The sequence below is a fragment of the Pithys albifrons genome, chromosome 7, assembly GCF_047495875.1.
Source record: "Pithys albifrons albifrons isolate INPA30051 chromosome 7, PitAlb_v1, whole genome shotgun sequence".
Classification (NCBI taxonomy): Eukaryota; Metazoa; Chordata; class Aves; order Passeriformes; family Thamnophilidae; genus Pithys; species Pithys albifrons.
The window spans coordinates 4497757-4641935 of NC_092464.1; the positions used below are offsets into that span (position 1 = coordinate 4497757).

At 41.7% G+C, this 144179-nt stretch overlaps 1 protein-coding gene across 3 annotated transcripts; it reads right to left on the bottom strand.

The window, feature by feature from the left end:
- Positions 1–43334: 43334 nt before the first annotated feature.
- On the bottom strand, positions 43335–114865 carry MINDY4 (MINDY lysine 48 deubiquitinase 4). 3 transcript variants are annotated; one of them, XM_071560684.1, is made up of 18 exons: positions 114663–114865; positions 113416–113535; positions 112591–112799; positions 110258–110516; positions 108845–109263; positions 95581–95639; positions 95152–95261; positions 93995–94111; positions 89780–89868; positions 85210–85311; positions 84263–84326; positions 83192–83257; positions 82866–82933; positions 66619–66682; positions 64111–64272; positions 54302–54482; positions 49102–49174; positions 43335–44469 (listed from the first exon to the last, which is right to left on the bottom strand). In XM_071560684.1, exons 1-18 carry the CDS (start codon positions 114699–114701, stop codon positions 44421–44423), a joined length of 2250 nt encoding a protein of 749 aa, XP_071416785.1. In that variant the 5' UTR covers positions 114702–114865; the 3' UTR covers positions 43335–44420. The 3 variants fall into 3 exon arrangements, with proteins under 3 accessions (XP_071416785.1, XP_071416784.1, XP_071416786.1); XM_071560683.1 differs by having other exon boundaries at positions 114639–114865; XM_071560685.1 differs by lacking the exon at positions 114663–114865 and adding an exon at positions 114359–114411.
- Between the last annotated feature and the right edge of the window lie 29314 nt (positions 114866–144179).

Below are 144179 nucleotides of genomic sequence, written 5' to 3' on the forward strand. Positions count from 1 at the left end.
CAAATGATCAGCTTAAACTCAGTGTTTAAGTTCTAGATCGATTAGGTTAAACAAAATTAATATTGATCTCAGTGAAGATCTCAGACAGAGAAACTTCATAGAATCAGAATCACAGAATGCTTTGGGTTGGAAGGGATGTTAAATATTACCCAGTTCCAATGCTCCTTCCATGGGCAGGAACACCTCCCACTAGACCTGGTTGCTCCAAGCGCCATCCAGCTGGACTTGAACACTTCCAGGGATGGGGTTTCCTTGAAGCCTCAAGTTGCCCATGTTCTTAAGCTCAATTATTTCTTTATACTCAGGCAAATGGAGATGGGATTGTCTCTATCACAGCCAACCACAGCACTGCACACACTCCTCTGTGTTCACTGGCACTGCCTAAAAAAGCATCTTTGGTGAAAAACCTCTTCTGTCAACTGTCTCCTCTCTTTTTATTGAGGTTACCTCCTATCTTCCCATTCCGAATACTCTGGAAAAAATAACCATGGACATTATATAGAATCATAAAATGATTTGGTTTGGAAGGGACCTTAAAGATCATTTGGCTTCAAACCCTATTTGTGCACCTTTGAAGGCCACTGATCCATTGCTGGATTTAAAACAGTGATCCTGACATAAAATGAGCTTTTCTACAGCTTGGTGTAGTGGTTTAAGACATGTTTGCATCTAGTGCCATCCCTGCACTGTTGTCCCCATTCCACAGGCAAACTGGGATCAGGGTCTGTGTTCAGAGGAGACTCAAATGTGCCCACAAAGCAAAGGCTTAAAATAAACCCTTTGGCTTGGGCAGAAATAGATTTTGGATGTGCACATTGTGTGGTGGTGTCTCAGCTGGCTGGGAATGAACTTTCCTTTAGTAGATGGGAAAAGAAAAGGCAGACAGAGAGGAACCCACCATGGCTAATGTGGCACAGGGAGAGCTGGGTCACACCCTCCATTTGTGCAGTCATTCCCTCCATCCAGGGAAAGCTGGGATAATTATACTCCCCACCAGGGTTTGCAGAGCTCTCAGTAATTCCAGACCCAGTATTTATATTCTTCTGGGGAAGTGTGTGTACGTTTTCTAAGCTTTTTCTTTCAGTGGCACTATCGGATTATCTGTGAGTGGCTTTGTATGTGCTTGTTACTGTTAACAACATTTAGTCAAGAAAGGATTCCACTGATGAAATGAATTAAGCAGAAAAACAAACACATTGCCCTATGCCACAAGATTGCTATAAAGGAAAGAAGATATTCCAAGAAACAAGGCTCATAGGGTAAAACCTAAGGAAAATCGAGTCATTAACAGGCATATGAATTTAAACTCTGAATACCTGTTAATAGGGAGAATGGCTTAACTGACCTGCTTTTGAGGGAATTTCAGGAGTCTGTGGGCTTTAGGGATAATCCCTGCTCTGCATTCCCACTTGGCCACTTGGCTTGCACAGTAGGAAGACTCATGTGGTTTCAGGGAGGGTGGAAAAATGGAAGGCAGGAGGACACTCAACAACAGAGACTTTCTGAGCAAGGAAGAAACAGGAATAATCATCCAGTTGTCTGGTTTGACTCAAACAGCAGCCCTTTCCCTCCCACAGGTGTCACTCCAAGATTTCTGCAATAATGGGAAATAGTATATCCAGCAGCTCCAGGACAAGGAGAAAAGCAGGAGGTTCTGTCAACATTCACCTCCCATCAATGTAAGATGGGAATGCTTGACTCACATGAGAGTCAGATCAGACCATCATAGAATTAGATGGAGGATGACTTTGTTGACATGTGGTGGCCCTGCATCTCTTTTTTGTCTTTGCTGGGCACAAGAGGAGATAGGAATCTCCTGCCAAGACCCTTTGGTTGGCCTGAAAGAAAGAGGAGAATTCCTCTAGTCTGGTGGCATCCAGCAGAACCACTCAGGGCTGGACTCTCAGCTTCCAAGGAATTTCAGAGGCAAATACTTAGCCCTCTGCTCCCTAATCTGCTCCAAACTTTGGAAAAAGGAGACATCTAAGAAGGAAATATGTATAATCCTCAGGACTTCTGGAATTTGCACCTAGATCTGTGCCCTGGAATGATGTGTCTCTGCTCAGCTGGTTAGTTGAAACACAGGCAGGCAACAGAGGATAAAGAGTGTTCCATCAGTTAAGTCTGTCCCAGCAATTAATTCACTTTTCCATAATGACTGGATCAATGGTGGGAGGAAGAGTGAGACAATGATGTTCCCTGTTCTGAAAGATTACACAAATAATAGGATTGGGCAGGTTTGAGGAAGGACATAACTTGGACTTAGCGGGGCCACTGCATGAGTGTGAATAGGAGTGATGGGGGCCTACACTGCCCTGGAATTCAGAGCTTCCCAAGCTTCTTAAGGCACAGCCTGATCTCTTAAAAGTCAGGAAGAGTTGCCACTGTCACAGAGCAGAGACATTTGTATCAGCAAAAAGCTGCAGGTCTGGATTAGGGTGTGATCCTGTTTACTTTGGTTATCCACTGCCACAGATCCAGACAAAGGAGAGCTATGAAAGGAAAGCTAATCATGAGGCAAATTATTAGTGCAAAGTTTGGCTCAACTTTGCGTGTTTCATATGAGAATTATGCTTGGATGGAATATGGTGGAAAGAAAACTGTCAGTTTATCTGAGAGAGGGAACCTCAAGAGAAATAAAAGGAACAGCTGGACATGGTTGAACTCCTGTAGAGGTCATCAAATTGTTATAGTCCTTTTGTCTTTTATGGACAAGGAATTGCTGAGACTGTAAAGTGCTCTCCCAGCTGACACGAGTGGGACTGACAAAAACTGTGATTCAAGTTATTTAAAACAATAGTTTTATCAAATGTAATCCTCACTCTTTCTTCCTGTCTCTCTGTGCAATGTGAGGAGTCTCGAAAGGCACTGAGATGGACAGTAAATATGCAAATTGAATAAAATCATACTAATTAAATGCATGTTCATTTTAGATGTTCCAAAGGATTGTCAGTTTGCATTACTTCATTTACATTTTATGTCTTCCATTCCTAAAAGGCAAGGGATGAGAGGGATGCACTGTGGACAGAAAAAGGCAAAGTAGATGGTTATCTGCAGAGTCTGTCCTGCCATCTGGACAGCCTGAACATCCAATGACATGTGAGATTTGCACAGAAACTTCTGGTGCTCCACCCTATCCCAAAACATGGTTGAACTTCAACGCTTCAAGGTGTTCATGTTAGTGTTCATTTTCATTTGCTATTTTAATGTACTAGAAAGCCACATACAAAGCCTGCTACAACATTTTCCTTCCTTTCTCAGAGAGATGGGGATGATAGTTCCAGTTAGAGCCATTAACATGAAGGACCTGGAGTTGTTTTGATGGGATGACATTGTGCCTCAGCCTCCTTTACAAGCAGCTGAAAAAAATTAAGCCTCTTAGGTTTCCTAGTGTAAGATTTGCTTTCCTGCCCTGGATTGTATTTGCAGTTCTGCTTTGAACCCTCTCCATTGTTTAGATGTTTTTCTGCTGTCCTGCAGAGCTGGACACATCATTTAACAAGTTTCAAATGGTGTAGTTTATAGAGACAAGGTCACTTCCCATCTTCTGCTGAATGTTCTGTGTGTACCTCCAGAAGTTGCACTGGTCTTTATTTTTTAATAGCTCCCATAGAGACAGTTATCAGTTTGCCACTTGCCACATAAATTTATCCCCTCCTATACACAGAACCTGCAGAATTCTCTCCCAAGTATTTTAGCCTCAGTTTGACTTTTTAAAAACAACTTCAATTGGACTGTGAGTAATTAATCATTCTTTTCCTATTGATTAGTTACTAATCTCTCTTTGTCATGATACCAAAAACAAGTTTAGAAAACAAAAAGTTCAGAAAACTAAACTCCTAAAGTTATTATATTCTAATGGGATCATTCCTAAACATTAGATAGCAGCGGGCCAAGATGATCTTTAGTTTTTCTCTCTTTAGTGCTTTCCTGAAGCCCAATGGACTTGACAGATCTCTGCAGCTCTTGATGGCATAAAGTCACTGGTTTACATGATAAAGCATTTCCAAAGGGGTCTCTTCTGCTGACCACAAGATGTTATTTATCCCTGAAGCAGGTCCTTCGTTTTCTCATCAGGGGAACAAACAACTGTACTGCTCTTGGCTCAGTGAACAACATTCTGCATAGTCCTGCCATTTTTAATATATAATCTTTGCTATTTTAGTCCAAGATGAACCTATCTTTCTGCTTTATCCAGTTTATACAGTTCTGGAGGCATTTTTAGTTCTGTCTTATACCTGCTGATTTTAAACTACACAATTTCTCAGTTCTCTCTGTCCATGTATATAACTGGCAGATCATGCAGACTGTTCTCTATTTTGTGTTTCTTTGGGTTTTGAAGATACACTTTGGGATTTCCAGCTCTCAGGTTTGCATGTTCCATGTCTGCCCTTACCTCTTGACTCTTCTTCACACATGTGCAATCTGAAAATCAGGGAAACTCCACCCCTTCATACTTTTGCAGGGTGGCCTGTAGTTCATGGCCAGCTGGATTCTTTGGTTCCTGAAGGATGTCACCATGAAAATAAACACACTGGCACACAAACCTTTGTGCCAAAAGCCACAGTTATGAAGCAATTTGCTTCTCTGACTCACTGCCCTGTGCCTACATGCCCTGCAGAGGAGGGGAGGAATGGCTGGAGCTCAAGGCTCCCACTTCTGCCCTTTCATAGAATCATAGAATGGATTGGGTTGGAAAAGACCTCCGAGATCGTCAAGTTCAACCCTTGGTCCAACTCCAGTCCCTTTACCAGGTCATGGCACTCAGTCCATTCCAATGCCTGAGCACTCTCTCTGCAAAGAATTTTTTTCTGATCTCCAACTTCAATTTCCCCTGGCAGAGCTTGAGCCCATCGTGCCCCCTTGTCCTATTGCTGAGTGCCTGGGAGAAGAGGCCAACCTCCACCTGGCTAGAACTTTCCTTCAGGTTCCCTTCATGTGCTCAGCAAAACTCCCAAACTCTCCAGAAATTCCAGTGTTACTTCCTTCTTTCATGGTAAGGAAAGGAATCAGGGCTCTTGAGAGGAGGGGGCTCAGGTTCTCACAGTGTTTTCAAGGCTCAGCTGGTCGTTTCAAGGCTCATTTACATTCAAGTGCTTCACTCTGGCAGTAAAATCCAGGAAGGAAAGGGACAATGAGCCCAAATGCAGAGGCCTAAATGATAAAGATCTCTTGTAGAAATTTTGCTTGCACAGTGGTGGGTGCTGAACTGCCCAGAGAGCACACACACTGCCAATTACCCCAAGCCTTGATATCTTTGGCAGGATCACATAAATAATGTTTCTCCTAGAATAACATGTTCTTGAACTCTTTCTCCAGTGTATTCTCTCACATGTGTTTCCCATTAGGAGCAGACAGGGAAGTCTTACCCGAGAGCACTTGTATATCCAGTTTCCAGAGGTGAAAAGCTGAAAACAGATTTCTAACACCATCTTTGAGTCAGGTTTGGAAAATTTCTCATCTGCCTCATGCTTCTTTACACTTCTGTGCATGTTGAAGGACATGAAACCTGGACAAGACTTGAAGACCACTTCCTGCACTTGTGATCTCTGGGAATTAGGTAGTTCTTCAGGTTAGGGGTGAAGCAGAATATTAAAGATATTTATTATTGTGATATTTCTATGAAATAAAACGAAGAATCCATCTCTGAGTTAAGACTGAGAGAGTTGGGGCTGTTCAGCCTGGAGAAGAGAAGGCCCTGGAGTGACTTTGTTGTGACGTTTCAGTACCTGAAGGTACCCAAAGATGGAAATGCTCCTTGTCCCAGTACAGCATCCAAGAGAGGTGATGCAACCCATTCCCTGGAAGTACCAACCTCTCCCTAGAGAAGAACCTGCACCTTCATTTTCAGATGGCTAAAGAAGAGGTGCATCCTGAGCATCATCCTCAGCACACACTTTTCCAGAACTGTCTCTCTCACCAGGTGAGGATGGAATGTAAGTTATCCATAAGGAATCCCCCCAGCCTCACCCAATTCCCTTTCAAAGCCTCTTTGACACACACCCAGGCCCATGGCAGCACCTTCCACCTTGAAAAACACACACAAGTTTGGGAACATAATTCATGGTGTGTCAGGCTGACTCACACCTCTGCTTAGCTCATGTTTCCCCTTCTCCATCCCAGCCTCCTTTTCCATCAGCCAACCCAGTGCAGGGGGCTCACAGACCTGTCCACTCTGAATGTCACTCTGCTCAGTGTGGCTTCTCCTCTTCACCTCCCTTTGAGGAACTGGAGTTAAACTGCAAAATGTCATAGTTTTCAAAGTTTTCTGTTGATGTGGAAGACTGTCATATCCTCAGCCATCCCACCTTACTCCAGTTAGTTTATTATTTAATATCACTTTTCCTGTCTGTCCACAGAAGGGCAGATCTCATGTGGGCTCTTATCACCAATTCTGTTTTGTTTCAGGTCTTAAAACACACAACTCTTCCTATCTTGGTTACCTTGCTTTGGGAAAATCCTGAATTTTCCACCATGTTTCCTTAACTGGGAATTATTGATCTGTCATCTTCCTCCTCTGATCCTTTGCCTCATTCCTCTCCTATCATATGAAAAAATCTTTTTGTGTTCAAACTCAGAACCTTTCAGGGACTTCCATTATATTATGTTCTTTTCAATCAGAATTAACCTCTAAGCAGTCAGTGAGGACAAACACCTTCTCCTATTTGTTTCATTTTCTCATGATCTCATCTTAGACTTTTTCCCAGGTCAGATTTTACCAAATAAATATTATTGTATTTATGTTCAGTACAATTTTATTGTTCTTTACTTACCTCTTCACAGAATTCCTGAGTGCTTGAGCTTGGAAGGGACCTCTGGAGGTCATCTGGTCCATCCCAGCTCCAGGAGAGATGACAGTTCAAACCTCTGAGGGAGGGTTCAAATCTCTGTGAGTAAGACCAACAATACACATCTCGGTATTTTATTTGACTACACCTTTCAAAGGGTCAATATGATCTCTCACAATCTCTCTTGTGATACATGAGACCACAGGAGCCAAGATCTGGGGGAAAAACCTTACAGTGCAGTATTGTGATTGAAATATATCTCCCTGAGTTGTTTTTTTTTATCTTCAGTGATTATATTGTCCTGTTATTGGAAGTCACATAATCTCTTTTCCAAGATCAGCTAAGAAATCATGATATATTCACACCTTGAACTGAATAACCCACGAGGTCTTCCAAAAGAAAAAAAAATTATGTTAAAAAACTTCTTACCTATGTCACAGTACATGCACTTGTTAAGAATATCATGATTTATATATATTTTTTTTTTAATTAATAATGGTTGCTGGTGACAGCTCAAACAAACAGAGGTCTCAGTGTTCATATTTCCATGTAAACTAGGTGCCTATGATCCCCTTTCATTGAGTTGGGTTCTGGGATTTAATTCAGTTACCTTAATACAGCTATCAAGGTGCCACATTTCTGTGTCAAGGGCATTTGGGGTTCCATTTCCCACCTGATAACCAGTTGCAAGCCTATAAATTTGTAGATGGTCCCTTTTTCCATGTAGGCTAATCACAAATGGCCCTGGGCCATGTCTTTAGATGACTCAATTAAAGGGTAAAATTGCTGAAGACTCAGGAATTTTGCTGCTTAACTTGAGGAAAATGCTCACATTTGACCAGCTGAATTATTCTTTAGACTCCTCTGATTATATGACTGGACATCCATGGGTTGCAGTGGGATATGGGACACAGTTCCATGTAGAGATCTAGGTGTAAAAATCTAAATACAAGTGTCTTAATCTCTCAGGTGAAACCCAGCATATGTTTTAGACAACCTGCTGCACATCTCACTGCCTCCAGCCCATTACATTTCTTGACAAGGCACAGTTCAAGTAACAGCTGGAAAAAACACATGGAGAAGAAATACCCTAAATATTTGTCCCATACTCTTCTCAAAGGCTGTTGGTGGGTTTTTTTAAGCAGAAAGTTTGGAGACATTCCAAGGAAAGTGCAATCAGTACACATTAAGGTTTGTGCAGCAGCCAAAGGCTGTGGACAATTCCAATTATATTTGGAACTGAAAGGTTCGTATTGAAAGTGTCAGTTTATTTTGTTCCAAGAAACTTCTCAAAAATAATACCTGGATGCAAACATTGAGAGAGTAAATGCATTCAGTTCAAACCACTGTGAAGATCCTTTAATTGCAGTGTTTATATATTCATTTTCTTTTAATTGTAACATTCATATATCGATTGTACACTTGTTTCTTACAATATTTTTATACTCCTCTATCCAACCTGAATTTAGATCTCTGAATTGTGGAGAGTTATTTACAACTCTTGGAAAACTGGTTCAGGACCTGAAAGATCTCCTGATTGTAAAGCTGTTTATTGCATTAAGCTTAAATTACTTGTTTTCTTCCACTTTGTTCTGTCCTCCTGCTTATATTCATGGAATCCTGGAATGGTTTGGATTGGAAGGGACCTTAAAGGTCATTTAGCTCCAACTCCCCTGAAATAAAGCACTGAGTCCCTTTTCTGTGTTGCACTTACTTTCATTACACTAAGATAACTCTTAGGTCTCTCCATCATTGTTGGATTAGGTTATTTATAAACCCAATTTTTCATAAATTTTAGCCTTTTCATGGCCTTTGCTGTCACTGGAAATTTACTCCAGCCTTCATGTAGATGTTTTACATTTAGAATAACATTGTTCACAACAGCTTTTGCAGCCACAATATGCCATATTTAAGTATTAAGCATTGAAAAATATCTTTCTGTGGATTGGCATCTGTATTGTAGGATTATGATGAAGCTCTTTCCTGCACACTTAGTATCTCTCATAATCTGAGAAACATAAGTCTAAGTGTCTAAATTCTGCCTTGCATCAGCTTTAAATCAAGTGTTCTCCTCCATGAGGTGATGGATCTATTCTGAAGAGAAATGAGGAGTTCTGCATCACCTTTTCCATTATGGATTCACAGTGCCATTTGGCAAAGTAATATGCCAGTTTTTCATGAGAACAAAAACAAAGCAAACTCAAAATATCCACTCTATTTTTTTTCCTTCTAACCACAGGTTAAAATTAGAATAAAATAATCAGCTGAATATAAACTGGGTGAACTTACAGTTTCCAGCTTCATTTTTCCTTTACCACCAGAAGCTGAGTGCCTCAAGTCCAGCTCTGAACCTGTTCACCAAATGTGAAAAAGGAAGAGTCCTGTTGAAGCTGAGAACATGGAGAATGTGGAACAGCTCAGTCAGGACCCCTCGGTGACAGGATTTGCCAGCACAGATTTTCCCAGCACAATAAATGGAAATGATCCAGGAGGAGAGAACAATGAAGCTGCCTCTGGTGGTGAACTGGGAGGGAATAATGGGGAAAGCCCATTGTTGGTGGGGAAAGCAGCTGGAGCTGGGAGGCTGCACTTCTTGGGATGTATTTGTGGTGTTGCAACCAATTCTCTAAAAACCAGAGTACTGATGAATTGCCTTTTATGCAACAACCCATTCCAAGGTCTGGTTCTTTTCCAAGTGATTGTCAGCTCTGCCCTGGCCATGGTGTGGATACATTGGCTCCAGGCCTTCCACTCAAGCCTAAAATTGCTCCTCAGCGATGCTCCTTCCCCCAGTGCAGTTCTCCCATGGACTGAAATTGCAGGTTCATGGTTAGTTTTTCTGTCACTGACCACAACAGGTCATGGTCTACAGCAAAGCTTTTATTCAGGGAGATTAAATCACATACACAGTTTCTTTAGAGCAACACCACACCATGCAAAATACACTCTAGACCTTCCTTGCCATGTGGCAAAGCCACACTCTGCCTTGTCTCCTGGGACAGCAGAACTCCTCCGGGGTAGAGGCACAAGAAAACAGGCTTAGGAAGCAAACCTTTGATTTTCAGGGGCCATTTTTTTTAAATTATTACTATAACTGACATGGAATGAAGAAAACTGATTTTGCTGCAGTTCTTATGAAGCATCATTAAAAGGTTAAATTACAGCAAAATAGTCTCAATAGCAATTTCTATGATGACAATGCAGGGAAATAAAATATGAGAAAAGAGGGGAAAAAAAGAGTGATAGAAAATAAGAAACAGAAATTAATCAGTGATAGATGGCCTTAGAGGATACAGAGTGAAAGCAGATTGCTTGCATTGTTTTGAAGGTTTCAAATAAGGGAAAAATAGCTTATTTCAGGCTGGGGTTTAACTGGTATTTGGAAGACTTCCGGTGGTCACAGACTGATTGAGCCTTGTGCTTTAAAATAAAATACAAATGCCTTGACAAACCACTGGGAGTTTGTGTAGCCAAGGAAAAGAGGTGGAGGGGGGGCTGACAGAGGCACATTCCTGACTCTCATCTGGATGGGATGTTGGAGTGCATCAGTCCTTGGCTTGTGTCAAGGATTTCTTGTAAAAACTAATCTGGAGATGTAAAAGACAGAGGGGCCACAGAGCTCTCAGAGCCTTTCCTGGGTGATCCAGTAGCCTTGGTGTCCACTGCTCTGCACACCCACCTTTTCTGGAAAAACATTCAGAAATCCTGTTGGCATTTTGAGCATGGTAAGGAAAAAAGGAAAAGACAGAGAGGCTTAAATGAGTAAGAATTCAAATGCCGTTTTCTAAGGTTTATAAATACACTTATTCACTAGAGAGGTTTAAAGCCTGAAAAGTTGTTCTCAAAAAGAAAGCCACTCAAAGTAATTTAAAACAATTTTTAAAAGAAAGACTTTAGGTAGGATGATGCAGATATCGATCTTGGCTGAGCTATCAGTGCCAAGAGACAGATGGCATGCACTGACTCACTGTAATAATCACAGGGATCAGCTTTTAATACACTGATTGGCAACATGCAAAGAAAAACATGATCAATACTCCATCCTTATTTTCTAATATTTTCATTCAGTGCTGCTGCAAAACAACGATTATTGGGGCTCTACTAATCACCAGTAGCAGTGAGTGTTTGACTTGAGTACGACCCCACATGATGACAGAAAGGATATTTTTAACTTTCTGCTCCAAACATTCCTGCATTTGCCTCCATATTAAAAAGTGAACCTACAGGGCCCTGCTATAATCCGGTGCCTGCACATCTACAGCACTGGGACAGTGTGTGCTGTTCAAGGGAACCATCCATGGATCACCCCACGTAGGCTCAGCTCCTCCACACTTCCTGTGGGCAAGCCAAGACCAAGATCCCAGTAGGAATGTAGCTGATGCCTTCCCCCAGCTCAAGTGAGAACCCAGTGGACTCCAGCATCCCATTCTCACAGCTCTGAATAGGACCTTCAGCCATGAGGTTCTCAGCTTCAGAGTTTCAGACAAGACCTTTGGTGGGTTTAAATCCTTCTCTGGTGTCTCTGAAGAGTTGTCAGTCTACCTTTCCCAGAGAAAGTTTAGGAAGGCTCTCACACCATGCTAGGGAGGATGGTAACAATTTTATGACAGGAGTGTCTGCTGGAGACATGCCCCAGGCTCAGGACTCATTCAGTTGTCTAGTACAAACACAGGCCATTTCAGTGCCCTGGATCCACAGGGTGCTGTTCCAGGTGGTGAGATCTGTAGGTGGGACTCCTCTGTGGACTTCCAGCAGGACTGCTCTCAGCTACCCTGGGCAGGAATTAGGATGACAAGGAGCATTCCCCATTCAAGCACTTGTGATACATCAAGAAGACCAGGATGGCACCAGCAGCAAAGGAAACTATGGGTGAACACCTTCAGGGCAGAGGTTTGATTTGGAGGGTTCTCCTCACTCCTGCAGTGGAGGGCAGGTCTCACAGCTCCTGCCCCAAAGGCTTGTTCCCCACTGCCCTGGGGAGAAAACTCTGCTCCACTGCTCTGTAACAACCTCTCCTCTTTCCTGCTGGGCTGTTGGGGATTTCCATTTCCATTAACTGGCCTGGCCACAGGGCTTTGGCATTTTTCCTTTTATGTAACATGAATATCAGGTAGTGAGATCAAGTGTTTTGATGCCTGGCTGATGCATCACCTGGATTTATTAAAGCATGAGAGGGAGATGGGTAAGGAGGAGGTAGGATGGGCAGGAGAGATTATTTCCTGATTCTTTCTCTTTCTATTCTGTTCAGTGTTCAAAAGCAATGAATGCCACAGCCTGCAAAATGCAGACAAGATTTCTCTGCCTTGGAGTTTTCCCTAATACTGGGCTAATGGAGCAGTAGTGCTATACTAGCAGTGTACTAATAATACTCTACTAATAAACAGTGAAAATATAATCAGAAAAAAATCTCCTGATGACAGCAGATGGTTTATACAGTGCAGGAGACAGCAAAAAATGAACTTAAGAGTCTTTTCTAGCCATGAAAGTCAATGAAGTCTAATGCAGCTTGAAATCCCTCAGGCACAGCAAACAAAGCACCCGAGGAGGACCAGCTGGATTAAATTTGACTTAAAAGCCACCACCTTTGGCACTGGCCAACAGACTCGAGTACAGAAAGGAGGAGTGTGATTCTCCAGTGGGATAAATTACAACCTGCTTCCAGTTTTCACTCCACTATTTCACGCTGATGAGCTGATTGAGAGAAGTGCTCTGGTACTGCTGAATGCAATCGGGCCATGAAGGAATAGACTTCTGTCTGCTGCCCCATAAATCAGACTGGGATAACTGCACAGTTTTATTGAGCATAAACCAGCCTCTCATTTGCTGAGCACCACAGCCTGATTTCAAAAGGTTCCCTCTGCTGAAATCTTCCATATCCTGTCCCTAATCTCCTAAACCATCTCAAGCCTGGAGCACAAACATTAGAGACAAACAGGGAGATACATTTTCATTCCATTTGCTTCCTCTGCATGGATGTGAATGGCATTCCCAAGCTCTGAGCTGGCCCTGTGGTTTTGTCAAATTCAGTTCACTGCTGTTCAAAGGATTCCATATCATATTCTTACTTCAATAAAAACATAAAACTCCATCTTACAAGCAGTTAGGTTTTCTACTCCTTCCTCTCTTTTTGCCATTGCAAAGCTGTTTCCAAACTTCAGTGGAAGAATGGCCAGAAAAGTTTAATTTTTATATCTATATATCTATATATCTATATATCTATATATATAAAGATTTATATATATATATAAAAATATAAAGATTTATATATATATATATATAAATAAATATAAAGAGATATATATATATAAAATATATATAATAAATATATATAAATTAATATATAACATATATATATAAATATATATATGTTGCTCTTAAAATTATTCCCACTATTCCTGTGCCATATTTTACCTGAAACAAGTCTTCTTTTTCTCTGCTTCATCTTCCCTCAAACTTATTACAAAAAAAAAGGCAAAGACTTTTCTAGTCATTATTTTTAGCCAAATTCTTATACCTTGTGCTTTGAAGCCAAGATGATCAATTTAAAAGAGACACGAACACTCTAGAGAGAAGTCTTGTACATTTGAAAGATTTTCAAAGTTTATAAAGGTGAGTTTTGGCTCAAATTAAATTGTATTGCTATTCCTGAGCATCCTGTCTGCTCAGATATCCATTCAAACTGTCTGTAACTTCCAGAAGTCTCATGGTTATCCAGGATTCCAGCACTGAATTTAAACAGCCAACCTGGTTTCTCAGGCTAATCCAGACTCCTTTCCATATGGAACATCTCTTGGTACCATGTGAAGATCCTGACAAAGTCCTCATGCAGTTTGAATGACACTTTGTATGAAATAAAATTATGCTTGGGAAAAAAAAACCAACAAAACAAAACAAAAAACCAAACCTTTATTTGGTTAATATACTTCCCAGGAAGCACTTTCTTCCCTTTTATTTTCTGCTGCCCATATTCCTGGTTACATCAGGGGGGTCCCATGTCCAGCCAGGCCCTTCTTTGCTGGCAGATTCAAGATGCTTTTCTTTCTCTTTGTTTTTAAGGAGTTGAATTAAATTGACACCAATGTCTTTTCTAGCCCATAACTAGAAAGATTAGGAAACCTGTTTTTGTTTCAGACTTGAGCTTGTTGAGATGAAGGATTCAATTTAGTTCCATTGTCAAACATGAGCAAGGTGTGGGGATGCAGGACAGAGTGCCCCTGGATAATTTTGGATTTGGGATCTGCACAGTCTGGGCACACTGGGCAGGAGAAAAAGGGAAGGTGGTGACCCATTATGGCTCCCCTGGTTAAAATATCCCAATTTTCATGAGGCTGAGATAGTTTAATAAGGGCAATGTAAATCTCCCTGCTGCAGCTGCAACCTTCAGACCTTTTTCCTCCTTGGCTTTCAGACACAGAACACAATTTTAGATCTGCTCTGGGCATTGTCCTTGGATGCTGCCCAGGACCATCAAGCTGCTCCCAGAGACTTTTAGCTGCTCACTTGGAGCAAGTGTTTTCCACTGAGCAGAGGAGCAGGATATTGGAGGCAAGATTAAGTCCCCCCATTTCCCAGCACTGAATCAAACAAAACCTTCTTCCACCCACACATTGCTGTCTCAGCTTAACAACAAAAACAACCTGCCAATCTCTCCCCACACAGAACCTTTAGAGTTTTCATCAAAAGTAAGCGAAATGTACTGCAAAATTTCTCAAACCCACCAGGCACAAATTGCCATAATTCCTTTCAAATTGCCTGCTGTTATTTTCTCTGAAGTCACTGCGGGAATCAGACCAGAAGCAAAGGAGAGGGGGATTTCCTGTACCAAAAACGTGCCACAAACACAGGCAAGAAAGTTTTGCTCCTCTCTAGAGGACCACTGGTTGTTCAGAACTGCTGATGTTTCAGACTAAAATCTTTAGCCCAGAGACCCAGGGATATAAAAGCAAATGGGAGCAATTAAATGAGGTATAGATATGGGGGTGACTAATTTGATAAAGATTACCAGCACAAAAAAGGAGTAATTTGTAGTAAACTGAATTGTCTCTCTAAAGAGAGACAAGAGGAAAAGACATGAAAATTATGGAGTGAGATTCAATCTTGATGAAGCTGAGACAGCTACAGAAAAGAGAAGGAACCAAAACATTTGCACTGACAAGGAATAGAGAGAATTAAAGAGAGATATTCAGAATCTGATGGGAAGAATATGGCAGAGCAAGGAACTGGATTCACCTCTTCCCAGACCTGCAGCCCTGCGACTGTGTTGACTTCTTAGAAGCCAGATGGAAAAATTAGTGAGGATTAATAAAGACTCACGAGAGTCAATTGTTTATTCAAGATGTAACTGTGCAGGGCTTTGGGGTGTCATGTCACTTAATGATGTGTTTAAAACAACAGATTCAGGAATAAATATATGTGAAGTAATCATATATCATATATATATGTATATATATATGATATATAAAATATATAAAATATAAATATAAATGTAAATATAAATATAAATATAAATATAAATATAAATATAAATATAAATATAAATAAAATATAAATATAAATATAAATATAAATATAAATATAAATATATACACACACATATATATATAAATCCATAGGTAGAGAAAACTATCAAGGAGGAGGAGAAACTTTCCCAGCAGGTCCTGTTGTATAATATCTCCCCTGGGGAAGTGAAGAGCACAAAATGTCTTGAAATACCAAATAGGAGCTTTTTCAAACCCAGCAAGTGTGCACTGGAGAGAAAACCTGTGCTGGCAAGGACCTGGACCATTTAATAGTCTTTTGCCATCTCTGTAGTTTGGGGACTGAATGAGCCACTGAGATTTTTACATTGCTTTCCAATAATTTGCTATCAGCCAAATGGGAGAAAACAGCTGGAGAGTTACTAGAGTAGCTCATGCAATTTCCCAAACCAGATCATTCTAATCAACCTGTCACCTTGGAACATGATGGGTCCCAGGGTGGAGGTGGCCAGTACCATGGAACACCTGGCTATGCCCACTCTGGTCTGCTGCAAATCCCAATGCCCTGTCATTAACAAGCACATTGTTCACTAATTTCTTCTTAATTTCAGGAGGAAAGTTCAGAAAAACAAGAATGAAGATAATCAAAACTGATGAGGCAGAGGAACAACATTTTTGTCCTTTTTTCCAAGCTCATTTCCAGTGCATCCCTGCTGACCCACCTCTCTCCAGGCCCCAGTCTGTGACCAGAGAGCCAAGGGCAGAGACTTTGCTCAACAAACAAACTTGTGTACCCACTGCACGTGGGTTTAGCCTCTGAATCACCTTCTGACATTGTTCCAGTTCTTTCCTGTGCATTTATTAAAACCATTCCAAGAGAGGGATGGATGTCAAATGAAAGATGTCTTGGTGGAAGAAGCTGTAATTTCATGTGGAATGGCTTCAGGACTTATCAGGCTGAGAAAACTGTGCAGATGTTGCATTTCTGAGCATTAACTTATCACTGAATAGGCACTGCTTCAACATAATTCATATTTCAGTCTTGGGATTTCCCTGACAACCTCCTCCAAATCATTTCTATCTGTTAATGTCCTGTCAGATTTAATGGTTCTGGCTCCTCTGACAGTTTTATCCTTAATGTGAAATAAATGTTTTCCTGATGCTTCACTCAGTGTTGCTAATGGAGTGGTAGATTAACATTTATATTTATGTTTGTCTTTTGGTCTTTAGAGGCAAATCAAAGCTGGCCACTGGAGGCCATGGAATGGATCCTGCTGCTCCTCTGGAAGTTTAACAAGTCTCCTGGCCAGGTGGGAATGAATGGACATTGAGGCAGATATGGAGGGGGATCAGATCCAAAGGAGGGGAATAAATCTCACAGGAAGCCACTCCTGGATAACTAAAGACAGGCCAGTTATTTGTGAGCCAAAGTATTTTTACCAGAGGAACTAGAAAGAAGGGAAAATCTTGAGGCTCTCAGGACATCATCCCAGGCACAGAACCAGCTGCACCAGGCAAAGGCCAGAGGAAGGACAGTTTTTGTCCAGTACAAATTATTTCACTCCATACAACCCAATATTCAGGTTTCACAGTTCACAGAACCTCCATAACCAGCCCTTGTGTATCAACCAGACCCAGAGAGGTCCAGCATTTCCTCACTCAGCCCTTGCAAGAAGCAGCATCCTTGACTTAGGTCTTAAATCCACCATAAGCCTGTAGTGTTTTGGTTCCCTCAGTGTAGGAGAAAGTATCTTTGAGCTACAATTTCCTGGTCTATCAACTGTTTGCTTCAAGCCAGTGCCAGCAGGACAAGTGGCCCTCTCTGGGAAGACACCATCTTTGCAGAGACCAAATCTTCTCTTTGCATTTGCTTTGCCTTGTCTGGGCTGCAAATCCCTGTGCTGCAGTCCCTCAGAACTGATTGTTATGGGAAGAGGATGACAGTTATGTCATTTACCTCCTGGATTGTTGGTGCAAAGAGAGCCTTCCCCAGAGGCTGTCACCAAACACTCATCCCTCTCCTTTGGATAGCAGAGCCTAAACTGCTGAATTTTGTGCCAAACTTTGATTCTCATAATGAGATGACATGAACATCTCCCTCCTCACAATGTCTCTGCTACAATTAACTTTCACAAGGATCAGGAAATTTGAGGTCCTCAGTGGCAGAGGTGGAAGGGTGTGTTTCCACCAAGAAAATGGTGATGAAGGTGACACAGATATATGGAATACTTGAAATATTGGCAACACATTCCAATACTGATAGACATTTCCACTCTAGACTTCAAGGAGAATGGATTCATCTGCAAACATGATGACAGAAGAGCAAGACACTACAAGAAGCCCTTTCCCCATGATAAGACATGATTCTGACTTTTTTTGGCCCATTTTTCTGTGCCTGCTTAATGTGACCAAAATAATGCAAGAAAACAGGTTGGCCCAGAAGCACAAAATGTGAAGTGGAGAAGAAACTCTTGTCTGTAACACAGCAAATATTTCAGAGAACCTCATTTTTCATTCCACTGTTTCCTCCTCTGAGTTTTTAATCTCTTTTCATTTTTTTTTCCACAGCATAAACCAGACCAAAAAAAAAAAAAAAAAAACCAGCAAAGAAACCCTCCCAAAGGACAAAACTTCAAAAGGTCAGAATGATGAATAATATTTCATACTGCAGGTTGTGGAGTCATTGCATTCCTTTTCAGCAACACCAGAACCACATGAGAAAGCTTGCAAATACCATTGAAGGTATCAGAGAACGAGGTGACTTCCAGAGGTCCTCACTCTCCTATTTAGGCAATACTAAAACTTAATAACTGGTACCAGCCACCATTACTAGGAACAAATACTTTATAGGCAAATTATCCCTTAATCTGCCAGTGCCACTGTCAACACTCAATTAATTTGCCCAAAGACCTGGTGCTGCCTCAGTGGGGGAAAGGAATTTTTTCCCATTTATTTGGAGTTAAATTATAACCCAGTTGCCATTTTCAGGCCCTTGAACACTGTATGACTTTCCAGATGTGCAACACCTTTCTTTTCAACAGCACAGCAGCTGCTTTCTAGACAGATTTTGAAGCCTAATTTCTGAGCTGACAGCATTTTTTTCTAACATATATATGGTTTAAATACCAGGCCCTCCAGTGATTCTTGGTCATTATAACTCATTTTCATTCTGTAAATGCATATCCATGAAATAATTAATTTCCAGGGCACGGTGGAGGGATAAATTACTTACATTTCACATGCAGTTTATGTATGTGTGAAACTCCAGGGTTACAACTTGTCCTTTCACTTCTTTTCCAATTCAATCAACCTACTGGAAGGGGCATTTTTTTCCAGGGACCAGCCTGGTATAAAATCTCTTCAGCCCAGAGGTTTGCAAATGGAAAATGCTGGTATTGATTTGAAGGGCTTGCATGGTTTTATCATTGTGTGTTGACCCATCTAATCTTCTCATATAAAAGACACCACTACATGTGTAGTTAATAAAAATGGCCTTTTTTATTGTGGCATCAGCAGCACTTTAATCATATAACAGAGTGAAGTAATTGAGGCCCATTAGGTCCCAACTTCATACGCATCCTTTCTCAAACTAATTTCTGAATTTGAATAATTTATTTTCAATGACAAAAAGTAAAGTTACTATTCCTGGCACTCTCCAGTAATGCTGAAAGAGAAAAAATAAAAACAAAATTCCTTTTAAGGCAAAAAAGAAATAATAAAGGCACATAGATTTGCAAACTCCCCTTGTTTGGCCAATGCCCACACCCAGAACAACCTGGAGCTCATCCTGCATCCGCTTGTTTAAACAACTAAAGAACAATTAAATTTTCTGGACATTCCAGCAATTGCCTTCTATCCATCAGCTCTGGCAGCTGTTTGGCAAGTCTTCATTTGACCTCCAAAATAAACCCACCCTCTGAAAAAAACATTGCAAAGCTCCAGAGCTGTTTGCCTGCAAAGTGATTCACTCGGGGCGTTCTGAAACGAGAGCGTGGAGCAGAGAGAGGAGCAGAGCGTGGGACGCTCAGAACGAACTGCTCCTGCTTTGCAAGCCAGGCTGAGGGTCTAAGTTTTCCAAGTCTAGGTTTTCCAAGGGATGGAAAATGTGCATCTCAGCAAGTTTGAAAGGCTTGAGTGGAGATCTGCCTCGTTATCCACCTCCTCATCTCCACGGTTGTGGAGACACCCTCTGATAAACACGCAGTGAAGTCCTTCATGTTGCTCCAGTCTGAGATCAGTCTCTCTGCCAGCTGAAATTCAAGGGCTTTCCTCTCTGAGACAACCCTGAAAATTCCTTCCATTATTCTATTGATAAACCAGGAACATTTCATGGAATAGCATATACTGATAAGATGTGAAGGCTGAGATGAAGAGGTGTCTTATGAAACCCAGTTGAGAAACACTTGGCTTGTCTCAACCAGATGTTATTAAACTCACCACAGGAATTACTGGCTTAGATATGCAGGCCTGTGTTAGGAAGCCTTCAACCCACATGACTAAAACAGTCTCTTTCAGCTTTAAAATCCACATATCCTTGCAGTTATTGAAGTCACTAACTCCTCTGGAATTCATGGGACAACATAAGTTTATACCATTTTTTTTTCAGAAAACTGTTCACAAAGAAAGGCTTAAAAGCATCAGGGAACAAAATATTCCCATTTCCTTTAATAATTTTCAAGTCAATAATGCAATCTGGAATCCTCTGCTTCTGGATTTATGAGTTATATTAAAAGTTAGAGTTCTTACCTATGATTTACACTTGTATCTCATGTTCCTCCCATTGTTTCTGGACATGCCCAGTTGTAGCCAAGGAAAACTTAATTAATCTCGACCTAAATCAAAGTAAACAATTTAAAGAATTTTAAAATGCTCTCTGGGACTCAGGAAAAAAAGCAAACAAGCTTCATAATGGAATACATGATTTCATTCCACAAGCTCTCACTCAGTTTCCTTCAATTTGGTTGAACATCTGTAATGGTTTTCCAAAGAGCAAGCAGTAAATATTGTTTGTAGGTGGAGAACTTGTGTTCATGTCCCACCTGATTTTTCCTGACAGCCCTCAAGATGCTCCTAGGAATGCCTTGGTCTTTTTTGTCTTTTATTTTCTTACCCCCACCCATTGCTGCATGTGTAGCAAAGTGTCCTGAGGATTCATGACAGAGAGAATGGAGGTGTCAGCTGGTTGTGGACTTGAACAAAGAGGGTGTGCTCACAGCATGTTACACCCAACATCCAAGGAATGCAGGGGAATGGTATATGTTGGGACCCTCTAAAAGCCTGAATTCTTCTTCCTAATTTCCCTTTTTGGATGGAGGCAAATATAATTTGTGGTTTAGGTTGGATATCAGGCTTTTCACCCTGAGGGTGGCTGGGCACTGGAACAGGCTCTCCAGGGAAGAGGTCACAGTACCAAGCCTGACAGAGTTCAAGAAGTGTTTGGACAGCTCTCTCAAGCACAGGGTGGGATTCTTGGGGTTGGTTCTATGCAAGTCCAGGAGTTGGATTCAATGATCCTTGTGGGTCCCTTCCAACTCAGCACATTCCATGATTCTATGATAATGTAACTTTGCCCCCAGCTCCATCACGCACCTGTGTTTACTTAACTTCAAAATGAAGTCTGTGCTGGACATTGCTGGTTAAGGTGTCATTCTCTATAACCTGGTTAAATTCTTTATTCTCTTTATAAAAACACTAAAGCTGTTAAAGACAAGTCCTGAATTCATTTAAGAACATACTGAAGGTGATCTAAGTGGGTGGCTTAAAGTTCACTGAACTATCCCACATCCAAAGAAAGAGAAGTTTGTCATCCAAGCTGCTCAGGTATCACTCCTAACTTAGAAATATTTGTATTCCCTATTCAAGGGTGCAAAGTCCTTTCCCTCTGTCTTCAAAGAGGTGTCAGAAGCTGCTCCAAACCTTCCACCCAGCAGAGTCCCTGAAACAGGCTGCTATCATTTGTCATCCTCCCTCTGCTGCAAAACAAGCCCTCCATCCACGTGTTCCACTGTCGAGCAACAAAACAGATAATAAAGGTCATTTTCTGCATTTCTTTTTCTTCCTGTTTCACGCAGTTTCTGTGATTTTTCAGGTGTTTTGAATAAAACATCCTATGTGCTTTCTTCTTTTCATCAAAGGCTCACAGAGGACAGTTTTTCTGTCACATCCCTCTGGCAACGGACTGGGAAAAGCTGTCACAGAGGTGATTTTGGAAGCAACAGTGGCCCCAAGCATTTCTGGGTGGCTGACCTGAGCAGCATGTGTGTGCAGAGAGACATATCACACCCCTCTGATGCACTGAAGTCAACACCTTCTCTCCAAGCCAACCAGGCTTTTTTCACAACTGAGCCTTGGCCAGTTGGTGTCACTAAGAATTAGCTGTAAGGGAAATTTTAAAATTAAAAAAACAAAACAACAAAAACAAACCAACAAACAAAAAATATGGGAGCAAGATAACCTGAATATGAAAAGCATTCCAGACCTTATTCTTGGCCCCAAGCCTTGTTTTGAATCCTTCCTTTGGCCAAACAATGGCAGTGAGATCAGAGCCAGGCAGCCAGTGCCCACTAATTACTGATGGGCTGACGCTGGCAGGGAGTAGCTGGTAGGATGCCTGGATGGGCTGGGAAATGGCTTTCCTGAAGCATCCCATGTGCATTCCCTGGTGGTGGTGGCATGTTTCTTTTTGGGCTTCCTACTCTGCTCTCCCTCGTGCAGAGGGGGAACCTCAGCCAGGTGACTCACTGGGACTCTGCCCTGTGTTTACTGCCACAGACCTCTCCACAGGGACTCGCTCACCGTGTGCAGCCCGATTTTCCCAAGAACATCTCAAAGGGCTAATTTTAAATTAACAAAAGCTTTGGAAGGCAGGGAGAAGGGAAGGGGGAGGTGGGGGGGGGCTTCTTGCAGGAGGAAAGCGATGGCAGAAATAGCCTCCTTCCTTTTTCCTTTCTCTTGTCCAAGATAAGGAAACATCACACACTAAAAGCAATTTAAAAACAACTTAAAAGGCAGATAAATTTAGTCACTAGTATTCCACTGGGTGGAGGTTTAGGATACAGAACAAGTCTTCAGCCAGAAGGTTTTTAGGGAAAACCACCAGTGGTCAAGGGAAAGGGGCAAAATCAAGGAAATACAGTTGGCTTTAAAACTGTTGCAGGACCAGGTCATAAACACCTTTAAAGGAATGACAGTCCACCAACATGGACCTTAATTTGTGAATTCCACCCAGGTCTCCTGGTCTACTCTAGACCTTCTCTCTAAGTCCTGATGTGCTCTAGACTTCAACACAGTCACAGCAGCTTTTCTGGGTCTCGGTTCTCCAGTCACACCATTATAATATTAACATACATTAACATTATCATATCAACATACATTAACATTATAATATTAACATACATTAACATGAAGATACCTTGGACTGAGGCAAGAATGGATATGAGCTTTGTTGAAATTATCATTATATTAATGAGAAGTTGCACCCAGCTCTAAAGAAGGCTAAAACAAGATTGGAGGATTTGACTATGGAGCTCAGATACTCCCTTTTCTTTCCAACTCAAGGTCCAAGTTTCTAACTGACTGATGAAGGCTAAAATATTTGAGCCCTGCAAACTGTAGATGATGAGATTTGCTTCCTGAGCAAATGGAGTAAAGAGCAGAGTTGCATTGTGTGTCTCCTGGAAAGCTGGAAGCCAATTCATCCACCCACAGCAAAGAGAAGCTGAGCTGGGATGTTTTGACATAGTTTGATTGGAGGTCTCCTTCTGTAGAAGGGATGGACTGGCACATGATGAGCATAAATATGTTCATATTAAAGAGTTCCTGTTCCAATTCTGTCAAGACTCAAACTCAGATCTCTAAATGGAGATAAAAACTAAAGGTGGTGAATGAATCTCGCAGGCACTGCTATTATGTGATGTTCCTTCTGTCAAAAACTGAAGGGACTTCCAGCTCTAAGGCAGGGAAATGCCATCAGAAAATGCCAGCAGAAGTAGAGACTTTGCATGGAACCAAATATGCTGCAGTCACACTCCAGATTTAATACAAGGATTGTAGTAAAGCTCCCTCCCTTTATGTCTCCTGTCAACTGTCTTTTTGCTGCTTTATTGACTGTTTTCTCAATGTTCTTTGGTTTACATGGAATTTGAGCTGACTTCAGAAGTTCGTTGGGCCAACAAAGATATTCTTTTCATCATTGTGGTGAGAATGGATCAACCACAGGTCAGCACTGGCTTGAGGACATTGGTACAATGCTCTGTTGCACTAAGTAAACATGCCTTTAATCTCTCTGTACCATCTGGAAAATAATATTTCTTTTATTTTTCTCTTTTGATTTTCTTTTCTGTTGGGATTGCAAGCATTAAAAGGCAAGCCCTTTCAATTATTACAACAGGATCCATCAGCTCAAGTAGGACAACAGTGCAGGACCCGTTCCTTGGCCCTGAAGGCAAGTGTTGTGATTCATCTCATGGCCATGTAGCTAAACTTTATCCATGGGAAAAAAAGAGTGGCCTCACCCACACCCTCTACTGGGAACAGTCTCTGAACCAGGATAGTACTTGAACCATCTCTGAGCATTTCCTGGGAAAGAGAAAAACAACATGGAGCTGAAAAGTTTCAGGGAGTGTGTGGCTCATCTTCGCGAATGAAGATTTGGGAAGGGCTGTCCCCACATGGCTGTGCCCTTCCAGCCTGCGCAGTGGATTTTAGGTGAGGCTCAGCGTGGGCAGAACTGGCCCCACCGTTTAAGTCCTGAGGTCCATCTGCCACGGCCGAGCGAGCTTGGACAGTGCCAGTGGAGTCCTCAGGACTAGAACCTACAGCACTCGGCATTTCCCAGGAGGTCTCCCATCCAAGTACTAACCCAGGGCTGACCCTGCTGAGCTTCCGAGATCTGACGGGATCAGATGTCAGGGAGGCATTTAACTGCCTTGGTTTCAGGGAGTAGACCACTATGAAAGACTGCAGGCCCAGCCCTGGTTGACTTTGATGTAACAGCACAAACTCAGCCTAAGTGCACAATGCTCAATACAAAAGGCCAAAAGGTTGATTTTGGACCTCTAGGTATGATCATGAAAGAAACAAAACAAATAAACAAAAAAACCCACCAACAAACCCACCACAAGAACAACAAACAAAAAACCAGGATTTTTCCCAATTCCCTTTTTTGATCTGGCTTCTTTTAACTCCAATCACTGCTCATGAGCACCTCCCTGAAGGAAAATACTGACTCGAAGTCAACGTGCAGTCTCCATCATCACTCCTGAGCAGATGCTCTTGTGCAGCTCTTGTGCACTCCCAGCCCCTCTTGGCTGGTTTTGCAGCTCTGCAAACTTGTGTTTTCAGCACAGTAAGTTATACCAGTGCATGAGAGGGAAATGTCATGGAGGAACAGGACTCTCCTGACAGAGCAGTGGAGGGCATTGCTTGGCTCAGCTGTGGAGCACTTTGAAACACCCAACAGTGAAAGCAGCATCCCTCTAATAATCCTTCCCAAGTGTGGTGAAAAGGAACTGCTGGTGCCACAGAGTAGAAAAGGTTTCCAAAGCTTGGATTCTAATTTCCTGATCCTTAAAAACAAATTGCTAATCATGTTTGCGCCTTTCATTGTCTCCAAGAGCAACATTTTCCAAGGTGCTTTTAATGAACTGAACAGCCTCCTAAAGACTCAGGAGAGACAGAGAGGCTGTCAGAGACAAATCCCTTTATTTGATTAGGCTTCACAGGATCTTGGTACATTCCTATCCGAAAAGAACACAACAAAGATTGATCCTCCTCCCACCTAAATCTGTTGGACTTTTCCTCTGAGTTGGGACCAAATCCAGAACATATTAATTAGAAATGTGTTTGGATGAAATGTTGTTTTGTAGTGCGGGGCGTGTAACCAGGAGAGCAGATCAGGTTGCAGGAGAGACATAGCTGGAAGTGACTTCCAAAGGGAGAAAGACAAGGAGAGGTCAAGGTAGAAGGTTTGATGGTGCAACAACAAGGAAGAAGAAGGGGCAACCACACAACACCAACCTCACCTCTTGTGGGGGCTTGAACCCTTCTGTGGGACACAGCGCCGTAACCCCACCTACATTCTCAACAGCTTTGCCAATAGATAAAGGCATTTCTTTCTAAAGAACTACTTCATGTGCCTTGGCAGAGAAGCACAGAGTTGCTGAGCAGTTGGGAAAGTGTTTTGTCAGAGACAGCCTGGCTGAAGCTTTGCTTATAGCACTGTTTGCTCGAGCTCTGTTGGGCTACATTTCTCATTTACAATCTGCTCTGCTTTTGCTGCTTCCTTTTCTTGAATTATTATTTTTAATCTACCTGAAGGTGCTCTCTTCCCCAAACCCAGAGGAAAGTTTCAAAATTCTTAATGTAGTCATTTAGTGATTTAGTGATTTAGTGATTTAGTGTTACCTGCAGGTAACACGGTCTGTTTGACAGAAATCACAAGGCACATTCTGCACTTTCAGGCACAGCCTGTGCTTCGTCTCACAATGTATCTCCTACTTTCACACTCCTCTTTTTCTGGAAACCAAATATTGCCCAAAATTTAAGCACAGAATTTGAAGCAGTTCAACATAAACTGAAATGTTGTTAAAGGTTTGTTCACAAGTTATAGATTCAGTCCTAGAGAAGGACAAACTTGCCTTTCTGCTCTTTCCTTTTGACGATAATCTACTTTTGAGCAAAATGAAAGCCCCTTTCAGTTTCCATCTTGTGCTTTTCCTGACAAGTGAAAAATCGACTAATTCCATGAAATAATATTTTTTTACATGTTTTCCTTCTTTGATACCACTGAGCTTTGGCCAGGACAGAGCAGAGACCTGCCAGAATCTTGCGGAAGGTGCAGGACTTGTGGTATTTCAGAACCCGTCAACACAATTGAGCAGCTTTGTTCTATTTTAGGGTCACAGAACGTGGTGCTCACCTTAGAATTGACTTCCAGAAAGCTTTGCTTTGTTTGGTTTGGTTTGTTTTTGTCCTTAAATGGGCTGATTTCCAGCATGTTTATTTTTCAAACCCAAGTAATCAGCTGCTGAGGAATGGTGTGAGCTGAGCCCCCAGGTCCTTACAGGACATACCTGTTGGGAGCAGTGGGATGTTCTCAGTCCTGTTCAGCTTCAGGCCTCCCTGTAAGATCTTCTGCAACTGCAAAACTACATCTTTCCAGCAGTATCTAACCTTTCCTCAAGAAAAAATACAGCAAAACTCTTCAAAATCTCTGATCAAACTTGTTAGGCAAATGAAAAATAAAATAATGTATAAAACCCTCTTATGTTCCAACAGTGCTGATCTGTGCTGATGTAAAGGATGTCAGAAGCCCACATTAAAAAATAAAAGCCATTATTCTCTCTCTGTTTCTCTGTTTGAATGTAAACTCACTCAAACAGTATCAGGTTAAATCCATCTCAGTCTTTTCAGAGCTATAATAACCCCAAAGCAAATTACATCCTCAGCTTGCTGACAGGAGTCCTAAAGGTCAGAACTCTAAATTCCATCACTTTGCTTTAGTGCCAAGTATTTTGGAAAGAGAAAAACAAATAAAAAAAAAAAAGAAAAATCAAGTAATCTTCATCTCCATCTTAACAGATGCAAATAATTTTATTAAAACTCAACTGTTGCCTGAGATTATGTGCACCCTGGAGTCTCATTCAGGTTTGATTCTGACATGTAAAATAAAACCTAATGAGAAGTTACCAGAGATTTATGGGAAAAGAAAGGAGAATATTATTTTTATTTCCTTTCCAAACTGTTGTGGAGCCAGTAAAGGAGAAGAATGATCTTTGCCAGGTACTAGGATGTACAGTTTAGGTTGTGGTTACTGAGTATTGATTATTATACAATATCAGCAGAAGGACTATGAAAAAGAATAATTTTAAGGCATCCTCTGGGCTTGCTGTGCTCTTTATTTTCAGAAGATTTTTTTGTATTCAGTATGAATTTAAACATTGTTTGCCTACTAACACCTGAGTTGTTAGGAGAGGAAAATCTGGGGCATTTGGATTCAAAACATGGGAGCAAATCAGTTGGACCCCATTATCTGACAACAAGCTCTTGCTGCTTAAATGGAATCCTGGAATGGTTTGGGTTGGAAGGGACCTTAAAGATCATTCAGTTCTGACTCCTGCCATGGGCAGGGACACCTTCCACTAGCCCAGATTGCTCCAAGTCCCATCCAGCCTGGGACACTTCAAAGATGGGGCAGCCACAGCTTCTCTGGGCAACCTGTGCCAGAACCTCCCCACTCTCAAAGGGAAGATTTTCTTCCTATTATCTAATCCAAACCTTCTCTCTTTCAGTTTCAAGCCATTCCCCCTTATCCTGTCACTCCAGGCCCTTTTAAATAGTCTGTCTCCATCTTTTTTGTAGGCTCCCTTCAAGTCCTGGAAACCTTCTCTTCTCCAGGCTGAACAAACTCAGCTCTCTCGGCCTTTCCTCAGAGCAGAGATGCTCCATCTCTCTATTTTGGTGGCATCCTCTGGCCTTGCTCCAGAAGGTCCATGCCCTTCCTGTCCTGGGGACAGCACATCAGGTGGTGTGTCACCAGAGCAGGGCAGAGGGGCAGAATCTCCCCCCTTGATCTGCTGCCCACGCTGCTTTTTGTGCAGCCCAGGTTAGGATTGGCTCAGTCTGACGACTCATTCCTTAGAGGAGAATGGGAAATCTGCCTCATTTTTTTTAAACAAAATATCACTGGATGTTACCGAAAGCATGAGGCAACTGTACCACAACTTAGACATCTCAAACAGATGTTTAAATAGAAAAGGGATTGACCTGGTCTATTGTTTCCAAGCACAAAGGCAGAAAGCAACTTATCAACACTCCCTATAACTCTCCTTACCTTGACAGCTCTAAAATTGTGAAAATTCAACTAAAAATGCCACTAATTTTTCAGAAATGTCTTTAAAAAATGTGAAAACTGGGATATGTTGGGGCTGCAGCATTAAAGTAATCCCTGTGTGACTGATTTGTGTCTCCTCTCAGCTCTGATTCTTAACAATTCAGCCTGGAGAGGTAGATTAAATACAGAGAAATGATTCTTTTTGCTCCTTGGCATGAGCAGGCTCTGGGATCATGCCCTCCACACAGCTGCCCTAAAAAGGAGAGGAGGAGAGTGCTCAGTGCTTTCCCCAAAGTGCTTCCCAGGGAATGCTGAGGGAGTGCTCAGGCAGCAGTGACTCTCCAGTGCCTCCTGGGGCAGGCAGAGGTCCTGCTTGTCCTGCCCCACACTGACCTTCCAGCACCTTCACCTTGGAGCAGCTCTGCTTTTCTCACAGCCCTGTTTTCTGTTCAATCAGTGATCTGGTTGTTCCAGTTCCAAGTTTTCTTCATGTTTTCTTTTTCTTCCTGCTAACCTTGGGAAACACTCCTTCAGTTGTGGGGTCCTGGCTGATTATTTTCACCTGGTTATTCGGACTTTTCCCTTCTTTGGTAAAAACCACATGGATGTAGCAATCTGCTCCCTGATGAAAAAGTCTAATTAACTGATAACCAATATCTTGCTGCAGCTCATTCTTTAGCCAAATAGTTGTTTGTGGGGTTTTTTTTCTACATGAACAGAATTTTTCTGTTTAAGTCAAGGTTACATTTTGTCTGAGAATCTGTAATTTCTCACCCAATTAATCCCTCTGGAAGGGACCACGTGATCATCTTTGTGAGGACTCATCCAGCACTGACAGCACTGACAGTGCACCATGGCTACAAAACTCCAGCTGAACAAGGCCAGCCCAATGGACTAACACTGTGACTTCAGTTGGTTTAAGACTATTTCATTCATTTTATGCTTTGGGAGCTACAAAATTAAGAACCCACTCTTGATTGTGGAGTTTTGTTTGATTTCAGACACCTTGAAGCTGATTTCTACTGAAATCCTCTTATTTGGAAAACAAATCATACTGATTGAAGCAGGAATTAAATATCACCTTTAAAGCTTTTTAGTGGGATACAGACCTTTCAAACTTTCCCCTTAATTCCATGCAAAACTGTTTTTTCCTCAAAGAAGCAGTGGGTGCAGTCAGACTCATTAGCTGCTCATTAGGAATGTGTAGGTCTCTGTAGGCAATTTTGCTTTTTATTTTGCAATGAGATCCTGCATGTTACAGCACAGTGACAAAGCTGCCAGTTTTAGTCTCAAACTCTGTGTTGTTAAGAAACAGGGATTCAAAAATTAATCTCAATTCAAAAATTTTCCTGAACATTCCTAAGTATATCAGGATAGAAGTCAACAAAAGGCAATGGGATGTGGGCCCTCTGTAAGTCCTTGATTGGAAGGTATTGTCTTTTTTCTCTGAATTTTTCTTCACCTTATTGCAATCATGTGTATTGCTGTGGTCATTATACTTTTTTATTTCATTTCCAAATTACAGAAGTCCAACCAGGAAGTTTTATTTATTTATTTATTTATTTATTTATTATTATATTTATTTCAATATTATATTATTTACATTTACTTTCGATTTCATAGGAAATTGTGATGTCATTTACAACATTCAGAAAGACATCCAGTCTGAAGGGGGATGCTAATTTTGGATAAAGCAGCAGTTTTATACTTCAGCTCTGGAGGACGTTGAGGCCATTCCCAGTTCTCATCTCTAATTTATACAAAGGGCAACTGCAGCATGTGCTTGTTATAGCAAGAGCTTCATGTGTTTGTTATAGCAACAGTCAGCTTGGCACACGCTGGCACTGGCACTGAAAGCAGAATAGTGTCACCAGAGGCTGTTTCCTACACACAGCACTGGAATTGCTCAAAAATCTCAGCTGGAAAAGAGCCTGCTGAGCCCTGAGATCATCAAGGGCTTCTTGTGTGTAAATGGCACTGACCTGAGGCTGGGAAAAGTAGTTACAGACACTGCAAGCTCTGAAAGAGCAAGAAGGAAACCCCTCTGAAGTCATAATTCATCTCTTGGAGAAGGGTATCTGTGTATTCCTAAAGCAAAAGGGAGGTCAGGAGGGACCATCTGCTCATCTGACCCTAAAAAATATGTAGGGTGATAATTCCAGACAAAACCTCTCAAGAATAAATTTAAAATTATTACTGATCTTCTGGCTCAGGAGGCAAACAGCATTTAACTCGAAGCTCTGTTGGGGGGTCCAGCACTGAGCACACAGCCCAGAGAACTCTGTGTCTTCCATGAGGGGCTGAAAAAGGAAAGCTCTTGCCTCACTTGGCTCCATTTTTGGTCTAAAATGGAAAACAGACCAGTGTTGCAGTAAACAAAATGCAATTTTCCTTTAACCAGAAGAGACACTTGTTTTTGAACAGAGAAGTGAGTACAAGAAACATGATAGCCATGGGTTTGACTCCAAACTAGATCAGATCTTCCCTATCTATGTGGTTTGTTTCTACAGTTCTCTGCTTTCAAACTTAATATTTTTTGTATGATTTGAAGACTTATTTAGCACAACAACTGGCCATGAATATCAGGTCCTTCCCAGGAATCCCTGACTGAGAGGTGTTCATTCAAAAAAAAAAGTCCTTTATTTTCAAAATCTTTATCAATAAACCGAAAAGCACAAACCCCAGATGGAAATAAATGTCATGCACTGGTGAACAGAATGTAAGGACATCTAAGCATAAAACAGTTCTAGACATGAAGAATAAAAGAAAAGTGTAGATCTCCATTTGCTGTAAGTCTGTGGGCAGTGGCTTCCCTTTGGATTTTGATCACAGACTAAAGTTATCCATGACACAACTTCTTTTTCCTTTTATCTATTGAGATGTTGAAGATTTTCTGGTAAGGAGAATATTTTCATATTGCTTGCCATTAAAACTCACAGCAAAGCAGAACTTGGTATTAATCAGAGTTTCACTGGGGTCCAGTGGACTCAAGAATCAATAATAAAACTCTGGTTCAGGCAAATGACATTTAATTTTGGATTTGTGGTTAATATCGGATGGGAGGCACAACACACTGGTATGGCATTTTGTAACTGTTCACCTTTATTATAGGAAAGATGATAGGAAATACTAAATCAAACCCCCATCATTCACATAATCCCAGAATGGCTGGGGTCAGAAGGGACCTCTGGAGACCACCTAGTCCAAATTCCTTGCTAAATCAGTTCTCCTAGAGCAGGTAATTGTACAGAAGTGAGACCATTGAAACACAGAATGGGTTGGGTTGGAAGGGACCTTAATGACCATCCCATTCCAACCTGCCATGGGCAGGGACACCTTCCCCTAGCCCAGGTTGCTCCAAGACCCATCCAGCATGGCTTTGAACACTTCCAGATCTGTAGAGACAGAAAAAAAAATAATCTGAATTGTTTAGCAAGAAAAAGTCTGAGAGATGTTCTCATGGAAGAGCAAATTTGAAATCTCCCCAGACCGAAAGTAGTGGTGATGTGACTTTTGCATCTACCTACAGTGGAATGAAGGAGCAAAGAAGATTTCTGTGAGTTGATAGAGTCAACACATGATGTCCTACAACCCCTTTCAGGACACTTGGTTGATGGAGCAACAAATTCCAATCCCACAGATTCAGAGCACAGTAAGTCCTCAGCAGAATGAAGTTGTCCAATAGAGCTGTTAAAATCCCCCCCAATATTATCACACCTTTTCCTTTTTCAAATAGCTTAAAACTTTTATCCAAGGGCTTGATCTTTCCTTAGTGTCTTACATCATGTTATATGATGAAAAGCTGACCACCATAAGGAGCAGTAAGGATCAGATGGATGGGTGGACCACAGGTCAGGATGATGGATGTCAGAGGCACATGGATCCAAGAGCCCAGTGGATGTGGGGCTGCCACAGCTCCACATGGCTCTACTAACCCACCTGTGATGGTCAGTGTGTGGTCCCCACAGGTGTGCACACACACTCACAGTCTCTCCAGTAGCTGCTTCAGACCATCAGACCCTCCAGTAGCCAACTTGCCAGCCCTCTGGTCCCTCCAGGTTCATGATCTCACCCATGCTCAGCTCCCACATCTCTTACCCTTCTCACCAGCTGGTGTAGTTTGAAGTTCTCTGACAAATTATGCATATTCAGGTGTTCACACATGCAGGGATGCAATTCCTTCAGGAAACACTCACATCCTGGTCTTTCCAGCTCCTGGAGCCACAGATACAGGAGCCCCCTGAGCCACGGCCCCTTTTCCAGCTGCTGGACCTCAGACCCCACACATACCTTGCCCAGGAAAATACCTGGAAATGGAGTTTAATAAGGAGACAGGACAGACAGAGATGAGCAAATGAAGAGTGTGGCCAGCCCTGGTTTTACATGTTGGAGTCTTTTATCCCTTCATTTCTTTGTTTACCCACACTTGCTCCTCCCCAAATCACATTGATTGGTTCATTCTCTGAGCTCTCACACGCTCTCGAAATTCCCATAAAAACATCCCCCAATAAGTTTTACACAACCCTAAATGCTCCTCCCTTGCATCCCACTATGAGCACTGTGAAGGCAGTAAACACCCCCAGCTTTCAAGATCCCCCTGGGAAGAATTTCTTTGGCCAAGCCAAGACATCTCAGTGGGTCTCAGCCCTGGCCACCCTCCCAGGGCAGCCCCAGGAGTGACTGAGACAGAGAACTCCATTGGCACTAATTAGGCTATTGGGGTTCCTCCACCTAATTGTAGTTCCGTAGCTCCTTGATGAGCCTTTGTGTTTACAGTGATTAGCTCTTAATCAACAATGCTTAACAGATTAGGGAGACATCCTGCCTGGTTTATCACTCTTCTGGCCAGCCCTTGCATGGCACTGAACATGATTTGTTCATCTGCTGATCCAAAAATAACTTCCCAAGGTCTGGGGAGCCCTGTCTGGCCAACATCTCACGCTCTCTTCCTTTCAGCCACCCTATATCAATCACCAGCTTCTCCTCACCCACATCTGTGAAGCTTTGAGAACCTATAAAACTCTTCCTGATACACAACTCCTGTCCCATTCACTGCTGTGGCTCCCTCCCTTCAGTTAAGCCTCAAGTCTTTCCTCTGGGTCTCTTCATTCATGCTGAGCCAAAGATGTGTGATGCAACTCTACCCCGTTCACATCCCTACTCAAAACTCCTTTTCCCAGGAAGACTCACCTAATCCACTGGAGAATCATCTTCTCCCACCCACCATGAAACACAAGGGCAGGAATGAAGAGATCAGTGCAAACCAGCTTTGTCAAGGAGACGTCCTAGATCTTGCAGGCTAGTTTTAAAGCAAAGAAATTTTGAAGTAAGTGCCATATGAAATATTTTCCCTTTTCCAAACCTGGTAACAATCATTAGAATATGTAACCTCTTCCTTCCAGACTCACTCCAGCAGCCACAGAATCTGCAAAACCCTTCAGGACGGGCCAAGGTAAAGAAAAACTCTACCTATATAAGAAAAAAAAGCTCTACCTCTATATCCTATAATTTAACAGCACCCCAAATATAAGCCTTGAGGACCCCAAGAAGAACAGATTGCTCTTTCTCCCTTTATTTTCCCAGCCACTGCAGGACATTTTCCATGCTTTGATGCTTTACTGGAGCAGAGGCTCTGAAGGTGTGGCCGTGGCACAACTCAGAGGATTTACGCAGTCTCAAGACCTGGCCCTACATTTCACCTTGGCCTTTCCAGCATGATGATTTAATTTAACCCAAGGCCAGGAATTAAAATACAAAAAAAAAAAAAATTAAAAATCCAACAATTCATGCCTGGTTACATTTGTGCTTGTGACCTACGCCTGTCTGAACAGGAGCTGCACAGGACAAAGCACAATGCACTTCCTTGCTTTTATTGCTCTCTTTCACTTCATGTCATGCCAAAGAAGGTTGATTTAGGAAGTTCTAGTAATTAACTGCTGATGTTTTTGACTGCTGTTCCCCAGGGACTCACAATGACTTGTAATTGTTGTTCTGTAGGAAACGCTTTCTGGAACGATTGGAGATAACATATATTCTCTCTATGGCTTTACTTTTACTTGATTATTTTCTTTAAGCAAGGAACATGATTTTTTTTCCTTTCAAAAGTCACCTGTTGCCTCCATCCTGGAAACCTCATAAATCACTTTTCTCAGACCACACTGATGTTTTGCTGTCACAGTCCACAAAATAAAGAAGCTTCCTAATTAAATTACACATTAAACATAGAATATGTAAAGTGGGAAAAACAAGGAGAGATAAAAATTTAGTGATGTTTTATAAGTTACAAAGAGCCTTTCTTTGCTCTGAGCAGCTGAGAAAACTTGAAAGGAGGAAGCAGAGGAGCAATTATAGTTTCACACTCCTCATGTTGTTTCCCTGTGTTTTACCTCACTGTTCTGCTAAAAATTAGTGGATGCCTCAGCACCATTGCATAAAACCTAATGGATTCCTATCAAAATTAGAATCATAGAATCATAGAATCATAGAATTGATTGAGTTGGAAAAGACCTCCAAGATTATCGAGTCCAACCCTTGGTCCAACTCCAGTCCCTTTACCAGATCATGGCACTCAGCGCCACGTCCAATCTGTGTTTAAAAATCTCCAGGGATGGTGAATCTACCACCTCTCTGGGCAGTCCATTCCAATCCCTGATTACTCTCTCTGTAAAGAATTTTTTTCTGATATCCAACTTCAATTTCCCCTGGCAGAGCTTGAGCCCATCGTGCCCCCTTGTCCTATTGCTGAGTGCCTGGGAGAAGAGACCAGCCTCCACCTGGCTATAACTTCCCTTCAGGCAGTTCCAGACAGTGCTGAGGTCACCTCTGAGCCTCCTCTTCTCCAGGCTAAACACCCCCAGCTCCCTCAGCCTCTCCCCATAGGACTTGTGCTCCAGTCCCTTCACCAGCCTTGTTGCTCTTCTCTGGACCCGCTCCAGCCCCTCAAAGAAGAAATATGAGAATTATTATTTTAATTCCTTCTTTTGTGCCCTCTGCTACTCTTACACACAGACACCAGGTGCAATTTTTGGGGTTATCCTGTGCAGGGTAAGGACTTGGACCTGATGGTCCTTGTGATTCTCTTCCTGCTCAGGATATTCTGTGATTTTATATATTTCTCAAAGCACGTGGCATGCAGCCATTAGACACCTATTTTCCCTCTCAGATGATGCAATAGTTGGGTATTCAGAGCTATATTTCATACTGGAAAAAAACTCCAAAATCTCTAATTTTCAGATTTTCACCTTTTATGTTCATCTGCTACTGACTGAAAACTAATAATAATGATATTTAATACTAATTAAACCCAGAGCAGACTTTCATGTGTTTGTCAGGTTTGCAGACTGCAATAATAATTTCAGTATTATCCTGGACTGTTTTACAGGACTGAGCTGAGCAGGAGCAGCTCAGGAAGGATGTGGTGTGTGATAGGAATTCACCCTGAGAAGGATGTCAGTCATAATAAAACTGCTCTGCATTGAAAGGCTCGTAAAAAACCAGCTTTCTTCACACGCCATGGCAGCACATTCATCACTCACTTGTCACACTGGCTGGGACTGACATTTACCAGCTGCAATTTGCTATTGTGATATTTTCCCCTTTTACTCCTGTTGACCAAATGTAAACAACATATGACAGCAGATTTAAAATTGTATCAACAATGTGTTGCAGACACTTAAAAACAGGAATATGGCCGTGGGTCAGAGACAATAAGACATAAAGCCACAAATTATGAAGGTTTTTCTCAGCCAAAATGTAATGGTGTGCAAGGGAGTGATCCATGTGAGATAAATACGAGTGTGGAGCCCACTGATAACAGTACTGAGCTCATTCCACAGAATCCCAGAATGGGACAGGCTGGAAGGGACCACAATGGGTCATCTGGTCCAACCTCCCTGCATGGCCATCCCAGAGCACATGGCACAGGATTGCATCCAGATGGTTCTGGAATATCTCCAGATTTGCACTTGGCATGAATTTGGCCCTTTTAATGGTCAATAAAGTAAAAATATGTGTAGGCTTAAAACAGTATCACAAAGAAGAAAAGTCTAAGTAACACAAAAAACAGTGATTTGTGATGTCCTGTATCTTTGAAGGAAAAGGATTGGTAACTTTGTCCACGTTCAGTGTTTAAGGCGACTTTCTATTTTACTCAGGTTACTAAAATTTATTGCTGCACCTTCCACTCCCACTGGTGCTGCTGCTTTTGTAGTGTTTGGGATTTAATCCCTACCAGAACTTCACTGACATGACCCACATCACATGAACAAGTGACTGAGTGGCTGCTCAGTAACTGTGATCTTCAGTTTGGGCTTTAACTTATTTCTTTGGAAACCACCTTGCAGAAACCCATCCCTGCTCAGGGGAACTGTCCCCCACAGACCTGCACAGATGAAGATCCTGCACTGCTCCCTTCCCTTGGCCAGAAGTGATATTTTTCCCCTCTCCCTGCAGTGAGGATCCAGACTCCAAGGTCTGGAGACCTTGGCTCACATCCACACCACCTCCCAAACCAAGTACATCTCAGCAAAAGGTATGTTTGTGAAAGGCAACTTTTAACCTCCTATTCTTTGTGTATTTTCCAGAGAGGAGCTGAACACTTCGATTCCTTTTTTGGTTGCACATTCTTTGCTGGTGTTTCGTCAATCAATAAATATTTGCTGAATTCCAGTGCACAGAGTATTTTTACAAATGCCCAGAATATTTCTTAGATTAATTTGGGAGCCCTTGCCAAATGATAAGATGATGATAAGGAAGTAAGCAGAACACTCACACGAGGTAGATATCCTGGGTGTTTTATCAGGGTTGTGACACAGTCCTGGGGCTGTTAGACAAGAGATCTGTGCTTACAAAATCTCATGTCCAGGACACCTTCCAGGTCCCAACTCTGATACGCCTCCCATGTGCCCAGGTGAGCAACGTAATTTTATCAGCAGCTCCTTTGCCAAACGCTGGCAAATTCCTGCTGCTCAGTCCTGTGCTTTCTTCCACAGAGAGGTTTCTCTGTCTCACAACTCAAAGCTGTGAAGTGGAAGCCAGAGGTGAGAACGGTGCAGGAGCCAGCAGGAATCTCTCACTCATCATCTCATTCACGTGTTTTGTCAAGGCAATAGCTCCATTAAACAATCTCTATTTTTTCCCTGGCTTTATTATTCACACACAGTGGGATCCATTCATTCCAGACAGTCACTGTAATCCGTGGAGACCCAGAGAGCAGCAGGCAGGGAAGCAAAAATACAATTCATTTCGTAGGCACTTAAAACAGATCCTGCCTCTATTGTGCCCATTACTCACCAGTGGCTTCAAAGATAGTCCTGGGTCACTGGTTTACATGGAGATTCCACCCTGAGGGCACCTCTGCCTGGATTAGATGGATCCTGCCTGAGATTCTCAGAGGACACTAAACTTTCTACAGCAGGAAGCCACCTGAGAAGAATTATTGCCAAGGCTAATTGCCAATGCTGGAAACTTTTGCTTTGGGATGACCACTTCCAGACACATGTAAGACCTTTATTTTGAGATTGTGGATGATCTCTGCTCTCCAGTCCTGTACAGGCACTGGCATATCAAACAGATTGTGCTGCAAACACCTCCATGTCATCAATGCATGGCCAGCAGAGATGACCTGTGCTGGATCTATTAGCCTTGTTGCATCTCAGACAATTCATGTCCATTAAAGAATGATGGTTTGTAAGTTCATAGAACCATCCAATTCCAACAATGGGCATGGGCAGGGACACCTTCCATTGCGCCAGGTTGCTTCAAGCCCCATCCAACCTGGCCTGTAAAACTTCCACGGGTGGGGCAGCCACACCTTCTCTGGGCCACCTGTGCCAGGCCCATCACCCTCACAGGGATGAATTTCTTTCCAGTATCCCATCTACTCCTGCCCTCTGTCCATTTGAAGCCATTTTCCCTTGTTCTATCTCTCCATGATCTTGTAAGAAGCCCCTCTCCAGGAAGGTGCTCTAAGGTCTCCCCTTCTCCAAGCCATTTCTTCTCCAGGCTGAGCAATCCCAACTCTCTCAGCCTTTCCTCCTAGAACAGATGTTCCAGGCCTCTAATCATTGTCATGGAACCCCTCTGGACTCATTCCAGCTCAGCTGGAATTCTATTCAGAGCCACATTAAAGCCACATTGCAGCTCCTAGATTGACTACCTCTGAGTCTCTCAATCCTCTGCTCAGGACCACCTCACCTCAAGCTGTCCACAGCCAAGTTTTATATTCTATTTTTTCATAAATGATCTCAGGTTTCTCAAATTGGCCCTGAAAATTGAGGCAGCCAGATGCAGGAGTTGCTCTAAGATATTTTAACCTGCACAGACCAAGGATGTGCTCTGTAAAGCATCTCTGAATGGCATGTGGTGTTTACAGTGCCATGGAAACCACACACCACCTGCAACACCTCCATGCCAAGAGCCAGAGATCAAAGCTCTGGTTGGAGTGTCTGGCAAAAGCCTCGATGTTCCCATTCTTATGGATAGTTAAGAGTTGTCCCTTTAAGAACTACTTCCATCAAGGGTCAACTGTTGTAGTTATGTACAATTCCCTCAAGCAAAAGAAAAATTTAAAAAATCCACAACAGTGAATCTTGATTTGCTGATAAATATTTATCTTAGATAAAAGTAGCCCTTTCCTTATAAAATTGGTACTTGTTTCCACACTGATACAGTCAACAACTACTAGTGAGGGACATCACAAAAACAGATTGTTTTCACTGTACCAAAAGTCCTTCCACACCCTCGCTGAAATGAGAAATAAAATATCTGATTGAAAATGCCCTTTTTCCTTCTCTGGTTTTATAAACAAAGCTGCTAAGGAGAAATGGCTTCCTTATTTCAGAACTAATGCTGGATTTATTATCTTTTAGCCAATGAAAACAAATAAATGAAGACTGTAATTATATACAAAGTGTCCTTAATGGGGTGACTTTTCCTCAGTTTATGAAGCAGACCAGGCACTGAATCCTGCAGAGATGCAAGAGCAACAATTTTCTTTGCATAAAGAAATCTCTGTTCCCTATGTGATCTTTTTGATGGAATATAAAAAATACAAAATAACAAAATTAAAAAAAATAAAATAAAAAAATATAAAATAAAATAATAAAATAAAATAAAATAAAATAAAATAAAATAAAATAAAATAAAATAATAAAATCCATGCACATTGGTCAATAAGGCTTTTGTGCTTGATTATGAAGTTTTAAATTCTTACAACAATGAACTGAAGAGACAAATAATTACAAGACCACCTTTGGAGAGGGTTAAATTTTTATCACCTACTCAGCTATAGCTCTTCATACCCCAGGTATAGTCAATGTGAAGTAACTCAGACCAGTTTCCTCCATAATAAACTTACCCTGAGACAGGAAAATTAAGCAGAGATACCAAAATACTTTTTTTTTTTTCCAATTATGCTTTTGCAATCATCTCCCAAATCATGCAGGCACTCTGAAGAACTGACTATTTTAGTCCTTCCAGAGATTGGTGGCAGTATTTTCAGAAACAACCAGTGATTTGAGGTCCTCATGGTTTAATGGAGCTCCCAAGCACCACAAGAAAATTGTGCCTTCTCCAAGTGTTTCACTTTCAGCAATTGAATCTTGAGAGCCCCTAAACCACTTCTCAGTGCTGCAAAACTTGGCTTATGGTGGTGTCATTCTTTCCAGGCTCTTCAGCTTTCCTCTGATTTCTAAAGTGACCATTTCCTGCCATTTCAAATTAGCCCATTTGAAACACTCTGAACACAACATGAAATCTGCCTCAGAAAAGTGAAAACTTGGAAACAACAGACTCAAATTGTCTTTTTTTTTTCCTCTGTCTGGGAACCAAACACACACTGACTACAAAGATTCACTGAAGATCCCAGTCATCATATCCCAAAGTATTCCCAGATTTGACCAGTGCAAGAGCAGATATGGAGAAAACCAATCTCAGCAGGTTCATCACACCAAGAGTGAATTTACCCCCAACGATTTTTCACAGCTCTTTGCTCGTTCTCATTATTATCCCACTGACCTGCTGAGGCCCATGCAACATTTATAATTTAGTCTCCCAGATTAATTTCCACTGGAAAATTAACTGTTAAAAAGTGAAGAGGAAACCTGGGCTTTTACTCTGACCTGTCACTTCAGATGTTTTGTTTGTACAGGACATTCTGTACAAGACAAAGTTAAATAACCAGCTGGTACAAAGGTGGGTATATATATATGACACTTTGCCAAAACAGTAGCTCTGCTCACATATTCATCTCCATGCACAATGTGCCATGTCTGTTGTTAGTTAAGGAGTCAATTTTCAGCGCAGGGTGTCATGGATCCTGGCCTGGATCCAAACTAGCGTGGCCAGCAGGCCCAGGGCAGTGACCCTTCCCCTGGACTCTGCCTTGGGGAGGCCACACCTTGAGTGTTGTGTTCAGTTCTGGGCCCCTCAGGTCAGGAAAGATCTTGAGGGGCTGGAGCGGGGCCAGAGAAGAGCAACGAGGCTGGTGAAGGGACTGGAGCACAAGTGCTGTGGGGAGAGGCTGAGGGAGCTGGGGGTGTTCAGCCTGGAGAAGAGGAGGCTCAGAGGTGACCTCAGCACTATCTGGAACTGCCTGAAGGGAAGTTCTGGCCAGGTGGGGGTTGGTCTCTTCTCCCAGGCACTCAGCAATAGGACAAGGGGGCACGATGGGCTCAAGCTCTGCCAGGGGAAATTGAAGTTGGATATCAGAAAAAAATTCTTTGCAGAGAGAGTGCTCAGGCATTGGAATGGGCTGCCCAGAGAGGGGGTGGATTCCCCATCCCTGGAGGTTTTTAAACGCAGTTTGGCCGTGGCACTGAGTGCCATGATCTGGTAAATGGACTAGAGTTGGACCAAGGGTTGGACTCAATGATCTTGGAGGTCTTTTCCAACCCAATTGATTCTATGATTCTATGATTTTTCCTGCCACAAAGCCAAGAGGATGAAATGAAGGCATCACGTGCCAATGTCACCCCTGTCTTTTAATTCTTAGTTATCAAACTGTTGGTGCTTTGTTTGTTTCAGGAAGTCACATTATTTGGGCAAAGGAAAGAAAAACAAGAGCAAAATGTAATTTTAAAACCACCTGGATGTATGGTGCTGGAACAGGGGATGTTTGTGCACAGATCTGTGCAAAGGTTTTTGCATTGCCACATAACATTTGCTTTGCCTGGTGTGATTGACTCAAAGAGCTCTGTAATGTCTAAAGGGAAACGATTTCTGGTGCTTTATGTTGAATAAAAATATGGAAGTTGTCTTCTAGAAACAAGACAGTGATCAGGTTATGCTCTGGCATTATTTTTTGAGAATATTTAGACATAAATTAATTTTCTGGCTGCAAATTTCTGCTGTATGGAAGCACATCCTAGAAAATCTCAAGAGCCATTCCTTTGCCTGGAAAAGATGCAGGCATCAAACTCTGGTGAAGGCACCTGATGCTTTTGGATTCCAAGAGCAAGGATGGTGGAAGGAGCTTAAAAATGCCAAGATTCTCAGTGTTTCAGCTCAGTGGAATTACCCCACACAGGTGGTGCTTTGGAGAGGTGCTCCAGGTGCTTTATTTCTGCCTTTGTGAGGGAGGGCACAGGTGAATCTGGAATTAGTTCAATAGATGGCAGGTGGACAGTGGACTTTTCATAACAAATATACATGGACACAGTGACAGATAATAGGGGAAAAAGATCAGTTTTAACAAAAATACTCTCCATAAAAAAGCCCTGAGATCAGCTCAGTTGGTTAAAACTTGGTTGTCATAATGCCAAGATCATGGGTTCAATCCCCTGTGTGGGCCATTGACTTAAGAGTTGGACTTGATGATCCCTGTGGGTCCCTTCCAACTCGGAATAGTCTCTGATTCTGTGAACCAGTTATGAAGAACCCTCAAATTTCCTCGGGGTCTGTTGAACACAGTTCTTCTCACCCTAAAGCAAAGATACATCACACCCTGGTACGTCCCCTCCTCTGAACAGAGAACAGATCCTCTGAACACAGCAGAACTGCAAACACCCATATTTTAGTCAGATAAAATCTGGCCTGTCACAAAACAGCTTCCCCCTTCCCCAGATGGACACTTATCTGTGCTGCTCTGCTATCAGGGAGTGGAAGGTTATCTCCAAACTGACACACTTTAAAGCAGTGCTTTAAAATAAATGGTGTGGTTTTACTAGAGTGGAAAATCCAGAAAGGAATTTTTTGGGGTTCCAAAAATCTTCCACCATTTGTCATCTCTACGGTATTTTCTGTCCAAATGCATTCTGCAAAAAATCTTTACAGTAGAGATACCCTGTAAGACAGGTGGGAAAATCAAACAGTGCTTCATGAAACTAAGTGTGGACTATAGAACATAGGAATTTCAAGAGGAAAAAAAAGGGTTTGGAACAGGGATCTTTGGGATGTCTCACTCCCAGAAACACTGAAGCTCACAGTGAGGTCAGTATGTTAAAGGCATTATTGAACCTACCTGTGGCTGACGGAGCAAACACATCCCTGTGCACACAGAGATGAAAGGATTTGCCAAAGGCTGGTGGAACATTCCTGTGGGAGAGCCAGCAATGAGCTTGGAGGTGATGCTGCTGCTGCCCCAGGGGTTGAATGGGACATCTGGATCTCACAAAGTTTTAAGGAATTTGTCTACAGCTCTAAACTGAATAAATTATATTGCACTCTTTCAAATAAAATTAAAATAACTGAAAATCTGAGATGCTTTACTGTAAATAATGACTTTAAACTGAGAGTGGGCAGGTTTAGATTAGAGATCTGGAGGAAACTCTTCCCTGTGAGGGTGGTGAAGCAACACAAGCTGTGGCTGCCCCAACCCTGGAAGTGTCCAAGGCCAGGTTGGATGGGACTTGGAGCAACCTGGGACAGTGGAAGGTGTCCCTGCCCATGGCAGGGGGTGGCACTGGATGATCTGTAAAATCCCTTCCAACCCAACCCATTCCATGATTGATTCTATGATATAGGTATTTTGATGTGAATGAGAAGCAAAGGGGAAGACAGATGTTCATCCAAAGACTATCTAAACCTTTCTGGTATTCCCATGGCTTTTATTCAGGTTGGTTTTCAAATCTAACTCAAGTATTAATTTCCCAAGATCTTTATTTGCATAGTCAGTTCAGTATCCCCACACTACACACAGTGGGATATCCAGTTTTTGTTGGAGGTTGGTTTTCCATTAGTTTATCACGACTCAGAGGAGTTTGCATACTGACCAGGAAGAAGGTGCTATGACAAACATCAGAAAGTAAAAGTTCTTTATTACACTTCCATGAAATATTCACTCAAGAGAGAGGAATAATTCTAGAAAGACCATTTACCTGCCTTTTTTCCAAGGCACTTTTTCCAATCTTCAGTACAGTAACTTGTTCCAACTTTGGTCAAGTGTTGCTAAAACATGTCACTTATGGAATTAACTTCAGAATACAAACTTCTGCTTCAGTACCTCATGATACATCTCCAGGGTACCTCATCCAGTACAAGCACTTAATATTAATCCTGAAAACTGGCATCCATCACAGATAGGCACCATTTCAATTTCAAACCTAACAACTCTTCTGGTTTTTTGTAATTCTGAAGAAGCAAACCACAGATCTAATCTGTAACTTGGGAATATAAGTAACAGCATAAATGTAAAGATACTGATACAGCTGCCTCTTATCCAGGAAGAAAAATGAGCCATATCAGCATGAGGCACTGCTACACACCAACTGCACCCAGGAGTAAGAATGTACTAGTGCTATTATTTTGGGATCACAAAACCACAATCCTTACTGCAAATTTATGACACAACAAGAGCTTTGTATAGATCAGGCTTTATCTGAAAAGCCCTTATGGTCACCAACGTATTTAGTGCTTACTAATATCAGGTAAGGAAGTGAATATATGTTTCTTGGATGACATTTCATATTGGAACTGGAGTTTTGTCAGAGAAGAACAAGGCAGTACAGAGAGAAATCTGGGTTCAGCATCTTTCATCAGATGCCTTCAAACAATTGCAGGATACAGAGTGGATCCAGAAACAGACCTCAAGGGGACGTTGACGACTTCTCTGCTTCATCTGTAACCTTGATTTGGTGGTGGGAACTCAGTCTGCCCTCAGAAGTTTCATGTTAAAGGCAGTGACAAGGAATTTACGTAAGTGTTGTTTATATTAGACGGAAAATATCTGAAGCACAAGGTGATTGAGGTGAAACTCCTCCAGCCTGTCATTCTTCCTCACTGTAAACTGCACAACTCTGGTCCTATTTCCTGTATTGGTGGGAATAGGAATGTGCTAATTCAGTCATTTCCTTTTTGTCCTTGCAAATAAAGTGCAGGCCAGGTCAGTCACAAGATTGGTTCTGTGCCATTCCAGTCAATGACAGCTCCTTGCCACCTAGAAATGAGAGCAACCATTTGATATCCATCAGTTAATCAAGCCATTGGAGAGGCAAACCCACACCCCTCAATCACCCAGGGACTAGGATGGACTTGTCTAGAATAACTAACCCCCTCTCAAAGGGAAAGAGAGTTGTACCCCCTCATTTTAGGTGCCCCAGGTTGGAGGTGTCTCCTCCAGTCTCTCCTTGGCAATAGAGAATCCTCAGCAGTAGCTGATGCAGTAAAAGGAACTTCATGTTGCAAAGACTACACAGAACACCCAAGAAGGGTACAAGAATTAACTCTATATCCAGAATACTCAGCCTCAGCTGCTGGGAGGCAACTTGCACCCTCCTCTTCAGCAGGTCTCTGACCAAGAACTGTGTCTGAGATCCTGTGACTGCAGTACTTCATTTAGCACCCACCTTTGCTTCTGACCTTGGTTCCTTCAAAGCATTCAGGGGCTCATTTTATGGGTGGTGGTTTGCTTTCCTATGCTGAGGTTTTGCCTCTCTCTGCCTTTATTCCTTCCTCAGAATAACACTAAAGATGTACACTGAGAACATTTCCAGATGAGTCCATCTGAATGTGCACAAAAACCTTCCATGGTTTTAATTCCTGGCTCTGCTTTGGCTGCCACAGCTCACTGCCCACTCCTGAAATGTGACTGAATGCAGAGGAGGTACCAACCCTGAATCTGCCACAAAACATGCCCACAAAGCACAGCAGAAGACAAAGATTTGAACCAAGACTTGGTCAAGGCAGGATGATGCTCTCCAGTCACACTGACCTGAGTCAGCTTGTACAGTCAGAGCCCCTCATGGCACGAATTCCCCCTTGTCTGTGGCATTTCTCATTTGCGAGGTCATGGCCCAGAGTTTCTGGGAACTAAATTATTGCACTGCCAGTGCTGAGCATTTATATCTGTTTTGAAAATCTCTGCAGAGTAAGACACTGGGGAGGGGGTGCAGGCAAGGGTGAGTTGCCAGAGTGCCACATTCCTTCTGTCACTGAGGAAAGGAAGTGTCAGCAAGGGGATGGCAGCTCAGGCCTTTTGCTGAGTAAGTCAATTAAGTGTAAAACAAAACCAGAAGCTGAAGCCATGCAGCGTTCAGAGCAATGTCTCAAAGGAAATGACCATCTGAGGGCTGTTGGGAAATTTTTCCTTCTGTTTTTCACTTTGCTGAGAGATTAAAAATAAATTAAAAAATGCAGAAAGACCATTCCCATCCCAGGACTTAGCAGGAATACAGAGCAGAATTGTCTCACATCTCAAGCCAAAAGCAGAATATGTTCCAGTTGGGGGATATTCAGCTTACCCTGACATTTGCCAGTGGTGAGAGCTCTTCAGAGTATCACCCCCAAACAACCAAATGCATGTGGAAAATACAACTGACACCTTCTGTCCCCATTGGGTTTTCCAGGTAATAACACCAAATCATCCCTAATCTTTGTGGAGTCTTTCCAAGGCACCACCTTCTATCTCACCAGGGTGATTAAAGCTTTGAGAGGGATCCACAAAGATCTCTCCAAAAGCCAAAAGACACCGAATGAAACCTGCTCTGAGACTACACTGTACTCTGGAAACACTCACAGGTGCTGACACCATTTTTATTCTTGTTACAGATGTTGTTAATCACTCTGCAGTGAGGAACTGGCCTTTTTTAAATCAGGCTTTCCATGAAGAGCTTCAGCAGAAAATGCTATTTTGAAGCAGGACTGAAGGCACTTTCAGAACAAGCCTTATTTCCTGGGTTTATTTTCAAACCATTTTTTATACTGAAAAGCAGCCTTTGGCTGTTTGCTCCTATGGAGATGAGCACAAAACTTCTTTCCCCTATTGAATCTGCACAGCAAGTGTCAAACAGTGAGGATCTCACTCACATGTATTAAACAAGTCTATTTACAGACAAACAAAACTGTGATCTTTTCCCCAAACTATCCTGTCACAAAGTAATTAAAATGCAAGGCATTTTCTAGCTGCTGATTCAATTATAATTTATCAGATTAGCAGAACTAAAAGTACATTTGACCCATCTGATTCAACCCAAGGGAACTGAAGAGGAACTGGTTCAGGCCCTGAACAATGCTCAGTCTGGAATAACATTCAGTGAGTATCTCCTGCACTAATAATTTGGTATTGTTTTAGAGCACATCAGTGACTCAGGGTGACAAGCCCAAGTTCTCCTCTTCTCCATTACATTCCCAAGGGTTGTCTCACCTCAAAGGCAAACAGATGAACTAAGGTGCCACTCAGGTATCACACAGCCCCACGAGCACAGAGTGATGGTGGAGGGTTAAACAAAATATCCTCCTGAATTCAGTTGGCAGCATCAGATGGCAGTTTTATCCCCTCAGGCAGAGCTCACAGATGTTATTTCCAGCAGCTGAGGAGCAGCACTGGGATGTAAGAGGGAAGGACAGGAGAAGGCGTCTGCACGGCATCTCCAAACCAGCCCAGGGATGCACATTCCAAACATCCCTCACCCACAACCTGACTGCTCTACAGATGTCTAGGGCTGAGAGCCACACTGAAAGCACTTGGACTTGTCTTGACCCTTTTTTGGGGAGCCTGCAGGTTAAAGTGAGACCTCTTGGTCACTCCAGCCACCTGAAGTGGTACCTGATTTAAACTCAAACCTCGCTCTTCTGATCTTTTATAGAATATAAAACATGAGCCTCCTCCTGCTGCAGAAGCAAAACAAGCCTTCTCTTCTGACAATAATAGTAATAATCAAACTCCAAATACAGCAACAGTCTATTACATATGCACTTTTCCCTTTGGGAGAGGATAAGAGAACAAACAGTAGGCAGATGTTGGGCATAGAACTCAATGTGTTACAGGATGGTGGTGCTCAGGTATTGGGGTAAACAATGGGGTTGTCATGGATTAGAACAGAACTGAGGCATGTGAATGAAAGGAAAACCCCCAATTAATAAAAAAATTAACAATAGTTAATCTTCTCAGTTCTCACTTCAGACTGTGAAATTCTCCACTGTCTGAGAAATTACTCCTCATTTCTGGATGAGAAAAGGTTGAGAAGGAGCTTCATCTTGAGTGTTTCATCAAAATAATCAACAGCTCTTTGCTTACTAAAAATTAGTTTAGGAGTGTTTCCCATGGTTTTATGATAGAAAATATTGCTTATTTTTATCTCCCAAATTGTTAAAATATTGGTTAGTTGGTTTGTTTTTACTTTTCCTTATATACTGTTTTGTAGTTGGAAGAGAAAGTTCCTGAAACAATAAGGAAAAATTTAACATAAAAAACCTTTTGCAGCAAGGTCACAGTTAAATCAATAGGATCAAAGCAAGTGGAGAACACTGAAAACAAGGAGCCAGAATGATCAAACAAAACAAATGACATTGGGATTTGCTGTTAATTTACTTCTCCAGTAGAATAAAACAGGGAACTTAAAATAAACAAACGGCAGCACTACAAACACTGTGTAACTCTGACACAATGCCAGGAGTGGAAGATGTTCTGAGAGCAACTTTAAGCAGTTCCATGAATTATTCCCCTTGTAAGGGGTTCTGAGGTTATACATTATTTATTCTAGTTTGGAGCCATGTTTATGTGTCACTGCAAGAGAGGAATCAATAAAATCTGCCTGTGCAGGGAGAGCCTGGCCTAATGTCACTGCTGTCACCTGGCAGGATGGCTCTTCTGCCTCTCTGTAACTTTATAATGGCAGCCCTTCATCAACACACTCTTGGCAGCCCTTGACCTTATTTATTTATTTTTTGGTGTTTTTTTTTTTTTTTACAGAACAAATTGTAGGAAGGAGAAGGAGGGAAACTGCAAGAGAAATCTGAAGCTGCCTGGCTTGCAGATCTAACAAATGTCACGGTCTTTGACAATGAGGCTTTTACTTCTTGCTCCAAAGATATTCAGATAGTAACTTTCAAAGTCATGCTGGAATTGATATAAAGCTGATTTTTCTACCCAGTTTTGCTTCTTTCATGTCTCACTAAGCTGAAAATGTTCCCATTAACTTCAGTATGACATGGATGAATTGCTTAAATGCCCACAGTTTAGTATCATATAAACCTCAAAATGGCCATGAAAATCCTAATGATAGGAAGTAGCCTTGTATTTAGGGAAAGAATATGAGCTCAGAACTGTCCAAAATGACTGCACAAAACAGTGTTTTGGGGTCTTGACAAACTCTGTGTTGCTCACAGACTGCTGGGGAAAACTGTGACTGTTGAGCAAAGGGCTTCATGCATTGAAAATGACACCCAAGTCCCCCAGTGCAACTGTATTTTTCAGAAAAGACTGAAGAAAATGGAATAAACTTTTTCCTTTTCTCATTATACCTCTGCAATAGGGATCAACCATTTTGAGGAATCTAAGCACAGAACTGTTGAATGAAGTTGTGCTCTCAAACTGTATTTGGCTCAGTCAGTTCTTGGTGATGTCATGAAAGTTCCTCTAAGAATGAACACCTTTGCCAGCTCAGTCTTAACTACAATAACACGCAATTAAAGGTGTCATTATTATTACAGCCTGACCCATTCAGATCCCTTCTGATTTTTAAGCAGCAATTTTACAAGTTTACTTGCTCCAATATTTTTACTACGCTCCAGCTTGACATTCTTTGTATCAATGACTATTATCTGCATGAAAACCTGTAATTTCACTTACTTTGTCCTAATACAATGTTCAAGTGGAGGAGTAAGATCATTTTCTTTGTCTTCAGTGCACACCTGAGTTGTATCTGCAGAGACACAATAGACATTGTCAGTGGCTGGAGTCATTTCTATGCATATAGAACCCCACAATGGCTTAGAGGAGCTCCACACATGGCAGTGATGGACCATCACACACTGTACATCTCTGGACTGAAAGGCCCTGGAGGGTGAGCACTGCTGGCACTTGAACACCATCTCCTGCCCTCATTTACACAACTGAATGGATGCCCCATTCCTGGAAGTGCTCAAGGCCAGGCTGGATGGGGCTTGGAGCAACCTGGTCTAGTAAAAGATGTTGGAATGGGATGATTCCTAAGGTCCCTTCCAACCCAAATCATTCCATGATTCTATGACATGAAAAAAGTGGCCACTGACAGGGCTGGGAATGCTCAGAGTAGATATCATGACTACGGCTCTTGGGAAATACAATTTGTGTGTTGAGCCAGTACTAGTTGTTCTGGGCAAGTACCTTGCCCAGAACTGTGCTGGCCACTTCCCAGTCAGAATGATCATGGGACAGTGTTCAGACTCATGGAATCACAGAATCATTAAGGCTGGAAAGGACCTCTCAGATCACCGAGTCCAACCATCAACCCAGCACTGACACACCCACCACTAAAACCACATGCCCTGACCCAGGTTGGTTCACAGATTCAGAGATGGTTTCAAGGAAAGCCACAGGTCAGAAAATGAGGGCTGTCATGAGGCTTTTATTTCACAACTGATGTTGTAACTCCTGAGGAGGTCATTGTTGTTACTCAAACACTAAGGACAGTGGTAGTGTTACACTTGAACAGAAAACTCCAAGTCCAGCCCAAAGTGCCTTAAGACTTTTTCACCATGGAAGATTTTCCCTTGGCTATTTAGCAAGCAATGCACAGACAGAAGGAGAAAAGGCTGTGTTGGATATCAGAGAGCTGCCCCAGGCTGGGAGCATTCCTTCAGGACGGAGAGGAATCGGCTGTTCCGGGGAAAACAGAGAGGTCAGTGTCTCAGACAAGGCATCTGTCAACAGTGAAAGTAGTCACTGAAGTTCCCAGGGACAAAACATCCTGAGACCAGCTTGGATGTCAGTCTGCTCAGCTGTTTCCTGTTTTGGACTAAAACATTTAAAATGCAGCAGGTTATTTTTTCTTTCTTTTTTTTTAACTCTTTCTTCTTTTCTGTCTGTCATCCAGCAATGGATTGGTTGTGAGCAATGAGTGATGCCAAGACAGGGTGTAGGATCTGGGTCTGCTTCAGTGAGACTGATGTAGACAGGATGGGAGGGAATTGTTCTTACATTCCCAGCTGCCAGTCTCAGACAGATCAGCCTCTCTCATGTCATGGAGAGAACCTGACTCTTCCTTGCCTGTTGATCTGGTCAGTATAAATACATGTAGAAAACTCTGAATAACTGTAAGGGCTGGAGTAGTAGGAAATGAGTAATATTTTAAAGTATATAAAGTACTGGCAGTTTTTTCCTATATCCTCAGGAACTTCAGAGGTGCACAGGAATCTTTTATGTTTAAAAGAGCCTCTTTTATCCTAATACTGAAGAGTTTATAACATAGAATCATAGAATTAATATTGGAAAAGACTTCTAAGATCATCAAGCTCAGTTGTCAACCCTCCACCACCACTAAGTCACACTAAGTGTTCTCCACTAAGTCATGTCCTCTAGTGCCACATCCACATGTTCTTGAAATCTTCCAAGGATGGTGACTCCACCACTCCTATGGGCAGCCTGTTCCAGGGCTTGACAACCCTTTCCGTGAAATTTTTCCCAATATCCAAGATAAACCTCCCCTGGTACAACTTGAGGCCACTTCCTCTTGTCCTGGCTCTTGTTACCTGGGAGAGGAGCCCAATTCCCACGTGGCTACACCCTCCTTTTAGGCAGTTCTGGAGAGTGAGAAGGTTCTCCTGAGCCTCCTTTTCTCCAGGCTGAGCCCCTCTAGGTCCCTCATCTGCTTCTCATCAGACCTGTGCTCCACTTCTCCAGCTCCCTTCCCTTCTCTGGACAGGGTCCATTAGGGATCTCCAGAAGTATTTGACCCCCTATAGGAACTCCTGATCCTGATGTTCTGGATGTTCCTAGTGAGAAGCAACAGCCACAGACCTGACCATAGCACTGATAGCAGGATAGGCACACGGCATGGCTGCCTTTCCAAATCATTGTCAAATTGCTGAATTTTGGCATTTTTAGCTTTGAATTCTTCCAACCCACAGGTTTGAATGGAGATGTTTAAAAAAAAAAGGGATTGGAAAAAAATATTACTGAAGGTGTATCTTACAGGGGGGGGAGGAGGAGGAGGAGGAGGAGGAGGAGGAGGAGGCAAAGAATCCTTAGGGAAGTTAATTAACAAACTGTGTTGGAGTGTTTCATATATCTCATTTAGGACAAGTAATAATGAAGTTACACTCTTCATCTTGGAGCCATCAACAGCAAGAAGGATGTGAATATAATTTCTTATATTTTCCCTTATATTCTAAGCTAAAGGTAGTGGGAAACTGAGAACCACCACAGATTTCACTCCTTGTGCTGCCTTTGCCTTTCATGGGCTCTGGAAAGGGGTTGAGGGTGGTGTCTATGGCCCTGGAAGAATCTTCTGGGAAATTTAGCTATATTATTCCTAGCAATTATCCAGCTGCTTTTTGAAAACACCTTGAAAAGGACACTGAGTTGAAGGTATGCACCAATGAGATACAAAAAAGATTTTTTTAAACAGACTGTACAAAAATTCCATATATCTTCACTTGGCAAGAACATATTGTAAATATTAACATAGGTAGGCATTAACTGTACTAGAAAAGACAAGCAGCATCTCTCTGGGCAGTACAACACTCTCTTTCACACAAATGATATATAACAAAAGCCCCAGAATCTCCACACAGTCCCTAAACAGCTGACAAAAGGTGAGCAAAATGTAGAGAGTTATTAGTTTAGATACACTGGCTTATTTTCCTTCTCTGCTTATCAAAAATTTCCATCCTAACACAAAGGATCAAAGAGTCTTCGCCCCTTTAGGGGAGTAGGTTCAGCTCACTAGTAGGTTTTATGTTAGGAGAAATTTTCTATCTAGTGGAACATGTCCCTGCCCATGGTAGGGGAGGCTGGAACCAGATGATCTTTAAAATCCCTTCTCACTCAAACCATTCAATGATTTCTTGTCTACATTTTGGCAAAAGGTTATGGGGATGAGAAACAGGGGAAATTCTCAGTATAAAGTAGTAATTGTTATTACTGTCAAATTCATAGTCTTTTTTTTCCTTCTGACTTTTTTGTATTTCCTGCTCCAGGCAATGCTTTCAAGATTTCCTGAAATGTGACCTTCATTGTCATCTTCCTAATTACAAACAAGATTCTCATTTAAAGGAATTCACCCTCTTGCTAGGGAAAACCAGACAATTTTGCTGACCAGTATCAGTGAGATGTGGCTGGGCAGCACCCAGCACCTCATGCTGTATCTCCAGGTAACCATTATCTCTTGTTGGTATTTCCCTGGTAGAAATACCAGTGATATTTTGCATTCTGATATTTCCATCTGGTCCTGTGTGTGTGGTTTAGATGTAGGACCAGTGTTACCTTTTGGATGTGAAGTAATTTCAGTTTTCTCCAGACCTGGCAGAGGATTACTGCTCAGCCAGAACTAGGACAGCACCTCCCTGGAATGATGAAAATATTTGCACTTTACTGCCCTTTGCAGAATTTCACAGATAACAGAGGATTTACTGGGACACATCCCTGGAAGAGGCTGTAGGAACAACAAAGAGATACCCATCTCTCCATGCACGTTTGGGCTCCGAGGAGAAACACACAGATAGGCCACAACAGGTTGAACAGTAAAGAGAAAGATTTCTATGTGCTCTGAGCAGTTTCTCCTCCAGATATCTCAGAGCACTTGGCAGCTCTGGATTTTGGAAACATTCCTGATTAATTAATGATGGAAGGACAGATAAGGACTCCTGGTTTGGACCGTATGTTACATGGTACAACACAACAGAAAAAATGTGGGTTTAGTCCCATGCTGAACTTTCCATGTCATTTTATCTGGGACAGACCATGTGGGAACCAGGTGGCAACTAAAGTCCTGCAAAGGTTAAGTATTTTTTCAGGTAATATATAATGTGACTCCTACAGACAGGGAGTTTCATTAAAATGACAAATAACAGGCAGAATGATGACTGAATTCACCACCAGATCTGGTGAGATGCCAAAGCCCCAGCACCACATGAACAGCTTTGCCACAGGGATTCAAGGAGAACATCAAACACCCAAACACAGCCCATCCTGGCCAAGAACCTGGTGCAAATAAGGAACAGAGACAACTTATTTTTTAAGAGTAGACTACAACAGAGTGGCTCCTTCAGATTGAGAAGGAATTTGATTATCAGAGAGTCATAGATTAGATTGTATAAATATATCAAAGCAAAGAAAATGGAAGATAAGCAGGATATTATTAGCAAATAAGAATTTAGTGGTCAAGAATTTATTGATAAGGCAGTAAAGTAGGTGCTTTCTAAGGATCAGGATACTTATCCAAATGCCTTCCAGTTGGAGAAGTATGTGGTTACTGTAAAAGCAGCTGGATAATTTGGCATGGTCTCCTAAAAGAAGGAGAGTAACCAGCTGGAGGATCTTTTGCAGGTTTGTTTCTCCAGGTGGGCTTACAGGCAGGTAAGAGGCTTTTCTGGGCAGATTACTGGCACCTTCTTGCCTGGGAGGCAAGGATTCTGTGCTTCCTCACCCTCTCTGCTCATTTTCCTACAGGCTTGGAGGCTTGAGGAACAGCAGACTTGCATTTCCTGCCTGTAGAAACAATGTGAGATGATGTAAAGGAGATGGGAGCAGTAAAGTGTGTTTTGTGGTCCTGGGAGTATGAATAGGTGAGAGAGGCAACTTGTTCCTTGGAAATGTGGAATCAGTGCCAGTGAATGCTGTACCAGTGTGAATAAAGTGGCACAAGCTCACTTTTAACCCTCTCCACAGCTAAACCTCCAAATTTCCTTGTGAAATCCAATTTCCAATTAACCACCAACACTCATCACAGAAATTAGGGAACAGGCACACAAATATTCACTGCCTGTGACCATCATTGCTTGTGTTATTGGATTCTTCTGCCTGTGATGCTGCTGCCACTCCCAGAGGTGGAAGGCAGAGCTGCACATACCCACTGTTAACCGGATCTCCTCGTCCTGGTTGGCCAAACCATCGTAGTAATAAAGATCAAACCTCCGTCCCGTTTTCCAGTCACTGAGCAAATCCTTTTCCAGACAAAACAGCACACTGAAGTGGCTTTCACTGCACACCAGCCAAATTGGGTACCTGGGGGTCTTCAAGTAGCAGCCAACCTAAAAGACATAAAACATTACAATGTCATGGGGGAGAAAATTCACTGTGGAAAACATGAAATTCATAAGATCACTTATTAATTATAGTCTGCAAACTTTAAGGAAGGTTCATGACAGACTCTTGATGATGCAGACCAGGACACCTCCAGTAAATCAGGGAACATATAAAGCAAATATCTGGCTTTCAGTTACAGGCAGGTAATGACATCCAGCTGTAGTGCCCTTAGAGGAAAAAGATTCTATCCCAGATGATCAGAACCAAAGGGAACTCTGTCCTCTGCAAGAGCTATAAAACCACAGGGGGTTTTGGTCAGGAATACGACACAAGATCAATGGGAGATTGTGCTCTCATGCAACAGCACCTGGAAACCAGGCAAGGCACTCAGAGGATGTCAGATGACATGAATCATCCCTGCGTAGGCAATTCAACCCAAAATCTCTCCTTGCATTAAAAATACAATATATTCCCTTCACTTTACCATCTTCTTCCAGCTTCACAGTCAAAATAGATACAATATTTTTCAGCTACTAGAAGAAAGTGAAACCAGAAGCACTTGTTTTGCTTCATTATTCTTAAGAGTGAAATATTATCATCTGAAAAAAGACCACAGTGATTTCTTTCAACAAAAGACTTTAAAAAGCCTTTGCCCTCCTTTTGGAAACTGGAAGGTATATTTATAAATAATCTGAATATTCTGTATGAAATTACATATAAATAATTCCTTTTTCATTCATAGATGATTTAAATCAGAATACTCAAGAGACTGACTCTCTTATGGATGGGGAAGGGGGTGCCAACAACGCTGCAGTAGGTCAGCCAAGGGTTGGCATGGCATGACCTGGAGATGGCAATCCTGGTGGGAATATTTGCACAGCTCCTGGAGCACAGAGGGTCAGGGATGCACCTGAGACACTTGGACACCAACACACACAGTGTGGGACACAAGCAGGATGAACTGGAAATGTTGGTCACCTCCCACAGCTACAATACCACTGGTGTTGGTTTTGAAACTCAATATATGCTGATTTAAAATGAGTCACAGAATTTCCTGCAACCCCTGAGGTCAATGAATATCTTGTAGGATTTTCTTCACCTCACACTAATGTGTTTTGAGACAGATACCATCCATCTACTAAGCTGCAACAGGATATTAGCTCTATCAGTAGTAAATAAGAGAGCAAAATTAATGATTAGATTGCTCAATGAAGCAAAGAAACCCCATTTCTTCCAGCTAGAATTTTAATATTCAGCTACATTGGGTATTTATTATCAGCTATATTCCTGTCATTGCAATCTGTATTCTAAGGTTTAAAATAATATTGGTTTTTTCCCCCAAATGAATTGCTGAGTTTTGCATCCTTGATAAAATGCTCAGGGGAACTAAAATCTGAAATGAAACATTTTGTTGTCAGTGGAATGTTGCTGGAAAATTCTTATATGTTTTTTACACACAGATTTGTGGACAGACCTTCTCCAGTGCAGCCCTCAGTTCTTCCCCTTGGGCACAGGTGCAAATGTCAGCCAACCTGCTGCCAAAAGGCAGAAGGCAACATATATTCTGTTGTAATTAAACCTCTAACCAGTATTCTAAGTGATAAAGAGTGTTTTTATCATGAATGAGATTTAGAATTTGTATCTGAAGTGTTACATGAGTGCAAATCCAACTGCTTTCCCCAGTGAGAATTTCTTCTGATGTTAGACAACAAGTCTCCAGCTAATTAAGTAACTGTTCTCTGACTCATTACTTTGTTAATGTCTATTTAAAACAGCCTTTTATACAACAGTTTTGCTGTTTCTGTAAATTCTTGGCTTAAAAATAAAGAAAATTTCTTACAAGTTTACAATAATACCCCCAACAGGAGTCATCAAGAAGGGAAATACGCAGATGCAACAAAAGATGGCAAATGGAAAGGGCACGGATGAAAAGATTCAGTCTCCCAAACATGCATATTTTCATATGCAGATAAGTCAAAGCCAAAAAGAACAGCCAGTTTTCTCCTACATATGTCTGCAAAAGCAACTTCCCAGCTCCATCAAACAACACTTGACAAAACAAGATTAGAGGCACACACAACTTTCAAAGCCACATCCACTCCAGTTCTCGCTCCCACCGAACTCAGGACAAACTGTTCTCCAAATATGGATAGTTTTCAATTACAATCCCTGCAGAAAGAAGTGAGGGCATGAACTTTGAGGCCACAAAGAGTCTAAAAGCATTGCAGCTCAAATCCTCCTCTCCCATAAAAATGGAGAAGTCTTCCTTTTGGTTCCATCACTTATGGTAGCTGAAGATCAGCTGCTGTCTAACATCAGGTTGTGAAACATGTCTAATTTTTTCTATAAAATATAATATGGAACCAAGTCAGTGAGGACAATCCTCATTGTGAGGATTCCTCTGGCTGCCTCTTCAAACATCAGTTGCTGAGTGGACCAGAATTCCAAAATAGTGGAAGTATTTAGGTTGGAAAAGACCTCCAAGATCGCCAGTCCAAACACTGACCGAACACAACCTTGTCAACTAAACCATAGAACTAAGTGCCATATCCAGTTGTTTCTTGAACACCTCCAAGGATAGTGACTCCAGAACTTCCCAGTGGAGCTTGTTCAAATGCTTAACAACCTCTCCAGTGAAGAAATTCTTCCTGATATCCAACCTGAACCTTCCCTGGCACAGGCTGAGGCCATTTCCTCTCGTCCTGTCACTGGTTGCCTGAGAGAAAAGGGCAACTTCCACTCACACAGTGAGAAGGTCTCCCAGGAGCCTCCTTTTCTCCAGGCTAAACAATCCCAGCTCCCTCAGCTGCTCCTCACCAGACTTATCTCTAGACCCTTCGCCATACCCAGAACTGTGCCCTCATTTAACTGGTCCAGCAGGTGAGGGCCAAATCCTTCCTCAGATGCCTGGCCAGGCTGGTTGGTGGTGCTGAGCCTGAAATGCAACAGGAGCTTGGAGCAGGACAGGGAAGAACAAGCACCAACACTCCTCAGGAAACTCAGTCAGAGGGTGTGTCATCCATCAAGTGCCTGCCAGAGAACATCTTTCCAGTATGTTCCCTATGACTTCCAAAGGCAAAGCAGGGATATGTGACTTCCATCTATTTAATGAAATATTATTATCTTTGTTAAGGGCTCAATGGCTGTATTCCTGTTACTATTCAAATATTTGTTTTCAAACAGGCTCATTAACCTTCTTCAGGCAAACAAAGGAATGGGAGGGGGAGATGAATCAGGTGTCCTTTCATGCTGCATGTTTTCAATTCCTATGGAGACTTCACTAACCCTAATCCTAATCCTCTCCCTTACAAATCCCTTAAGAATGCTCATAAATTTCAGGCACACCATTCTGATCTTTGGAAAAGGTCAACTTTTTGAGAGCAAGCACCTTCAGGGGTGTGCTGTGTTTTTCCATGTCTGATTTTAGTGCATATTCACACAATGGTGAAATTAAATCTACACACAAATATTTATCACTGGACAATTATTCCAATATATCTACCAGAATGATTGGATGGGACTTCACTGTTCAGCTTTTATTTGCTCACTGAGCAAGGCTACTGTTTGCCATGTGAATTCTAAGAGAAACAACAAAGAGAATGTGAAGACCAAGAGAATATCAAAACCAAGGGGATCACTGGATATGACTAATTTGATGGCATTTTCCTCCAGGAGTTTTATCATTCAATGTAATTTCCCTTTCTTCCCTTTTTATTTTCTAATTAAAATTATATTCTGTCTGCAATATTCAGAATGTTTGCCTGAATACAACTGGTATAGATGCTTATTTTCCAAAGTAATCACAGCATGTAGAGATTCCACACAGGGCTGGGTGCTGGCAAACTGGGTAATTGCTGCTTGTACTGAATCCAATAGGACTGATGGATAATTACACAAAGCTTTCAGAGTCAGAGGCAACAGCCTATTGTTTGTTCTGCCAGTGTTTTTTCCCCACAACTGTAATGACCTTTACTGAATTAATACTAGACAATGTTCCAATGGTGTTAAGACTGAAGTGTCAATGGTGTAAAACCAAATATCTTTGCAATGGTCCTTGTGTGAGCAGGAACTCCACTGACTCAGGTCACCTGTTCCACCAGCACTACTGAAACACCAGGTGAGCTACATTACTATTATATTTTCAGATAATTAAGAGACACTGTGAGGGAAAAGTTACTGCCATTGATAAGCACTTGATTTCAGTCAGATTAAGAAAAATAACATTAATGCTCACAAGATCTGACATTCAGGGTGTGCACAACTAAATGGCTATGCCAGGTGAGACACAAATCAGAGAGTTTTCAGCCATATATTTCTAAAGTGGTAGCAAACACTGCTGTTACATGGGAGCCCCAGGTAAATTCCCTGCAGCTTTGGATTCTTTTTGTTGTAGAAAAGGAAATCTTTCTGATAACGAAATGGTGAGGGGGAGAGGGCAGCATTAATAAAGACTAGAAAGAGATGTGTGTTCAACTCCAGGACTCCCAGACCAGAGACTCCTGGAAATCACTGGCTTTTCACTAAACTTCCCTTGTGCTGCCACAGTATAAAAGACAGCAGATGTGGCAATGAAAACAGATGCCAGGGTGCCAGAGAGCCTCAGGATCTTGTCTTTATCCTTGCCCCACTCTGTTGCCCTTCTGGTATGTCCCAAAAACTGAATAAATTGTGAGGGAGATTGAGACTCTCACTCAGCCTTCAGCACTTTGCCATTTCCTCACTGCACATGAAGAGTTTATAGGTCATTGCAATAAAAAGTTACAGCACTGCAATGACAAGGACAAGTCAAGAGTCACTCCCCTTAATCCTTCTGCATCTATTTCTAACCCCTCTAGTGTAGGTTTGCCCTCAGGCTGTGGCTCTGTAAAGGGTGTTATCAGAAATTCTGACACCCTCCCTGTTCATCAGTGCTAAAGGGAGTTGGCTGGACTCTTACCTGAATATTCTCAGCCTATAAAGGACCTAAAGTGAGATGGGATAAATCCAGATCCAAATGCAGGTATTTATAATCTAGAGAGACACGTGGAAAATACTTGACTTATCGTTTTCTGTTTTGTCTGTTTGCAAAGCATGCAGAGCTCTCCTGAGCATGTGGGGTTGGTTATTCTTACTGTCTCAAAGAAAAACTCTGTCATTCTATTTTATTTGGAAGGATGTTGAGAAGAAAGCAATGCCAACACCCCAGCAACAGGCACTGGCCTCTGGCAAAACAACTGTCCATAACTTGGAGGACAACAGGACTTCATTAAAGAACATTTCAGTTCCAGGCTAGAAAGGGAGATGTAAAAACAAGGAATGAAGACCAGACTTTTTCAAAGGCCAAAGCCTTGTCAGCCTTGTTTCAGTTCAATTTGAATGTACAACATGTTTTTGCCCCCAGTGTCACAAATGTCTCCCATAAAGAGCAGCATCCCTTGCTGAAAGCATCTACAGGGCACAATATCTGCCCCTATTCCTGAAAAATAAATGGAAAATTAAACCCAACCATCAGTTTCCTTTTTGCACTTGTGTATTTTTGTTGTTGGTTTCTCAAACAAGGTGGTTAAAATCCTCTTTCCAAACCTCCCCCTTCACAAGCCCATTGATGACCTGGCTTGAATCCAGTCCATTTGATGGAGAAAAGTGATTGTTTAGGAGGCACATTTCCCAGGCAAGAAGGTTATAGGAAGGATGTTCCACAGGGCAAACAAACTGGTGGAGTGCCAGAAGACAGAGCATGTGTGCTGAATTTAATAATTCAAGTAGGTCCTGTCATAGCACAGAGTGTGCTGGTTTCATCAAAAGGACCAAAGATAATATTTCCCATCTGTGGAATTTTAATGAATAAATCCTGTGTATTTCTGTTACTCTCTCTTTTTTGAAAAGAAATAGGAAAAATGAGCATAACTCCTTTGTCGGTGTCCTCTCTTCTTTTTAAGAAGAGCAAAAACTAAAACCCACCAGTGTCTTGAAATGCTGACAGCTCAGACTGGGACACCATCAGTAATCAAAGCAGGGAGAGTTTGGGAGCTCAGATGGCAGGAGGTTTAACCACCACAGCAGGACAGAATCGGTGAAAACAAAGAGGAATCAGAGTGAAGGTACAAAAGAGACAATAACCTTGAATATCTCCATTACTTCACTGACACCAGTACATAATATAGGTGGTTTCAAAAACCATTTCAGAGGGACAAGTAAATTGCCCAGCCAACACCACATTGCATTTAGAATGAGAGACTCAGATCTGTTCTCATCCCAGTTCAGCCACGACCTTACTGGGGCACTCACTGGAACAAGCACTTTGCCTTTTATTCATGTTACCTCCCCTCTGTCCATTGGTAATGACACTTTCCACTCTTGCAAAGCCCAGATCTGTTAACAGGAAATGACACATAAATGCTGTACATTATTGTTATTATTATAATTATTGATGTTTATCAGCAGAGTAATATCTATTAATGGGCTATTAATGTTATTAAAGTTTTATTAATCACTACAGTGATAATAGTAGTATTTTTATTACCTTAGAATGCAGATTATTTTTCCCTTTGTCACTGTTAGTCTCTTAAATGGTCTGGCATAAGCATGAGGAGCATCTGCTCCCACCTGTTTCTACTTTCAAAGTCACAAGAGACTTTGAAAAAAGAATTTCATCATTCTAAGTCTTTTCACCTGCAATTTTCATGTGGCATTTAGACCAAGAGCTCTGACCCAAGGGCAGGGACTTCCTCACCCAGGGCTGCTCTAACTGGCCCTGCCCACTCCTGTGCCACATCCCCTTCTCTGAGCTCTTGTCCCTGCTGCGAAGCCACTCAGCTTCCCTGAGACTGCACAGAACTGCTGGTCCTGCAGCTCAGCAAACAGAGGAAACCTCCACCAATTTTATGTGCACTGACCAGTTTGGGGAAATGGTTCTATTGCTTTAAGTGCTCCAAATAAATCCCAGAAAACCTAAAATCTCAATTTAGGCTTCTCAGTTAAATGTGTAAGATCACATGGAATTCATGTTACTTAAATACAGGCTTAGCAGAAGGAAAAGAAATGCAAAAAATGTGGGACTTGTCCACTGAAAAGTAACAGAATTGGACTCGTAGCTTTTTTCCCGTTCAAATAGGGAATCTCACTATGGAACTAAATGTTTGCACATGAAATGAATGGAATGGATCCATCAGACACTGGGAAACAATTTGCAACAAGTAATTACAGTGCAGGTGGGGATACATCAGGGCCAAGAGTGATGCTCATCATTAGCAATTCCAGCCCAAATTGTGTGGAGCACACATTTTTCTGATCAGCACAGATAACACATCCAGCATGAGCCACTGGAAGAGATTCATGGGTGGGGAACAGTGGGATTCTCCAGGAAATCACTGGAATAAAACAGAGGGATCATTTTGGTTTGATTTGCTACCGTTGAAGTTTGACAGGAGGATTAATTCAGTTCACATGCCCTTGTATTTTCAACTCCAGGGAATTGTGGATTATATGCAAATACTCCATGTATTCAACGAGGGAGATAAAATGGTATAAAAATTTTTCTCCATGTGGATTTTCAGCATCTAGCCTGGAATCCTGAATGCCTCTTCCTAAATGCGTTGGTAAGTTGGAACAAGTCTAGAGCAGAGCAATAAAAACAAGCTTTGGACAGGATGTACTGATGAAAAAGGGAGGAACTGTTTCATCAGCTGCAAATGTCCAGCGGATGGGGAGGAATTGTTTAGGTGGCAGGTTGAATTAGAAGTAAAATTATAATCAGAGGAAACTAAGTTAATGAAGAGTCAGATTCAGTAACAGTATATCCAAACACAAGCTGTGTAGGACATATTGAAACCTCCAAATTCACAAATCTGTATTTGCACTTATATTTTAAAGTAGAGATGAGTGAGTAAAAAAGGTAAGATCACAGTTATAGGCACTAAAATCAACTAAAAAATGACCATCTGAACAAAAAGACAGGAACTTCATGGATACAGATTTTTAAAAGAAACCCTGCTATACAACAGGACATAAAAATATCCTGAATTATCCCCTGAGAGATTGGCTGGACATGACCTAAAGGGAGTTTTCTGTCTCTAGTGTCTATGATTCACCATATAGCACGCTCAGGATTTTCTTACTGCTGGAAATAAAAAATAAAACCAACCAAAAATGACAGTCCTTTTCCGTGACTGGTGTCAGTTCCCAACCTCACAGCCACACTGTAATTGGACGCTGATCCACTTACCAAGAGGAATAAAAGAGTCAGTTTGAAAACTCTATTCTCAGTTCCACTACTGCAAACTACCAGTGACATTTATTTTTCCTAAATTGCTCTAAATATTGTAACAGAAAGCAGAATCTGGCCCTTCATGCTGAAGCCACAGTGGAGACACCCCAATCTGAGGCCAAAGTCCACCAAAATGTGACTTTTGTCCTAGTCTTGAGCAGACATTGCATCTGAACTGGAATGCAGAGAACCAGATGTTCCTAATAAAAACCAAGACAATTTGCAGCAGATGCCCAACTAGTTCAGACTCTAAAAAAAAAGGGCACCTACGTCTACTGGAGTTTCTGTAACTGATTAAGATTCACTGGCTTGGAAAAACAGATCCCTGCTCATGAGTCCAGCTCCCAGGCAGGAGCACAGTAGTAGAAACAGATCCCCTTTACCATATAATTTGCAGAATAAGTGGAAAATGGTGTCTGATTCCCTGGGTAACTTGCTTTATTTTTAGAGGGCAGGTGGGAAAGAAATAGCTCTTACCTGCACTGACCTCACTTACCATTTTGCTACTCCAAAGTCATTTTCTTCACCAGAAAATGGAAAAAATGCTACAGTGGTGCAGAACCATTTTTGGAGGTTTTAAATGTTACATTGTTTATAGAAAAGAAAAATAAGCATGAACTAGACACGGAAGCTTATTTATTTTAAGTCCACTCTGTTCTGAATTAATCTGATTGGGATACACTGATAGGCTGTCTTGATTGACTAAGGTTTTTAAAATATTATGGATAATGTAAATGATTGTGTTAATTAAAAATAACAAAAATTGTAATTTGCCAATAGCAGGAAAACGTAGCTGAGAAAAGGTTAAAACCAAACCTTCTTTCTAGTCACACATTCATATTTGATCACTACAATCAATTTCTTTGGTAATTGCTTTCAAATCTTCACAGAGGTGCTGACTGCAAATCCAGCTGGGACTGCTACAAGTCTCTGATCTGGCATCTAACACAGGGAAGAGAATTTCAAATAATATTCTTGCAGCAAACTCAAGATTCTCTGCTTAAAACAGAACATGTCTTTAGGAAAGTTGTTCATCTTCACTCCCTGCCTGGAGATGGAATTCCAGTAAAATCCTTACAGAAGTTTGCCCAGGGGTAAATTAATAGCTGTCACTTCTTTCAATTTTTTTAATCTATCTTTTAATTTTCAGGCCAAATACAATTAAAATACTAATCTGAAAAGCACGATAAAAGGATCAATCCCATTGCATTAGCAGCTATTTTAATTGTCTATAATTTCTTTTATTGCTAATACAGTATGACCACCACTGCAGCAGGAGCAGAGCAACTCAACCAAGCCCACCATTTCTCTGCTGCTGTACCCACTCCAAGCTAATGTTAAATGCAATTGCTTTCTTTTTAATGAAAAGCAGGGGATGGAAAGCATACCTGACAGACATCATAGTGCTCAAAGAGAGACAGCAAACCAATGTCACTGCGGCTTGTGATGCCTTTCAGAATCGTGATGTTGCCATTCCCAGAGTCCAGCTCTATCACGTTGTTGAACACATTGGACACAGCTTTGCCAGTCAACAGCAGGTTCACCAACTCCTGTTTGTGACATGTTCAAAAAAACCCAAAGTAAAACAAAAACCAAAATAGTTAAACATCAGCACAAGATTCATTCAGGATTCATAAGGGTTTATATCATTAATTGCTTTGCTTTTAGGGTTAGGATTAGGATTGCTTATAATACATTCTCCAGTTACTTTGGGCAAAACCTACTCCTAAAGTAAAATGAGGAAACATTAGTGGAGTTTTCAATGTTCATCTGCTCATAATCAATTTATTCTTACATCCAACTTTCAACCTTCTCATATTATGTTACTTTCTTTTAATTAAAATATTTTGGTGTCCCTTTTTCTCTACAATGGAACCACAGCATGAATGAGATTTATCCAAAGCCTGTACAGTACTATCTGATATTTCTGTATATGCTGAGTGATATATTTTGTACATTGGGCAAGATTTTTAAAATTATTTTTATTTCTTGCTGATTATTTCTGGATGAACTCGACTCATTCAGTAAGACATTCACCTATATGGATCCATATCAGTGATACACTCAATTTACCACAGGTGATTGTTGACTATTTCCTCTCCAAGTGAAGTAGGAGTTTGTAAGAGGATAAATCCATGTGAGAGTGTGGGAGATGTGCACGTACATGAAGTTCAAGGAACACAGACATGGGGCATTTTTCTTGGTGTAACATCCCACAGGGGCCAGCTGGGATATAACCAGAGCTCACAGCAGACTGTGCTGCAGCAAGGACGCAGCTAACTTTTAATAAATAACATATGGCAAGAAACAGGAGGGGAAATAAAGTTTCCAGAAAAAATAGTCCAAATTACCATGCCCAAAGACATGAATAACTCTGGTGTTGCCAGTTTGGAATTGCTTTTAAAAATACTGCACACAATTATAGCTCTGTGTTTCTCCTGAAGGATTCCCCAAAGTTTATAGGTTCTTACTGCTTTTATTACTTCTTGCTTGCTTACTTACTACTTTTTAGCACTTCTAATCAACCTATGATGTTCCATCACCTTCCTGAAGAGTCACTGTGTGATTTTATAGTGTGTAAACACACCATAAAAGCCTTGCAGCAGCAGCACAAGAGAAGAACATGACACCTGCCTTTTGCAACCAAAATGGTAGCAGAGAGAATCATAGAATCATAGAGTTATAAAGGTTGGCAAAGACCTCAAAGATCATCAAGTCCAACTGTCAACTCAGCACCACCATGTTCAACACTTAAACCATGTCCCCAAATGCCACATTGAAAGTTTTTGGAACACCTGCAGGGATGGTGACTCCACCACTGCCCTGGGCAGCTGGGGAGCATATTCAGACCACACCACTGCCCAGCTCCCAGCTTTGGGGGAATCTGTGCCACTGAATTTTGTGATTTCCTTGTCCAAGGCAAAGTGTTTCCAACTGGGTGGATGCCTCTGGAGGACCAGAGCCAGGAGGAGGTGCCTGCTACAGGACAGGAGCTGAAATTTAGGCAACTTAAAGTTGAGGTGCTAAGTGTCAGACAGCAACTCAGGCTGGTGATTTTCACACCCCACGTGGGTTTTAGACACACCAACAACAAGTCAGTGGCTCCAGTTTGAAGTCCTAGTTGGGTTCCATGAGCAGCAGCTCAGTTAGTGCAGCAGTGACCATTTAATGAGGAGCTGTGTGAGCACACAAGCGACCTAAGCCACCTTTCTGAAAGGGTAGGGAGGAAATAGGGCACTAAAATCAGGTAAAGAGCTCAAAAGAGGCAGGTGAGAGGAGGGTAAGGACATGCACACACGTACCAGAGACCATGCACACACCACACACATGGACCAGAGACCAGGCTGAAAAGCAGAAGCTCTGAAAACAAAGACAACAATTATGCCAAAACACATGGAAAAAGAATAAAGGATGAAAGTGCCTGACATTGTGAGCATAAAGGAAAAAACATAAGGAAATTCATACAGATCTTACAGCAGCTTTCCAATACCTAAAGGGGATTCAAGAGAGCTGGAGAGGGACATTTCACAAGAGTGATGGGACAAGGAGGAATGGCTTAAGCTGAAGGACTGAGGTTTAGGTGATATTAGAAAGAAATTCTTCCCTGTGAGGGGAGTGAGGCCCTGGCACAGGTTGCCCAGAAAAGCCGTGACTGCCCCATCCCTGGAATTGTTCAAGGCCAGGTTGGATGGGGCTTGGAGCAACCTGGGCTGGTGGAAGGTGTCCCTGCCCATGGCAGGGGGTGGAACAAGATGATGTTTAAGTTCCTTCCAACCCAAACCACTCTGTGACTCTACGATTCTATAACTTAAAATAAGCAAAGCCACCTCCTCCCAGAGGTCAGTTCCCATCCCAAGCAGAGGCAGGTGACACCCCAGGGCCCCACCTGAGCCCACCTGAGTGCAGTAGCCGTGGCTGCCGATCAGGCGGTTTGTGAGCACATCGAAGTCATTGCGCACCCTGCAAAGGAGGGGAAAGGCAACTGAATTACGAGCGGAGAATACAACGGAATTGAAACACAATCATTTATTTTCATCAGATTTAACATCTCAGGGAAAAACAAAACCAAGCTGCTTCCCAATCATAAATATTGCTCCACAGTTTTGAATCCTTTCAAGGTGAATTTTTGCATGGCAAGCAAAAAAAATAAAAAATTGAATATATCAACTAAACATGTGGTGAGCAAAAGTTTGGTAGAGCTAGACTGGAAAGAAACAGCTGCAGAGGAGAAAAGAGGTCACTGTCACCAGCAATTAGAACATCAGGAATTAGAATTATTGTACTACTTCCCTCACAGAACCAGAGTGGTTGAGGTCGGAGGTCTCCTTGTCCACCCCACCTCTGGCCACCCAGAGCCAGTTGCCCAGGACTGTATCGGGATGGTTTCTGAATATCTCAAAGGAGACAGACCCCACAATGTATCTGAGCAACAAACTCCAGCACTCAGAGAACATTTAATGCATGCATTTGTTATTCCTGTCATAAATACTTGTAATATATCCATAGAACCTGTACAATACATTGTCCATGAAAAGAGGAGGGGAAGGGAGGGGAGGGGAGGGGAGGGGAGTGGGATGAGGATGGGGATGGGATGGGAATGGGGATGAGGATGGGGATGGGGATGGGGATGGGGATGGGGATGGGGGTGGGGATGGGGATGGGGATGGGGAAGGGGATGGGGATGGGATGGAGATGGGGATGGGGATGGCAGGGCTTGGCAGGGGAGGGCAAGGGAAGGCAAGGCAAGGTAAGGCTCTAGGTGTACACGTTTATAATGGTGCTGTGTGGCCCCTTCTATTTTGTGAAATCAAACAGAAATTCCATGAAATTGCATTATTGATAATTATGGAATAATGTCTCCCCAAACTAAGTTCCCTCTCTCATAACTCTGGGAATTATTGAATTAGTGATTAGTTGATGGCCTAAAAAATAAAGGTTGTAACTGTGATCATTTTTATCCTGCAGATATAACATAATTGCAAACATTATTTTATACATGAATAAATGTTTAATCTAGGTTGGAGAAAAAACAATGTACCATATGCTGGTAGAGATACAACAATAAACTGCCCAGATTAATTCTGTTGATCATAAAAGACTATTTCCCTGCAGTACAAAATATGTTGATCTCAATTGTTTTGGCTCTATCTTTATGCTGGTATTGCTTCAGAGGCAGAGAGAAGGCCTGAATGACCATCAATTCAAATTTAGTTATTCTATGTGCATCTGGGCTTCTCACTCTCATTTAATTTGGAAAATCTAGGCATACAAAAATTCATTTTTCTTGACAATTGGCTCAATTTTTTTTTCTTTTTAGAAAGAAAACACTTTGTTAGTGACAAAGTAAGAGCTGACTTGGTGGGTTGGGTTAAAGCCACCTAGACATTTCCCTTCAACACTGCTAGACATGCTCCACTAAAAAATCTGTTTCTTAAGTAAAAACCTGGGACATTCCAGGTCTTCATCCCAAACTTTAGATAATTACTTTCTCAAAGGATTTCTTTGAAGGCCAAAATCAGAGTGTAACACACAATTTCTACGATTTACAGCCCCAATGATACTTAAAATCATTCAGAACAAGTCCAATCCATTGATTCACAATTCCCTTTTTAAAATATATTATTTCACCCCTTCATTAAAAAATTATTTCACCTCTTTCAAAAAATGTATTTCACCCCTTATTTCAGCCCTTTTTGAAAGATGATTTTAAAGATAATTTACAAGTCAGTGACAGTCATAGCAAAGTGCCACTGAGATCTGTTACCGGCGTGAAATCAAAGACAAGACCACGGAAATTGTGCCCGTGGTAGGAAAAATTCTCTCCTGCACCACTGCAGGGCATGGGTGGGATGATAATAATCTTTGGATTTTGGCCATTTTTTAGTTTTAGAAACAGTTCCATCTCGCAAACGCCGTGACATGAGCAGATCATGCAATATGCGTCAGTCGGGGACGGTGGGACGTACGACACAGACAATGGCAGGAAGCTCTAATTTCATCTGTAGGTACAAACAAATGGGGGTTTAGAGGTGGATCTGGAGATTTTCAAGAAGAAGAACATCTGCCTTTCGAATCAGCTCTGCTGATGAGGAAACAAAGGTCAGGCGTTAAAGCTGCGAGATTTACACCTACTCTGAGGGTCTGGGGTGGTTCCTCCGACCTGCCAAAGGCTCTCCAGCTTCTGTGCAGGTGGATTTATTCTGTTTTAGGTGCAAGCACACTTCATGCATTGCTAAAATATCAGATAATTGCAACTGTGTGCTTTGCTTCCTGCTGGGCTGCAGTTGGTGACAAGCAAACATGAACTGTTTTCTCGTTCTGGTGTCCTGGCTATCAGATGTCAAAACAGATGTAAGGAATAACCATCAATATTAATACTACTTTGTCCCACCATGGAGTTTTCCATTTATAATTTTAAATCACTTTAAAACAGTAAAAAACCCCTCAGATTAATTTTAAGCCAAGAGTCTTTTAAGTATCCCAGACAACGAATTAAGGCTTGACTCTGAATCCCTTCTTAATTTACAACCCAACACTCCGTGTGCTGCAGTGACAGAATCACAGGTCAGTAAAGAGACACTACAAATTAACAGTGTTAATAGCAAGTATTTCTTTCTTTTTCTGTATCATCAGTGCTTTCCAGTGTTGTGATAATACATAGTTGTAACTGAAGAGTGAGATAAATGTATGTCGGCTCCTGGTGCAGAATGGTGGTAATTACCTGTAAAGTCTGTGAAAAAAACCTGTTAAATCAGAGGCAAGGTTCTGATTTTTAAAATCTCCTGGCCAAACATGTGTTCAAATATGCTTAAACACAATCTTTAGCAGAAACAATTCCCTGAGCTGATTTGAATAAAAAGCTGCTGAATTTCAGATCCCTGGGTAAGATCCCTTAGGTTGACTTTCATTTGCAGCTGTCCTGGGTGTGCTTCATGTCAGTGTGACACCAAAGAGGGAGGGAGTTTGGGTTCTCTGCCTTCTGCTGAGCCCAAAGCAGCCTGTTGAGATGAGACAGGCAGCAGCAAATGCCCTCCCATTACTCACTCCCTATGGGAGTACAGGCAGAGTTTCAGCTTTCACTGGGTTTCAGCTGTTGCTCTGGGACCCTTGGATTGCTGAATTCTCCTTTCAGCACTGCTGGAATGGCTTAGTGCAGCTTTTCTGCTATGTTGGCAAAATATGGGTGTATTTTAATACACTCACAGAACATAAATAACAAAGCATAACACAACTCCACATGATTTATTCATTTTGTACTGTGCTCTTAAAAAAAATTTAAATCCCCTTTTTTATTTCCCAAAAAAGGGTGGGTTTGAGCCTTTTTCCTGAGGCTTAACTGTCCTTTCATTCCTCATGCAAGCAAACATTTTTTTCTCACATTATTATCACACAAAACGAATGTCACTATGTGGCAAACCCAAAAGATGTGTAAGGTGCCTTCAGAGAAAAAAAAAACCCTTTACAGTGACTGGAGAAAACTCATAATGATTGAAATCACCAAAAATACATCTGGTGTGAATTATCCTTTTTTTTCATGTTTTCTAATGCTGCTGAGTTTAGGGCAGCAATGCCTGAAACAGCCTTTCCAAAAAATATCATCATGAATCTATTTTGTGTTCATCCTCCTATTGGTGATTCCATCTTCATCCTTGCTGAAACTTCGTTTCAAGTTATAAATAATGTGTTTATTAAGCATGTAAAGCTCTGAAAGTGGACAGATGTTCTGAGACAAACCTCTGAATTATCACAGCTATTTTGGTGACTTCAAGACAGATATTAGAAATGTGACTCATGTTTTCAATTCATTCTGGGATACAGAAATAATTTTTATACCCCTAAGAGGTAAGACAGAAGAATCTGTAATGTCATTATAAACCTTAGCAATGATGGTCCACTGATAAACAAATCAAAGGGATCTGATGAAGTTTTAAAAGTGCATAAATATAAATCCAAAATATAAGTATTTTGAGCACTGGATGCACTTTTAGCCAAAAAATAAGTTAATGAATAAGACATTTTTAAATGTTTCCTACATGTTTATTCTCAGTTTACTTCCAAGAAAATTCTTGACAAGTCTTAACTGAAAAATGTCTGAGTATTAAATATTAAATACCAAAGTCACATACAAACTGTAACACTGGAAGAATTCCAGACTACCCGAATATGAGTTAGTTCATGTCAGTTATTTACCACAGATACTGTTTGGATTGATAGCAGAACAAAATAAAATAATATAAAGGAAAACATAGTGCATTCCAGTAAGTGCTGGTGGGTTTATGGTCCTTAACTGTGTGGCAAAGCTGCTACAGAAAATGGGTGACCTCACTTTGTTCATGGCAACAGACAGTTCCATTAACAAACACACAATTACAGGTCTACTCCCAAAATAGCTTTGGGGTTGGCAGGGAGCAAAGACTTGTCTTCAAGCACAAGGATTTCAAATAATTACAATGGGGATGTGGAAAATGACAGGATGGGGGACTGCCTTATTGTGTAGATGTTCCAGAATATTTATCTTTTTTTTTTTTATACTGGCACATGGCAAAGGTTTCAAATGAATGTTTCAAAAAGAAGGGAAGAGACCCTCTAAAAAAAAAAGTTGTTTGGGATTCAAACCAGTGAAAGCAAGGAAGTGACTTTATTCTTTATTCATCACATACCTGCTGATTTCCCAAAGTTCTTAAAATGTACATGCACTGAGGTACTCATGCATATTTAATTTCATTCAGGGTGCTGACATACAGGGAGTCTTCATATTTCACAGGGATAGATCTGATGGGAAAAGTGATTAATCCATTGGCACATTCCTCCCACTATTATTTTTCCAAATAAATTATCTTTCTTACTGAATGCAACACCTTCCTGAGCACAAGAGATCAAACAAAGCTACTAAACCTGTCCCTGTAACCACACTGACACTGGGCTCAGCAAACAGCTGAAGAGTTCACAGGATGACACCACAGTGGCTGAAATTTGGACAAAATCTATTTGTTACTGCTCTGTTTTGTAGTAGAATCACACTCATTCTTTCATACCTTTGGAGTCTTTTAATAAATATACTTTGTTCCCCTAAAATCAAAAGACTTAATTCCTGAAATGCTTTGGTCTGCTGAAGGAAAGGGAAAAAAAACAAGATTGGAAAGACGACAAAGTGAATCAGCCACTTAGGGATGGGCTTTGTATCACTAATTTTTTGTATCTAAGGATGGGCACATAGATAGGGAGTCACTCTGGGCTTCTTTACAGTTCTAACATGGAGAGAAACTGGTACATCCTGAGGGCAATTCAGGTGGCCTTGCTTGGGGCATTTGCAGAGCAGAGGAAGAAACCACAGGAAAAAGCCTTTTCTCCATCTGATGAACACACAGTAAAGGGAGCCTGCCATGACCTGGACATGGCCATGACATTCCTAAATACCAAAGACTGGATGGATAAATCACACAAACATTGGATAAATCACACAAATATTCTGGCACTGCAGACAGTCTGAGTATTTTTTTTTTAATTAAAAGCTGAGAAGTGAGAAATAAAGCTGATACAGAAATAATAACACCCTGTAGCCAGTCTTAGGAAAAAGACTCCTTGACTGGACAAACCAAGGAAAAGCAAAGCATGAAGACTGGATTTCAAATAGTCTTTGTTATACATTTTAGCTCAACAGAATTTGAGCATTAGATATGGACCATCAGAGGAGGTTCTGATGGTCAGAAGAAACCATGGCTAAGACATGGAGCAGCTTTTTCATGGCAAGAGACTAGAGAGACAAGGATCATTTCACTACAACAGGACACAACTGATGGACTGCAACAGATGTCCAAAAACATCTGGATGGAAAGGAGATGCTTAAGGAATATTTTCTCACTATTTTTCATAACCTGAACTACACAAGACTCTTTAAAATTACTGGGCAACCTGTTCAAGCAAACAAAAGGCAAAACTCTTTCACAAAGCACATAACTGCAGTGGGGAACTCAGTGCCACAGGATGTTGTGAAGGCCAAAAGAATTAAAGGGTTTAGAAAAACTCATGGAGAGCAGGTTCACCAGGGGTTCACCAGAGATCCAGATACAACTGCCAGCTTAGGGAATCCCAGAATTACTGCTGGAAACATGGAGAATATACCAGCAGAATAACTGCTCTACATTCACTCCATCTCTCAGTTTCCCTCAGCAGCCACAGCTTTCCTGCATCAAACACAAGCTAACAGGCTTGAAGAACTTTCCTCTCATCCCATACAGACAGTCCTATGGAACCAAGGGGCAATTAAAGCCACATGGCCCAGATTTTTCCCAGAACAACACTGTGTTTGTATCAGCCATGGTGTGGATGCAGCCATGACCCATCCTGGGATAAACCAGAGCTGCAGAGGAGGGAGGAAGGAAGATGATGTTCTCTGCATCTGGCAGGTAAATAAAATCCAGCCATGCCAGGTACTCTGTTTCACAGAAAATCACATTTCTTAGTTGCTTTTCATACTATTCTCAGTGGTCCCTTGGGAACCTAAAATCTTGTCACACTTGGACTAAGTTTATTGATTCACAGGCTCACTGATAAACTTTCACTCTGTACTAACACTGATCTTTAAATTCAACAACTCCTCTCATTCCTTGTTTACTTAAAATTGCTACTTTCCCATTTTTTTAGAAAGCAGTTGTGTCCCATCTCAAAATTTGGTTTTTAGGCTAGAAAATATAACTTCCATTCTTCTTTTATCACTCTCCTTTGATAAGACAGATTCCTCATTTCCCTGGTCTATGTTTTTCCTGCGCTTCTCCCAGTTTTTACAGGTGAACTTGGCATGGGTTTTCACTGAGGACACATCTATTAATAATTCTTCACCTCCTAAAACTATTTCTGGTGATACACCCTAAGAGTAGATCCAAGGCTATTTTTTAATACTGGCTCCAAGGCACTGCAGGCTCTGCTGCTCTTCTCAACTCCCCCTCCTGCCATTTACAAATTATAAACCCCCTCAGACAGTAGTGAACAGTCTCTGTTTACAAGACCTTGTAGTTTCTGTAGTGAAAATAAATTCTTTTTTATTGCCCTCATCTTGAAGCAGAGCCAACTCTCTTTCACAGCACCATTTGTTCTCTGTATTGACAGCACTTTTCAGCTTTTCAGTCATCAGTACATTTCATTAGCACACCACTCCCTTTTTCCAACATTATTGGAGGCAATAAAAACTGTTTAATCCCAGACTGATCATTGAAAACTCCATCAGTAACCTTCCCCATGCTGCTGATTCTGTTGTGAGGCCCTTTCCTTTATAGTTCTTAAAAGATTTCTTGTTTGCACATTAGCAATTGATTTCTCATTTGGCATAATATCAAATACAAACCCCAGCTCTTCTTAGGTCTCCATCAATTAATTTTATTCTAATTTTCTTTTTCAGTTTAACTAACAATTCTTGATTTGGTGCTATAATTGCAAGCCAATTTACTGCATTTTTAGATGCAAAGACACTGTGGATTGAAATGAGGCAAGTCCTGGTAAGGTATGACAAAGCAGGTAAGCTTTTAGAAGTCCATCCATAGAGTCTGAAAAAGCAAGAAACCTCTGGAAGTCTTGCATAAGTTTAGGAATGAGATATAGGCATAAAGATACCTGTTTTATTTTCTCTTTATGTTGTGCAGCCATCACTTTTTCAGGTTCAGTTGTACTTCCCACAAGTTTAATTCAGTTACTATGCAACTCTGCACCACGTTGTTCTCCTTCCTGAAAGGCTGAATATTCATTTAGATTTGGAGCATTCTCTACATTGCTCCTCATATCAGCCACATCCACTCCACACAGAAACTTCACATCTTTTCCTGATAGCTTTGTATTGATATGATAATGAAATTGCTGTTGTTTCATTTCTGGGACTCAGGGTCTGGTCTGACCTCATCTGAACCACTTCACTTCTGTATTTCCAACACCAAGTCTCAGGCCACTGGTGACAGAGGCAGCTGCTGCTCACCACACTGTCTTCACTCCTTTCCCCTCTTTTCTTACAAATCAGAAAATTCTCCAGAAAATGAGCTGATAGCCTTCCTTCTTTTCAGGCATGTTCCTCACCTTTAGGAGTTATCCTGGAACTGGATTTTCTCCCATTCTGCCACAAGTAACCTTTCTGTTCCACACCCACACCAAATTCGCTGTCACCCAGCACACAGTCCACTTCTCTGCTCTGTGGACCCATGTTGGTGAAAGCCTTCCCCATCCTCCCATCACCTTTAGCCTTATGCTTCTGTCCTTAGGTCCCCTCTCTCTCAAGTGTTAGAAGGTGACATTTCATACATCAATATATTCCTCTGCATATCCACTTTTGAAAGAACATAAATCTCAGAGCATCAAATCTTGGTCTCACAACCTCCTACAGATATTGCTAAAGCTGTGTCATTTATTATCTCTGTATTCTTGCCTTTCTTTGAAGGAAAGACATTATTTCAAGCAAACTCCCTTCTTTATTACCCCTTAGCAGCTGAAGCTGCAAGCTGTGCTTCATTAATGTTCTGCATTTATGAACTTACTAATGTTGCAAGCAACCCTTGCCCAGTGAGCACTTTGGCAAGCAACCCTTGCCCAGTGAGCACTTTGGCTACAAGGTCCTCTAATTCCCAGAAAAGAACCTCAAAGACAAGGAAGATCCTGAAAATTCTGAATGACATGGAGCAGGAGGCACAGAAGTTCACTTACCCCAACAAACAAGGGCTTAATTCTTCCTACCAAGGACTGGATCCCACACAATCTCTCCCATTTTCTCTCCTCCCACTGTTCCTGGTAAATTTAACCTCGTGTTTCCTTCATGTTGTAAAATCACAAATTGGTCTTGGAGTGGTCTGAGATTCTCAAATATGGGTTTGCTCTGTGAGGTCAAGCTGCTTGTTTTTTAGCACTGTAACATAATCAACAGCTGTTTCCTCTTAAAAACAGCAGCTTCCCACCTTCTTCAAACACCAAAAGCCTGAGCTGTAAAATACATGATGACATCTATTTGTATTGCAGTACCATAAACACAGAGTGAAAACTGTTCACACACGTCATTTCCCCTCGCTGTTGGTCTCCCAAACTCTCTCAGTTAGGGGGGAAACCACCTCTGGGTGAGCTTTCCCAGAAAACTGGCTCACACATGGAATGCACTCCCATCAAGAGCTGAGAATGCCCCATGTGACTGGATCCTCCATGTGAAGCTGTAATTGCTTTTACCATTGGCCAAGCCAAGTGGATGTTTCACAGAAAGCCTTTCTTCACCAGCCAAAGAGGAGAGTGGGTGCATTTCAGGGGAACTCCAAATTAAGGATTGGCTCTGGGACAGGAAAAGGTGTCAGTTAAGGAACATGGATTGAGGGTGGAGGAACCTTTGTTCCACTCACAGTTCATAAGCCAGCAGGACAGAATCACAGACTATTCTGAGTTGGAAGGGACCCACAGGGATCATCAAGTCCAACTCTTAAGTCAGTGGCCCACACAGGGGATTGAACCCATGATCTTGGCATTATTACAACCAAGTTTTAACCAACTGAGCTAATCTCAGGGTCTTCCCTTTCTTTTTCAATGTTCTACATGACTGAAAGACATTAAAAGTGAGGTAGTAAGTCAGACTTGGGGTTATTTCACAGTAGATGATACAGAAAATGATGCAGAAAGGATATAGAAAAGGATACCCCCAAAAATAGCTTGATACAGATTACCCCAGTGATGATTATCTGCTACACATCTCAGTAAAACCTTGACTTATTGAGTAGTTTCCTACAGCTTGCCTTTCAATATGCTCTAAGTGCACTTTTATAAGCTGAATATGGTTATTTGAGATCATTTAAAGTTATTTATGGCAATGAAGTGAACAGTTGATCAGGAGTGCTTACTTTGTGCTTGAAAAAATATGGAATAATCCAGTTAAAAGTGGGCCAGCAAATAAGACCTGAAAGGCAGGTGACAGGGCAAAGCTCAGTAGCCAATGTACAGTTTCTTCTCTGGAATACCCAGCACAAGAAGGACATGGAGCTGCTGGAGCAGGTCCAGAGGAGTCCACAAAGATGCTCCAAGGGCTGGAGCCCCTCTGCTCTGGAGCCAGGCTGGGAGAGCTGGGGGGGTCACCTGGAGAAGAGAAGGCTCCAGGGAGAACTGAGAGCCCCTTCCAGTGCCTGAAGAGGTTCCAGGAGAGCTGGAGAGGACTTGGGACAAGGGATGGAGGGACAGGACACAGGGAATGGCTTTCCATTGACACAGGGCAGGGTTACATCAGAGATCAGGAATAAATTCTTCCCTGTGAGGGTGGGCAGGCCCTGGCACAGGATGCCTGATGTTTAGTTCAGCCCATAGATATTACTGCACTACATATAGACATATATATATATACACATATACATAAAATGTACATATATAACTATGTCTCACAGTGAAATGCTATCCTGTGGAGATGAGTAAAAACATAGGCAGAACTGTTAAATTATATTAAAAAAATAAAAAATAAAAATAGTCTGCCAAAGGACCAAAATAGGAAGATTCTTGGAGTATTCCTTGCAACCAGATAAATAATTACAGAAGTAAAACCAAGCAAACAAAGTGATATATTTGAGCATTTTACAGGGCAAAATAATGAGCAGCTTTTAACATGATTTGGTGCTTATGTGTGTTTATTTCAAGGATGGATTAGAATGACTGATGAAGGCACTTCCCCACTTCACTAAAATGGTACCACAGGAATGAAGAGTAAGTGCTCAAGGGCACAAACCAACATAGTTTTAACCACATGATAGTGAAAAAAAATTGTTAGTTAATAGGAGATTTCAGAGAATAAGATATACTGGTAATAACTGGGCAGACTATCTTGGTGTGAGAAAACCTAGACTGATAAGGAGTAATCATGAGATTTATCCCATTTAATAAAACCACTGTTGAAATAAATTAAAAAAAAAAACAACACCCAAAATACAACCAACTCCAAAAGATTCTCAAAGATGAAAATGGAAACAGCACAAATAATTTTGAAACATGGCTGTGCACATTTCTGGAGTAGCAAAGCCTACAGAAGGGTAAGTAGTAAAGTTGTGGGATCACAACACGGAAAAAGGTGTTGACATCTATTTTCCAAGGTTTGTAAGCAGCCAACCCTAATGAACTACACAGCCTCCTCTTGACTTGCAAAAGCAGTCTACTTTTTTGTTTCTTTCCCACAGATAAAGCCATTGTTTTATTTATTCTCACACAAACACTCGGGAGAAGAAATGGGAAAGACACCCCATGGGCAGTGCTGACTGCAGAAGGACACGTGACCTGCTATCAGTGAGAGATACAGTCAACAAAAGGGATGCAAACACTGGCATTTTCATTTGTGAGCAACACAGTGAGTCTGTGTTTCAGATCAGGCTCCATTTATTGTCTCCAGGTAGCTCAAAAACAGCAATACACTGCTTTTCCACACGGGAATTTGACTTAGGGAGTTTTCTCAGCCCGTGTGTTCTTTGCTGGAGTTTTGGTAATGATGCTGTGATGCAATAAAGTTATCACAGTGATTAGGGGAAGTAGTGAAAACAGAGTGTGGGACTGGTTGGGAAGGAACTGAAATTTAAAGAATCATAGAATCAACTGGGTTGGAAAAGACCTCCGAGATCATCAAGTCCAACCCTTGGTCCAACTCCAGTCCCTTTACCAGATCATGGCACTCAGTGCCACGGCCAAGCTCAGTTTAAAAACCTCCAGGGATGGGGAATCCACCCCCTCTCTGGGCAGCCCATTCCAATGCCTGAGCACTCTCTCTGTAAAGAATTTTTTTCTGATCTGCAACTTAAATTTTCCCTGGCAGAGCTTAAGCCTGTAAAAATAAGAAAGGTGATGATCCAATGAATGGATCCAAATGAGCCACATCCCACTACAGGGATGGCTTTGCAGGAGTAAGCACAGCGAGGAGGATGCTGAGGGTTGGAGAGGGGAGACAGCACCCAGCAGGGAAAGCTGGTGCCAAGGTTTTTACTGCATGTTCTACCTTCAGGCAGTGGCATTTACAAACTGTCATTACTTGGTCTGTGGAAACCACCCCTGAGCACTCACAGCTTTCCTACACACAACATAAAATGTGGTCTGCAGCCCACCTTTAAGCAGGAAAATATCCTGTAGCTCTTACCCACATGAAGATTCCAGCACACATTTTGTACCTTCAGGGAGATTAGTCCCCTCAGCTGGTATAATATGACGACTATTTTTTAATTTTTCAGTGGTTGTAAAAGAAAAAAAAAGAGGTTACAATTGTTAGTGACCAACATTCCTTCCTGTCCCAGAAGCAACAACGTGTTCTCAGTGACTTCCTCAGGAATTCTCACTCCTCTTTGGCCATTTGTTATCAGCTGGAGCAGTGATGATCATTAGTGCTCAGAGCATGAAAAACTCATTACCAAGATCTACAAAGCACTGCAAACTCCTGCATTTCCTGGCATGCGTTGCCATTAAAGCAGAATACTGAGCTTGTCAGTGATTTAGAACAACTGCCCACCAGCCCTGGCTGAAATCTGGAATTTCCATTTACAAGAAAAATCCATAACAATGCAAAAATTATGGAGCCGGCCCAAAAAGCAGCAGCAGAGGCAAACATCAAGGCAGGACACAAAAATGGGGTGCACTGAGATAACATCTGCACCAGTGGGTTCAAAGATACTGAAGCACGTGCGTTCCAGTAACTTGTCTAAATTTATTTGAACCTCCTGATACTTTTGGCCTCCTCATCTCCCAGCACTGAAAGTCACTTATGCTGTGGAAAAAAACACCACAGTGGTTTGTTTTAACATCAAAGCCTGAGCATCCCCCTGACAGCCCCCACGTTTTTGGACTCTGAGAAATAATGTATAATCACTCCTTATTCACCTTATCATGGATGTCTGAATTTTTATTGCTTCCAAGTTATTCCTCCTCAATGACAAAGAGGAAAGATTTTTTTTTAATCTGTCCAAAGGAAAGGGGAACTTTGTTTTTGTCTTCCAGTCTGTTCTAGGTCTAATGTGTCTTTACTTGCCTGGGATAAAGTATGAGAAGATCATATATTTATAAAAAGACATTACTATGTTTTTGTGTTCTTGTTTCTTATCACCATAACCACAAACACATCATTTATTTTTTGTCTATCACAGAAACTATCTGAACTGATGTGTTCAGAGAATTAAATTACCAGCAGTGGTGCCAGAACTTCTCCACTTTTTTTAGAACAGCCTATTTAAAGCCCATCACTAGGTAAGTATAGTTGGGACTGTTATAATGCATAATGTTCTGCATTATTAGAACTTAATTTAATCTTCCATTTTATTGATCTGTCACTATAAAACATTTCAACACTTGGTATTCTTAGTGTAAAAGTTCTTTATGAGTAGGTTATTTAGATTTTCTTATTTTATAGGGGAGATAAGAAAGCATTTCAGGAGCAGATTTCTCTCATTCTAAGTTAGACATAAGTCAAACTCATGATCTTTTTCTCTTTTTAGAGCATAAAGAAACCTGGATGCAAATTTTTCCATAAAAAGTAAATAAATTAGAATCATCAAATGGTTTGGATTGGAAGGGATCTTAAAGATTGCCCACTTCCATGCCCTGCCATGGGCAGGGACACCTTCCACCAGCCCAGGTTGCTCCAAGTCCCATCCAGTCTGGCTTTGGACACTTCCAGGGATGGGGAGTCCACAATCTCTCTGGGCAATAAAGACCAGTAAGACAGATAATTGTCCTCAAAACAGTAAAAAAAATCTAAGAAATAATAGTCTTAGCTAACAGTTCTCCCTTCAAAAATAAAGAAAAAAGATAAACATTGCCCAAAGCAATTCTCCTCTCAGTTCTTGACAGTGATTTTTGGACAGGATGACTCTTGGAGAAGCTTCTCTCTTTCCACTGACTACAGAGGGACCTGGGAGCACTGAGATTGGCACAATTTTGGGGTTACACTTAACTGAGACTGTTGGCACTGTGAGATCCTTATGTACTGCTAGAACAGACTTTAAGAAGGTGCTAAGAAGTCAGGATCATTCCAAACCACATCAGCTCCTGCATCTGCCACTCCTGACTTACATGGGCTGGTCACAATCATCTTCCACCTGGACACACATGGGAAGCTTCTGCCCACAGCTGTGGCTGCTCTGAGCAATTCCATAAGCTTTGTGGTCTCATTCTTCACCACAGCAAGACTATTCCACCTTCAGCCTTCAACTTGCTGACAAGAAATGATGATTATTTATTGAAGATACATTGACCAAGGGACCTCAGAGCGTTGGCATTGTGGGCACATGGTGAAGAACTGACCAAACAGAAGCATTTCAACAGGATGGGAGAAACTAAAATCTGCCCTTCTCAACTAAAATGAAACAATCTGCCCTTTTCAATAGAATATACACACAAAACTCAGGACAATTGCAACTTCCATGGAGTAAAAACCGGCTGATTTTCAGCTAAAAAACTGGGACAAAACAATCCCAGGGACATCTATTACTGACTGAAAATTCCATTATCTAAAACAACTCTTATTTGTCTTCAGCTATTCATCCAGAACTATGCCAGTTATGTAAATAATTGCTGACCATGCTTGTAACACTCACTAAATGGTACATATTTCTTGGTATCAGCAGCAAGTTATTTGTCTTGATACTTATAACACCCTAAGAGAAGCACTGGCATAGGCAGCCAAATTGATTACTGACAATGACATGAACAAAAATCAGTTTGCACTTCTAAAAAAATTATGCCAAGGCCTGAAACCACATTCCACTGTACTTTCTGACAGAAACCCCCACCCTGTTTCTTTAAAATTAAAGTGCAGTGTCTTACACAGTACAAGCCAGAAGAGAAACAGTAATTTAACATGAAGTTGTGTGAAAAAAATCATGAAAATTCTTCAAAACAGAGCTGCAATATAAACAACTATGGACCAGAAATGTAAAAATATTTAGATGTTTTAAAATGCAAATAGGCACCATAAGGAATTTTCATGTTCACTTCAGACACAGCTCCCCCAAATACAAATCCATCTGTTAAGGACTGACAGATGAAGGGGAAAACAGGCTCCTTGCTTATATTATCAAAGAGTATTTGTCATTTTATAGCAATGCAAACAGTAGCAATTACAAACTCGCTGCTTTTGGTGATCTTACTAAATGCCAAATAGATCATTACTTGCACAAATACCTTTACTAATCTGGACTAGCTCAGGAAAAAAAAAAGTAAGAATAAATGGCTATAAAATTATCACATCACTTGTGTTAGAGAACAAAAGTGGAGTCAAGCCAATGGCTGCAGTGTTACTGTAAGAAAAGAAATTACAATAAAACAAAAAACCAACCTGCAAACACTTGCTGGGACCTCAGTAGGTGGGTAACTGATTGTATATCTGAAATTTGGACTAAGTTGCTATTTCCTTTCCAGACAATGCAGAGATGTAAGAAATAAAAGCTTACATAAATCAAACTCGTGCTGCTTTCAAGTGCAGCTGCTCTCTCCGTGTCACTTATTATTACAAGCTGTCAGGGAACAGTTCTCCCTTGCAGATAACTCTTGGAGGTCCTTACAAAAGGGAATTTGACAAGATGAAGAAAGCTTTTATATTCTGACCCACTGGCATTCACAGTATCACAAAAATACCTTTAATCTGTATAAAAGCACAATTAAATGCAACTGTGCTTGGGCAAACCTCAATGAGTTTTTGAAAGAGGTTATAATGACTTGCCAGTAGTTAAAGCTCAGCATATTTATTACACCAAGAAACAGAGACCAGATTGTTATACTTTATATCCACCTAAAAATTAGCATTCTAGTCCATTGTACAGCAGCTTTTCCTTGTCATGATCCTTGATGGAAAGACTGGGGCATCACAGGGAAGTTGTTCATCCCTCCCTAAGACAGATCCAAAGTAGGGAGCACAATAGAAACATACCCAATGTTCAGATGGAGGACATTATATCAGATATGGTGAACTGATCCCTGCCACTCAAACACCAAATATACATATGGAAAGAAAATATATACAAGAAAAGCCAAGATTAGGTGAGTAAATTTGCATATCTTCCCCATAGTTATCAGAGTACACACCCAGAGAGAATAAAATCACCAGAGACTTCAGCACATGGATTTTCTCTCAATGCACAGTTTGTTTGCTTTGCAGTTTATGAAACAAGGTTAGAAAGAGACTCACAGGTTGATTGATCTTGATAAGATGACAGACACTGTGAGGAGGATGCACCCACAGGGACCAATTTCAAACTGAAAAAGAAAAGGGCTGCTTTTATTTTGTTGGTTGTTTTATTTTTTTGCCTAATGCTAAAGAAATGCAAATGGAACTGAAAGCAGAAAGAAATGTTTTCATTTACAGTGAAACTGAATTTGTTGCTGTGTTTTTTAAAATGCAAAACATATCCATGGAGTGTTTGAAACACTGCTCAGAAGGCAGCATGTGATATGACAGACACAGGAATTCTGGCAGCTGAACCATAACAGGTTTGAGATCTCTATACACATTACCTGGTGAATATTCTGCTGAAGAAATACAATCAAGTCTTCATATCTCGTGGCACTGTGTAGTATTAGCTGGGAAGAAATATAAGAAGAAAAAAAAAGTAATTGAAACAATACAAAGACATTTATATAAACTGAAAGCTGAAATAAAGTAGCCAAAACTGGAAAGAGTTGAACTAACAAAATGGAATAAAGATCTAATAAAATCTATCTCTTACTGTTGTTACTCAGCATAATATTGTATCTTAACACTTCATATACTCTGAATTTTTAAATACTGCTTCTGGTTTGTTGAACAGGCTTTTGGATTAAAATTAGGCACTGTTTAAAGATAATTCCAGAATGGAGGAATACTGAAGCCTTGGAAAACACAGAATGGGGCAAGTAGCTCAGGAGTTGGTCCATATGTGGTGAGGCATCTACAGCAGGTTCATAGCAGAGCACTCACCATATTCACAGGATCCTCCCATGAATGTTCCCAGTTAATGTGAAATGCAGAAGAGCTCACAGATCCAGGCCCTGACTTCAATATTCTTTGCCTAGTTTTTCCATCTCCAGATTCTGACACATCCCTTCAGTAACATTTCCTCAAACCACTGAAGCCTGGCTGATGGCACCACTGCTTGCAAAGCCATCTGAGAGCTTCACATGGAAACAGGGCATAACTGCAAAGTATTTTGCCATTTAGAGCTTCTGGAGGGAACAAAACAGCAAAGAACTTCGTGTGAAACAAGAAGAAAATAGTGTATTTTTATTCTTATAGCCACGGTGGTCAATTTGGGAGGATCCATGTTCATTTTTAGTGCATATCATTAAAAGTAGGTGCAGTTTATAAGCTTGGAATGTAGATGGAGCAAAAAGGACTCCAGAGAGCCCAGTTGTCCACAGACACTGGGACAGCTCAGAGCCAGACTACAGGATTTTGTTATTTCCTACTGGTCTTTGGAACCAAAACTAACCAACTTGACATAAAAGGTTTTAAAACATTAAGAAAGCCATGGAAATCAGATTCATTGCACCAAAAGAGGAAAAGCTAGAAAGAGGATAGATGGAGAATGTGAGTTCCACAGAGCTTACAGTTTCCAAGATCCCATCTGCCTTGTATTTTCCTATGGGAGTGAACTGCTGTCTTCCTGATGGCCTAAGGGGGATATTCAGACAAAGCTCATGTTAAAAGGAAGAAAATGGCATTAAAGAGAAATCAACATGTTATATGAACTGAATGATGACCCATGCACTACTATTTGTAATCACTTTCATATTACATATTACATATTAAACTTCTATCAATGAAGCAAGAACTTTATCTGTGCTGTGCTCTCTATTTCATATGAATTAAAAGCTTCTCCACGCAGAAACAGGATAAATATAAGTTTAAGATGTTAATGACAGTTTTTATTGAAAGGTAATATCAAAGCAATGACATTCAAACAAGAAGATATATAAAATGTCATCACAGAGGAAGCAGTTTTGAGATGTAAAATACACAAAATACAATTTGAAATGTCTTTAAATTTGCTGCTTCTATTTCAGGTTTTAGGATTTCTGTGTCCCAAAGTCTACTTGTTTTGGTTTCTTTTTTCAGTTACCCATGTTCATCTAATAAAAGAAAGGACCTATTCTCACACAACTTGGCTCACTTAGAAACATCCTGCAGGATCCACTACAGCCAAAACTGGGGATCTAAAAGTTGGATGTTCTGTGTACAAACAGCCTAATTGAACAGCACAAACTAAGTAGCTAGTAGGCAAATAGAGCAAAAGGAACTTAATTCCAGCCATAATAAAATATCCTGGAGTAATAAAATATACTGGAGTAAAATGCTGCATCTGGAAAAATAACTCTTGGTGAAGATCAGGATCTTTTACAGCAGTTCCCAAGAACTTTGTGTATTCTGCCCCAGCAGAAACTACATTTTTGATTTATCCCTAAAGCATTTTAGGTGGCATAAATACAGCTTACAGTAGATCATGCACATTCTGGAGCAGAAACAGGAGCTCTGCAGAGGAACCAGAACTACTCACAGTGCCACGATGGCTTTCTCATGGCCCCCCGCACGCCACAGGATGTCAGCGATGGCCATGGTGAGGCACCTGCTCCTGTGAACCTCAGAGGGCTGGAGGCAACTGCAGCCAGCAAATAAAACACAGAGACAAATTTCAGACTGATTCACAGCAGCTTTGTAGCTTAGCAGGATAAAAGCATTTTTAGCCATTCTTAAGGGCTGTAATGCCTAATAACAAGCCCTAAGTTGGTTCGGAAAAATCATCATTTAGGTAAGTCAGTTCCTTCTATAGTCCAAAAAGAGACAACTTGGATGGCCAGAAATTCTGTGGGTTGAAGAGGGAGCTGGTATTGCCACTGAGGACTAGAATCATAGAATCATTTGGGTTGGAAGAGACCTCTGAGATCATCAAGTCCAACCCTTAATCCAACCCCACTTTGATTACCAGATCATGGCACTCAGTGCCATGTCCAGTCTCACCTTAAAACCCTCAGGGTTGGAGAATCCACCCCCTCCCTGGGCAGCCCATTCCAATACCTGACCACTCTCTCTGTAAAGAACTTCTTCCTGACATCCAACCTAAACCTCCCCTGGCAGAGCTTAAGCCCCTGCCCTCTTGTCCTACTGTTGGTTGCCTGAGAGAAGAGACCAATCCCTACCTGGTTACAACATCCTTTCAGGTAGTTGTAGAGAGTGATGAGGTGTCCCCTGAGCCTCCTCTGCCTGGTATAAAGGTGCAGATGAACATGACTTTTCTTTGAGGATTAAGCACCTGAATGAGATGCCACAAGAGCCTCACTATGCACTTCCTATCAAGACTTCTCAACACCTGAACAGCATCTCCCCAAAGAGTGAGATGCAATGGAAGTCAGCACTGGAATAGAGGCTTTTTGGAACCATTCTCAGAGGTGAACCTCCTTAAGTCTCATTTCAGGCCTTTAAGAAGGTACCTTGGATATTACTGACAGTAATCAGATCCAGTGCATAGAGCTCAACTTGCTCTTTAGATTATTGTGAAACGAACTGGGCACAGTGGGTGGGTCTCTGCTGAAATCAGAAGCAAACCAGACAGCTGAAGGAAGTCAACTCACCAAGGTCAAGTGTTAACAGCTGTGTGTGGAATTTTGGGGGACCTGGGAGAGCCCATGGTGCTCACAGTGATGATTACACTGCTACTGTGGGTACCATGGAAACTTCAGCCTTCCTGACCTTGTCTGTATGTCCTACAACAATCCCCCAGTCATACAGGTGAATTTAAGAGATGAAATGCACAATCTCCACTTCTAGGAGATTAATACTGAATATGGTGTCTGATTTATAGCAAGTGATTAAAATAAAGCTATTATTATCATGAAAAGCAATGCACAGGAATCAAGAGAAGATGAAGTAAGTTCTGAACAACAACAGGAACTGATTATGCACAGATCTATAATCACACCCTGAAAACTAATCTTCTAAAAGAAAGAGATGTTCTTTCAGAATACATAATTGATTGAACAAAAAGAACAGGTAAATGTACTTCAGGGAACAATAATGCATTGGCAAATAATGGACTAGAGAAGCTACTTCAACTTTAAATCTTTAACAAAACTGCTTTGATATTCTCTAGCAGGATTGTTTTATGTTTTAAATACGATTTTCAGTTTCTGAAGGCTTTCACAATGAATTTCTTTCTGAAATTTTTATTTCTTAACTCTTTCAAATAAATCTACAACATAATGTTATTACCTACTACTAAACTTGCTGTAAAGTACCATCTGCAATAAACACCAGGCTGGCAGTTTTTTTAATAAGGTTTTCTCCAAAGTGGTGACCTAAAACATTACAGTAACTGACCCAGAATTGGTCTGTGGAGCATCCCTGCTTCTAAAACATTTTCTGTTAGATGCCTGGCTTGGAACTTACCCAATGGTGTGCAAAACCATGGAATGTTTACAGCAGTTTATTGATCCCAAACATGTAAGAAACACTGTCAGTGCATGTCATGGAAACTCTCTTTTGTGAAGTCTTCTAATACCTCCTGTTATTCCAACTTCCAAGATGTGAATGGAGAAATAAAGGACCAGGAGAACTAAAAAGTCCCATAACAGAAAACTGGCAGATTCAAGAATAAAACCCAATACTCATGAGGCTGAAAAAGTGGCTAAGAGATCCATACCCCTGGAAAGAACAAAACTGGAGTTTTCTCCAGTGGCTTCAAGAATGGCAGTCTTTGAAACTCAGATATTATCAGTGTTACCAGCATGGGAGATGATGTCAAAACTTGTTCCCAGCGTTTGAGTAAAAGATCTAATAATTCAAAAGACTAAACAAGAAACACCAAACATCAAAAAATTAAACAGACTTTCAAGTTCAATGTCTGCCTCGAATATAATGTTCATTTAGAGAATGTTTCCCTCTCTGAAGGATGTGAGATATGAGAAATAATTGGTGAGAGTTTTCAAGCAAAAAAATATAATCACGACCTTCTCTTATCTCTGCCTGTGTTCTATTAAAGACACAAATTTATGGGAAGAACAGCAACTAATTTATGTGTCTGAGAGAGGTAGCAGAGGAAGAAGGAGACATGATAATTATTACATGAACGTCAAAGGAGCCTGAAGTCAAACACTTGCTGTGAAGTGGTTGATAATTTTAAAATCCAGGTTAGAATTAGACAGAAATATTAATCCTCTCATTTCTCACTCTGAGACTTCCCTTTCTTTCTCCCAGACTAAGAGTTTCTGCCCATGGCAAAAACATCATAAGAAAAGTTTGTTTATCTCAGGAATAAAAACAAATCTTCTAAAACCATGTGGATAATAGAAGGGGAAAATTAGGAGAGGCAAATACAGCCAAGTAAACAGGATAGGTTGGAGCTGGCATGAGTTGGGACACACAGTTTAAACAACCTGGCCCCAATCCATCTATTTGGGTGCCACATAATTTTATGACATTTATGATCACTGAACCATGCTGAAAGAGGAGAATTAACATCTCTATTTTTACTAAGGATGACCTGAGACACAAAGGGACCAAGGAGCAGATGATCAAAGGCTGTCCTCCAAGCTGAAACAAATTCTTGGGTTTCACAACCAGAAATAATTCTTCTGTGGAGATTCCTGGCCGTAAAATCTAAATATGTACTGAGGTTCTTGCAAGGAAGTTTTTGCTTTATGTAGACAGGAGCTTCATTCTGCCTTGAAAAGCCTCATTATAATCTGAATTAGAATGCTACAGCTTTGCTAGATAATTTTTGCCCTTTTAAGAAGTGTGCTTTAAGTGACTTCAAGGAACAGGCAATTTTCAAGTGATGAATTCACAGCATCTTGTTTATTTGCCTCTTGTCTGGGGGTCCACAGGCAGTCAGTGCCAATAATAACAACCAATAGTAGCAGTAACAGTAAAATTCCAGGTTTGTATTTAGATTCTAAGTATGGGTTTCCACATTTCTAATGGTTTATCAGGACTGTGCACCCTGAGCACCCTGAACCTGGATCCCCTGGGCCTGGGGATCCTCTGATTGTCTTCTTTGTCTGAGGATAAAGAATGATGTTCTACAGGCACCTGCTTCTTTCCATCATTAGGGAGAAGAAAAACAGACCCAAAAATAAATTTACATTAAGTGTAACTCACACAAAACTGAGGAAAATCAACTCTCACTTTCTAAACAGTCTTAAGCAGAAAAATGGATATTCAAGGCCAAAATTTAATACAAGATGAATACTTTTATATTGTAAGGTAATGAAGTTCAAGGAAGATCTCAGCATGAAAGCTTCTCTTCTGACTAAATTGAGGTCAGGCTAATTGAGGTCACAAATAACACAAGGTGGTGGCAGCACAAAGCAGTAAAATAAGTTGCCCCTATTTAACATTCTGTTCATATAAAGCACAGGGAAGCTTTGTGGAAATTTTCTTTTGTGATGGGCTTAATTTCTTATTGAAAACAGAAGGAAAATACATGAAATCTGGTAATAAAGTGATTTTTTGAGGCACTATTTTCCAGTCATTCATTGAGTAAACCCAGCTCCTTTAGCAAAGTGACAAGTACATTGAAATTATAAGCAATTTTCTGGACACTTCCAACACTGAACAACATTCCTTCAAAAAAAGTAGAAAAAACACACACAGAATTTGAATTTAAATTCAAATTCTATTAAGGAGTTTAAATGTGAAAAATCAAACACAGTAGCAAGAAAAAGAATTATAGCTATAACTTTAATTTTTCACCCCCACTGAGACTCTTAGTGTTGAAAACTGGTTGAATTTCCTGATCTTTCAAACCTAGATTACTTTTATTTGAAATCAAACCTCCATGGGACACCAAGGTTAAATAATTTTCATTGGCCTCAACTCAAGCTGTTGGGGTTTTGTAGAGGTTCTTGAGTTAATTACAAGCAAGAAATTATGTAAATAAGACACCAACCTCTAAATTCCTACAGCTGAAAGGGAAGTAAATACAAGTAAATCAGATGCTACTTTGTTCCTCTCTCAGAGACAAGAAGTTCAATAAGTTCAAACCCAACAGGCTCCTGAGTGGCTGCAGCAGAGGAATATATTTTATTTTACTTCTGTGTGGCAAATATTTCTGCTGTCAGCCACTGACTTACCGAGTGTCTCTGTTCCGGTTACTGTCTGCAAAGATGAGCTGCTGCAGGACACAGGCTTGGACTGCAGCCAGAACTCCACATGGGCCACCCTGGGGGAATGAGGGGACACTCCATGAGCACAGCAATTCTCAGATGGGCAAAACTTCTGCAAGCCCTGGCTAAAGCCATTCCTTCACCTCTCTCTTTCCATCCAGCACTTCACTCTGTGATTATGCAAACAAATTAAAGATCTCCTGATCCCTTCTGAGCCACAGTCTAAGCTCCAGAGAGAAATCACACCTGAGTGTTTTCAAAGAGTGAAAACAAGGCTTGCTCTTGTAGCTCCTCTCAGCACTGTCTCCCTTTGAGTTCTGTCAGAGACTGAAATGGTTAATGGCTTAAACATTGTAAGATCACCAAAGACTTCTTGTCCACTGTAGCAGACTGAAAAGAACCAGCAAAGCCCACCCCACACTGAATATGCCTACTGGGAGAGGACCTTCAGATCAGCAAGTGGGTACCACTGTCCAGCTACCCCAGGTGCAGGAGGGTGTTCACACCTGAAGCTACAGACTGGATTTCCAGAGAAGGGAAGAGGCTGCTAAGAGGCAAATCCTGTGAGATGGGATAATCCTTCTTATCATGCCCATGCCCTCCCTTACATGACAACTCTGCTGTAACAATTCCTCTGGGGAACCTCAAAGACATTTTTCATCTGGCCTGGGCTGTTCATCTCAAAGGCTGGACCGTGGCTGAGGTGTCAGAGACTCGTCATGTGTCCCATGACATCATCCATTGGAAAACTCCCAGCCCCAGGGGGATACAACGTGCTCCCACCTGAGCTTGAAGTGCATAATAACTTATGAAGTCTTTGAGTTTTAGGGGGTCTTCCCCCAGCCCCAGTGGATCAAGACCATCACCTCAATAGAACAGTGACCACCCCTTCAACCAACAGACGTGGAAGATGCAACTACCAAGTGTCACTGTTGGATCCAGTGGGTGGTGCCTACATATGTATCTTAGGGCATTTATCCTTTCTCTTCTCTTTCCTTATACATTTCCTTAAGTGTTATTTTATGCTTTAATATTGCTGTAATACTATAGATGATAACACCCAAAATGTCAATATACCCATTTACCTTTGAAACAAAATTGTTCTGAAATAAACCCTACATATATATTGTTACAGACACTGATTAGTCAGTGTCCTTTCACTCTAATCCACCCCAAGGGATTTATTAACCAGAACCCTCTGGAGTAGGTTGCAATAAATTCTCACTTGCATCACTAGACAAAGATTTCAGTTTTCAGTACAGCCCTCTGCACCAGGCAGATCTTCCACTGGGGAAGAGAAAGAAAACCAAGGAAGTTGGAACCTTTCAAATTATTAATGTTGTGGGGGAAAAAAAAATCACAATACCAAGAAATGTCGTATTAACTTTACACCTTATGGGAAATAGGTTTATAGCTGGATTGGGCTATGAGGATGATGAAGGACCTTGAGGGGAAGTGTGTGAGGAGTGTGTGAGGAGTGGGTGAGGGTACTTGGTGTGTTCAGCTGAAGAGACTGAGGGGAGACCTCACTGCAGGTACAACTTCCTCGGGAGCAGCAGGCACTGATCTCTGCTCTGTGGGCACCAGGGACAGCACCCAGGGAATGGCAGGAAGCTGTGCCAGGGCTGGGTTAGGTTGGATCTCATGAAAAGGTTCTTCATCCAGAGGGTGGTGGGCACTGAACAGGCTCCCCAGGGCAGTGGGCACAGCACCAAGGCTGACAGAGCTCAAGGAGCATTTGGATGATCCCCTCAGGCACATGGTGTGACTCCTGGAGATGCTCCTGTGCAGTGTCAGGAGTTGGACTTGATGATCCTCGTGGGTCCCTTCCAGCTCAGGATATTCTATGATTCTGTGACTGAAAGCCTCTGGGATAGGGCAGCAATGTATTTCCTTCTCCTTGCTTATTCCCTGCCCTCCAAACCATCCAACCCCACTGCATGACCCACACCTGCTCCTATGGATTAACTGTGCCAGAGACAGCAGCAAAAGCTGTTCTGAGAAGCAAATGGTGCATCCTCTTCTTGTCTAGGAAACTTCACCTGGCACAACTCTCATCCCCTGTCACTCAGTTGCCTTGTATCACATTATTTACTCCAGGAGTTTGCTGAGCAGACAGAGAAAAGCCATCACTCCTCTGGAACATCTACACATGAATGGAGCAGCCTATGCAGGACACAAGATTAACATCACAGATAAAACTGTGCCATCCACCAAACTCCTCTCAAAACCCTGGAGAAGAATGAAAAGGGCAGCCAGCACTGCTCTCTTTACACAGCAGTGGGATTAAAGGGATCAGTTTATTTCTCAGGTTGGCCTAAGCATCAAACCCAAGGGAATGGGACCTGCAGGTACTTGCAGTATGGACAGTATGGAATATAGAAAACAAAGGTCCTGGAATTAGAAAGTTGCTTAGATATTGCTACTGTCTAATTTCTCATGTATATTATACACACACTACCTCTTTGTAATTAGTTACACAACTAATGGGTGAATTATCTGAAAAACTTTAAGGAAAAAAGCAAGGTTTATTTGAGTCCCTCAGAGAAAGCCTCTCAGTCAAAAAAGGAGTTATAGGATCTATTCTAAAAATCTTCTTATAGCACCACAAAAACTTAATGCAAGAGAGAACCAACCTATTGTTCAGCAGAAATGAATTTTGGAAATGAGGAGGAATAAATTAATGAGCTGAAACAGACACATCTAAGCAAAACACTTTCCCTGTCATGGAATTTATGGTAGGGAATTTAATGGTCAGTGAGTTGCTGGAAGTGATGAGACATCCTTTCTCCAGCAGCAGGGTCTGGAAGCACCAAAGTAACATTTGTTGTGGGCCAGTGAACACCAATGCCACAGCTCCTCTTGGAGTATTAAATTAACATTTAATATCTCATTTTTCCACTAGGTTTTATAAGACAAGCAGCTTTCTTCTGAGATCATCAGCCTAATGAAATATTTAACTAGATGATGTAAGTTAATTAAACACCTTAGTGACATGTTTATTAGCCATTGTCTTTGCCTCAAAGCCTCTCTTCCTCTCATTTCTGTACAATGTTCTGCTTCTCTGAGGCCAGATAAAGATTTTCTGCATCAGCACAGGAGCTTGATGAGTGTTTTCTAAAGAGCAGTCTACTCCTTCCCTGGTCTTTACTGAACTCCTCAGATCATTGCTCCTAAAAACAATGTGTGTGGATACCCCAGAGGCACATGGACAGAGTCACAGGGAGGACAAAAACACATTAAGTTGGGCTGAGGAGGATCCACTTTTACAAGGGACCTGTTTGATTTTGGAGGGAGCTCCAGGGGAGCTGTGCCCCAACCAGGAGATCAGGCTGAGCAAACCCAGAGCACAAAGTGGGGCTGAAGCACTGCAGACTCTGTAGTGTAGGAGTCAGAAGTCCAGAAAGGGATGACAAGACAGACACCAGGTAAGCAAATTTCCCACTGAATGCCCTGACCAGAGAGATCTTTGCCAGCACCAAAAATTTCTATGGCTTGGGGACATGCTTTCCTGTCATGGCATGGTGGTTTCACCACAGGGACCTCCTGGGATTTCAGATCTGTCCACCTGGTAGGTGATGGCAGGGAATTGATGGAACCCTTGGTTTAGGGCAGAGCTGGCATCTTGTGGCTGCAGGCCAGAACTGCAGAGCCAAGGCAGTCCCAGTGACACTGCAAGGGTGTTTGTTCCCTTTTATTTTAGGAATGAGGCTCAATATTTGACCTCCATACCTTTAGGAGGCAAAAATCTCCTTGAGACTTCAGTAGGAAATTCTCACTATGTCTCATTTTGGGACAGATCAAGCTCCATCTTAAATTTATTAAACATTGCCCCCACATACCATTCTTCTCTTAAACTCCACGCTTGATTTAGGCTCTTTTATTCTTTTTCCACCACTGGCTTTCAGCTGCAGCAGTGGCTTGTCTTGCTCCCTGTGAATAATCCCCCAGCACACACACACATATACACATTTTCTGCAGCCACTTCAAGTTCCCTCAGAAACACTCTGTCCATCTCAAGCCTCCTACCAAGACTTGCCAGGGTGACATAATCCAGTGGTACGAAGAGAAATTAAAGAGAAGAGCCTTCAGAAGACTTATGTTTTCACTCCTGAAAGACACAGCCTTTTCAAACTCAGTGTAAAAAGCAGAGATCACTGTGAGGAAGTCATTTTACTGTACCTTTTTCTGCACAATGCCATATTTTAACTGTGGCATATTGTTAAATGTAAAACTCTGGATTTTCCATTCTTCACTGAAGCAACCAAGACTGGAGCCAAACAAAAGGTTCTTTAATTCCTATAAAAGAAAGGAAAAAGTTATCATTTTAAAAACCAATCCAAAACATGGGTACTTTTTCTTGCAGTAATTTGTAGAAAAGAAAGGAGGAGTGTGGAAGGGTAATGACTAACTCCTTATAACCACCCTCCTCTGTTTTATCCATACTGTAAATAGCAACACTCCAGTGAAAAGGAGCAACATTTTCCTTTTCCTGCTATATTCCTTCCACTGACAATGCCTTGAGCTGCTCAGCATTGGAAAATATTTATGTATAACGTCTGGGGCACAGTTTCCCATGAAAGCATCACAGAATATTCCCTGAAATTTCACAGCTGGGAGAGCAATGCCTATTAATGGTTACATTAGGGAGAGAAGGACCCTGTGGGACAGGGAAAGCTGTTTTGCCTGTCAGAGTTGCTGTAATTCAATGTTTGGTTGCTCTATGGCACATCAGCACATGCCAAATTCAGACCTTGGCCCTGAACAACTGCAGACCACAACTTTTCAGCAACAGCTAAACTGAATAAATTGTATTCATGCTACTGAGTAAATAGAATTAGTAGTTACTTCAACATCATTGGTTTAGAATAAAGTTGGAAGACATCTTCATTTTTTCCTCTGTCTGAATGAGAAGGAAAATATTAAAAGTATTTAATAGTTCCATCTCTGCTCAAAATTGGGAAGATAAGGAGGGGAGAAAGAGTAAGAGGGGAGTAATAAACTTGTTCTGAGCCACTGTCAATTGAAAGGACTGGAGAACAAGCACATGAATAACTGACTAGAGGCATGAAGAAAATAATACAAGTTTTGTTAATTAAAGCTATTATCTCTGGTTCAGGTGGGCTGCTGCGTCCTGGCCTGCTCTTCTGGCCTTTTTCTGTATTTTGGATAGGAATCCCTATAATATTTTGTCCCCTGAATAGCACATAAGGAGCATACTCAGCAATATTCAATCACACATAAACATACAACACAGTTACCCACTGCAGCTTTGGGCAACTCAACCCAAATCACATCCTCACACATCTATGTGCATTTACCACCATAATTAGCCTTACTTTTGCAAGGGAAATATCAATTGCCTTGGATACTATTTGAAGCATATACAGTGTTGAAAGGTCTGGGTTCTTATTAACTTCCCCAGTTGGTTCTTCATCCTCAACATTGACTGAAAGAAAAGAAAATGATACAATGAGTTGGATGAAAAAAATTGCTTCCCTCAACACAGTCAGTGCCAGGAGGCCACCAAAAAGAAAATTAACACACTCTCATCCATCTTTATAAAAAGAAAAATACAGTTTCAGCCAGAAAGGACAGATAAAAATACATGAGCCAGCCTTTGTTTTGGTTACTTAATGATTTCTTTACACACCCTTACCCAAAAGTTAATGGTAAATGCAATTACAGTTACAGAACAAGCAACTTGTACTTGGTCACAGCTGCTCTGAAGAATATGATGGCAAAAGCCAAACTGAAACTTAACTTACCTAATTCTAGGACATCTTTCACCTGGTCTTCTTTATAGCCCATGGATGTTGGAGACTTCCTACAGGAAAGTAAAGCAAAAAATGAATGATGGAATATTCACATTTAATGAGAAATGGTCTCTGAGCAGAACTTTTTCCAGTGGAAGAAAGAACTTCAGGAGTCCATGGGGAAGAACAGCCAGCACAGAGCAAACTCTGTATCTGATTTGGGATTTCAGTCCTCTTTCAGTTCATTTGTGTGATTCAAAGGATCAGGTCTTAAATAAAATTCATATCCCTGACAGGGCTCAGGATGAGATTTAAGTTAGTCACTAAATTTCTAAAAAAATCCAATTAATAAAAGTGGAACACGTGTTAGACTGGCTTCCTTTACCAGGGTAATTTTTTAATCCAATAATAAGTAGCAGTTCTTCAACTGCTCTTGTGATTTAATTGTATATTACATAACTAACAGGTTAAAATCCCTATGTATAACTGCTAAAAGGACTAAGCATTAAAACTTGGCTGTGAAGTCAGAACTGAAATAGAATGTTAGATTTTTAGAGATGAGATGGGCTTATTCTTCCTGCTGAATTCATACCAAAATTAAATCAGAATCAAGGAAAAGTTTCAAATAACTATTTTTAAAAATGGCCTTTTTGGCCTTTTATTCCTAAAGGCAATACTCCATCATTGGCCTCTGCTCTGGAAAAAAGGTATTGCACTGACAGTCTTTTCATAAAGGATGGAATCATTTCCTCAGCAACATTCTTTGTATGCACAATAATATTACAGTAACAACTGCTGTCATATCACATATTTTCCATTAACTTAATTTCCTTTGCAGTGAATGAAAGAGTAATAAAACCAGAACACAGACACACCACACTCAGGATTTGCCCAGTTTAAAAGCATTTTGGCACCTTTCTCGCTGATAGTATTTGATATTACAAGAACAGAAACAATTCTCTTTTTATCTATAAATAAGTTAAAGGTTTTATGTAGTAACATGTGGGTGGCCCTAATTCAGGAAAGAGAGAATGGAAGTGAATCACCAAGTTCTGGAGACTTGAGGTAAAAATAAATAGGGTGCCCAGGAGGTCAATATTTATGAGAGGACTGAGGGCAAATTTGTATGTGGCATAAGTAGCACTGAGCTCCCATGAACACAACAGCACTTATAATGTGATACAGAGTTTACAGAGTTGACTGTTGTATATTTTTATAACACAATCAGATCTTCTCTTGCTGTTTGCTAACACTGAATTTCAGCTGAGATCTCTTTTTGCTGGGTACTTGCCAGTATTTTCATCTCTCCAGGGCAGGAAAGAGTCTCAACGACACTAAATTTGCCAATTGAATGTTTTTCAGCCAAGTTTTGTCACTTAACTGCAGCCAGGCACAACCAAAAGACTCATTTTTGTTTGGTCTGATGTTGTACACTATTCTCTCTTCTTTACTAGGGAATTATGTGGTTCTTCCAAGGTCAAACCATTTTGATTTAGCTTTGCAAGAGTTCTGAACACCTTTCAAGGCCAGGCTGGATGGGGTTGGGAGCAACCTGGTCCAGTGGAAAGTGTCCCTGATGGTGTTTTAGGTCCCTTCCAACCCAACCCATGCTGTGCTTCTGAGTCTGAGCCTTAATGCAGCACTGCAGGTTACAGCTCCCTCTCTGGCCTCAGTTTCTGCTTGTTTGGGTATCCTGCAGATCCTGTACCACATCTATGTGCTTTATTAGATGTCCTGGACACCCCAGAGTCCCAGGTAGCACTTCATGCCTGTGTTTAGGCACACAGATTGCTCCCTACAGCAAACCAGCCCCCTTGATTCACTGCTGTCCCAAACACTTCTCCTGGGTAGTGTTCCATCTGAAAAGATGCATTAATGAAAACACAGCCAGCCCTGCTACAATCCACATATGGCACCAATTTTTTGTACCATTCCTGCTTTCTGGAAAGTCCAAAAGATGTTGGATCTACACCCATTCCAGGAAGAACCAAGCCCAGGGTGCAAAGTGCTTTGAATTTTCAAGGCTGGGAATTCCCACCAAGCTGAGGAAAGCTCTGACATCCAAGAATAATGTCGTGTCCTTTCTGGTTAAGTGGGGTATTTTTGCAGGTGTAGGTTCCCTCCTTAAGGAGAATTTGTGTTTCTCAAAACAGTCAGGACATTGATTGCAATTTCCATTTCAGCAGATGGTTACTGTGCCAGGAAAACTGACTGCACCCATAAAACCATACAGGGAGAACACTTAGGAAGGGGGAAGTCATCCATCATGGCAGCAAAATGGGACAGGAAGAAAATATGCTTCATTCTAAACATCCTATACAGCACTTTCTCTAAATATTTGAACATTCCTATCTGACCTTCATGAATTGCAGAAAATTCAATTTACACAGAGGGGCTGAACTCGCAGAGAAAGAGCTTCTTGGCACAATAATGCACATACATTCCACTCTTTCCTGTTTATACCAACACACACAAGAGGGCAAATAAACAAAGGGGCTTAAAAAATAAACACTGCACATCACTGGCTTTAAGGTGATTGTTGTGGTAAAATTTGTTTTCACTGCCCGACTCCAACAGCTTTTCTACTGGATGTACATCTCTTATGCCATATACAGACAGAGCCAATATTCTTCTTCATATAGTAAGATCTGGACAGAAGGTAAGAAAAAATTAACTTCTATTTCTATTTGCAAAAGGATAAAAAAGGCCATTCTATGTGGTGGAGCTTGTCACTGCTTTGGGGCACAATTATAAAAGCAGAATTATTAAAAGCAATTGTAAAGATGGAAAGGACATGAACACAATCAGTGCCAAGCAATATATTTCTATGGGAAAAGACCTTGCCATGAAGATTCAACATAAATTCTGCCATGGTTGCAAGTCTGGCTGGCAAAGGTAACAGAGGTCACACATTTAATTTCCCCAAATTTCCTCTTCAGTGAAGACCTGTATCTGATTTGATTTGCACATTAGCAGTTTGAAAAGCTAATTTGTGAAAATGTGGCTTATTGACAGATATGAAACAGGTAAATGAAAAACTTGTCATTCTAACAGAAAGAGATTTTCACACACAAATTTGAATTTCTCCTGCTGAATTTTATTAACTGTAGTGATATTTTAAAATATTTGCTGAGAAGGTTTGTATTTGAAAATGAAATTATTATAATCATAGGCTGAGCTACAAAATGGTTTAAAGTGCTGATGAATTGGGCTCACCTGAACCCTCTTCCATAGGCTATGAATGAATATTTATCTCCAGCTACAAAACCAGACCTACTGCAATAAAAGTCGAGTTTCTTTGTTCACACTGTTCTCTACCAAAGGTTCTGGGCTGGAACATCCCCACACTGGAACTTTCAAGGATCACAGTACCACTGGTGTGATCTGACAATTATGTTTAGCTGGTTGCCAGCAAAATAAACAAATATCAGTAAAATAAAGCAGGAAGATAAAATTCTATTAAATAAAAATACAAAGCAGCAAAGAGACACTGCATAAAGCACTGAGAAGGGTTTCCAGATTCCAACACTCAACCAATTCCCATCTGTGGAGGTGAATACATCTCCCTGCTCTGCTGGCCACACATAAAACACCCTCTTTACTTGGCTTTGGCCTTCAACTTTTAGGTCATTTATTTTTAAGGATGTGGAATATTTGTGGCCTTCCATTTCCTGTCAGAAACCTCAAAATTTTAACAGCCCAAACCACTGTAAGCAGCAAATAAAAAAGCTACTATCGAGTGTTAAATTGGAAGACAAAAGCTTACACTGAGAATGGAGTAGTTCTCACAAAAGGTGAATACAGAATCCAGCCTGGGGTGGGCAGATGTCATTGCAGGGAGAGATCTGACCTCCTGGTGAAAGAATCTCAGGAAGAGTAACAGAAAGGAGGACAAAAAGTCCTTGTGCTACCTGTAAACAACTGATTGTTTCTAAGGTTGGAAGGGACCTTAAAGATCATCCAGTTCCATTCCCTGACATGGGCAGGGACACCTTCCACTAGCCCAGGTTGCTCCAAGCCCTGTCCAACTTGGCTTTGAACACTTCTAGTGATGGGGCAGCCACAACTTCTCTGGGCAACCTGTGCCAGGGACTTACCACTCTCACAGGGAAGAGTTTCTTCCTAATATCCAATCTAAACCTACTCTATTTCAGCTTAAAGCCATTTCCTCTTGTCCTATCACTCCATGCCACTGTCAAAAGTCCATCTCCAGCTCTTTTGGAGCCCCTTTGCACACTGAAAGACCACAGTAAGTTCTCCCCAGACCCTTCTCTTCTCCAGGCTGAATAAACACAATTTTCTCAGCTTTTTCTCTTAGCAGAGAAGCTCCACAGCTCTAGTCATCTTCATGGACTCTTCTGGACTCGTTTCAACAGGTCCATGTCCTCCCTTCCTGTGCTGGGGACCCCAGAGCTGGATGCAGCAATCCAGGTGGAGTACTTGCTGCTTCCTACCACATTCCTTTTGGAGCTGGTGTGTAAGACACAGGGGAAGGAGATTGTGTGAAACTCTTCTATGGAAATAGGAGGCTGAATCTCTGTTCCTACTTTGCATTTGAGAAGATCCAAGGTCCCTCTACCTTTGCATGAACAATGCAAACCCTCACTTGACCAACTGCATTTTAGGCAATGGGCTGGACCATTCCAGATATACAACCTTTCCAAAAAAAAAAAAGAAATGATCCAGGAGCCATTTGTCATTTCCAGTAATTGCAAAGTGCTTCTTCCTATGGGGTGCTGGAAAAACACTAGAAGGGCAAACAGCAGCAGGGCAGATGTTGCGCCGCAGGCTGTGATGCCATAAAGCCTTTGGCACGGCACAAAAGGCACAATAGTTTACAACTCCTATTTTAGCTTCTTTTTTCCGGTCCAAGCATTATGTTATAAAAGGTGTTATGCAACTCCAGATACTTGAAGGTTTTCACTACTGAGTGATTTGGCAACTACAACCTCTGGCTCTTTTAGTACATGGGCTGGTTAAACCCACATTCCCCAAAGGTGGCCCCGTTTTGTTTGAGAGCCATTCTCTGGATTGCCAGTTGCAAGGGTCAAATAAAGACTTATTCCCTGGAGTAAGGGAGGCAAAATCCCTCCAAGAGGGTTTGAGTCCTTCTGGGAAGGTGTGAGTGCAACTGTACTTTGCCTGCTTCCTGCCCCCAGAGCCACACCCAGGCTCTGAGGAGAGCTTGAGATGATGCCACACACACAAAGCCTGGTGCTATGGACAGATCCCAAAGGTGGGAGGAAACAGGCAAAGGGAATTTACTCTCAGGCAGCTCCAACCCACATTCCTTTCCATCCTTTTATCTCAAACGCTGCACTCTGACTAAACTCCTGTTTCCTGGAAATGCCACCATTGCCCAACACATCCTCTTCCTCTTGTAGTGGGAAAAACTGAAATGATTCTTCGGATGTTGCTCACACACACTGGGAGTGGTGGCAGATCCTGGAATCACTTGGGGCTTTCAGGCTGGTTTTCAGCTGGGTCTGGTTTATAACAACTTGGCCATGTGAGCTCAGACCTCATCCCACAGAAAAGCCGGTCAAGGTGCTGAGAATTTTGGGAACTGCTCAACAACTTCCAGGACCAAAGCTCTGTTACCTCTCAAATTATCACCTATTATTTTAGACAAAGCCATCTCATCTGACACACCAATTTTGTATGTAGCACTGAAATATTAAGGCCAACCAGGCAAACAATGCAGAATTCACTACTCCTGGAAAACCTCCTTTCACACCAAAATGCAGAGTACAAGAGACTGGAGCCAACCACAACTGCTGGGTAAATAATGTACATTACACAACTTTGCTGGAACTATTTTTCCTTTGAGTTGGAAATCCAATTTTATTTTAAAAAAATAGTATTGAAACTGGAATGTTGATTAGTATTCCTTACAAAACATGACATTCATATATTAACCCTGAACAGGCACTGTATTTTCCTGTTTCAGTATGTCAGGATATATCATCAGTGCAGCCCAGAAACCTCCTGGATTGCTTGTGCTCTGCTTTGCTGCTTATGCTGACTGAGGGAACACCAAATCCTGCTCTGGGCTTGCTGAGGAACTCCTGGCCAGTGTCCTCTGCCAACGTTCTAGTGCAGACCAAAACAGCTTGTGGTGGGAATGATGAAGCACAAAAATGTGTGAGAGGATCTTTGCAGTTTTAGGCACTCAACCATCTCTAATTGACAGGTATTGGCTTGGTCCTCACACAGAAAATAAGCTCATTTACTCCTGTTAATAACAGAAAGCATGAATATTAATCCTTTAAGGACCATAACACTTTCAAAAAAAATATTTTGACAGTGTTATGGCCCTTATAGTATTTATATAACAATATTTTGAAAGTGTCAGGTACCTAGAAGAATACAAAAAAAATCCCAACCCTGATTATATTTTTAAAGGATTTAAAGGATTTCTTTGAAGAAGATTAGTATTTTTTTGTCCTGTAAGGATTTTCTATCTCCACAAAAAAAAGAGTTTTCAGGGACTTTTTTTTGAAACATATGAAAGAGAAAAAGCAGAATTTTCCATAACACAATGGGTTCACCTGCACTGAGAAGGAGTAAAAGGCTTTAGTTGCTCTCTGAAAGCATTTACTCCTTGTTGGTCTTAGAAACACAGGGAGTTGAAGGGAGGTACCCTTTCCATAGGAACACATATTGCCTTACCAGAAGATGAAAATGACTCATAATTGTCCTGTAAACACCATTTTTGAGTAATTGTCCCATCCCTGGAAGTGTCCAAGGCCAGGCTGGATGGGGCTTGGAACCACCTGGGCTAGAGGAAGGTGTCATGGCAGGAGCATGGAACGAGATGATCTTTAAGGTCCCTTCCAGTCCAAACTATCCTACAATTCCATAAAAACACACTAAAACACTGAGGAGATATTTTGCATTCAATATGCTTGAAATTGAAAGTAAGAATTTGGAGCAGTCTTTGAATACTTGGAGGAAATATAAAACAAATCAATAAAAGAAAAACAACAGCAAAAATTCAGAGCAGGAAAGACAAAAACAGAAGCAGACAATGAGAGCTTTAGACAACAAATGCCTAAAGGAACATGAAAAATATTTGGAATATTTTAACAGAAGTGAATATGTAGCAAGAAACAGAAACATCTGTCCAACATCAACTTTAGCTATGGATAATAGGGTAGAAAAAAGCAAATGCAAGGTGAATATAACAGAAAAAATCCTTATAATAAGCACTGCTAGAAACTGGAATATATTATCGGGGAGAAGAGTCACTTGAGCATTTAAAACTGGACTAGACAAAACCTGGAAAAAGTATTACAGCAAATATATATATAGTAATGATTAATCTGCCATAGAAAGAAATGACCTTAAAAGGTCTTTTCCATCTGTAAGTTCTAAGATTTTATAAAATATGAGTAATGTTCCACTAAGGAACTTGGCATCGATGGCAATTCCCTAACCCAGCCCTATTGGTGTTAGAATGCAGAGCAGTGCTAGAAAAAGGCTTATTACCAAACAGTGAGTGATATTTTGGGAATGGGAAGCACTAAATAGTGCCCAGCTAAGGTGAACTCAGTGGAGAGACTAATGCAGGAAGAGAAATCCTGGCTCTGAGCTCACTGGCACTTGCTTTCCTGGTGGTGGAGATGAAATGCATCAGAGATACTCAGGTTTTGGTTGGAAAAGGGACCTGGAGCCAAGCTACACAGTCATAAACCAGTCCCTGCTGCCTGAAATGGCCACCTGTACTGGCAGACAAACCACGAGCTCCCAGCCACTTTGCAGCCAAGGCTGAGGGCAAGGCTGAGGAGGGGATGGCAGATGCAACCAGAAGGACCAGGTAACAAGGGTGGCCATTCACAATGAAAGGATGAGTGGAGAAACAATTACCCTCCTTGCTCCTGAGACTGCATTACAGATCTCTGCCTTTGGACAGTGGGATGCCCTGCTGGGCCCTTTCGCTCACCAACGGCAGGGGAAAATTTGGGTTCTGATGTAACGATATTCCCAATTCTTTGTGCCTTTCTGACAGCCATTCCCTTTGAGTTTCTAAGAACTTGGCAAGAGATCCTTAACTTCAGATTCTGATTGCAAAGTCCTTTTGTTCCCTTGGGTCTCTGATTTCAGTTTTACACCTTTTTCTTCTTCCACTGCTCTGGTTCTAGTTTTGATGCTACTTGTCTTAAAACTGGGGAAGTTGGTTGACTTTATACCTGAAAACTAGAAGTTCAAGGAGCATAGTATGTTCTTCTTCTTAATTAGCAGAGGTAAAAGAGAGCTCTACAGACAATATTTGCCCATCTAACTCAGCCAAAGGTGGTTCCATCACACTGCAGAACTGCCTAGTCAGAACTCAGGGACCAGCTCAGGTTGACTCATTTAGAAACTATTCAGCTGAGATCTGGAGGGTTTCCACAGCACTTCCACACCTTGCACTGAGAGGATTAAGAGGTATGGGAAATTAGGAGAGCCTTTCAACTTCAGAGGCAACAACTGCAATAACTGAGACAAAAGAACTGTTTCTCAGTTGCTGTGTTTTTTCTTGTCTTCCCCCAGCTTTATTTGCTCAGGCTGTAAAACAGGGAAATCTTGACTTTCTAACACCATGTAGCCTTTCCAAATAACTCTTTATTAACCATGTTTTTTTCTGGAAAAGCAATAGAAAGTCTTTAATTCAGGGACAGGTATCAACTTCAACAGCTATTTAATTTTTATCAGTTCCTAAAGATCTTGAATTCCATTCCACTACCCCTTGTTCTTTATTCTGTGTGCTCAGGTTAGTGAGAAATACTCCCCCTCTGCAGAGGAGAATCACAGAAGGGTTTAGGTTGGAAGGGACCTCTGGAGATCACCTGGCCCAACTTCTGCTTAAGAGAGGGTTAACCCCTCCTGTGGATATGGAAGGTGGCAGACAACATTTCCTCACTGCCACTCAAGGCTCTGCCCAGGCTAAAAAACTCAGTAGAGCCTTTAAGTTTGCTGCCTTTGACCTGAGGATGTTCCCTCAACAGTGTCTCTCCCAAGTTCCTCTGGATCTTGAAGCTTAATAAAAAAATCAAAACTACAGATATGGCAGTTTTTAGTTGGAATCTTAGATCAGTCACTTGAATTGGGTACTTTCTTGAAAATCACAAAATTAAAAAAATAAAAGGAGTGAATCATCCACAATTTACTTGGCCTCACACACAACACTACAGAGAGGAACAGGGACTCAAAAAACCAGAGGAACAGTGAGAAATCCTCCTTTGAGGATGAACTCTAAAACAACAGCATCAAAATGACCCAGAAGGGGTTTCAAAAACTCCAGGGAAGTGGCACTGAGACACAAATGTCATTGTTAAGTTTAATAAAATCACTATGAAGGAGCATGGAGGAATTAATTACTGACATAATTCTATATACATTTGTGAATATTTTTGTATACCATTCCAATGTTCCAGCATTTAAGGGGTGGCTAAAAAGAAGATGGAGACTCCCTCCTTGCAAGGAGTCACACGGAAAAGATGAGGGGCCCTGGGTACAGATTCCTCCTGGGGATATTCCAATTGGGCACAAGAGGAAAAGTTTCCACAATGAGAGCAACCAGCCACTGGAACAATCTCCCCAGGGAAGTGCTGGATTCCCAAACACTGGACACTTTCAAGATTCAGCTGGACAGGGTGCTGGGTTGCCTTGTCTAGACAGTGCTGGTGCCAAAAGGTTGGACCAGATTATCCTTGAGGTCCCTCCCAGCCTGGTGTTCTGTGATTCTATGGACTGAGAAATTTAATTTGCTGCTGTTTGCTTACAGCTGAGGAGGAAGGTTTGCTGCCACCTATATATTGGCTTTCTTCCTGGATTAATTAAAACAATGTGATTCTAAAAAAGAAAAAAAAAACAGAATCTGGGTAAGTATTCAAACCCCACAGCATGGTATGCTTGGTTTATAAAGTAACTCCTCATGACATGGAAAATGTAATATAATCCTGGCATAAAGAACTATCACTGACCCAAAAGAACGAAAATTTCTGTCCCTCCTGTAATTATTTCTTTCCTTAAAACATGTGAGTTAAAATACTATGCATCTGCATTTCCCCAGGATATTTTGCATTCTTGCCCACTCAGTTACTAAGCATTTATTCAATAACATTCAGCTTGTCTCCTGAAGCAGGGCAGTGGTTTTACTTCAATTATTTTCTCCTATGTAGACACAGGATGCCTGCACCCTGTAGGCTACAACAGCAATTTCTGCATGTCAGAAAAGAGAATGAAAAAGAAAAGCAAGTGGCAGGAAAAATAAGATTTAACTTTAGTTTTTTACAGGAAACAAAACCAGAATTCAGATGCTGTGAATGCTGTGAAGGATTACCCAGCTGTGGTTAAACCTATAGAGATTTTCAGCTACTCATCTAAATATTTAGCATTTATGTCAGAGGTGTCAGGTAGCAGAAGATGGAAGAGGATCCAGACTGATATCTGCTTCCACCTTGTAATTTTTCATGCCTCAAAATGCTCAGACACTCTGGCCAAACCCTGAAAGGCTCTCAAGCTCTGCAGGATTTGGCTGAAGGGATAGAAAAGTCTTGTAAGGGCCAGGCCGTGTGTTGTCGATGTTCCTTTGGAGTGTCACTCCACTCCCTGCTCCTTCCACTTCACTTCAGGAGCACCAGCAACCCTGCTGCTTTCTGGGACTGTGTTCAGGAGCTCAGAGCTCAGCAGGAATTCCAATGTTCTGTGTTCTGCTGGCTTTAACTCAAACCATCTGGCAGCAATGTCCCAATATTCCTCTGGAAACGGATTACATGGACTTTGCTTAGGAAAGAGCTCCCTCTGCTGATCTCACTGAGACCAACCCAACCACCAGAAGGAAGGGAAGTATTTCAAACCAGCTCCTGCAGCAGTGGAGCTCAGCATCACAGCACAGAGTGGGGCACTGCCCTACAGTCCAGTTTCTCCTTTACAGGTCCCTCCATAAGGTTTGGAAATGTCAGCATGTCCAACTACAGCTGAGTGGATCACAGAACTAAAGAACCATTAAGGATGGAAAAGATCTCTGTGATCCTCAAGTCCAATGTTAACCCAGCACTGCCATTCATCACTAACCCATGTCCCCAAGGGTAACATTCACACACCTTTTGAACACTTCTAGGGATGGTGACTCCAACACTGCCCTGGGCAAACTGTTCCAGTGCCTGACCATTCCTTCAGTGCAGAAATTTTTACTAATATCCAAACTAAACCTCCCCAGGTGCCTCCTGAGCTCATTTCCTCTGGTCCTGTCACTTGTTCCCTGGAAACAGAGCCTGACTCCTCTGGGTTCCCCCCTCCATGGGAGTTGCAGAGAGTGATAAGGTCTCCCCTGATCCTCCTTTTCTGCAGACTGAGCCACCCCAGCCATTCCTGGGGCTCCAGACCCTTCCCCAGCTCCATTCCCTTCCCTGGATGCGCTCCAGCCCCTCAATGTCTTTCTTGTCCTGAGGGTCCCAACACTGATCCCAGGATTCCAGGTGTGGCCTGATCACAGGGAAACACTGTCTTGGTCCTGTGGCCACACTACTCCTGACACAGCCCAGGTGCCACTGGCACTCTTGCCCACTTGGGCACATCTGGGCTCATGTTCAGCTGCTGCCAACCAGCACTCCCAGGTCCCTTCCCACCAGCAGCTTTCCAGCCACTCTTCCCAAGCCTGGAGCGTTGCATGGAATTGTGTGGCTGAAGTGCAGGATTCAGCACTTGGCAAGTGAGCACAAGAGTTTTCTTGGTCAGACACGGTCTTCTCACAGAGTTTTACCCAGTTCACTATGCCTTTGATACTCACAGGTAATGAGCTATATATTGATCATGGATGATGCCAAAGCCAACTGTAGCTGCATTCTCTGCCTCAACGCTGAGTGTGAGACAATAAACCATCCTGAGAGTGCAAAGGATAAAGCACTGGGTCAGCACTACTTTCCACACTCAGTCAAGCTCTATGAGACAAGAGCTTTATGGAGTCAGATCCCGTTGCTTCTGTTTCCACAGTGACTTATGAGCTGGCTCTCCACATGGGCATGGAATCACACAAGATAATAAATCCCTCTGGAAGCAGAACATCAAAGATGGATCTGCAGGCACTGGTTCCAGTCCAGCAACAGGTGAACAGACACTCCCTGCCATATCTCAGCTTTTCAGTAAAATATACAATGGAGAACTGACTTCTTGTGAGTTTTAAGACCTAAGACTGTAGTCCTTTGGCCTGTTACTCAATAATCTTTTACAAATGAAGTTGGCTAAGATATTGTGTTAAGTTGGTGGCTATTTTCAGTTGCTTTTTGGTTCCAGACAGAAAGCAAGTGCCACTCCTGGCCCATTCATAGCTCCAGTAGATCCCATTTGTTAACTCTCACAGCCCTTACCATAAAAGTGGAGAGACAACATATAACTACTTACTTCTCAACAGGGCCTCAACACATGGATTTATAAGAAATTCAACTGGAAAACCAAATAGCAATAATAATTTTTAAAAATCTGGCCCCAGTTTTAGAGTATTAACAAGTTTTTTCAGCACTTAAAAAAGAAGCAACAAGCCTGGCTGCTGGCAAATTTAGCAAAACAGAAATACTAATTTAGGGCCCCTGGAAAGGGATGTGCCTTACTTTAGGGAGCAGCAGGTGATATAAATTGAAAGATTTTTCTATCAATTCTACAACCCACTCACCTCAAGCACTGGGACAGAACAAAAGCACCACTCAGGGTGCCTGAGCCTTGTGCCTCATTTCACCACTGACATGCTGAGTGCCCTGTGGGATGCAGCTTTCTCTCCACCTGCTCCAACCTTCCCATCTGTGGTACAGGCAGAGTGGCTGCTACTCACTCCATGCTCAAAGCTGTTTGAGAACTAGTGATGAGAAGTGCTAAATAATGAGGGAGCAGATTTTATCATGCAGATTTTATACACACATGGAAAGAACAGTCACCCTGCACTGCTCAAATCCAGAGCATCTGCAGCAGTTCAGAATCCTCAAGTGGTTAAACACTGAAGGATGACTCCACCTGAAGCATTTCAAAACCCAACCCAAGTCACAGTCCCACTACAGAGCCAGCTTGGAGAAATGCCAGTCTGGTTCCTATTGCTTTGGCACCTCCAAATAAACAAAATCTCAGGCCTCCCACTCTTAAATTCTGCACAGAATAAAAAAAATATAAAAAAATATCAATTAAGAGTATAAGATTGAGAAAAATATATATATGGAGCTCACAGGAGGAGATTCTTCTAAAATTTCTATATCAATGTGAATTATTGCAGGATAATAAAAATAAATTTAACAAATATTCTTACCTGTGGCCTGACAACCAACTCTCATTTTTCTTGAGGGATCTTTCCTTCTTCTCTCTCCCAGCCCCTGAATGTCTGTGAGGAGCACTCACTTTAAGGCTTTTTTCACTGCTGTCTGTACCAAAGCTTGGACCTGATTTTCTTTCATCTGTCTTGGTCCTCTCTCTCTCAGACAGCAGTCTGGCAATAAAGTCATCTGTATCTTTGGGCATGTTTCTTACTTTTTCAGAGGCTGAACTGCTATGTGAGCCTGACATAGTTTTTGATGCAAACTCCACGTTTCCTTGTGTTGGAGATCCTTTGCTTTCCTGGAAATCAGTACTTGGGACTCTCAGGTCAAGTTCTTCATGTTCTGCAGCCTTGAACTGTGCTGTGCTGCTCATGCTAGTGGAGCGTTTTGCAAGCCTTCTTTTTTGGAGATCCTACAAACAAGAGCCATGAAAAGCAGAGATTAAAGTTTTACCATCTTTGAATAAGCATGAAAAGCAAAAGGAAGCTCTAGCACTGATTTCTGGGCTAAGCAACTTGTTTATTAGTAGGAATCAGGTCATAGAGGAAATCAGATCTTTTGAAAAATTGATAATAAATAATAGAGACATACTTAAAATTTATTTAAACTTTGAGCAGTATTAAAGATGATCTACACAATTGAAAACTGCTTTCTTTTACACAGGAGCATCAATTAAATACTTCCTAAAACCTTAGTTTTGGAGTTATATCCTGCTCAAGAAATTAAGACATAAGACATTTTATTGGAAAGACTGTCCATCACAGGCATCTGGTCTTTATTTCCAAATCAAGAGATATTTAGAAAAATCCAGCTAATTAATTTAACTTCCATAGGCTCCTCAGTATTATCTAAGTGATATATTTAGAATATTCAAATTTCTCACTTTAGCAAGCTTAATTTTACAGAGGGAAAGTCCCTGTCTGTATAAAAGCATCATGAAGGGGAAAAAAAAAGGCAAGAGTCTTTTAACTGCTTTGAAAACATTTATTGGTGGAATATGACCTGATTTGATCAACTCAGAAACACATTGATACTGAAAGTAGTTTTCAGTCCCAAACTGCTGCTGATTAAATGGGGGCTTTTGGAAAAACCTGAGTAAAACAAATACTGTGAAGGTAAAAAAGCAATTTTCCCAGGAAAATGGAAAACCCAATCCATCAAGAGATACCAAGAATGGGAAAGATTTGTCAAGGAATTTTGTGACCTAAATCACAGGCATGCAGGGGGGAGTTGCCTGAAACAGTCTCAATTTTTGACTTAGCTAGAACAATTTCCCTTTCCAGCCTACAGATTTAATGGCTTAGCATGCAGGATTTATTTGAATATTATTTGCAAATTACTTTAGTGCACAAGGTTAGATATAAAATCCATGACAAGCCAAACATTTTGTAAGTGTTGGGAATCACCTCTGGTGAACTTGCAACTGGTCCAGCCATCATTCCTCTGACAATGAGACCAGACCTGATCTTTGGCTTCTCCTTCACTGTGGATTTCAGCTCCTCAGAAATCGTTGCTGCTTTTAAATCCTCCTGACTATCTTTTAACTTCTTATCCCCATCTGAGGGTAAGTGGCTGCTGTGCATTGTCCCCGTGTGGCATTTTTCACTTCTGTGCTGATGTTTTCTGGATGAAGGAATTTTATCCAGTGGATTCTCAACGTCAGATCTACAAGGAAGAAAAAGGAAGAGCTTGAAACAGCAAAGCAATGCACAATTAAGTTAAGGGAGACATTTACCTGGCTAAGTAAAGCACTGCTGTTAAATTAACTTACATTTTATCTAGCAATGGTACTCAAATACAGCCACTTTTCACTTAAACATCTGTATTTAGGTCTTCAGGATGTGACTTTCAGTGTCATTATTATGTGTCACAACTAGTTATAGTATGTGTAACACTTCAATCTTACGCTTGATGTGTAATGGGTTCAAAGTGAGAGGGGAAATTTAGGTGAGATATACAGAAGAAATTATTCCTTGTGAGGGTGGGCAGGCCCTGGCACAGGTTGCCCAGAGAAGCTGTGGCTGCCCCATCCCTGCAAGTGTCCAAGGCCAGGTTGGATGGGGCTTGGAGCAACTTGGGACAGTGGAAGATGCCCCTGCCCATGGCAGGGGTTGCAACTGGATGTACTTTAAGTCCCTTCCAAGCCAAAGCATTCTGTGATTCTCTTATTCTATATAGTAACAGAAAGTGTATTTTATTTATCATACCATACAGATCCTAAGCTGTGACCAGCAGTTCCCATTCCTTCTCTTTCTGAAACTTTGTTATCACTTTTGTCAACATCCATCTCTGGGAGCAGGACCTGCCTCTGGAATTGTTAGGAAATCTGAGGACTGTTACCCCTGACCCAGGAGCACATAATTCCATGTAACATACACAGTGTGTTGGCTTAGAGGCTGTCTGAACAGACATCCTAAAAATCTTCCAAGAGGTCAGTTAAAAGGAAAGCAAACTCTTTAATAAGGAACCGGTGCAGAGCACCTCTCTGTTTCTACTCTCCACCCCTGAAAGCATTGTTAAAAATTATCCAGGTAGTTGAAATTAGAACTAACTTCAGGCACTGGTTGGTTGACCTTGGCAATTGCTGGTTTTCCCTTGTCCAGAGGGAATGGAAAGGAGCTGTGCTTTATTGTGGTGTTTCCCTGACTGGTTCATTTTGTGGGATAGAATAGGATACAGTTGCCCAGAGAAGCTGTGGCTGCTCCATCCCTGGAAGTGTCCAAGGCCAGGTTGGATGGGGCTCGGGGCAACCTGGGATAGTGGAAGGTGTCCCTGCCCATGGCAGGGCATGGGACTGGATGGTCTTTAAGGTGCTTTCCAGCCCAAACTATTCTATGATTCCATGATTTCCTGTGAGGGGATGTTGCTGTAGAAGGAACATGGGGGCCATTTAATGGCACTGATGCTGCTGTGCCTTCACAGAGCAGTGTCAGGGACTCCTCTGTAGGAGAAATCCAAAACAGAGAAAGAAAACGGGGGGGAAAAAAGAGGAAGAAAAAAGAAAAGAGGAAAAAAAGTTAATTCCTTTGCCCTGCCTCCTTCCTAAGTGCTGCTTCTGAGCTCAGCTTAAAACCTCCTGGCTTTCTTCCCCTATTGGAAACGAGTTGGTGGATTTTCTTCAAGAACTGACACAGATTTAGCTGCTCTGAATATATTGTGTTTAGGATGAGGAATAAAATCTCATTAATTCCCTAAGAGTGGTGGCTGGGAATGTGAATTACATGCCAATGCAATTTTAAAAGCTTTCCATGGAAGCACAGGGCTGTTAGTCCTCCTTGAGGCACTAATAAATGAAACACCTGTTTCATGCTGCTTTCAGGTATTCTGAGAGATGGAAACAATTTGCAACAACACTGAATTTAAAACATTAAACCTTTCTTCTGACTATGTAGGGAATGAACATGCCTCAAACCCATAGTTTGAGCGTGGGCAGTTTGTTTCACATCCAAACATGCTTCAGTGTATTTCCAATTTATAAGGCATAAAAGCTCAGATCTCTATGTCCTTCAGTGACTGAAAGATGTAATTGAAATTATCAACCTTCCTAATTAGTAGGGAACATAAAAGACCATTTTTGAAGCGTGGCTTGCTCAAGAAATCTGTATATTTAAGATCTGTGCTACCAGGATAATTAATAAAAGGTAACGTAGGTGAAGGTATAAATGATAAATTTTTTAATGCTTTTCCCCTTAATTTAAAAGTGAAGACACAGAACAAAGAGAAATAAATTAGACTGTACCTGGAGGCTTGAGTTTTGCTCTCATCAAGTGCACTGGCATTCCCATGCACGTGCCCCTCATCCAAGAGGTCGGGTGGGTGGGATGTGGAGCTCTTACTCTGAGGAGCTGAGAGAGCAGAACTGGAACCAGAACTCCTGGAAGTCCCACGGCGTTCAAGGAAGTAATTAGTAATAATTTCAAGGAGTGTTTTCAGTGGGTTCTCCTTTGCCTTTCCGGAGAGAAAAACAGAGTTCTTGGTAACTACTGAAACACTTTGTTAGTCTTGCTGCAGAATATTATTTTTAAGACATGATATTATTTTTACACCATATAGCAACTGAACATATTAACTATTTCCTGGAGTTACCTGCCCAGGGTGTGTCCCAGATGTGACTGTACAAACAACCCAGGGAAATGGAAGATGTCAGCTGGAGGATGACAGGAGCTTGGAGGTGCTGCTGTGTTGAATGAAGTAAGCAGGATCCAGACAAAACAATGGGTTATGGTCATTTCTCACCCTCATTTTATCTAAACATTGCAAGGTGTGGCAACTGTGTCAGAACACATCTTTACTGCACTGTGAGGGATTTGTGAATTGATTTAGCACAGGACTGCCTCATGCTGCTTATCAAAAGCATCATGGTGCCTTAAATCATGAGTGAACTGGAAAAGGATATTACCCACTGATGTCCCTGCCATCAACTATGGCTGTCTGTATTACATTTCAAAGGATAACAAACACTAGAGGTTTAATTTTTATCAGTTGTGTCATACATAAAGGTGCAAATAGAAATGGGCATGGAAGGGTAGTTCCATATTTTGGGAAGCACCATGGATTCCCTTACCTTGTTCTGCTTGTACAAGGAATGCAGATGTAGAACATTCCGAAGTTCATTCCTGTTATTGATGCTGAGTGCAGAACGTGGAAGCTCCTGGTCCATGGTGCTGATGGTTTTCTTCAAACCCTGAGAAGGAAAAGTGTGAACTACCCAATCTTCTTTCTGGCTTTTGTTGGATGTAACATGAAACTTGTGCATGGCAGTAATTAGTAACCAGGTAACCCTGAGAACCTGTGCCTTGACCAAACTGACTGAAGTGATACAACACAAGAAAGCCCCAGTTCCTTCCATGAAAGGTGACTGTTACAAGAAAGGATTTCTTTTTCTGCAGATGGAGTGTCTGGTTTAGATTTAGAGAACTAAGGATAAGTTGAGGTAAATAAAGGATAATTATCACAGTTGGCCCTGATGTGTATGAAAGGTGTGGGGGAACCAGGGGAACACTTGTGCATAAATCCAAAGGATTATCAGTGTCCTTTGTTTCGACTCCAGAATCGAATCTATGGAGATGGGATGCAAAACATGAGACTGAGGTTTGTGTAGCAGTTAAAAAGTCAGTGGCTGTTTGAATTTCTGATTCAAGCTAACTCATTCCTGACACGGGGTGCCTGATATCAGCAGTATTTCCTTAGCATGGAACATAGACAGTGGTAGGTACTGCCACCTGGAAATGTGAAGATGCTTTTTTGTCTGCTCAATCCCATATTTCTGGAAGTTACAATGGTCTCTTTCCTCCCCTTCTCTCTGTGTCCTTCCCCCAGATAAATCTGCTTTGTGCCCAATAATTACTGAAAATTGAGCAAACATACAGATCACCAGAATTGTTACTTTTGCCTTTTTTTCCCCCCCTAATATTTGTCCTGGGAAGCTTTGTATGTCTCTTGTAAACACCAGGACAACAGCAAAATAGCTGGTTAATAAGAAAAAAAACAAACCAAACTAAACCCACGTTTCTTGATTTCATTTTAAGTTTCGCAGGCGTGCGTGGGTAAGGATGGGGCTTTCTCAGGCTGGGAGGAAGCTGCATCCATGGTCGGGAATAACAGAGCACTGTGGGAAATGTAGTTCAGCAACTCACCCGAGGGGATGTTACCCTTCAGCTCCAGCTGCTTCCAGCTTGGAAGAAACCCCCCCACCATCGCAGCATCCCTCAAATTTTTAGAGCTTAACGCTCCCCACGCGTCACTCTCATTTGGAGCAGCGGGAGAAGAAAACGAAGGACGAGTTACCTTTCTACTGAGAAACTCCCTCACCAGTGATGCAGCCACTTCTTCCACCAAGGAGTTGTCCATCCTTAGCCCGGGCTGTGCTCAGCGGGGGATGCTCCTCACTCCGTCCCGCAGCTCCGCGGGGCGCGGCGGCATCGCAGCTGCGCCAGGAGCCCGAGCCGGTCCCGGCCCCGCTCCCGCAGGGATGCTGCCCGGGAGACCATGGCACAGGGAGCCGGGAGGGCTCCTCCCCCGGGAAGGAAGGAAAGAAGGAAGGGAGGGAGGAAGGAAGGAAGGGAGCCGGACGGAGTTCGGGGAGCTCGCGGTGCAGCATCGCGGGGACTGTGTTGAATTTAAAAAGCAAATTGAGAAAGAATGTTCAGAGCTGAGAGAGGGGACGGATTTGTGGTTATTTCTGGTTTTAAGAGTCACGCGTAGTTATTTGCACTCCAATACCCCTGTGCTGTGCATTTATTAACCATATACGCTCCTTACTAAAATCGTACTCTTGTATGAAACAAACAAACGAATAAATTAACTAATTAGCATAGGAGCTCCTAAATCACAGAAGGAATGAGGTTGCAAGAGACCTCTGAGATCATCGCGTCCAAACCGTGCCCCAGCATCACGCTGGCAACCAAACCACGGCACTGGGTGCCACCTCCAGCCTCTCCCTAAACACCTCTAGGGGCGGTGACTCCACCACCGCCCTAGGCAGCCCATTCCAATGTCTGATCATCCCTTGTGTGCAGAAATTCTTCCTGATGTCCAACCTGAACCTCCCCTGGCACTGGTTACGTCCCCCTCTCCTGTCACTTGTTACCTGGGAGAAAAGCCTGGCCCCCACCTGGCCCCACCCTCCTTGCAGGTGGTTGTAGAGAGCGAGAAGGTCCCCCCTGAGCCTCCTTTTCTCCAGGCTGAGCCCCCCCCCAGCTCCCCAGTGCCGAGCACAGGGGAAGAATCACTTCCTTGAGCCGGCTGAACACACTGTTGCTGATACAAACTAAGCTTAATCTCCCACTCTGGCAACGTCTGGGGTGGGAGACTCACCAACTGAACCTTTCCTCTCAGGTTACACCTGCTTTAGCCAATAATATAATATGATCAGGATAGAGATTGTGGTCAGTGACACTCTGGACAGTGACAATCAGTCAGTAACACTTGGGGATCTGATTGGGGTACCCTGTTCCCCCTGGTTATGGACCCAGAATGGAGATCCCACAACCTGACCAGCCTCTTCCAAAACCTGACCACTCTTGGGTGGGTAAACTGTTTTCCCTGTCACATTGAAATTTCCCTTGCTACAGCTTCTGGCTGTGCATCTTACCCCTCTAATTGTGCCCTCTGAGATGAGTCCAGCTCTGTTTTTTCTTTAACCCACATTTAATAGTCATATACAGCATATAAAGACTTTCCAAGTCTTCCTTTATTTTCACTAAATGATACATAGACTCCATCAAATTTCCTCTGATGAATAGATGGGAAATCTGAGAGTTGGAGGCAATAAGTGTAGTGGTTCCTGTTCCAGCATCACATTAGGTACAGGCTGGTGCTCTCCCTGGAGCCTACTTGACTTGGGATGCTGTGGATTTTCCCCTTCAGAGTTCCCTAAGCAATTCCATACATTTTATGTTAACCAACTGCCCAGCTTGTTGGAGATGAGATTCCCTTTTCCCAAAGTCTTCAGAATGATTTTTAGCTGCATTGACAATGCCTGCCGAGGTGTGATGCTGTTGAGGCATAGGGGTGCCTACCCACCTGATCCTTATAGTCCCATCAATTTGATTATCTAGTCCCATCAATTTGATTATCCTCATCAGCTGCCAGGCAGTGCCAGCTCCTCCTTTAATGCAGCAAGCCCAGGGTGGCAGCAGGATGCTCTGTAATCCATGGCACTAGTTGTCAATGGTTTAACTGAGCTCTGAGCTGTACCCCTGTGCACTTAATTACTTTTTTCTCAATGCATCCCACCTGCTCCAATTTTCCAACATCCCCACAGCTGCTGCAGAGGGATTCCTAAGGCTGTTAACTGAAAATTTCCCACATATTCTTAATGTTTGTCTGAGCAAAGGGCTGCTGAGCGGTCACACTTGGGACATGGCTCTTCTGTCTGCGTGGGTCTGTTAATCAACAGCAACTGGGGCTGTCTTACAGGCTTCTGGTTTTAATTAATCACAAATGTCACTGTCCCAGCTTCAGGGTCCCTGTTGGTGACAGTCACAGGGAGCTCACTCCCTGCTCCCACGGCAGCTGGGGCAGCACAAGGTGTGATGTGATTTGGCTGGTTCAGCATCAATAGCTCCTGATCATATGCAGTCTAGAAACATTCTGGTTCAGGGCTGAGGGAGATGCTGCCAGAAATGTGACAGTTCCAGCAATCTGGAACTGTGAGGTCTGGAAAATGTGAGGTCTGGAAGGACTTCTTAAAGTTTTCTTTGTACATTGTGGTGTCTGTAAATACCATTATTTTCCAGAGGGAGTAAAAATGGGGTGGAAAAAGTCTGTTTTTATAAAAGGCACCTGGAGTTGGCTGACAGCTTTTTGATAGAGAATTTGGAATACAATAGAGCCTGATATCAATACAAATAATTAGAACATGTTATGCGTTGCTTGTATAATTACACACAGTCGTGTTTGTGCTGCTATTTGTTGACTCCTGTTCTCTGCTCTGTGCTCTGGAGAACATAATGCCACTTAAGCCTGATGTTTTATACGCTGTTTAAGGTGACTTTATTTCTCCAGTTAATGTTCTGATGGGGTTTTTTTGTAAAAATGCAGAACATTTCATTGTTGGTAAAAGAAAGTGAAAGTTATAAAAATTTTTAAAACGTGAAATGCAGCAACTTTTTGTGAACAAAAGGCATTTTTGTAAATAAGGGTGTTGGTGACTGATTTGAATAGGAAAGAACTTGACTGGTATTTGGGATGCTAAATAAGAAATCTGTTTGAGCTCCTTGTTGCCAAAACATTTTTTAGGTCCACCGTGTTTCTTTTTCAACTTGTCTGTTTTTCAGCCCTTAGCTCAGCCAGGGGAGAGGGGGAAGATAAGTTAAAAGCAGGAAAAGAAACAGATGACTCAGACCTCTGAATACACACTGAGTAACAGTAGCTTACCCAGAACAGTACTGGGAAATAAATTTAATGAGGAGACAGGACAGACTGCACTGACCACGTGCAGAAAGTCAGATGTGCTGACAAGCCCTGGCTGCACCCATCCCACCCCTCCTAACTCCTTGCCTTCTATTTTCATGGGTCTGATCTTTCCAAAATACCTTGATCCTTACCTTCTCCAGTCTTGGGTTCCTTCCATAAGTATTCTTAGTAAGTTCTGAACTATCCTGTGTTGTATCAATCCCCTCATCAGTCCAAAAGATGTGCAGGAGAACCTTGTCATTGTTTTATTGATGACTGTCCTGGAACAACCCTGGAAGGAGATGCTGCTGGGGCTCTTTGTCTCTGGATAAGTTATTTGGGTTTCCTTGCCTGTTGAGCTTTGCTCCTTCAAGCTGAAGACTCCTGTGATAGTTCAGAGTAGCCAGGGCAAGGTATTACTCAGGTTCTCCCATTTACCACTATCTCTCTGGGCTTCTGAGTGAAGATGAACCTTTTCTCACCCAATCTGACAGCTCTTCCTCCCTGCAGCTTTCTCTTCTCCAGGCTGAGCAAGGCCTGTCCTCTCAGGAACCTCTAACATGACACATAGAAGTAACCAATGTCCCTGGACAGGGAGTGGTTCTTTTCCTTGTCATCTGGCTCTGAGCTCTCCACATTAAGGTGCCAGACCCCAAGAGAGGGGCTCTAAAATGATTGTGAGTCCCAGTCTAATGTGGGCAGATACACTGGCTGCTCCATCCCTAGAAACATTTGAGTTTGGGTTGGATGGGGCTCTGAGCAACCTGATCTAGTTGAAGGTGTCTCTGCTCATTGCAGGGGGTTGGACTGGATGGCCCTTAAATGTCCCTTCCAACTCAAACTGTTCTATGATTCTGTGACATTTGTCTTCCTTGGAGTTGCCTTGGACGAACCTTTGTCTTGTGGGTCCCCTCCAGCTCAGGAGATTCTGTAAGTCTAAAGTGTGTATTGACAGTACAGATGTACCTGGGTGGATTTAAGGAAGTTTTCTGAATGGTCTAGTGGCATCTTGACTGACTTGAGCAGAATCTGTGATGAACCAGATTCCCTTCTGCTAGGAAAAAAAAAAAGAACACCAAAAAACCCCCAACAAAACAAACCAAACAAAAATAATAAAAAAAAGAAACAGAAAAAAAATAGAAAAGAAAAATTACTGTATGTAGCTATAATTTTACCCTACAATTTAAATCTCCTTTCTTTGTGTTGCCTCATATAAAGGATTAATCTCTGCATGTCTGCATTATATAGATACAATTTTCTTTCCTTTGTGATTCATAGTCTCTTATTCACATGAATAATTCTTTGCTTGCTCTCTACATTTTTTTCCAAGATAAATTATTTCATGCAACACTACTTGAAGTGCTGCGTTTTAAACATTAAATTAACCTTGGATGTGAGACATAGATCAGCAACATTGAACAAGGAATGGATTTCTATTAAATAATTGACAGATTCTTTTAAAGGGGTGATTAAGCTCTTGAAGGCTGTGACACCCACTTCAATTTATAGCAGTTGGGATTGAGCAAAATGATGCATTTAGCTTGAACTTGGCTCATTAGTGCAGGTTTTCATTAGGGGTAATTCTGCTTCAGTTCTGCAACTGTACATTTTATTTAAAAATGTAAAGCAGTTTGTATGGACTGTGAATAGGAACATAGGAAATTACTGCTGGTACACTGAAAAAGGCATGAAAATACATAGTAGGAAAGAGTATTGCACAGGGAAACTTGAAAGGCTTTGGAAATGTCCCCAGGTGGTTGCTCTGGGAAGCTCAGTCCTGTACTTGGACCATCACCTGGAGGTGGCATTAGCATTTTTCTGAGTGTGGGTGTTCCCTGGTCATGGCCTGGATGTGACATCTCCTTTCCAACACTGAGGCAATGTGGCTTATTAATTAGAAGTTATTTCAAAATATAAATAAATCATGTCCATGGGATGTCCTTTACCCAAACACTGGCTGATACACTCACACAACTCCAGCAGCCTGGCGGGGCTGGATTTCCTCTTAAAATATCTACTAGTTCCTTCCAAATAAAGTGTATTTGTGCATGTGCTTGAAATTATGGACTCTGTCACTGCCAAGGAGGTCACTCACAAGCCCGTAATTCTAAGACACCTTCTGGAGCCCTTCTGGAGCAGGAATTGTGTTGGCAGCACTGCAGGCCTGTGGGAGGTGGGTGGGGGACCTGCCTTTGCCAGCAGCTTTGCAGATTCACACCTGGGAGAATGCAGCCCTGTTCCTGTGTTTCATCAGCATTAATGGTGTGGTCCAATATTTCTTGTGCATTGAAGGAGATTCCCTGCAAAGGATGTCAGAGATGTTGGAATCTTCCCAAGGTCTTTGTCAGAAGAGCCCAGTGCAGGAAATTCTCTCAGTGGTTTTTGCCTACCCCTGAGTGCTCCCAGGACACTTTCTCCATCAAGCAATGCTGTTGATTCCCTAACTGGCCTCCTGCTTTTAATGTTTTTCAAGAACTTCTTACTATGAAGTTCAATATCCATAGCAAGGTACTCTTCAAATGAATTTCCATCCTCTTAATTGCTTGTTTAGGTTTGCCTTCCCATGTTTTATGCTCTTCTGTTCTCTGCATGTGGGCAAGCTTTCCACCTCTTTAAGTTCTGACCTTTTCCTTCTGACAGACTTCTTAATTCCCTGTTGAGCCAAGCAAGAATTAATTGGGATTTTTTTCTTCTTTTTGGTCCATGTTTTATCTGGCCTTCTAACCCAGAATTCTGTGTAGTCCTTGGATTGTTTGTAGATGTGATGCTCCTGTTCTTTTCATCTTTTTTCTTGTCTAATAACCTTGCTTTTCCATTGTTCCATTTCTTCACATTTTTAACTAGTGCTTTTTTCCACTCACCTGCTCTTTTCTATAGCAACTTAACTGTGTCGTGAATTCCACTGAAGAACAGCTCTTCCAGTGATTCCACTTGAACTGGTTTCAAGCATCACTTGAGTTTAAATCTAAACCAGCACCTTTCATGTGGATTCCTGGATAGGTTCTTCTAGAGGTTTGGTGTTTGCATCTCTTCCTGATGACTCGCTGACCCATTCTGTGTGTAGGTAACTTAACTCCTCTTGTTCCTACCTCTTGTTCCTACCTCTTGCTTTCTGTGCTCAGCATTTCATGATCACTGCAATTGTCCTGATGGGGACCAGCAGTGTCCTGCTCCAGTGCTCAACTGGAATTAGATTATGGGATTCCTAACCACAAGGATTCTTCCACACTTCTCTTTTCCTGTAACATTTTCATGCTGCTACACTACAAATATATGTAATTCTCCAGGTCTGGTAATTTGACTGGAGCACAGTTTGCCTGTTTGAGGCTGCTGGACTCAGAAAGGTGGATCCAGTGCTCCATGCAGCCACATCTTTCCTCCTGGGCTCCATTCGAGGTCAAACCCTCTTCCATTCATGTAGAACATCAGCATTGCCCTGACTTACTTTCCTGGGCAGCACCTCTGGGTCACCTGCTGTGCCGACCAGTTAGTCCCATTTGCACACTCATTTAATGCCATTTAGTGTTTGTGGGTGGAAATTAGGTAACAGGTCTGATGGGAGCCTGCTCTGGCAACTCCCTCTTTTAAAGTGGAGACTTGCAGGCATCATCTTGTACCCTGAGTTTGTCAGACCTACTCATAGGTATCATCTTGTACCCTGTGCTTGTCAGACCTACCTTCATTTAACTGTTAAAAATCAATGGAAGAAATGACTGGAAGAGCAAAACAATAACAGCAAGAATTTTCATAAAGCTTTCCAAGGATGGGATGTTAAACTGACGCTTAAAAGCCATTACACTGCTTTTCTGCTCAGGACTATTGCTGTAAATGACTGCTGCAAAAATTAACCTGTTAAAATGATACATAAAGGATGCAGTCTTAAAGAAAAACACACTAAAATACCACCCACCTCCTGAACACTTCAGTATCAGTGTAACTTTCTGCTGGTTTTTTTTTATTAAAACCAGCAGAATCCACAAGTGGGTTCTGTTTATCATGCTGTGTGTTGTTTAATAAGTCTATAAACTCAGAACTACAGATTCACTGATTGGTTTGGATTGGAAGAGACCGTAAGGACCATCTCATTCCAACCCCCCTGCTTTGGGCAGGGACACCTTCCACTAGCCCAGGTTGCTCCAAGCCCCATCCAGCCTGGCCTTGGATACTTCCAGTGATGGAACAGCCACAACTAGTTAGGATTCCTGATGAAGCTACCTTACTGCTTGGAGTGGCTGGAATCATTTTTCCTACTCTTCAGAAGTTTTTTGTGCTGATCTGTATTTCCCTCTCCAGGTACAAACCATCAGTTGTTGGCCCTGGCCTCAAACTGGTAGGAATGGGATGGATTGAGCTTCTCCTCTCCCAGCAACTTTCATTTAAAGCTCTTGTTGTTATATCCTCTCTGTTATTAAATCAAAAACTTGTTTTAATAACTCTGGTATTGCAGATGGTTTGGATTCCTCCAGTGTGGTTTGGCTGATATTTTCTTAAGAACTGTTTTGTTGTTGCATTAAAAAGCTGTTTCATTTTGTAAAAAGAAAAGGTGTGGCACTGTGCTTTTACCCCCCTCCATTCTTCACTCCCTATCAGCGTAAGGAGGTTTGGGAACAAAGGACATGGCCTCAAAACCCTTCACTTCTTTACAACCTTGGCTGTTTCTATAAAAGTTCTGTGCAGTTCTGCTCATTTCAGAGTTGCAAACAACAAGCAAGTAATCACAGAGTTGCCAGACCCAGTTTGAAATACAGGATCACAGCCCTTTGTATAACTCATAAATTGTGAGTTATGGCATCGTTTCAATCTGGAACTTCATCCATCTTTTTGTCTTGCTCCCCTGGTAAAGCAGGACTGGTATAATGGGAACCTCAGCTTTCAGTTACAGAAAAGGTGTGAAGCACAAGTAGAAATTAAATTCCTTGGGAATACACTTAGTGAAAGCCAACAATATGTACTTGTCTACCACTGAGTTCTATAATTGCATCTGAGCTCTCGAGAGGAAGGAGCTGTGTAATTTACACTATTGTTGTAATATTTCATGTAGGAATATGATGGATGCCTTGTTCTTCCTGAGCCCTGTTGTTAGGGAACTGCTGGAATCCTGGAGCACACCCCACTATTAACTATACTCCTGTGTGTAATGACATGCATGTCTTTTTTTGTACAATGTTCTTATTAGTTACCTACACTCAGGCTGACACATTTCTGTGAACGTTGCATTTGAAACAGTTAAAAACCAATTTAATCAAAACCTCTGCGACTATTTGCCAATGCAGATGTTAAGGAGCAGGAGTCAGAGACCATTGTCTCACACCTCAGTGCTTGGAAAATAATTATGAACCAATGTTTGTCATGTTCCTGCTGGAAATATGGAACCAGTGCAGCTGAACAGCAGGGCTGTGCTTGGGACATTCACACAGCAGGGCTGTGCTTGGGACATCCACACAGCAGGGCTGTGCTTGGGACAGTCACACAGCAGCTGGGAACAGCAGGCTTTGTTGCTCCCTGTTTGTGCACCCCTTGCATGGTACCTGGCAGCCTATTCTTCTCGTATTCCCCCCTTTTTATTCCATCCTGTCCTACCAGATGACTGGCCTGATGTCTCCTGAGATTCCTACAGAACTTTGTTGTCCTCCTGTGTTTAAAGTAGAAGAGAGAAAGCACAAGCCATGGATGGATTTCATGTCAGCCAACCTTCTACCCTGCAGCCTATTTTAGATGACTATACTTAAATCAAACCTTTTTTTCCAGTTTGTGATATGCATTTTTTGTTTGCTAGAGCAGGTTTTTTTGGTCACAGAAGTGCTCCTGAGCCCATAATACCATGGAAATATGTTCCATTAGCTTAAATATGTGGTAACTTGGATGGCTTGCTTAGGATCCTGAAATTAGGACACACTTGATCTAAACTGAAGTTAGTGAAAAGACATTCCCATGCCTTGAGTCTCTACATTCACAAACACACCACGCTGGCAGATCCCTCAATATTCTAGTATCATCCTTCATCTTCATCTAATAAGCTCTTTCATCTGATATCCATGCCTGGGCTTTGTCCAAGGACCTTAAAAAGTTGTCAGCTGAGACCTTGGGCTTTACCAGATGGGGATTCTTTGCTCACCAGCTGGTCCAGCTTAAGTTTAGTAGCAAATCTGAGAGTTGACACTCCCTGGTGAAGCACCCACAGCCCTGGTGCCTCCACTGCTTGCACTGAGACCTACAGAGTCTGTGGCTGAGGGTCTGTTTCTCACCTGCCAACACTTACATCACCCTCAGACACAGAGAACAGAGGGAGATCTCACGAAAGTATAAAAGTTTAGGATTTAATGTAGGGTTGACTGTGGTGGTGAGGCACAGGCTCAGGCATACGAGGGTGGTGACCTGCTCACAGCTGGAAAATCCCATCTCCCCCTTTCCTCTTGCACTTTGAGCTCTTCCTTTCTCCTCTCCTACATCCTCCTAAATGAACAACCCATCCCTAATTACCTTTTCCCCATGTATCTGAATTCAAATATGGCATTTCTGAAAGTTACCCAGGTCATTTAGGTCTTATGTGGATGGCATTACCTGGGTCTGACATTACCTGGGTCAGGCACTACCCAGCTCCTGGTCCCTAAGGGGTGCCTCTGGAATTTGGCCATCCCTCACACAACTCCCCCTTCATCATGTGTTAATCCAACCATCCTTCACAGCCCTGTGTGTCATTTTCTTCACTTTTTCACTCTGTCATTTATGTTCAGCAGTTTCTAATGTTGTGTCCAGTCATTTTTCACAGTTTGTTCAGTTAATTAAACCTCAGCCCAGGGCCCAGACATCTTCTCACAGACCTCAACTAAAGCGCTGTAAGTTCAGTGCTCACATAATTATTTTTGTACAACATTCTCCCTCTCAGAGATCCAGAGAAACTGATAAACTCTGGGGGAAGATTTCACTGCTCCTGAATGGTCTCCAGTACCTGCATTATGGCTGTGTGGAAAATCAAGAGTATATTTTGCTGTTTAAATAGGAATTGGGACTGTTGTCAGGAAAATAATTAACTCCAAACAATAACATCCTTTTGCTCATAGACTGAGAAATAAACAAAATGCAGAATAAATTACAGGGACAAAATACATGTTCTGACTGTCAAGGTGATTTTCAAACATCCTTTTTCGCTTTTAAGATATTTTTCCTTTAAGATACAACATATGTTTAATACAAGAATGTGAATCAGAGTAATACACAAGATGTTTTATTTTTCTGTGCCTATCACTGTCAGCAAAATAAATTGTTGCCTTGTCTCTATCACACTTTTGCTGGCTTTGATGGATTGTTTAGGGCTCCTGCTCTGGACTAGCCTTGCTCTTATATCTCCTCTTAAAACCTTAGCATCAAACATCACTTCTTGCAGAATCCAGTTGTTCTAATTGAGATAAAAATAAGAGATTTTGATTTAAGATCCCCCTTTTTTTTTCCTTTGGAATAAGATTTAGGGAGGGCTTAAGAAGATGGAGCAACCACAAGGCCCTGCCTTAGAATCCTTTCAAAGTGTTCTCCTTCATAAAGTTTTGCCCTCAAATTTCTCAGGCCACCTCAAGCTTTTCCTCCTCCTTTGGGTTTGGAGTTCAGGTGTGAATGGGCCACCATCATCTCATGCCACATTGTTGGTGATCTCTGTTTTACACACAGTTGCACTGAGTTTTCTCGGTGCCATCCCATTGTCCCTTTTCTACAGTGTAAATACTTGCATGTCTTTGGAGCAGTTTTGTCTCAGGTAAATGACAATGTCCCCCCAGTCTCTTCAGGGTGCCTGTCCATTCCTCATGTCCAACACACTCTTTTCTTCCCCTAAAACCTGCAGCCACCTTCTCCCTATTAAGGAATTCACCTGCTGTGGACAACACTCCCAATGGCCTTTTTTTTTTCCCCTCAGGAATGAACACACTGCAGAAGGTTTTACATCTGTCCTTGAAAAGCTTTTCCTACTGCGCTTTTCAAAGGCTCTTTTTGTAGTTTTCAAAGGCTTGACATCTTCTTTTCCTTTTCTCCCACAATTTGCAGCCCCCTGCACACTTCTGCTGGAATTGGAGTGTTTGCTGTCCCGCTCCTCATGGCACTTCCTGACCTTCTGTTCCTGAAAAGGATCACTTTGACAATTTGTTTTGTAAATGGTCTATTTTTTTCCCTCTAAGCTGGAGTGCATCATTATTGATTCACAGAATCCCAGAATGGTTTAAGTTGGAAGGGACCTTAAAGACTATCTTGTTCCAACCACCTGCCATGGACAGGGACACCTTCCACTGTCCCAGGTTGCTCCAAGCCCCATCCAACCTGGCCTTGGACACTTGCAGGGATGGAGCAGCCACAGCTTCTCTGGCTTCTTCCCTCACAAGGAAGAATTTCTTCCCAATATCCCATTTAAATCTGCCCTCTGGAGTGACCTTGTCCTGTCATTCCATACCCTGGCGTCAATTTGAATGCCTGAAATGTGTTCTTTTATGGGGAATTAAAATCAAAAGGGCAGGAAGAGGAAGGAAAATTAGAAAGACATCTGCATGCAGACTATATTTATGTAAATGGACTCATTTCTGAAAACCAGGTCGTGAATGAATTGAGAATTTCATATAAATCCCAAGTGAAATGCTTCAGATTTTTAGCTGTCGCTTTTTTCTCCTCTTCTTTCCTCTGTCTTGTGGCTTAAGCTGAAGGTATAAAATCCTCACTGGCAATTTGCTCTGGATTTTCCATCCTAAATTTTGGGTGGCTTGGAGTCTGTAAAATAAACAGTAATTTACTGCTCTGGTATTAATTAATTGACATCAAAATGCACATCAAAACGTTGAGTATGTTCAGTTTGTTGTAGAATGGGAGAGCCAGATGAGTAAGAATTTGTTAAATACTAACGAAAGAAATCAGAGTTTAGGCAAGTAATTATTGGCTTTAAGGTAGAAAAGGTGGGCAACTAAAATGATTTGTGAAAATTCTGAGTGAAATGTGAAGGATTTCTTAGTTCCTGCCTGCAGTCTGACATTAAAACACTAGAGAGAGCTCATGATTCATGGTTACTTTTTTCCAAAGGCTTATTTAGAGAGCTGAGCCTCCTCATGTTCTCCTAGCCATAAATAAAAGGGAAACTTTCAACAAAATATTGTCTTTTACTCCATATTATGGCAAATTCTTTGGCTAATTAAAGTTGAAATGTAACTTAAGATTCAATAATGTTTTCAATAATGAATTTACAAAGTGGGTTTTTTACAGATCCTCATCTGCTATTTATTCAAAATAATATTTTATTTTCCTTACCAGTAACTGTTCCAGGTGTTGGGAACTCATTTAGCACAGATTTTTCCTTTTTCCCCTCCTGAGAGCAGCACATGATTTTCAGTGTAATGTCAGAGCTTTTTATCATGCATTTTTGGGATATCTTCACTGTCGTAGTGGTCCCAACTATTCTAAATTTCCGCTGTGGTTTTCAGGAGCATTTGGGTAAATGAACCACAAGCAGGAGCAGCATTTCCGCTCCTTGATTGGATGAGCAGCTCTGGCATGAACAACAGACTCGTGTGTGCACAGAGAGTCTCTGGAGTCTCAAATATGCACCCATGAGATCTCCAAACTCATTTCTGATGAGTATTTCTGCTAAAAAAAGGAATGCTTGGCTATCTGCTGGGAGCCAATCCAGAGGATGTGTGTCCCAGGCTCCTGCAGGAATCCCTACTGCAGGGTTTGAAGTCCAGCCTTTGGAGGTAATTCCATGATTTGGAGCACCAAGAGGATAAAATCCTGATGTTTTGTAGGCTAGATCTGTCCAGGTCTGGTCTAGTGAAAGCTGTCCCTGTCTGCAGCAGAGGAATTGGAAGTAGATGATCTTTAAAGTCCCTTCCAACCCAAATGATTTCATGATTCCGTATTTCTATGACACTGGATACTTTAGAAGTAGGTGAAAGAAAATATATAGTGGACAGATCCAACTAAACTCAACTGAACTTTGCTTCTATTCATAAATATACTTTTAATGGCACCCAACAGACCTTGTTTTGATTGGATTCTGTCTTGGATTGACAACAGTTCTGATGATGAGGACACCCATCCATACATAAAAGAGTTTAAAACCAAAGATTCACAGACATTGAGTAAGGAAGGAATTTAGTGAGATCCATGAAGGGCAGATGGTTTGGGCTGGAGAAGAATTTACAGCTTGTCTCCATCTCTCATGCATCAGCCTGAGTCACACAGGTTTTGGTGCCCATGTCAGCCTCAAAAAGAGGTGATTGGTTTGGATTTTACCATTTTACCAGTGACTTTCCTTGTGTATTAGATCAGAAAGACTCGTGGATCTCCAGCTTTCAATGGCAGAGGCTTCCCAGCAGTGGGCTGAAGGTGCAGGAGATTAGAGGACAGCACTGTACTTGCTTCCAAAGAGGTGTCTGTAGCCTCTTCACTTGCTCTCATTCTTTGTGAATGTTCTCAAAGTTTAATCCTGTATTTATTGAGACATGTTGCCCTTCTTATGTTTATGCATGAGCAAATATCTATTTACTCCAGTGTGGATAAGGGGCTGTGAGGTCACAGTTGTGGCTCATATGAATGTCAGTTCTTTTGATTGCTCTGTTTTTCAGGGTGTTTATTCCCCTCTAACAATGCTGTTCCTTTTTGGAACAACTGTTCTCATTAGTGTTATGTTCTTTAATGATAATGTCTAGTTGTTGGAGCCTCTGCCTCCCCCAGTGTTCCCCCAGATGTGTGGGGAGGTTTTGTTTGTGGTACCGGATTGTTCAGTGAAAACATTCATAGCAGTGGCTTTCAAGTGGGGAGTGGAGTGGGGATTAAATAATTGGTTACAACAGGAACATTCAATTGAAATTAGGTACAGCTAAATTCAGGAAAATGTGGGGGAAGGAAAAATTAATTTTAATTGTTATTTATTCTGGAGAAAATGTAAGGCCCAATCTTTCCACTTCAGGCATCCTGTGATTTACAGTTAACCTACAATTCAAACATTCATCTTCTATAAAATGAACTTGTATTTTGACTCCAATGTCAGTTTTGTTCTTCTCTCCTATAATGGAAAACTTTGACTCCAATATCAGTTTTGTTCTTCCCTCCTATAATGGACAATCTCTGAACTTGAACCCCTTTCAAAATTCAGAAGTATTTAAAATTTGGATTTAAAATGTTTTGTGCCTAAGGACTGTTCCTACTTCACGTGTTCATCTCATTTGAATGAAGACCTTGAGATCTGTCCAACCATCAAAGATATTTGAATTTGCTCTTCTGAAGAAACATTACAATTTTTCACTGGGGGGAAGGGAAAGGTAAAATTCCAATGGAAATTGTATCCTGCCTTTCCAGCAGCCCTAACAAGCATTTCTCATCCTGTTTCCATCCTTACAGAAGGCATGCCTTTGATATTAGATGCTTATTATAAATTACAAATGTCCAGAAGGAAGCTTTGAAACATTTAGGGCTCTAAAATATTCCTGTATTCTCTTTAGGATCATCACTCAAACTTTATCAAAAATATCTACAGTCTTATGTTCATGTTTTCTGAGAGCAGCTAATTATAGGTATTAAAACTAGCTGAAGTGGAGGACTTTTTTTCTTTCTTTTTCCTTTTTTCTTTTTCCTTTTTTCTTTTTTCCTTTTATGTTTTTTCCTTTTTCCTTTTCCCCTTTTTTCTTTTTTCTTTTTTCTTTTTTCTTTTTCTTTCTTTTTTCTTTTTCCTTTTTTTCCTTTTTTCTTTTTTCTTTTTTCTTTTTTCTTTTTTCTTTTTTCTTTTTTCCTTTCTCTTTCTATTTTTTCTTTTTTCTATTTTGTTTTTTCTATTTTATTTTTTCTTTTTGCTTTTATCCCTTTTTTCTTTTTCTTTCTTCTTTATTCTCTTTTTTCTTTTTTTTTTTTTGTTTTCAGGGTTTTTTCTTTTTTCTTCTTTTTTTCTTTTTTCTTTTTTTCATTTTTTGGTTTTCAGGGTTTTTTCTTTTTTCTTTTTTCTTTTTTTTTCTTTTCGCTGTTTTTTTCTTTTTTCTTTTCTCTGTTTCTTTTTTTTCTTTTTGCTTTTTTCTTCTTTCTATTTTGTTTTTTTCTTTTGCTTTTTGCTTTTTTCTTCTTTTTTCTTTTTTTCATTTTTTGGTTTTCAGGGTTTTTTCTTTTTTCTTTTTTTCATTTTTTGGTTTTCAGGGGTTTTTCTTGTTTCTTTTTTCTTTTCTCTATTTTGTTTTTTTCTTTGTTTTTTCTTTTTTTTCATTTTTTGTTTTCAGGGGTTTTTTCTTTATTCGTTTTTCTTCTTTCTTTTTTTCATTTTTTGTTTTCAGGGTTTTTTTCTTTTTTCTTTTCTCTATTTTGTTTTTTTCTTTTTCCTTTTTTTTTCTTTTTTTCATTTTTTTGTTTTCAGGGTTTTTTCTTTTTTCTTTTCTCTATTTTGTTTTTTTCTTTTTTTTCTTTTTTTCATTTTTTTGTTTTCAGGGTTTTTTTCTTTATTCTTTTTTCTTCTTTTTTTCTTTTTTCTTTTTTTCATTTTTGTTTTCAGGGTTTTTTTCTTTATTCTTTTTTCTTCTTTTTTTCTTTTTTCTTTTTTTCATTTTTGGTTTTCAGGGTTTTTTTCTTTATTCTTTTTTCTTCTTTTTTCTTTTTTCTTTTTTCATTTTTTGTTTTCAGGGTTTTTTCTTTTTTTCTTTTTTCTTCTTTTTCTCTTTTTTCTTTTTTTCATTTTTTGGTTTTCAGGGGTTTTTCTTTTTTCTTTTTTTCTTTTTTCTTTTTTTTCTTTTTTCTTTTTTTCCTTTTTCCTTTTTTCCTTTTTTTCTTTTTTTCTTTTTTTTTTTTTCTTTTTAGGAGGGGGAGGCACAAAGCCAAGATCCTCACTACAAGGTTGCCCAGTTTGTTGCCTGTGTAGTCCCAGGGAGCAGATGGAGGCAGAGAGAGGGACTTTCTCAAGTAGAATTGGCTGGGAAACAGTACATCTGCTTTGTGAAAAATAGGGACATTGTGGAATGTGTGTGGAATAGTGTGGAGCTGGAGCTTCCAGGAGGGGCTGGGGGGGAAAGCAGCTCTGCAGGTGTCGGTGTCACTGTCACAGTCAAGCCCTCCCTGATGTCCCGTGCTGTGTTTGCAGCGAGATCTGAGCCCAGGAGTTGTTGCCTCAGAGAGACACAACACCGGGAGGGGAGAAATGAGGAGAAGTGGGTTTGCATGTGCAATTTGCTTTTCTATTAGTCTTCCTTAGTTTTTAGCAATTTGAGAGAATGATACTTTTACCCTAAAATTTCATAAGGGTGTGTAGAAATGGCCTTCACATGGAACAAGGGGAAATGGGCTTAAGCTGAAGGACTGTAGGGCTAGATTAATGTGGTACTTTTGGGTTTAGTTTCAGCCAGGCCTTAGCTAGGCCTCAATTCCGCAGGCCCAAAGGATGTGACATAGAATAGAAGGGACAAACATCACCTGACTTAAGCAACCAAAGAGGTATTTCATATCATCTGACATCATCAAGAAGTGTCAAGAAGTATAAAAAGAGAGGGAGGTGGAGCTTCTGTCTCTTTTGGTCTTTGTCTTGGTCCCAGGAGGACGCACTGTCCTAATTCTCCTGAGATTAGGCCTTGCCGCCATCCACACTGTGTTTTCTAGGGAAATGAACCTTTTCTTGTTACTTCTTCTCCTCTCTTGCTGGGACTTTTCTCTGGAAGAGTTTTCGGGAGGTTTTGTGGAGTTTGGGTGGTTGGAATCTGTATTATTTGCTTGGGTGACTCGGTAGCTATTGTTGTTAGGTTTTCCCCCCTCACATTTGTATACATATGTATTATATCATATTCTGTCTTTAATTGTCTTTCTTTTGTATAATATAGTAAGCTTGCTACTTCAGGTTTTGGGGTTTTTCTCCACCCTCCTTTTCCCTTGGTTGTGGGGGCTGGGGTGGATGACCCTTTCACTCTGTACTGGACAGTTGGCATTTTGCCAGCTCATCCCAAGACAATTAGATATGAGGAATAAATTCTGTGAGGGTGGGCAGGCCCTGGCACAGGTTGCCCAGAGAAGCTGTAGCTCCCCCATCCCTGCAAGTGTCCAAGGCCAGGTTGAACAGGGCTTGGAGCAACCTGGGATAGGGGAAGGTGCCCCTGCCCATGGCAGAGGAGTTGGAATCAGATGATCTTTAAGGTCCCTTCCATCCTAAACTATTCTGTGATTCTCTGAAAATGTCACTGAAGAACTCCTGCACTCAGGTTTCTCATAAATTCTGACTCAACATAAGGCTCATCTCAGTTACACCCACTTGGCACTGAAGGAGCTTCCGTGGTCCCAGCAGTACAGACTCTGTTCATGTGGCTTCAGCTTGACAGCCTGATGGGCCTTGCTTGGGTCAACCTTGACTCTACTTTGTAAGGTTGTAGGAAGTGTAGTATTACAGAATTGTGTCTCTGGAAGGGATCTCTGGAAGTCTCTACTCCAACACTTTTTCCAAGCAGGATTCATCTCCAAGTCAGATCGTGTAGGTTGAGGTTTTTACCAGCTGACTTCTGAAAATCCCAAGGACAGAGATTCCACAGACACTCCAGGCACCTGTCCCAGTGCTGCACCATTCTCACGTTGTAAAAAGCCAAAATTTCACTTGGTGCAGTTTGTGTCCATTGCCTCTTGTCCTTTCAGCATTCAGCTCTGAGAATGGCCTGGCTTTGTCTTCCCTATAACCTTCCATTGGATAGGTGAAGGCAGAAATTTGATTCCTTGCAACAACCTTTCTAACTTGGTGCAATTGGAACAGAAAAGGAGGATAAATGCAGCCAAAGGAACACTCACTTGAAGCTGACCATATATGCATGGCCATTTCTCGCTGCTGACCCCATAGAACAGATTCCATCAGCACACCCCTATCCCCCAGGTTAATTCCTCTAAGCAATGCACTTGAGAGAGTGGAATTTTCCTGCCTTTTTTATTTTAACAGTTCTAAATTAGATAATTACTTAGAGCCCTGACAGATTTACGAGACTAATTGCCTAATTTTATGATGAAGCACTACTGAAAACAAAGATTACTTGATCTAAGTCACGTCTTGAAAAGGAAAGTCTTGCTGAATGCATTTGAATAACACCTGAGAAATGCACTACCTAAAGCCCAGCTGGTCACAGGGGAAGAACCAGTTTAGTACCTGGCCTTGGTGACCCCTTCAAGCTAATCAGAAAGCTGAGTTCAATTTCCAACAAACTTCTTATTTTTCCTACTTTTCTCTCCACTTCTAGTCATTCAAAACAACTGCTCATTCCAGCACTATGGAACCCAGGATGAATTTGATTCACTTTTTGACTGACAGCACTTTTGGATGGTTAAAGTCCTTGGGTACTCTGGAAGAAGCACCTTTATCAGGAAAAAAAAAGTAACATTTAAAATTATAGGAAATTTGTCTCTTCCATTGTCACACTCTGCTCGAGCTTTTTGCTGACTCTGTAAGATGTCACAGTGGCCACTGTACATCAAACAGCAGGTTTTTGGCTTCTCTTTCCCTTCTTGGGAAACCTGATGTGTGAGTGAGAAGTCCCAGTTACTCTCCACATGTAGCATTTTGTCTCCTTGCAGTGAAATGAAGCCAGAGTAGCCCCCAGCTAAATTTCTCACTGTCTTTAGTACTTCTTGGAGCACATCAAAATGGATCCTGGAGCCAGGTGGTTTTATCTTTGAGTGAGAATTATAATTTTATTGTATTTAATCACCTCAGAACCCTCTTTTCATGGAGATGTTGAGAGAACTAATAATGGGCTTTTCTGCACATCCATTAAATCTGTACCAAAACCAACCTGCCTTCAAAATCAGAGACTTTCATACTGAGAACTTCTACCCCGAAGCCAAGATCATGTATTAAGTGGGCAAGAGCTGCATTATCTCTGCAAAGTGAATCCAATGGACTGAGGATACCACAATTCATCATGTAACTTAGGGAGCTGGATGGATTTCTCCCTGTAACACAGATCATCTCACATTGAACAAGGTGCTGAATTTCTGGATGGCTGAGCTGGATTGCTTTGCCAGTGCGTGGGGAAGGTGGCATTTAGCGAGCAATTTGTGCCATCTTTTTCAGAGTAGTATCTCAAATAGGTGGGATAAGTTGACTCCAAGTGCCAGTCTGCCCTTTTCCTGGTAATGGAAGTCAAGAGGAATAGTTGGGATGCAATAACCAGACACGCTATTCCAGCTGAGCAGCTGGAGCTTACTGTCCTCCTTCAGAGGAGTGAAAATCAATGGAATTGTTCTTTCTTTGGTCACATTTCAGCTTACTTAGCAAAATTTGGTCAGAACAAACAATTAAACAACTAAACAAACAGGATATTCCACTGAAAGTTAAAGGAATCATAGAATGGTTTGGGTTGGAATGGACCTTAAAGATCAGCTCATTCCATCCACCAGCCAAGGGCAGGGAGACCTTCTAATAGACCAGGTTGCTTCAAGCCCTGTCCAGCGTGGCCCTGAACACTTCCAGGGTTGGGGCAGCCACAGCTTCTCTGGGCAACATAAAGGACAAACATAAGTTTATTGCAAAAACAAAAATCACAGAATCATAGAACATGCTGAGTTGGAAGGGACCCACCAGGATCATCAGTCCAACTCCTGACTCTGCACAGAACACCCCAACAGTCCCACCCTATCCCTGAGAGCATTGTCCAAATGCTCCCTGAGCTCTGTCAGATTTGGTGCTGTGCCCACTGCCCTGGGGAGCCTGTTCAGAGCCCAGCCATCCTCTGGGGGAAAAACCTTTTCCTGATACCCAGCCTAAACTTCCCCTGACTCAGCTTCATACCCATTTCTTGAGCCCTCTCACTGGTTATAAGTGGAGAATCAGTACTGCCCCTCAACTTCTCCTCATGAGGATGTTGAAGACTCAATGAGGTCCCCCCTCAGTCTCCTCCACCTGAACACACCAAGTGCCCTCAGTGTCCTCACACACTACCCTCCAGACCCTTCACCATCTTCATTGCCCTCCTTTTGACTCTCTCTAATGGCTTCATATCTTTCTTATATTTTGATGCCCCAAACTGCCCCAATATTGCAGGTGAGGCTGCCCCAGTGCAGAGCAGAGCAGGACAATCCCCACCTCACCCAGCATGATGCCCACCAGGACAGGGATGTCCCTCCTGGCTCCAGGGCACTGCTGGCTCATGCCCAACTGGCCACCAACCAGGACCCCCAGGGCCCTTCCTGCTCTCCAGCCTCTCATCCCCAGTCTGCTCCCACAACCAGGGTTGCCCCATCCCAGGGGAAGAATCCGGCCCTTGCCCTTGTTAAAGTGCAGTGCCAGCTGCTCTCCTGTCTTAGAGACAGGATCATCTTTATGTTGAATTGCTGATTAGGAACAGTGACAAAACTCTCAGAGATATAAAGGCCTGTAGTAGCTGTTTATAACATATTTTTACTGTTTTCCTGTGAATTCCAAGTGTCAGCCTCCTGTAAAAGAGCAGACAAGGTGCTGATATGTCCAGACTTTAAGGCACTGATGGTGCAGCTCTTTTATTCCTGTTTTCTCTTGTGGTTCCTCTACTCACCCAGTGTTTTTTCAGTACCAGCCATCCCACTGCAAATTGCTATGGCAATAGAAATCAGGCTCAGAAACAGTCCTTCCCAAATATGTAAAGATTTATTTACCCACATTATTTGAGTGAATACTTTCTCATGAATATTTTTGGGATAACAGTCTCGGAATGGAACAAATTGAAAAATTGCATTCAATATGAAATATATGGATGACAAAATAACAGGTCTTAGATGCCCAGTCGTCCCAGGGGGTTTACTTGCAGAAAGTAGGTATTCTACATACTTCAGAAATCAAAGACCCTTCCAGTGACAACAGACCACTCAGTCCCTGGTGGGCTAATTTACTTTTTTGGGAAACAGATCACTCCAGAGTCTACCAGACTAATGTAGGACACATCTACCCTTTCAATCAACTTCTCTCCCTGTTTTCTATGACCTGTGGTTGACCATACTAGTTAATTCCCAGGCCCTTTAGAGGAGGCAAAATTCAGCTCCTTTGGGACTGAAGCTTGGGTTTAGCTCCTTCCAGGGTTTCTCTGTTCAACAGAGACAGACCTGTGTATTATATGTCCTCTGATTTACATCTGAACCACCTCTGTCACTGCCCATTCTGCAGGAGCTTCTCGGAGCCTGGGGCTGTTTCCTGGTGTAGCATAGAAGATCAGCTTGGTTTAGTAAAGATCCCCTGGTTTGGCATAGAAGTTGCACTAAGGGTGAAAAAAACCAATCAAAACACACACAAAACACCTTTTGGTGTGTCCAGACTTCTTAAAGTCCAAATGTTTAAACAGAATAGTTGCCTTGTAGTAATTCTGTGCTACTGCTAAAATGATGATCCTTCAAAACACGCTGCTGTATTTTAGATGTGCTTCCTCAGCACTGCTCTAAGGCCTGTAAATCACCCCATATTGCCTGAATGCCACTACTGAATCACAGACTGAGGCTTCTCTTTCCTTAAACATCTTACCAGAGATATCTTTAAAATGCTTTCAGTGCATAGGTTTGTGTGAAGATAAATAGAACTGAATTAAGTGCAGTGGAGCGTTTCCTTTCCAATTAAATCACCCATGGAATTTATCACTCTTTTATTCATAAACTCATATTTCAACAAGTGATTTTTCATATTATCTTTTAATTAAAGCTGATTTACATCCCCGTAGAAGCTCATAAAATGAACTACCATTATCATGAGTCCATAATCAAGCACTTGTAGTGTGTGAACAGACCAGTAACTGAGCATTTCCCCCCCGCCCCCAACTGTTTATTAAGAAACACTTGTTAAATTTCCCTGTTTATGAGCAATTCAGTTCTGACAATGAATTTTGAAAATCAATCAGAGTCTAAACATTTGTAGTTTATAGCCCAGTCATGGATGGCCTGTATATTTACTGCAAAGTGAATTTATGCCATACTAAATACACTTTGGAACAAAGAATGAAATAATTTCATGACTCAATTTTCTACTGGGAGAAATTTTTTCAATTATTTTCTGGGAGGAATAGAGAAAGCTTTCCATGAAGCTTTGAAGATGTATAGAGTGGAAGAAGCAGCTGTTTTTGGGGTGCCATATAAAATGACATGACCCCTCCATCCAGATTTGATACTCTCATCAAGGAGTGTCATAATCTAAAGGGCAACATCAGCAGCACATCACTGTGCTTGTAGTAAAGCTCCATCAGACAGAAAAAAAAAAGACTTTTTAACAAGTTGATTGCTACAAAAGTTCAATCAGTTCCTTACTAGTGTGTTCTGAGTGAGTGTTTTGTCATTGTACTGTTGGGTTGCTGATAAATCCACTGAAAGAACATTCCTGCATCCAGCAATGGAAATTACTAAACCAGCAATCCCTGACCTATTCATGGCAGCAAATATCCCACCTGCTCTGCCTTCAGCATTACTGCACCTGGGTGAGCCATTTGGAGATTCCTGACGTTCATCAAGCACAGTTCTAGCTCTTTGAAAGGTGTCCATGGGTAGTAACTTCTAATGAATTATTCAGTTGGCTTCTCACCTTCTGCACCACCCTTAGGAAGGTTACCTGGGGTGCTTGAGGCCTGAAGGCAGTTGAATCATCCCCATATGTGATAACTATGTCATAGTCTTGGGCCAGTGCAGGCTTGGGATTTCCCAGTCCCATCTGTCCCTATTTGCATTGCCACAGTGTAAATGAAAGGGTTTAACCCACCCTTGCCTTCTTTTCCCTGGTTGAATCATCCAAAGAGAGGGAAAGGTGAAAAAACTACTGAGCCACCAAGACACTAGAGAGGTGTAAAAAACTGTGACAGAAAGTGTGGACTCCTGTAATTTCTTTTTCCTAGGTCATATATCAAGTGCCAGCTGAAGTTGCTCCCCAAAACATGAAAATATATCACTTTGATATTCTTGATATTTGTAATGTCATTAATCTGGTGAAAGGTTTAACCACAGAATATGTTGCAAAGTTCTGGTCCTATGTCCTCTAAGCTCAGCACTGCTAAGGCTCTTGGTGAGATGGTTATATCTAGTTTGTAGGCCAGATGCAGCCAGGTACCATCTCCTGTTTCATTGTACTCCAGACATGGTATTTCTGGCTCAGACTCATTTTTGGATGCTTTTTGTACTGCACTGGCATTGTCTGCATTTCTTGCCATTGCTTTTTTTCATCCCCACAATAAATTGACAGTAATGCAAAGATGGATGAATGAATATGATTCCAGGGGGAGAGCTAATCTGGCCATATGTGCCAGAGACTGTCAAGTGTTTGAAAAAATTATGAATATTTTAGTGGAAAAGCAGCAATTTATGGTTCAAACTTGTGCCAGGGGAGGCTTAGATGGGATTGAAACACTGGAACAGGCTTTCTAGAGAGGTGGTTGATGCTCCAAGACTGTCAGTGTTTAAGAAGCATTTGGACAATGTCCTTAACGTGACTTTTGGTTGGCCCTGAATTGGCCATGCTGTTGGATTAGATGGTCATTGTATGTCCCTTCCAAATGAATATTCTATTCTGCTCTATAATTTACACAAAGGTATTTTCAATGTAATTTGGGAAAGGAAATGTTTGGTTAATCACAGAATGGTTTGGGTTGGAAGGGACCTTCAAAATCAGCCCATTCCAACCCTGCCATGGGCAGCGACACCTTCCACCAGCCCAGGTTGCTCCAAGCCTCATCCAACCTGGTCTTGGACAGCCACAGCTTTTCTGGGCAACCTGTTCCAGTGTCTCACCACCCACACAGTGGAGAATTTCTTCCTAATACCTGATGTAACCCTGTCCTCCTTCAGTTTAATGCCATCCCCCTTTGTCCTATCACTGCACATCCTTGTAAAAAGTCCCGCTTCATTTTCTTTCCATTTCCAATCTGTTTAATAGGATTACATGGTATGGAACATGGTACAGGAAAGAGATCTGAAACCTTTGACATTTCTACAAGTTCTGTTAAGAATCTGTGAAAATTGCTGTCCCCAGTGCTGGTGCAGAAGACCAGCTCCATTTCCAGCTTCCAGAGGTCCCGTGTGAGGGGAGAACACCACAGATGCTCAGACAGCAGGAGAGCTTTGCTCAGAGGTGAACCTTCCTTGGTGAGGGACAATGTGAACAGGAGATAAAAATCAGATTGAATATGATTTTTTATTCTCATAACCTTCTACTTACAAACTACTTCTGGTTCTCCTTTGGAATGAAGTCAGCAGAGTGTGTTGAGAGTGTGCTGCAACTTGCTCTTTCCATCCTCAAAAAAAAAAAAAAAGGAACAAGAAAAAAAAAAGGCAGAGAGCAGCACCTACCCAGGGGCTGATACCTGCAGTTTTCAGCTGTTGTAGAAATGTGCCAAAAAGATGCTGTGCAGCCTAATTGAGGGCAATTCATTTACCATGAGTAAATAGTCCTGCCCATACAGTCAGCTGGGTGAGCTGGGAGTGCTGTGGCTGGACAGGAACCAGCCCATGCTGCAGCTTTCTTTGGCTTCTTTTCTCATCTAATGAATGAAATAATGTAGTCAAAGGCCGTGGTTGTAAGCTGGTGAGTGACAGCTTGCCAAGGATACTGGAATAGTAATTAAGCCACAAAAGGCAGTAAAAATGTAGGTAATTACATCATGTGCAACATGGTTTAATTGTTCTCTGCGAGAGCCAGAGGAAATTTGCCGTGTGAAATGTTGTTTCCTTGGGATGGAGATCCAGTCAGGTATTCTGTTTTCCTTCAAAGTATCATATTCTAATCCCTTCAAGAGGTGATGGATCAGAAAGCAGTGACTCCTTTTGGGAAAATCATATTTTTGAGAAGCATTTCTGTACCCTGATACAGCCAGAAAATGATCACCAGCCTCTGTCCTAAAACCCATGTAATGACACATCCATTTTCCAATATTGTACTAGGCTCAGTCATTAGCAAGCTTTGCTTTGGTTGAGGGTGAATTACCAGAACATTGTTTTACCTTCTAAACTGTGTCCTTCCTGTGTGTGATATATTTCCTGTGACTGCTGTTCTGATTTGTGTTGACCTTGGCACCTTGAAAACAAACAGCAACTTTATTTTGCTACTGCAAGTCTCGTAGTTGATCTTGTCAATAAAAGCTGTGCAAGTAGTTGGTTTATTATCCAGATAACATGATAAAAGAATTGCTATTAGAGAGTCCCAGGAGTTAAGCATTTATTGCCATGGGGCACGAAGCAGAGGAAGGTGCTTTAGGACTTGTAGCTGCTTCCTGAGTCCATATTTTCACAGTGAGTGATAGAAGAATCAGAGTATCTGACTCCTACAATTGGATGAGATATAATCCTGCTGGATGCAAGGAAGAGGGATGCTCTGCTTTTAAAACCCTTTCCAGAAAAAAGCCTATGGCTCCAAGTTACCACCTCTCATTTATTATTGTTTTTATTATTTTTGTACTTGGGTTTGTGATGTTTTTGTTGTTATCACAAGCAGCTTTAGCTGCATCCCAATGCCAGAGGAAGATTGCTGACTGGACAGGGCATTTTTATACAGACCAAATTCTGGAGTTGGTCACCAGAATTTGACCTCAGACTAAATATGTGCTAATAAAAAAATATTCATATTTCTGCTGGTATTGGGGGAAAAAAAATTGGTGGCCAGGAGCCAGAATACGTCTTCTTTACAAATGAGATAATGTAATTCCATGTGCAGTTGTGTGTGAAGTGCTACAGCAGTTTCTCCCAGGCAATCTGACCTCAGCTCTGGGGACAGGGAGAGCAAAAGGAAGGAGATTGGGATACTCATGCCTGTAATTCCATCTTGTTTAACTCAAACCCAAGCCCTGTGCCAGAAGGTTGCCAGCTAAGTGTATTATGGTGTAACCCTGCTTACATCAGTAGCTGATCCTACAGCTCCCCTCAGAGTGTTCATTTTTATGGTCATTATCTCAGCAGGATTTAACTGTAACTTGGAACCACAAGTGATCAACTCAGAGGAGAGAATTATTTTTAATTAGCTGTAATTGAATTTGGAAAGGATTACATCAGTGGTCTGAGATGATAAATCACTCAGAGCAACTAATTTCTCTGCTCTCCTGACTCAGTTATCAGAATTTGTCTTTCTCTCTCTGCTACTTTTTTATAATAATTGAGACTGGGACAATGGAGAATTTCCAATCTCTGCCCTGGTGAGAAGCTCCAGGAGTGCCTGACACAGAAAACAGGTCTCAGGAACTGTGTTCTCATTCTTGATGTTTTGTTATTTGGTGTGAAAACTGCCCAGATTGGGACTGCCTGCCCTGTGGAGCTTCAGCTGAGCATGGGGATTGTAAGGGGAGCTGGAGGAGGTGGAAGTGAGTCAATTGAAAAGAAAAAGTAAAAGCAAGAACAAACCAGCCTCAGAAGCACTGACAAATACAAAGTCTCTCTCCTTGAGGCCTGCACTTCTTTATCACCCTCTCAAACTGTGACATGGCACAGTGGACTAGAAATTGTAAGATTTGGTTTCCCTGGTGGAACAGTTCTCAGGGCTGCATGAGAACGTGGTGCTGTGGATTACCCTCCCTTGCCCTTCCGATGACTTTTCAGTGAGAACAAAGAGGAAAAGGCAGGTGCAGAAACAAAAATCTATTAAATTCAGTATCTGCTACCCTGGAGCTTACTGCAGCAGAGCAGAATGGACACTGCACCATTTCATTCTCTGGAGCTTGGGAAGGATGCAGAAAGATGATCCTCAGCCCTTCCAAGGGGCTGCAAGGGTCACTGTTGGCCTCTTTGTCTCTCCCCTTGCCATTCTGCCCTAGCACAGGGATTGTTTGAGCCCTTCCACTCTGCTCTGCTCTCAGCCAGGCATCCCTTGGGTGATGTGTGTCTCCATTTCCCCAAACCCATCACTTTTCTGCACTTTCAGTCTCTGGGAGGCTGGGCAGGCCACAGGAGGCTTCAGAAAATAGCTTTTCACCCAAGTGGCAGTGTGAGATTGTTTTTCACACTAATTGGAGTGTGAATGCATCCACCTTGGCTCACTTCCATGTGCCTTGTGCTCAAAATAATCAGTCACAGAATCATAGAACTTGCTGAGTTGGAAGGGACCCTTCAGGATCATCAGGTCCAACTCCTGACCCTGCACAGAACACCCCAAGAATCACACTGTGTGCCTGAGAGCATTGTCCAAATGGTCCTTGAGCTCTGCCAGCCTTGGAGCTGTGCCCACTGCCCTGGGGAACCTGTTCAGTGCCCAATCACCCTCTGGAGGAAGAACCTTTTCCAGTCTAATCTTCCCCTGACACAACTTCTGGCCATTTCCTTGGGTCCTATCACTGGTCACAAGAATGAATGGATTGGTGCCTGTCCCTCCTCCTTCCCTCCCGAGGAAGTTGTACCTGCAGTGAGGTCTCCTTTCAGTCTCCTTTTCCAGCTGAACACACCAAGTGCCCTCAGTGTCCTCACACACTACTCCTCCAAACTCTTCACCATTTTCATTACCCTCCTTTGGACACTCTCTAATGGCTTCATATCTTTCTTATATTTCAGTGTTCCAAACTGCCACAACATTGCAGGTGAAGCCACCCCAGAGCAGAGCAAGACAATCCCCTCCCTTGCCTGGCTGGCAATGCTGTGCCTGATGCCCCCCAGGACAGGGATGTCCCTCACAGCCCCAGGGCACTGCTGATTTGTGACCAAGTGGCCATCAGCCAGGACCTCTCAGTTCCCTTTCCTGGCACTGCTTTCCAGCATTTCATTCCCAGTCTGTTTATCCATCTGGAGTTGCCCCAACCCAGATGAAGAATTGGACACTTGCCCTTGTTGAACTTCCCATGGCTGGTGATTTCCAGCCCTCAGATCTGTCCAGGTCTCTCTGCAGGGCCCCCCTGCCTTTGAGGGAGTCCACAACTCCTCCCAGTTTAGTGTTGTCCACAAACTGACTTAATATTCCTTCAAGTCCTGCATCCAAGTCATTAAAAAAGATGTTGAAGAGCTGAGGATGGAGCCCTGTAGAAACTCACTGGTGACAAGTGCCAGGCAGTGTCACCCCAGTCACTGCAACTCTTTGTGCCCAACCCCTGAGCCAGTTGCTCACCCATCACATAACACAGTCAAACAGGTGTGTGCTGGACATTCTGGCCAGAAGGATCCTGTGAGAGACAGTATCAAAAGCTTTGCTGAAGTCCAAAAAGATCACATCTGCTGGCTGTCCTAGATCACCTAGGTGGGTTACCCTGCTGTGGTCTCCACGCTGCACTTGTCATTCATGGTTCTGTGGCTGGGGCAACACTCTCTCTGGGTGCTGCTCCTTGGGATGTGCTTTCCATGAGGGAATGCCTGGAAGACTGTGACACTCTGAACATGGTGCCAAGACTGAGCTGCACCCTCAGAGGTGGTTGTCCCCATATTGTCCTGGCAGAGTTGTTCTGAGGGCTGTAGCTCTCCTTTTGCTGTTCCCCCTGGAGAAACCCACTGTGCATCCCAGCCTAGGAACATGTGACTCAGCAGCCTGTTAACCCACACCTTGGGGTGGGAAAGCTCTTGTAGAGTATGGAAAACCTCTCACAGAAAATTTCATCTTTTCATTCTATTATTAGTATTGAACTTTTTGATAGTAAACAACCACTTAGGTACACTTCCATTGCCATGGAAGCTCATGGATCTCATCTCATTTTCAAGCACTCCACTAAAAGCAACCACCATAACCATTTCATCCTATCAATTATTTCTTTTGTGAGTCAAAACTACTCTCAATTTTGTTGCAAACATAAAATCTTGTTCCTAATACTTACAAATTATTGAAGTAACATTTTTTAGTGTTTTGAAACATCGGCTTCATCACAGTTGTAGCAATTTTCTTTGGCTCTGAAGTTTTTTCTGTCAATACTTTTTATGCACAACAGTGCCCTTTTTGAGAGGAAGAGAGGCCTTTTTAAATAAGGGAGATGGTTTTTGTGTTAGGCCTCTTCTTGACATGTCTCACCAACATAGTGTACAAAAGTGTTAGTCAAAATCTAATTGTGTATTGGTATAAGTGACTGAAAAATGACCCAGGGCAGTGGAGAGCTGTTGGAGCTGGGTAGTCACCTGGAGACACTGAGGAGAGCTGGACCCAGCACTCCAGATATGTCTCACCAATGGGATCATTGCATCCTTAAGGTTGGAAAAGACCTCTGTGATCACTGAGTCCAATCATTAACTCAGCACTGCCATGTCCATCACTAAACCATGTCCCTCAGTGCTGACACATCTACACGTTTTTTTAACACCTCCAGGGATGGTGATTCCACCACTTCTCTGAGTGGCCTGTTCCAATTCTTAACCACCCTTCCAGTAAGGAAATTTTTTGTAATATTCAATGTAAATCTCCCCGATACTGAATGAAAGAGAAGGGTCACCTCCCACTGACCTGCAGGTGATACTCCTCCTAGTGCAGTCTGTGCTGCTGCAAGGGCACATTGTTGGTGTCCCCCAGGACCTCCAGGGCATTTCCTGCAAAGCTGCTTTCTAACTGCTGAGTCCCCAGCCCAACCCAGGACATGAAGTTGTTCC

Excerpts from the sequence above, each read along its gene's own strand:
- MINDY4 (XM_071560683.1), bottom strand. The coding sequence starts at position 114,701 with ATGGACAACTCCTTGGTGGAAGAAGTGGCTGCATCACTGGTGAGGGAG. Across the intron at positions 112,800-113,415 it reads CCTTGTACAAGCAGAACAAG|GCAAAGGAGAACCCACTGAA; the intron begins GTAAGGGAATCC and ends CTCTCCGGAAAG. Across the intron at positions 95,262-95,580 it reads GAAAGATGTCCTAGAATTAG|TCAATGTTGAGGATGAAGAA; the intron begins GTAAGTTAAGTT and ends CTTTTCTTTCAG.